Source organism: Lactuca saligna, chromosome 1 (assembly GCF_052625555.1).
Source record: "Lactuca saligna cultivar CGN05327 chromosome 1, ASM5262555v1, whole genome shotgun sequence".
Classification (NCBI taxonomy): Eukaryota; Viridiplantae; Streptophyta; class Magnoliopsida; order Asterales; family Asteraceae; genus Lactuca; species Lactuca saligna.
In genome coordinates, this window is record NC_136417.1 from 111,031,616 (window position 1) to 111,175,794 (window position 144,179).

General features: G+C 37.0%; 4 protein-coding genes across 4 annotated transcripts; 2 read left to right on the top strand and 2 right to left on the bottom strand.

Moving 5' to 3' along the window:
* Positions 1 to 22,627: 22,627 nt before the first annotated feature.
* On the bottom strand, positions 22,628 to 31,425 carry LOC145010500 (uncharacterized). The gene is made up of 11 exons (XM_078969035.1): positions 30,628 to 31,425; positions 30,368 to 30,584; positions 30,069 to 30,295; positions 29,540 to 29,545; positions 29,370 to 29,491; positions 28,692 to 29,323; positions 28,333 to 28,577; positions 28,183 to 28,275; positions 27,970 to 28,083; positions 27,590 to 27,654; positions 22,628 to 22,814 (listed from the first exon to the last, which is right to left on the bottom strand). The coding sequence occupies exons 1-11, from the start codon at positions 31,423 to 31,425 to the stop codon at positions 22,628 to 22,630; spliced, it is 2,706 nt and encodes a 901-aa protein (XP_078825161.1).
* Positions 31,426 to 41,722: 10,297 nt separating this feature from the next.
* Positions 41,723 to 43,612, top strand: LOC145010504 (uncharacterized). The gene is made up of 2 exons (XM_078969039.1): positions 41,723 to 42,687; positions 42,832 to 43,612. The coding sequence occupies exons 1-2, from the start codon at positions 41,723 to 41,725 to the stop codon at positions 43,610 to 43,612; spliced, it is 1,746 nt and encodes a 581-aa protein (XP_078825165.1).
* Positions 43,613 to 55,008: 11,396 nt separating this feature from the next.
* LOC145000610 (aspartic proteinase 36-like) lies at positions 55,009 to 59,328 on the top strand. Its single transcript, XM_078959871.1, has 10 exons — positions 55,009 to 55,349; positions 56,765 to 56,894; positions 56,984 to 57,231; positions 57,349 to 57,567; positions 57,755 to 57,920; positions 58,018 to 58,091; positions 58,464 to 58,560; positions 58,764 to 58,830; positions 58,919 to 58,990; positions 59,084 to 59,328. The coding sequence occupies exons 1-10, from the start codon at positions 55,087 to 55,089 to the stop codon at positions 59,272 to 59,274; spliced, it is 1,527 nt and encodes a 508-aa protein (XP_078815997.1). The 5' UTR covers positions 55,009 to 55,086; the 3' UTR covers positions 59,275 to 59,328.
* Positions 59,329 to 70,408: 11,080 nt separating this feature from the next.
* LOC145010518 (uncharacterized) lies at positions 70,409 to 71,565 on the bottom strand. Its single transcript, XM_078969052.1, has 3 exons — positions 71,355 to 71,565; positions 70,917 to 71,229; positions 70,409 to 70,823 (listed from the first exon to the last, which is right to left on the bottom strand). Exons 1-3 carry the CDS (start codon positions 71,563 to 71,565, stop codon positions 70,409 to 70,411), a joined length of 939 nt encoding a protein of 312 aa, XP_078825178.1.
* Between the last annotated feature and the right edge of the window lie 72,614 nt (positions 71,566 to 144,179).

The window sequence follows — 144,179 nt, forward strand, 5'->3', positions numbered from 1 at the left end:
GCGTCGAGTCCAAGGTGACTCAACGAGTCCAGGCTTGACTCGACGAGTCAACTCGTCAGATAATGCTTATCTTGGGATTTCTTGTCGTTTTTGCATATGGATAGTTACCTTATCATGTTAGATCAATATTAATCCGATTATATGATATATTTGACTATATTTTTTATCTAAATGAAGATACTTATCATTTAATAAGATAATTGTTTCCTTGTAAGATAATTGATTAATTATTTTGAGTAAATTGATAAATTATTTTGCAAGAAACCATTAAATAAATCAAATATGGATAATTATGTGATTAAATGTTAATTTGAATTACTTTTTATTTGATCCTTGTTGTTATGAAAAGTTTCATATTTTGCCCTTTAGGTTGTAGTTTTGAAATTTAAATAGTTAAAACCCTAATGTTTTGAAATGTTTCAAAACTTGCCCTCAAGTTTTGGAATTTAAAAGTTGATTAAAAGTTAATTAGGAATATTAAATTCTAAAACCCTAGTAATGTTTTGAAAAGTTCAAATACACCCTTATGGTTTTATTAATTAATTAAGGTGTATAATTAAAAGAGGTTTAATAAATCCATAAAAGTTTAGGTTTACAATTTAATTGAATTGAAAGTATAATTGTTAAATTTGACCGCCTAGTATTTTAAAAGTGTAAAATACACCCTATACTATATATAACATTAAAATTCTAACATTATTTATGTATGAGTAAAAGTTAGTCTTACCATTAGTAAGCCTCATTCAAGAAGCTGGTCTATCAGGAGTGTTTAAGGAAATTGCCTATAAAATGGCGATTTAATGGGTATCCACTATTACCCACCGCACTCTTGACTAGTGGAGGGTCGTTAGCCGAACGGGTAGGATTGTACGAAACCTTCCATTATAAGTATAATGAAATACAAAGTAACTAAATGTTTTTCAAATTCCCAATCTTAGTTACTTAGGCAAAAGTGAATTGATGCAATTCCATGAAATTACACTTTGTGCCCTTCGAAGACGTTAGTGGAGCGTGTGTGGTTTACCGGCACACTAAATGGTTCTAAGCAAAGGTTGCAAAGGATGACTCAATGTTTGTCATAGTTTGGTGGGGCGTGTGTGGTTTACCGGCACATTGAATAGGTGATTGTAACATGTGAGGGCACCATGTAAGTTTGCATGGTTATTCACACCCGCTTTGTGATCCTCGGCATCCCAGTCACAAATAAGAGGGGCATATTGAGATTTAAACATGCCATTGAAATGTTCAATGAATCTCAAAGGATCTAGGAGTTTTCGTAGATTTAAAACTTAAATTTCTTTTTCGTTTTTCATGGTGGAAATTAGTGAATCGTCATTCACTTACCTTCAAATATTCTGCAACTAGATTACGGCATCCCTCTTCTAGGTTGTAGCGTATTATGTTGGGTCCTAGCCTTAGCATCTCATTTGGGTGATTTACTAAGGACTCAATCGATCAACTAACTTGAATTTGTTTTCTCCCGTTTTGTAGATGTCAAAGTTCGACAACTATGGTCTTCTCAAATCCCGTGGAACAAGCATTCCACATGAAGATGATATTCCACGATTCGATCGAGGAACAAGAAATCATGTTTCACTTCCTCCTCCTCCTCCTCCTCCAATTATTCTCCCTAACCCACAAGATTGTAAAATTTAAAGGTTCAATATCACTCAAGCCCTTTGGGCAAGTAAACATAAAGAAGGAAAGTCGGTGTGTGCACACATATTAGGGATGAAGTCACACATTGATAGGTTAAGAATGATGGGATCCGTTGTTGGTGAAGAGATGGCTATTGATTGGGTTCTTCAGTCACTTCTTAACTCGTATAGTGAGTTCATAAGAGAGTACTATATGATGAACCACGACGTGACCCTTATTGATCTCACCTATATGCTTATTGTTGCTGAATCAGCAATGGTTTGGCGCAATAGAAAAGCAAAGTTGATTGGTGAATCTGCCTTCAAGACCTCTATGGATATAGACAATGGCAATGAAAGACATGCAATGATCGAAAAGTTTGATCATAAGAGAAAGCCGATGTCTGAAGTAGTTCCATGTGTTGTTCCAAAAGAGTCAATTTGCTTTTATTGCCAAGAGAAGGGGCATTGGAGACGAAGTTGCCCTATTTACCTAAGAGATCTAAGAGATGGGAGAGTCAAAAGTATGACTACGCTTCATGTAACACCGTGATTTTCAAGACAAAATTTTTATTTAAATAATCAACTTAATAGTAAAAACACTTGTTTAAAATCTCATTCATAATTTAATTACAAAATATAGTTCCATTTTCATTTGATTAGAAAACCAGGATCCTCCAAAATACAACTCTTCCTTCGGTGTGTACAATCGAACCGTTGCCATTCCGCGTTACTGTAAGAACCTGAAACAACATAACATAAACAACGTAAGCACGAAGCTTAGTGAGTTCCCCAATATACACCTTACGCACGTACACCTTTCCAGGCCCTGACCTTCCCGTCCACTGCACAATGCCTTCCGGCCCATGAGATAATCGCCTTCCGGCCCATAAGATATTTGCCTTCCGGCCCATAAGATAATTGCCTTCCGGCCCATAAGATAATTGCCTTCCGGCCCAAAAGATAATTGCCTTCCGGCCCATACACATATATAACACATAATACATTTACTCTAACACATAAAGCACATATATCATATATCAACCTGCCTTCCGGCCCGAAACATACGCAGCACATAATACATTTACTCTAACACTTAAAGCACATACATCACATATCATACCTGGCATTTCTGTCACATAACACTTTGCCCTCCGGCCCATATAAACATGCATATCACGCGTAGTTACTAACTTCCATTTACAGCATAAATACATAACGCATAACGTGTTCGACCTTCCGGTCACACAATCAAACCCTTCCGGGTACAGTATAGTGAGAAGACTCACCTCGCGGACACTGGAAGGTAGCAACTCCTGAAATCCCTTGCACTTGATCCTCCGAGCTACAAGCTCCCTGTAACATCATATATCTCTTATTAATACTTCTATCTTCCACGTTAACTGACCCTAAGAAATCACACCGGTCAACTCTGGTCAACAGTCCACTGTCAACTCGACTGGACTCGGCGAGTTCCCTGGTGACTCGGCGAGTCTGGTCGTCCTTCAATCCTCTAAGATTCCCCTTCTACTCGTCGAGTATCCTCTTTGACTCGACGAGTTACTCCTGGAAGAATCGCGGGGCCACCCCGACTCTACTCGCCGAGTCTGAAGAACAACTCGGCGAGTCCCAGTGAATCTTCAAGCTACTCGCCGAGTCTGATCATCCGACTCGGCGAGTCCACGCCATGCAGTCGATCAAACTGCTTCCTGAGATACATATTTTCCCGAATAAACAAACATGGGACCTTCTGGACCTCTAAGGGTCCTAATACGAGGTTATAAACGTTGAATAACAACACAACAATCCATCTAGACTCCAAATGGGTTCCATAAACCCTAAATCTATATACACATCAATCACATGAGAATGTAATCCGAGTTATTACCTGAATGATGTACCTTCCATGTCCCCAAACATCAGAACTCGAACTCCCTGCAGTTCCTTTAGCTAAAACCCTTCTCCTCCATGCACAACAATTCCTTTAAGGTCACCAATGACCTTCAAGCTTGCTCTAGCCGCCACAGCCGCCTAGGGTTCTTCTCAATCGATCAAAAGACGTGCAATGACGGCATAATAACCCTTATATACGACCCAATACTGAACGGCTAGGGTTTCCGCTGAACAGCGTCGACTCGCCGAGTCTATATTTGGACTCGTCGAGTCCAGTCGCGAACCCGCGACCAAGTCTGCGACCCTACTCGGCGAGTCTGGCTCCAACTCGCCGAGTCTCCCTTTTAAAACGCCCCAAAATGCAATTTAACAATACTTGAGATTTTGGGCTGTTACACTTCAGGTAAAATCCACTATCTAACTCCTTTAAGTTCCTATTCATTGATTCTTAATACATGATGTGATAAGATTGCATTTGAATGTTTTGAAGGATCGGTGAAAAGAAAGGAAGCTAGATAACAGAGCAAGATGAATCTAATCACAAGAGATGGATCTCGATCGCATGGACTTGAAGATTGGATTTTGAGCTTAGATAGTAATGATAGAGTTGTTAGAAATTTTCCTTTTACATAGTTTTCAATAGATTTTGCATTGTAAGGACAAATGTTTTTCCGCTGCTTTTATAAATAAAATAAATTTTGACTTATTTATTTATTTGTTTACTTCCTTGCAATGAAATCGTTATGAAAATTGTGTTTTGATGAGATTAAACTAACCTTTAATCCATAAAGATCGATTAGATCTTGAACAAGTATATAAACATAAACAATATGAACGCAATAATATGAATAAGTCAAGATGGAATCAAACGTGTCGAATGATTAAACAAAATCCTCAGAAGAGCTCTATTAAGAACATCAACTGTAGAGGATTGGGAGGTTACAAGAACGATTAAAGAAAACTGTTATCGTCTGGATGAATCGCTATTTCGCAGATCTCTAAAAACCTTGACCTAATATGCATGCAAGCGTAAACTTATATACAAAACATAAAAGGTTCACGGTTGGACAGGCCCAAACCGGAATACAAAATAACTTATGCTTATCGAGCCCAAAAGACGCAATCTTCAAAAATAATCTCTAGCCCAACAATCTCCCCCTTTGCGTCAATTTGGAGCGAGACCTTCACTAGTTACTTGGGCCAGCAGCTGAAGCAGGTACCTTCTTCTTCACGGTACTAAACAGACATTTGGTGATGGAGAGAATGGTCTGTCTAAACCGAATGTACCAATTAATCATATCTTTGAAGTACTTGATGTCATCAGCCGTGTTCTCTTTACACCGTTTGATAATGAATAACACATGCTCCAAACAAGTTGTGGTGTAAAGATGCTTGTCAGCTAAAGCGAAGAGACATTTTTGTCCTTCCGCTCTAGTGAACATAACCGAGTTGCGTCTGGGGTCGATCCTGCCCAATAGCATTTGGTTGAGATCACTGGCCGATCCCACAGGAGCAATCTTTGGTTTCTTCTTGAAGACTGTGGCGACCTCCTGATCCATTAGGGCAACCTCCATGATGTAGCAGGCTAACATCCTTTTGACATGGTCTAGAATGGGACCATATTCAGCTTCATTAGTCAAAAGGATATTATACAGGACAATCCAATCATGAGGATTTAGATTCGGTAGATCTGCCAGGGAGATAATATGAGCAGTTCTTGCAGATCCCCGAATCAACTTGAACCGAACATTTATAAAACGACCTTCGGTATAAGGTTTCAGCACCCGAACGTTTACAATCTTCTGGGTGCTCCAAGTAAGGTATTGTGGACAAGCAACCACCAGATAGAAGTCAATGAGCTCCCTGTCGAGCTCAGCATTCGGGTGAGGGACTTCAAAGATATTTGAGAAGACGTGGAAGATGAACGCCTTTCGAGTCAGCGGCATATCGAACTGCGAATCGACAGTGTTGTTGCATTCGAACGAGATAACCGGCTCGATCCATAAAATGCTAGGAGTTTCTATGGCCTCTTTAATCAAACGTTCCCTGGTCCAGGCAGGGAAGAGAGTCTTTCGGCTCTCAAGGAGATCGTGGGCTTCTTTTTGTTTGCGTTCAGTTTCTTCAGCTTCTCGCACCACACGACTGGCATCTTCGTCAACCTTGCGACTGTTCTTTCTTTTTAAAATGTCAGCAATGGTCTCCTTGTCTCCTTCTTCATCTTCTTCCTCAGCTAAGTTTTTGCCTTTGTTCTTCACACCCGAGCCTAAAGCTTGACCAGTCGGAGGTGGTTCGGTCGTGTGAGTAGCTTTGGAGGAAGGAGGTGGTTTCGATCCTGTCTTCTCTTCTCCCCCTTGTTTCGGAATGGACACGAAACTCGGTAGCCCTTCGACTTTGTTAAGAAGATCGATGGCCGGAGAGAGTTTTTCAGCAAGGGAGCACCTCACCGAAAAGTTTAATATGGGATCGTGTGCTTCCAGAATGTTGGATATAGCAGCGTGGACATCCGAAACACACGTTTTGATCACCTCCCTTTCGGATCGAAGATCTTCCAGTTGTTGTTGGGAGTGAGAGAGTTGAGTTGTCTTGACCTCAAGGGCGGTTGTTTTGCTTGCCAGATCGTCCATCAACGAATGCTCGGCTGCAAGATCCTCTTGTAGCTTGGTAAGGCGAGCATCAATGGAGGTACGAAGTGCCGAGTTGTCGTCGCTTAGGTTTTGGCGAAGAGAAGCGAACGAAGTCAACTCCGATGAGACAAAGTTGGCCAATTGCTGAACAATTGGTTCCAAAGATGTCCTGGTGGCATTGGCGCTTTCCTGCAAAGACTTCAGCAGGGTAGAAGCGTCAGAGAATAGTCTATCGACTTTTTCGGTCGCAGCCTCACAGGCTCTGGTAGAGGCATCAATCGCAGCAGTTGCTGAGACCACCGAATCATGTTGAGCCCTGGAGAAGGCATCAACAATTTTCTAAAGGGCAGCTTCAGAAAGAGAGGACTGTTGGTTGGAAGACGAGGCGAGAAGTAGGTCAATTTTGTCGTTGAGCTCTTTGAGATGCTTCTTTGTCACTGGAGCATCATCCTCCTCGTCACTCTAAACTTGAAACGGACTGTAATAGACTGAATCAAAGATCATATTTTCACCACCAAGATAAGGGTTTTCGCCCTCAGAGGCATTTTCAGGAGATGAAGGGGGTGGTGAAGTTGGGGGTGTTGTGGGTTTGGTAGGATCAGGTTGAGTGGGTGTTGGTATAATTTTGGGTGGTGGTTGAGTATGGGTAGTTTCGGTTGTATGGGTTTTGGTTTGTGGTTGTTCGGTTACGTGAGGTGATTCGGTTGTAGTTGTAAAGATTGGTGGAGGTGAAGGAACTGGGGAATTGGGAAGTGTCATTTCTGGGGTAGGGGAACGAGGTGGTGTGTTGCCTCGTTGAGGAGATTCGGCTCCTTGAGAGCCGTCAAAACCCGAACTCTCACCCTCAGAGTCACTCGAAGAAGAAGGAATAATAAGCTTTCGCTTCGGTTGAGTCTTCCTCCTCTTTGGCTGTGGGGAATGTGCAGCTTTCGTTTGTTTCCTCTTTTTGGGAGAAGGTCCCTTTGGAGCTTTGGACGCATGCTTCCCTTTTTCCGCCTTTTTGCCCCTGCTCACCGGTTTGTCTGCATCGTGAATCGACCTGAGCATATCCGGTGTCAGTTCCCGTGGACCAGATGGCCTTAGCTCCTTGATCTTCCGAATCAACCTGCTGTCAGAGGGCACATCGCCATACATTGACTCCGGGATGGAGCCAATGAAGGAAAACTTCGATGCATCTGAGACGATGATCTTCTTGGTATGGAAAGTACCAACAGAAGACATCGATGCACCATCAGCAGTAGGAACATCAAATCTATCCATGGCCCATTTTGTAATCAGGATCCAGAATCGGGCTAACGACACCTCAAAGTGTCGGGATGATGAGGAGAGGCTTTGAATAAGTTGTTGCCATAGGACAAACCCATAGTCCAGGTTAATCCCATTATAGACCCCGTACATTATGGTTAGGAAGAGACGACTTGCACCGTCTGATCCTAAGCTTCTTTCCGACAAGCCCTTGAAAAGGACTGTAAATAGGCCATTCCACTGTGGTGGCAGGCATGACTTTTTGAACTTAACAACAGAGGTAAGAACTTCTGTGTATCCCATGTTGTAAAACATGTTATACAGATGGCCATTCTGAATCGACTCCGGATGAACTCTTGAAGGGTCAACAGCAAACCCTAGCAAGGTGCAGAAACGTTGGCGAGAGACTGAGGTTTTGTGTTATGCAATCTCGAAAAACACCCGGTCGATGGCCTTTTCGTAGTATGCAGTCGCGTAAACCTGCGATAGGGCCACCATCGGCACAGATTCGATTCTGGAGAGAGCCGGAACAAGTTGGGAATGCTTCAAACATTCTATGACCGGCGACATATAGGAGTCGTACGCCAGTGGGTTAAGATCAATGACCAGACATTGTTGTGGGCGAATGGGAAGGATCTGTGAGGTAGCATGAACAGAAGAGGAATCAGCCATTTATGCAGGTATGAAGAAGATGATGAACAGGAAACTGTTTGGGAGTATCTGCGCTTTGGAAATTTTGAAGGTGGTAAAGAGGTAAAAGGTGGTGTAGTAGGCTATTTATAGTGGGTGATAGGAGAGAGAAAAATCGTTTCAAATCTCTTATGGAAATTTGAACCGGGTTGTTGAGTGACAGATGGATGACAGTTGAGGCGTGCGATGATCACGTAGGAGAGAGAGTGTCAGGTTCCTAGGATCACGCCGCCCAACAAGCGTCGTTTCAGAGAGACAAGCCGTTACTATTTCCACACGCGCATTTAATGCCACAGGACAAGAGAGAACTTAAGGTTTAAGAGTGGATTCCCGTTAAATTACGATCAACCATTTATTAAGAAATGTTGAAAGGCTTCTTTTAATTAGGCTAAATAAGGGTGGCTTGGAAAAATATAAAATCTCAGAAAGAAAAATGAGAACTAGATTCCAAGGGAAGAAATATTATGGGTTTTAACAATTTCATAGGAATCACATAAAATCAAATTTGAGATTTTAGCAGGGTACATTCGTCAATCCTTTAGTGAAAACTTGAGCAACATAATTGTTCACCGTCAATTCATTAGGTGTGGAATTTTGGGTTTCACTTAGCTCGTAGTGACACGATACTAAGATCATAAACACAGATGTTGTGTAACCATAAACCTCAGCGGTAATTTCTGAGAGTCTCAAGGGTTACTATGATGGAATGAGTGTAGTGGAGAAGTAAAGAGGAGATGGTGTAAGAGAACGTAGTACCTCTGCTGCAAAAATAAGGACCAAGCAGGAAACTCTTAACTCATGTGAGAAAAGAGTGAGGTAGCTCACGATTAGAATAAATGAGTTGGCCTTATTGGGAAGACAAGGTTTGTGTATACCAGGTCATGAAGGCCATTATTCAAAATCTTATGAGGTCTGAGACACATACAGCAGCATGCTTCTAGGGACACTTAGGTAATTCATCAAATTTATCCCCATAAACGAACACGAACACAAAATAAAAAAAAAATTTGGAGTTTTTGACATTAAAAAAAATAAGTAAGAGGTAAAGAAAAAGAATAAGACTTTTAAAAAAATAAAAAAAACTTTGGAAAGAATATGAAAAACCGAACCCGAACATTCAGTTGGTTTCGGTTCAAGAAAATTTTGAAAAACCGAACCCGAACCTTCGGTTGGTTTCGGTTCTAGAAAATTTTGAAAAACCGAACCCGAACCTTCGGTTGGTTTCGGTTCTAGAAAATTTTGAAAAACCGAACCCGAACCTTCGGTTGGTTTCGGTTCAACAAAATATTGAGGAACTAAGAAATTGAGACATACAAGGAAAAATATTTTAACACGAGGAAAAACAAAATTGTACAAGAAATATACAACAGAGAAAAACTACCTTTGAAGAAATGAGTGAGTCAGATAGTTGAACCGAACCCGAACGTTCGGTTGGTTTCGCTTCATACGTTTGAGGTTGAGAGGTAGTGTGAGGTACTGACTCTGATTCCATCATACCTAGTCCTTGCAATATTTTATTGAATGATGCTTCAGGAAGAGCTTTTGTAAAGACGTCAGCCAGTTGATCAGTGGTCCTTACAAAGTGAACTTCGACGTTTCCGTCTTCCACGTGATCTTTGATGAAGTGATACCTCAGTGCTATGTGTTTGGTTTTGGAGTGTTGCACTGGGTTATGACAGATCCTAATTGCACTTTCAGAGTCACAATATAGTGGGATCTTCTTCATATTGAGTCCATAGTCTCGAAGTTGACTTTGGATCCAAATCACTTGTGATGTGCAAGATGCGGCTGCAATGTATTCCGCTTCGGCAGTAGACAACGACACACACGTTTGTTTCTTAGATTGCCAGCTGACTAACTTCCCGTCAAGGAATTGACAACCACCAATTGTGCTTTTACGGTCGAGTCCACATCCTCCAAGGTCAACATCAGAATAGGCTTGAACAAAGAAGCCTGAGTTGGATGGATACCATAGACCTAAGGAGGTGGTTCGCTTGAGATAGCGTAAGATGTTCTTCACTGCAAGCATGTGAGGTTCGCGTGGGTTTGCCTGAAATCGAGCACAATAACACACAGAGAACATGATATCAGGTCTGCTAGCAGTTAGATACATCAGTGAGCCTATCATTTGACGATAGAGCGTGATATCGACAGCCGGTTTGTCTAGAGATGGGGTAAGCTTGGTGCCAAATGCCATTGGGACTTTAACTTTTGAGTCTCCCATCATGCCAAACTTTTCTAGGAGAGTCTTCGTGTAAGCTTCCTGATTAATAAAGATGACTTCGGGTCCCTGTCTTATGTTTAAACCAAGGAAAAAGTTAATAGGACCCATTGAGCTCATTTCAAACTTAGTCTCCATCAGCTTTCTGAATTCAGCTGTTAAGCTGGGATTCGTGGAGCCAAAGATGATGTCATCAACATAAATTTGAACTATCATAAGGTGGTTACCTTCCTTTTTGCGGAAGAAGGTTGGGTCAACCGAACCTTGTTTAAATTTAGACATCTTTAAAAATTTTGTAAGCGTTTCATACCAGGCTCTCGGAGCTTGTTTGAGGCCGTACACAGCTTTATCCAGAATATAGCAATGATTTGGATGCTTTTCGTTCACGAACCCAGGAGGTTGCTCCACATACACAGTTTCTTCGAGTTCTCCATTGAGAAATGCACACTTGACGTCCATTTGGAAAACCTCAAAGTTCTTGTGAGCAGCATAAGCCAGAAATATTCTAACAGATTCTAGCCTAGCTACTGGAGCGAAAGTCTCTTCATAGTCTATCCCTTCCTCCTGACAGTATCCCTTTACCACCAGACGAGCCTTGTTCCTTATAACATTACCTTCCTTGTCCATTTTGTTCCTAAAAACCCATTTGAGACCAACAACCGAAGCATCTAGAGGAGTTGGAATGAGGCGCCACACTTTGTTCCTTTCAAATTCGTTCAATTCGTCTTGCATTACTTGAACCCAATCAGAGTGATCTAGGGCAGAGTTAACTGTCTTCGGTTCAACTTTTGATACGAATGAGTTAAACATACAAAACTCAACTTTTGAAAATAAGGATGTCTGTTTTGCCTTCAGTTGTGATCGGGTTAGAATCTTTTCAGATACATCACCAACTATTTGAGAAATAGGATGATCTCTGGTCCATTTGATAAGAGGAGGGTAATTCGGATCAAAGGTTGGGTCTAGTTCAGCATTAATCATTTCTTCTGGCTCAGATTGGCTATCGTAACCGAGCGTCATATCATTATGTTCCCCCTCAATTGATGAGCGTTGAGAAACATGAGGTTCAGGTGTTTCTTGTGGTACTGAGCTTCCAGGTATTGAGGCATCTTCGGTTGGAGAGGTATCTTTGGTTGGAGAAGCACCTTCGTTTGATGAAGGACCTTCGGTTGAAGTTGTAGAATTTGGCTCCCCCTGGACTTGTGAGCTTGGCTCCCCCTCGACATGAGAGTTTGGCTCCCCCTCAACATGAGAGCTTGGTTCTCCCTCGACATGAGAGCTTGGCTCCCCCTCGACAGAAGCGTTGTTGGATGGAGAGTCGTTAGTGGTCGATTCTCCTTCATGCATTCTTCTTGCAGCATCTTCGACAATCTGCTTCATATGATCAACTTTGTTTTCTACTGCATTTGCTTCGGAGAGTGAAGCTTTCTCCGGTTCATCAAAGAGCTCCAGAAATTTCTCGTATAAATTGGCGACCGAGATTGTGACTTGGCCAGTTAGACGAAAGATGTCTCCAGCGGTGTCTTCTTTGGCCTGTAGCCTCTTGACATAGCTATCATCAAAGGTCACATAGTATGTCTCTTCAATCCTTCTCGAACGCTTGTTTAGGACCCTGTACGCCTTGGATGTGAGCGAGTAACCCAGAAAAATTCCCTCGTCGGCTTTTACATCAAACTTGTTGCGGTGTTCTTTAGAGTTAAAGATGAAACACCTTGAGCCGAACACATGGAAAAATTTCACATTGGGCTTTCTGTTGTTTAGTATCTCATATGGAGTGAGCGTGAATCGCTTGTTGAGATAGGACCTGTTCTGTGTAAAACAAGCAGCCAAAATAGCGTCAGCCCAAAAATAAAGAGGTAAGGAAGCGAAACTTAGCATAGTTCGGGTAGCTTCACACAAAGATCGATTTCGTCTTTCGACTATTCCGTTCTATTGCGGTGTGTAGGGAGCTGAGAAATTGTGACTTATTCCCTTTTCTACAAGAAACTCTTCAAACTCCCTGTTCTTGAATTCAAGACCATTGTCGCTCCTGATGTTGCGAACAACCTTCTTGAGTTGTACTTCAATCTGCTTGATAAACACTTTCAGCTTTTGAGTCGCTTCAGATTTGAGTTTTAGAAAGAATACCCATGTAAATCGTGAAAAGTCATCAACAATAACAAGAATATACTTGCTACCACCGATGCTTTCGATAGATGAAGGACCACACAAATTGATATGAAGTAATTCGAGTGGTTCAACAACTTTTGTGTTGATTATAGATGGGTGACTTTGACGACTCTGCTTCCCCATTTCGCATGCAGCACACAAATGATCTCTGTCGAACATGAGCAATGGAAGACCCCTAACATGACCTCCAGTGACAAGTCGGTTGATATCTTTAAAATTGAGATGAGATAATCTTCGGTGCCACAACCAGCTTTTGTCGGATTGAGCTTTTGACAACAAGCATATAGCTGGGTTTCCTTTGATGGGTTTAAGGTTTAAGGGAAACATTTCACCCTTTCGCTCTGACTTGAGAATCACTTTCTTTGTCTTTTTCTCTATGATTTCAGAACCTTCATCATCGAATGAGATTTTGAGACCTGTACCCCCAACAAGCTGAGATACACTAATGAGGTTGTGTTGGAGTCCTTCCACATAAGCCACCTTCCTTATGGTAAGGTCCCCATTTGTTATCATCCCGTATCCCTTTATGGTGCCGAAAGAATTATTTCCAAACTTGACGTTGCCACCATTTGCAAGAGATCTGTATTCCCTAAGCTCCTCTTTCCTCCCTGTCATATGACGTGAGCAGCCACTATCGATGTACCATTCTTCGTCGAACTGCTCGTCACTTATAACCTGCAAAAATTAGGCAAATTTAGGAACCCAAAGTTTCTTGGGTCCACGTGAGCTTTGCATGGGAACGGGAACAGTAAGAGAGACGTCAACTAGATATGTTCGTTTTATAAGAGTTGTTTCATCTTTCCTTTTAATGGTAAAAACTTTTATTTTGTTAGGATTGGGTGTGTTCGGTTTGAATTCTTTGACCTTCTGCTTTCCCGTTTGTTCAGCTGACGAATGAGATTTTTGAGAACAAGCGGAATTAGCTTTAGAGCAAGATGGAGATGAATCGGTGGAAGTAGAAGAATTAGAAGAACGAGAAGAATTAAAATGAGAGGGTTTGGATTGAGAGGACTTCCTGGCTGGAGACTCTAGGTGACCCTTTTGCTTTTGATCGTTGGAGGGACCGTCCTTAGAGTCTTGGTCTCTTTTGACTTCAGAACCGAACCTTTGCGTTCGGTTGGAGCTGTCCTTGGAACCAAACCTTTGGTTGCGGTTGAAGTCTTTTTCAGAACCGAACCTTTGCCTTCGGTTGATATTTTCTCGTGACCCGAACCTTGGCTTTCGATTGTTGTGACTTTCAGGCTTTCCTACAGGATTATTTTCATACTTCAGATTCTTGTCTTGGTGTGAGAAATATGCATTCTGGGAATGCCAGAACTGTTTCCTTTCAGAAAGGTTCTTCCTGTATCTATTGTTCCTTTCTCTCTTCCTATTCCTCATCTAATTAGGTTGATGATGAACATTCGCTTTCGTTTTTGGTGTCTCCTTGGCTGGTTCCTTTTGAACTACAGGAGTTTTACTTTGAGCCGAAGGAGCAGAGGGAATGTCTGTAGAAGTTCCACTTTGAGCTGAGGGAGTATCTTTTGTACCACTGGTGTTTGGCTCATTTAAATTATCCGGCTTATTCAAGGGTTCAGGTATGTATCTTCCTTTGCTCTTCCAGGAAGTTCTTTCAGATAAACCAATGGTTTCGTTTGCATTATCTATTGGAGCTTCCCAGAAGTATTCATCGCAGCCATCAGCATTGTCTTCGTTTACAATAGCTGTGAGTTCAGCTGTTTGATGTTCGGTAACTCCTGTCACCTTGTATACTTGATTCGGAGTGGTCCTGACCTTTTGATACACAACTGCTTTCTCAACTAATATCGGGGACTTTTGATGGGACAACCGAGCGAACTCCACTGAATTTTCAGAAATAAGATTCTTGTGGTTTTCAGGTTCGGTTTTAATAAATTCTAAGCAGTCAACCGTGTCCTCTACAGAAATTTCACTCATGTTTTCGTCCTCGTTAAGCTCAGATGCATTTTCAACATCAATTTTATTTTCTGAGCTTACGTTGGCGTTTAAAGAGTTAAATTTTTGCATGGTTTCGGTTCTCAGTTTAAGTCTGTCATTTTCATCCAAAAGTTTTTTAAGCATGTCCTTGTGGTCCTTGGATTTAATGAAGGACTCAATTTTGTCCAGTCCATACATGTAGGTCGGATTGACATCATCAGACGATATTACACTCTCACAATTGTAGGAAGGGCAAAATCATGCGATGGTTCTTTTGGCCTATTTCACAATCCAAGTGAAGCTGAGTAATATTAGAATACAAACGTTTAGCAATTAAACAAAAAAACATTCCGCTGTTTTAACAATTTTAAATTGTCTCTTTGCAAATAAATGTTTTCGTCTTTAACTTTAACTAATTCCGACTCCTTTAACTCGATCCACATTCTCCGCTCCTCACTTTTCGATGCCACCCTGCTTAATTGATCAGTTAGGTTAGAATTGGTGACTCGAGTTTGAGTTAAACTACTATCTAGATGAGAAATTCTTGTATTAACATTTTTTAGTTCTTTCTCATATGAGGATGGTGGTACTTTGGATGAAATAAAAACAGATTGTACCTTCTTTATCAGTTCATCGAGCTCATTGAATTGCTGGCTGAGTGGTTTGGCCGTAAAGCACATGTCCTCCTGTACCTTCGGTCCATCGCTTCCTCCATCGGTGTTGTATCCCCTCATTTGAGATACATCAGTCACCATGAAGCATCTTCCTCCACTGCTTTCCTCCTTTGCCACATAAGCCTTTCCATGGGTAGGCTTCCTCACTTCATCGTCTTCTGAGTCGGTAGACCAAACTTCCGTGCTACCGAACTCGTCATCTTTAACCGAACCCTGCACAATGAGAGCATTAATAGAAGGGTTAGTGGTAGACTTCTTCTTTCTCAACTCATCCAATCTTTTCTGCAACACAGCTTCCTCATCATTTCCATCATCCTTTTCAGCCATCTTCTTAAGGACACAGTCCTTGGCATAGTGGTTTTTCCCACCACAGTAGAAACAGCTTACTCCGGAATCGCCATCCACCTTCGGTTCCTTCTTGTGCTCCTCAGCCTTCGGTTCATTGTTCACCTTTTCAGAGCTGTAACTCCCCTGCCAGTTTCGGTTTTTGTTGCTGGGGAATCTCTTCTTTATGAACCTCTTGGGATTGGACACCATCATGGCATAATCCTCAGACGTGAGATCATATTCCTCCAAGTTGAGATCTTCATCTTCCATCACAGCTTTACTTTTAGATAGGAGGGCCAACGAACCAAGACTAGAAACGATGTTCTTTTCTTGCACCACAATCTTTTCTTGGGACTTAAGAATACCCACCAGTTTCGCCAAAGAGTATGATTTAAACTGCTCATGGGCTTTGACTGTGGAAACTACTGCTCTCCATTCAGACCTCAATCCGTTCAAGAAAGTAACCTTCTGTTTGATAAGCTTCCTTTCAATATCGTGTTTGATCATCTTGCTGAGAAGATGATTGAAGCGATCAAACGTCTGGGTCACCGTTTCTTCGGCTCCTTGCCTGAATTCTCCAAAGTCAGATAAAAGCAAAGTTTGAATAGAATGTTCAAGATCCTCGTCTGTAGAGTACAGTTCACGAAGTCTATCCCAAACTCCCTTTGCCGTCATGCATGAGCTGACCAACCTGAATGTTTCGGACTGAAGAGCGAATCTGATCAACCTTAACGCCTTAATATTGCACTGGAATTTATCCTTTTCATCTTGTGCAATATCCTGCACGTCCTTTAGCAGATCATTGTACTCCTTTTGTGTCTTGATGATTCTGGACGATGCAGAATGAGAAAACGGTCCATTGGTGATGGCTTCCCATATGAGGTACCCATTATCCTCCGATCCAATCACGTAGTCTTCAAAGTGATGCGCCCATACTTCATAGTCATGGGTGTATAAGATTGGAATCTTTGTTGTTGAACCGATGCTGTTGGAAATATTAATAAGGTTTGATTGCGTCGCGTCCATTATGATCGTAAAAACCTGTTCACAGATCAGACTTGTAATAAAGCAGATTAGGGCAAAACAATAAATATCAAGATACGTCAATAAAGAGATGACGGCTCAATAAATATTGATAATTGCGGAAAAACCCTAATGGAAATCTTTTTCACAGAAAAGATGTGTATTGATTACACAGCCTCCTGCTCTGATACCAATTGATGAGATTAAACTAACCTTTAATCTATAAAGATCGATTAGATCTTCAACAAGTATATAAACATAAACAATATGAACGCAATAATATGAATAAGTCAAGATGGAATCAAACGTGTCGAATGATTAAACAAAATCCTCAGAAGAGCTCTATTAAGAACATCAACTGTAGAGGATTGGAAGGTTACAAGAACGATTAAAGAAAACTGTTATCGTCTGGATGAATCGCTATTTTGCAGATCTCTAAAAACCTTGACCTAATATGCATGCAAGCGTAAACTTATATACAAAACATAAAAGGTTCACGGTTGGACAGGCCCAAACCGGAATACAAAATAACTTATGTTTATCGAGCCCAAAAGACGCAATCTTCAAAAATAATCTCTAGCCCAACATGTTTGAATATTTTTTTCAACAAATGGATATGATTCCTATGGAAAAAGTCGAGAATTTACCAAATAAGGAGAGTTTCTCATCACCCAAATTTCAATTGGACAGAAATTTGGAATCACGCAACTTGGTTGCATGATGAATGAGAAATTTCATATTTGATAATTAGACTAATTCGTTGACAAAGTGTCAAGTGAAGGACTAGGAGATCGAGTACAGAAAGTTGTGTGTTGATCAAGTTCACCATAAGAGTAACAAAGATATTCATCATGATTTACTAAAGGCTTAGTAAATATGATTACACTTACAAGATTAAGTGTAATTCTGAATTGATTAAAGGGTTTAGATCAATAGTAGAACGAATATGAAGAATCAAGTAGGCAGAAAGATAAAAGTTTCTCCATTCTAAGAAGAAGGGAGAGTAGCTTTTATGCTTTATGATAGATCTTAATGATTAAGAACCATATCTCAATTGATCCTCTAAGCGAGTCTTAATACAATTGTATGTTTAAGAAGAGGAATCAAGGATTGAAGAAATGGTTAAATCAAGAAGTCTATCATACTTCGTTCCAATAACAAGTCTTAAAGTTAAGATTGTGACAATGAGTGAAAAGTATTAAAGGTTTATAGCATTCATCAAATGTGGACAGTTGTGATGTCTTAAATAAGACAAAGACCGACTAGGGCCAATTTATGAAGTGTTTTGATAAAAACTACACTAACTCTTGAATATTTGTGTGTCAAGAAATGGTTATTGACAAAAGAATCTTATATGCCAAGGAGTCAGTGGGAGCCTTAATGGTCTTGAAAGGTTTCAAGAACAAGTCAAATAAACCTTATTGATCATCACTAGCACACGAGTTGAGGTTTACAACCTATCGTGTTGACATTATTTTGTTTATGTGTTGTTTCCAATTGAGTTAATTACGCATGCGAGTTCTATGAGTTCTCATTTTGAACGCATAAAAGGCAAAGCACCTTAATCAATGAAAGGTACATTGATAGGAAAAGGTGAGCTGCTTAACTACTTGGAAGACGTAGTGGGCAGCTGTGCTACCATAAGGCAAGAAATCAAGATTAAGAAAGTTCGGTCCATATGAGTTTGAATTTGTCGTAAACTTTGGTTTTAACAAATTCACATGGATAGAAACACATACACCGTTTAAATCTAAGTGTCATAAGATTTCCTCCTTCATGAAAATGATTGTGAGGAAATGCTTTCACTAAGAAAGATTTTAAGAAGATAGTGATTGTAAAATTGCATTCTCGAATTCAACTATGGTTACGGTATCCCTTTCCATGATTTGAATTATGAGGTTTGGCAATTAGTCTTAATAGTTTAGACACACATATGAACTATCTAAAGCAAAGGTGTATAAGAGGCCTTGATAAAAGATTATTAAAGCATTAAGTATTAGAAACATGGACTTAAGAAATTCAATAGGTATTGTTTTCTGAAAGTTAAGATGTTTGTGAATACATATCGAAGCTAGTGGGAGCATAAGTGTTATGTTTTTTTATAGTAATCATCATGATAGTGGGAGCATAAAAGTTATGATTGTATGATTATTATGGAAAGTTTTTCAAGTTGACAATATTAATTATAGAACAAGAGTTATACCTTGCAAAGTCGTAAGGGTTGTAAAGTTGTTTTGTTATAATTAAGGGAGAAAATATTATGCTTTATTTCAAATCTGAAGGCTTAGGTTGAGAAATGTTAATAAATTTAGTCAAATGTACATAGTGTGTTCTTAAAATTTCGATTATGATTACGGAATTTTGAGAACATAGCAAATAAAACATTATGCGTCGTGTCCCATACGCTTCGGGTATAGGATCGATTGTAAATGCTTTAATATTTGACAATTCTAAAATTTTCCAAATGTCTAGCGCATTTAAAGGGAAAAGGGACTAGAATTGGTTTTGACTAAAATAATTAAACAACTATCAAAGGACAATCCAAAGTTCGATGAGGATTGGTTGCTTGTGAGTAGTTGGAAGCATGGTATTAATGGACCATATTGACATTATGACGAATAGAAAAGATTCTATTAATAAATGAGTTGTCATATGGAACATATGGAAGCGTGTCCATACTGGGAAGTAAATATTGAAAATCTATGACTAGAGTAGAAACTTTTATGCAAAAGGATATTCAAAGGAATGTACTTTGAGTGAGAGACATCATATCTAAGGAATTGTCTTGTAACAATCTCCGTTAGAGGACTTTGTAATATCATTGGCAATAGTCTTTGTGACTTTGGTGCAGTGACATTACGAAAGGATCGTTGCATAAAGTGTTAAGATCTAGCATATTCTATAAGTAGCGAGAATTTGATATTCTTACACTTATGAAAATGGATTTGGAGTTGTGAAATGAGAATGATTGGAAATTTGTGCAATTTGTCTATTCCACAAAGTAAGAACCATAGGTAAACAATGTGTGCATGCTATGAGCATGGGACAAGTGTAATAATTCAAGTAAGAAGTTGATTACCCGAAACGAAAAATAATGAGTAATCGATATGGTGATAAATAAAAGGAGTTTTATTTATACTCAAAGGGTTGAGGCCATATGGGATTAGTATTATTCTTGTGTTTCACTTTGCATGTTTTGACTTCCATAATAATTGAGTTTATTAAGAATAATCGAATTATTCAAACAGGCCACAGTCGCTCATATGTTGGAAGTAGATATGAATGAAGACTGTCGTGAATTGGTGTGTGGATTGTCTAAAAGAGTATTAGACATAAGCAAATGTTTGCTGCAACATTCATGAGTGCTTATGAATATGAATTTGAGCATTGGATTAAACCCACACTCACTTGGATCACTCAATGAATTGATCACGAGTGATTAGTGAGACGATAACATCTTATATTCTTGAAACCGAGATGTGTGAGTTGTATCTTGCTAATCGGTTGCACATTGCTAATATGTAAACGCACTAGTAACTTGGTGTTATAAAACATATTGTTGTGTGTGATTTGGTTAGTGAGTACAAGCAAGCATTGTATCAAAGTTTATCCGTTCCTTTTATCCAAGGTAGGATAAAAGCGATATCTTTTGGGCCCCTCGATGGTTTAGTGATGACAAACGTAAATGCTCGGTCGGGCTAGGGCTAATTTGATTTGTTCAATTAGTCAGTCATCATAAATCGGAGATCAAGATATAGTACAAAGAGAATGATTAGAAATCATATCTCATATGATATCTAGAATGGAGGAATATATGATCCCTTATGTAAGGACACGCGTATCTGATAGGATCAGAGTTGACAGTGGCTTTGGAAAGCTACGATTGCAGATCAGGATCTGAAGTCATACGCATAATAGTTATTAGACTTATCCAAGTGGGAGACTGTTGGATTAGTGTCTAAGTCCATAACTATTTTGGTATGTACTTGACCCGATGGTGCATGGTCCTTTTGGGTTGCCTTCACCAAAGCAACTTGATTGGAGAAATAAATAAAGAGAGAGAGAGAGAGAGAGGGTATTATGATTTATTAATATGTTATAAGAATAATATATTAAAGGAGAAATCATATTTGTTTAATTAATATTGGTCAATAATTAATTAAGAATTAATTTTGTGATCAAGTGTAATTAATTAAACTAGAGGGGCTGATTTGTAATTATGTGATAGTTACAAAATAAGGTAAGGATTATCTTAAATATAGGGTGAACAAATTTAAGGAGATAATGCCTTAGAATTTGACTAGGATAAGGGTTTCTAAGACTTATCTTATGGTTACTTGGTGGGCAAGCAACTAGATAAGGATAAGGACTAAAATCCTAATCTTTACACCTATATAAACCCCCTAAGGCTCATGAATTCGTCTAAGCCTTCCCAAGAAGTCCTAAGGACGAATTCCTACCTCTCTCCTCTCTCTTTATACCTTATCCATTTGCTCTTGGTGTTTGTAAGCCATTAGAGGAGTGACACTTGTGACTCTAAGCATTCCAAAGTCCATTCAAGGAGGAATTGGGATTGTTATTGCTACATAACAATCAAGGTAATATCTTAAACCTAATTATATGTAAATATCGATTTCCATATGCTAGAATTAGGGTTTGAAGTCATGGATTCAAAGCATGTACAATAGAGAAACCTAGATCCAAGCATTATGGTTTGTATGAGCACATAGGATGTCTTATGACCAAAAAACACATCAGAGGTTTGGGCCTAATTTGGAAAATTGGGCCATATGTTGGGCTTTGATTCATAGTTTGACATTTGGGCCTTTGGATTGGGCCTTATGCTTGAATCAAGATAAGATGGGGACAAAGTAGCCTTTTACCCCAAGCATGGACTTATGGATATATGTTGGAACCCAATTACTAATTAGGTGTTATTTTAATGATTGACAGTTCGAGAATCTATCATCTAGCAGTAGAGTTTTGTCTGCAGTACTTCAACAGTGCGAGGTGAGTTTTCCTCCAGTAGGAACAGGTCGAAGGCACCAATGTCGGCATCTTTATGTATCTTAGCATTTTCCGGACTTAGGTCCGATACCATGGTTAGCCCGATGTAGTTTATATGTTTCCGGACTTCGGTCTGATGCCGAGGCAAGCCCGAGGAATGTTTGTATTCTTGATGTCTTCATAATTCTTGCATGTGTTTGTTTATATGTTCCAGACTTCGGTTCGATGCTGGGGAAAGCCCGAGGAATTTGTAGCTTATATGTTATGTGTTATGTATCATGGACTTCGATCCAATGTCGGGGAAATCCTGAGGAAGGTTTATATGTTTATGTGTTATTTTCCTTTTGCTTATGTTATATGTATACCGGACTTCGGTCTGATGTTGGGCGGGGCCCGATGCCGGATTCGTCTAATGTCGGGCGGGGCCCGATGGAGTGGGCAAATCCCAATGTATGCTTTTATGTGATTATTTGTATGATATGTGGTAGTTTGGGAAGACTCACTAAGCTTCGTGCTTAGAGTTTTCAGTTTTGGGTTCAGGTACTTTCGGTAGCATGGGGAAAAGCTCCAGATAACTGCATGGCATATACCATAGTTTTCATCCTGGGATATTTTAGACTCTGATATTTTGGTTTTGATATAATATTTTGATATGATGTTTGAGATACACAATTTGGGATTTTATTATGTTGTTTTATGAATTATCGGTTTTTCTTAAATGGTTTATAGCGAAATTTTTGGACTATATTTTTCGGATGTTACAACCACTACTAACGTCATGACCATCATCACCATCACTGCCATCGCCACCGCACCCACCACCACCATCACCACTACTACCACTACTAATAATACTACTGCGACCACCACTACCACCATTGCCACTGCAATCATCACCACCATCGACGTCGCCACTACCATCGCTCACGACCACCACCAATGTTGCCACAAGTCGCCATTACCACCGCTAACACTGTCACCACCACTACCAACGTCGCGACCACCATCACTGCCACCGCACCCACCACCATCATCACCAACACTACCACCATTAATAATACTACCGCGACCACCACTACCAACATTGCCACTACGATCATCACCATCATCGACGTCACCACTACCATCACTCACAACCACCACCAACGATGCCAGAAGCCGCCACTACCACCACTAACACTGTCACCGCCACCAACCACCATCACCACTACCACTGCCACCACAATTAATGCCACCGCCACCATCACCACCACTGTTGCCGCCACCATCATCGCCACCCACCACTATCGCTGCCACCATCACTGCCACTACCTCTATCACTGCTACCATCACTTTCGCCACCGCCACCGCCAGTGCCCCTTCACCACTACTGAAATTTTATTGTTTTTATAATTTATATAATGTGTCTTTACATATAAGTTAGAAAAGAAGGTAAAATTAACATGCAAAAAGAGTAATTATATTATTTTATATGAATTCCAATTCAATTTCCTATGAACCAAACACGATCTAAAATTAATTCTAATTCCATTTATTGCGAATCAAACAACAAATGGAATTGGATTCAATTAATAAATTCATTTTCCAATTCAAATTCAAATTCCTTCAGTTATATTCTGCGAACCAAACAACACATTGGAGTTGAATTACCTAGAATTCATTTTCTCTATAATTAATTTATATAAACAGCTCTTCATGTAATTTTTCTTTTATTTTAAGTTAAAAAATCATTTATAACCAATATAGTTTGACGAAAACCCGATTCAATGATCGCAATTTCTTTTTTATTAAAAAATAAGGAAATCTCGGATAAAGTACCAATATTTTGGACCAGTTTACAATTTAATCCACTTTTATTTTTTGAACAGAAAAGTCGCGATTATTTTATAAGCCAAATAAACGAAAAAGTTCTTGTTTTTTTTTTCAAGAGAAAATGAGAGATTATCGTATAAAATTAGATAATCGAGACTTTTCTGTTCCGAAATAAATATTATGATTAAACCGTAAACTGATCCAAAATATTGAAACTTTGATTTTGAAATTCAAGATTACCTAGAATATAATATATGTTTGTAAAAGTATGTGAAATTTTGGTGGCTTTAGTGATTGTCATATTATCTTGGTACTTGTATTTTTTTTTTCAAACATAAGCCTTATTTATAGAACAAAATAAAATATAATGCTTAACTGATATTTGACAAACTATAGTGTGGTTCATGGTTTTGTCCTTAATTAAACTCAAATTTAAGGGGCTTTTTTGTGTTCTCGGCCCAAGATATTTGGACGGGCCCTATCCATAAAGAAAAAGAACGGTTTAACATGAAAAGAATTGGGTCTCTCGTTTGTTGAATGAATGTAGAGAGCAGCGAATGCATATTAAGGGATTAACACTAATAAACAAAGTAACTAGTTTAAAATAAGGAATCAAGTAACTAGTTTAAAATAAGGGATACATATTAATAAAAATAATCTAAATCTATTAATGATTCCATAAAAAAAAAAAAAAAGATGCCATGCAAGCGAGTTATCCAAACCTTTTGGTTTTGACATAATTGAATTAATCGGAGTTGGCCTAGCTACCACTAATATGAGCAATATGTCATGACTAACTAATTAATTAACGAATATCCTTGGTCATTAAGTTTTCTTCGTTCTAATAAATGAGTAGTTTTTAAATCCACATGTCACTTCCTTAGCCTATAGTCACTACTAATCTTCTGGTCGGCTATAATAGTAACATATGAGTATAGTTTCTTGTAATCGATGAGTAAAAGGGAGAATTATATGGGTATACCCTCTTTCATTGATACTAAGACCATCTTCAATGCATTGAACTCAAATGAGTTCAATGGATTGCCACATGTACATGCCACTCACAATACAATTTTATCTATTAAACTCTACACTCTATTAAACCCAATACAATTTAATGGATTATCACATCATTTATGTATGTGTGTGTGAGGAGAGAGAGTGTGGAGTTTAATGGGGATTGAACTCCCCATTCTATTGAGTGCCATGTCATTAACCCACAATGGGGATTTTGAGTTTAATGGGATTAAATTCCCCATTCAACTCTCCATTATACTACCATTGGAGATAGCCTAAGTTTGAGAAGAAAAAGGGAACAACAAACCGCTTTGACCATCGTCATCAAAAACTGCACTTGCAAGGTTTACTGGTCTCTTTTAAGTTTCAACTTATATTTAGTTGTTCCTTTTCAATATGATTAAGTTATGTAATTGATTTCAATCAGAGTTTATAACCCAACAACTGGTGTTGTAATTTTTAATTACTTTTTATATACTAATCTCTTTTTTCTATTTTTTTCATTGTCATAATATATTAATTTGGATTATGGTGTGCTATATTTTTAGATTGAATGATTCATTTTTAGTGCGGTTTCATGGCTAAAAAAACTTTCGATCGGTCATGATGCTTAAATGTGGGTGATTTTTCTGCTCTACACATTGATTTCAGGTGTGTAATAAAAATTCTTCATCTTACTGTTATACCCATGGATTATTATGCCATATTACTTTGTATTATATCTCAATAATAGCATTTTCCTATTAAGAAAACGATTTTTGTTTGTTTTTTTAAACACATGTTTGATTCAATTTCTCAATTGATTTGTTAGAAATCATAAAAAAAAAAGTTAGTAATAAGTAAAGCATTATAGTATTAAGAATACGATGTTTGTTTCTTTCCTTAAACTCATGTGTGTTTGAATTTATAATCGATCTGTGAGTGTAGAAACCAGAAAAAAAAATTACTATTCTGATATGTAACTGTAAATTTATAAAACTATGCTTATTTGACTTTTACAACAGCAACCTCTTTGTATTTAGATGTGAACAACTCTTATTTTCAGTTGTTTGATCCGATTTACTAAAGGGTTGTTTTTCTTTTACTGGAATTATGTTTTGGTTTAGATGCTTCAATTCAAACTGTTACCCTTTTTGTGTTGATGTAATTTTGTTTGTTTGTTAATTAGTTATATTATTCTACTATTCAATTTTTCCTTCTTTAGAACTAATTTTTTTTGTTTGTGTTTGTGGAAAAATAACCAAAATGCCACTTTACTGTCATGAAAATAAAAAAGACCACTTGACACTTATTTTATTTATTGGAAAATATGACCAAAATGAAAATAAAAATGGCCAAATTTTTTCTAAAAAACTAAGAAAAAACCAAAAAATAGCAATGTACTTTGAAAGAAGTGTGAGAACAGGTTATTTGGAGATTTTTTCGAAGTGGGTTACTATTTTGGTAAAAATTGACAATTTTGTTCATTTCAATAGGTATAAAAAATTAGTATTCAAGTCATTTTGACCATAAGTCAAATAGAAAATTTGGTCATTTTTCATTTCAATAAGGTAAAACCAAAAAAAAAAAAATATCATTTTGGTTATTTAAATCATTATAAGTATATAAAAACGTAATTGAACCATTTTAGTCATTTAACAATTTTAATATATTTATGTCGTTTTTATCATTACAATTAGATAAAATAGAAAAAATCTTGTATTTAGTTCATTTTTTGATGATATATCATAAAAAAATATATACCAAACACAATATTAGTTATGGAGTTTTAAAAAACTCATAAGACAAATTTCCCAATATCATCATTTCTCATATCAATTTAAGATCAAGAAACATATGGTTTTCAAGTTACTTACAACTCAAAACTCACTACATAAACCCTCATATTGTCACTCAACCTAATCTATTACTAACTATCTAATATGAAAGAAAACTTATCACAAAACCTTTTTCATACTCGAATACAACTAGCAAAACAGATGTATATAACAATCTAACAACAAAGATCTCTCAAGAGAGAAAGACGAAAGAGAAAACCCTAAATCTGATAGCTTCAACTGAACGAAAGTGAAGTCCAGAGCCTTCTCTCTCTTTATTTATATCTTGGATCACACCCACGAATATAACCCGAAGACAAATTGACCCGAACTCAACCCGCGTGTTTCAACTGATCCCTGCATACATGAATAATCCTTGCAAAACATATTATCTACACAACACACCCTTCATAGTTACTTCTTAAAAATAAATATGAGATTGTAAAATACAATTGAATATTTTCAACATCCCCCCTCAATCGAAATATTTATTTTTTGAAAATATCAATAAGACCCATTTTATTAGATAAAAATTCATGTTGTTTCACACTTAAAGATTTATTGAGTATATCAGCATTTTGTTCATCAGAATCAATTTTTACAAGTTTTAAAACACCACTAGAAATTTTTTCCCTAACAAAATGCAGATCTACTTCAAAATGTTTTGTCCTTTCATGAAATACAGGATTAAGAGCCAATTTAATTGTAGAACTATTATCACAAAAAACAGAAACAGGAATAAGATTTTTAACTTCAATTTCAAATAGAATTTTTAAAATCCAAATTATCTCACATGTGATAGAGCCAAGAGCCCTGTATTCAAATTCAGTGGAGGATCTGGACACAATAGACTGCTTTTTACTTTTCCAAGAAATAAGACAATTATTAAGATATACCATATACCCAGACACAGACCTTCTTGTAGCTAAACACTTAGCCTAATCTGCATCCACAAAACCTTTTAATTCCAATACACTAAATCTGGTTAAGGCAATTCCTTTTCCAGGACTATTCTTTAAATATCTTAACAATTTATTGAGTATATCAGCATTTTGTTCATCAGAATCAATTTTTACAAGTTTTAAAACACCACTAGAAATTTTTTTCCCTAACAAAATGCAGATCTACTTCAAAATGTTTTGCCCTTTCATGAAATACAGGATTAAGAGACAATTTAATTGTAGAACTATTATCACAAAAAACAGAAACAGGAATAAGATTTTTAACTTCAATTTCAAATAAAATTTTTAAAATCCAAATTATCTCACATGTGATAGAGCCAAGAGTCCTATATTCAAATTCAGTGGAGGATCTGGACACAATAGACTGCTTTTTACTTTTCCAAGAAATAAGACAATTATTAAGATATACCATATACCCAGACACAGACCTTCTTGTAGCTAAACACTTAGCCTAATCTGCATCCACAAAACCTTTTAATTCCAATACACTAGATCTGGTTAAGGCAATTCCTTTTCCAGGACTATTCTTTAAATACCTTAACAATCTAAAAGCAATATTTAAATGTAACTTTCTAGGACTATGCATATATTGACTTAAAACCTGAACTGCATAAGAAATATCAGGTCTAGTAACTGTAAGATAGATAAGTTTAACTATTAATTTTTGAAATTCAGTTTTATTCACCAACAATTCATTTTTCCCATCAATGATTATTAGAATTTATAACAAAATTTGTTTCCAAAGGTGTGGTCACAGGCTTACAGCCAAGCATACCATATTCATGCAACAACTCAAGACAGTATCTTCTTTGGTTTAAACACAAACCACTATAAATTTAACTACTTTAATCCCCAAAAAATATTTAAGTGTTCCAAGATCTTTGATTAAAAACTGACTATTCATAAAAGACTTTACCTTTTTTAACTCTACTTCACTATTTCCAGTTAAAATAATATCATCAACATATACTAATAACACAGTTATTGAACCTTCAACTTTCCTAATAAACAATGAATAATCACTTATACTCTGTTTAAAACCAAACTCAAACAATGAAGCACAAAGTTTTTCATTCCATTTCCTAGGAGCCTGCTTCAGTCCATATAAAGACTTAGTGAGCTTACATACTCTAGTATCATTATTAGAGTAATAACCAGGTGGAAGTGACATATACACATCTTCAGTAAGATCTCCATATAAAAAAGCATTATTAATATCCATCTGATATAATGGCCAAGAATAATGAACAGAAAGAGAAATAACAATACGAAATGTTACAATTTTTGCAACAGGAGAGAAAGTCTCTTCAAAATCAATCCCCTCTCTTTGATTATAACCTTTAGCAACTAAACGAGCTTTATATCTCTCAATTTCACCATTTGACTTATATTTAATTTTATAAACCCATTTACATCCAATTGGTTTTCTATTTTTAGGTAACTCAGTTATTTCCCATGTATTATTTCGATGAAGTGCTTCCATCTCATCATTCATCGCTTTAATCCAATTTAAATCAGAAAAGGCTTCATTATAACTTTTAGGTTCAACAGTTTTATTTAGATTAGAAATAAAACACTTAGTTTCAGAATCAAGAAAAGAATAGTTAACAGATCTTTCAACACCATATTTATACTTACCTTCAACAATGTAATCAACAAACTTAACAGGCATATGAGACTCACGCCTAGACCTAGACACACTTATAGACTGATCCATAGAAGGGGTTAAGATAGACTGACTATTTTCCTCAGACACACTCGAAGAAGAAGGAACAGATGAATCAGTAGGAGGCATAATTGCCTCGCCACCAGGGTTGACAGAATTACCAGAATCAACATCATCCGTACCAATGGCTGCATCAGCACCATCCAACTGATACTCTACTCTCAGATCATCGAGATTAATATAATCATTTATATATTTATAATTATCAAATTCATCACAGGAAAAAAGATCACTAGGACCAAAATTATTTGAAATCTTATCAACAGAAGTTGATTTTAACTTGTATGGAAAAACAGATTCATAGAACTTTACATCCCTGGATACAAAGGAAGAATTAGTATCCAAACTAAGAAGTTTATAAGCCTTTTTATCAGAACAATATCCTAAAAGAATACATTTTTCAGCACGTTCAGACAATTTATCAAAAACATTTGGCTTAACAGCAAAACATAGACAACCAAAAACCCTTAAATAATCAAAACTAGGTGTTCTTTGAAAAACAAGTTCATAAGGTGATTGACCATTTAAAACAAAAGTAAGCATTCTATTTATTAAAAAAAACAGAAGTCAAAACAGCATCTCCCCAATACTTAACAGGAACTCCTGATTGAAATAAAAGTGAATAAGCGACATTAAGAATATGCCTATGCTTTCTCTCCACAACTCCATTTTGTTGTGGAGTATAAGCACATGATATTTGATGTATTATACCCTTTTCAAAACAAAAAAAAAATCATTTGATTATTAACAAACTCAGTACCATTGTCTGAACGTACAATTTTAATACCAACATTAAATTGATTTAAAAGAATATTAACAAAAGATTTAAAGCAATCAAAAACCTCAATTTTAGATTTTAAAAGATAAACCCAAGTGGCCCTAGTTAAATCATCCACAATAGTCAAGAAATACTTAAACCCCTCAACAGAAGCAAGTCTATAAGGACCCCAGACATCAATGTGAACCAAATCACCTAACTTAGTTGAAGTATGTTGACTATGTGGAAAGGATTCTCTAGTTTGTTTTGACTTATGACAAACATCACAAGGAGGAAGAGATTCATTTCCAAGTTTTAGAATATATTTTAAAGAAATCAAAGCTTGGTCTACTAGATAACCAAGTCTACTATGCCAAGTTAGTTTAGAAACATAACACTTAGACACATTATTTGTTAAAATACCTGAGGGAACATAATCAAGATAGTATAATCCCCCAGACTCTCTACCATTCTCCACCATCTTCTTGGATAGTGAATCTTGGATTTTACAAGTATGTTCAAAAAAAACAACCTCACAGCCACTATCTTTACAGAGTTTATGGACAGACAAAAGGTTAACATTAAAATCAGGAACAACAAAGACATCAAATAAAGTAAGATGTGAGGACAATTGAAGATTCCCTATTTTATTTATAGAAGCTGACGAACCATTAGGATGTTTAACAGACAGATTAAGTTTAGACACATCTATAGCATCTTTAAGTTGTGACTCAGAAGCTATCATATGTTGATTGGCTCCTGAATCAATAATCCAAATTTGAGAATCATTTGAACTAACAAAAGAATTACAACATCGAAACACAGACATACCCGCCATATTTGCAGTAGCAGACACATCATCACAAGTAGAATTCTCACTAATGAGACGCAAGAACTTGGAATATTGCTCACCAGTGAGAAAATGAGCATCACTTCCAAGACCAGACTCAGAAGAAACAGACTTGCTATTGTTAGCACTAGTAGAAGAAGAATTCACAGAAACAGATTTGTTTTGATTATTATTATCGTTTTTAAATTTAACATATTTCTATCGTGTGACCTTTAAGATTGCAATGTTTTACATTGCAAACCTTGGTTCTTAGACCTAACTTGATTTTGCCCTCGTTTAAAATCACTAACTTTGCTATTAAACATAGAGACTTGTGGTTTTGAAGAAACAGTAGACCCAAGAGACCCATTCTTTTGAAGAGACTCTTCTCTAGAAAGAATGAGAAGGCAGATTTAACATTAGATAAAGGTTCCATCAAAAGAATGTGACTCTTAACTTGATTATAAACATCATCTAGTCCACTAAGAAATTGCATTAACTTCATCAATTTTGAATGATCATTAAGTTTTGTAGCTACCTCACACACACATTCAGTTAAACTAGTTAAACCATCAAACTCTTTCCACAGCGAATCTAGTTTATTAAAATAATCAGAAAGAGAAGAACCATTTTGTTTTAATGTGTTAATCTGTTGATGAATATTAAAAATTACTGACCCATCAGCTTTATTATATGTTTCAAATAGTTCATCCCAAATATCTTTAGCTTTATCCGAATACACATGACTAGCATATATAGTTTCAGAAATTGACCCTAGAATCCAATTACAAACAACAGCATTTACACGTTCCCATTTAGAGGCTTTAGTCCTCTCAGTATTTTCAAGAGTAATAGTACCATCCACAAAGCCCAATTTATTTCTAGCTTTAAGACCTCTAGACATAGCACTACACCACAATCGATAATTCTCATTACCAGTCAGTTTAACAGTTATAATGGATGTTACAGTATTATCATAAGGATGGACATATAAAGGATCATCAAAATCAACAGTAGTTTCCTTAGAAACACCACTCCCTTCAGGAATTTCACCAGCCATAGTAAACCACAAAAACAATCAAACTAACCAACTAGCAATATAGATCAAGAACAGAAAACCAAGAACCAACACTAGTGTTGACTTAAAGTCCAGATGGTCACCACAGTATATCGAGGCCCAAGACAATCAACACCGTGTGAAAAAAAAAACAGAACAACTTCAAGAACAATTAACAATTAACTGATGTAATCAAAGCATCAGGAATTTCTAGATCTACAGCTAGAAAACAAGAGAGAAAGGAACAAGAAATCCTCACAGTGCAATAGGCAATTAAGATTGATTAGATCAACTCCCTAAATCCGTTCCCTACAAGGGTTTATCAGTGATGAAATCTGACCCCAAGAGGGTTTATCAGTGATCGATTATGTTGGAGAGTTTTAAGCTTCAACACAACAACGCTCAATCAGATCTCGAATCACAACACTCCTGAAAGATTAAACAAAAAAATCTCGCAGAACCAAGATCTCAACAACTAGATTCTAGAACAAAGAAAACAAGTCTTACGCTCTGATACCATGTTAAAAAACTCATAAGACAAATTTCCCAACATCATCATTTCTCATATCAATTTAAGATCAAGAAACAGATGGTTTTCAAGTTACTTACAACTCAAAACTCACTACATAAACCCTCTGATTTTCACTCAACCTAATCTATTACTAACTATCTAATATGAAAGAAAACTGATCACAAAACCTTTTTCATACTCGAAGACAGCTAGCAAAACAAATGTATATAACAATCTAACAACAAAGATCTCTCAAGAGAGAAAGACGAGAGAGAAAACCCTAAATCTGATAGCTTCAACTGAACGAAAGTGAAGTCCAGAGCCTTCTCTCTCTTTATTTATATCTTGGATCACACCCACGAATATAACCCGAAGACAAATTGACCCGAACTCAACCCGCGTGTTTCAACTGATCCCTGCATACACGAATAATCCTTGCAAAACATATTATTTACACAACACACCCTTCACGCTTACTTCTTAAAAATAAATATGAGATTGTAAAATGCAATTGAATATTTTCAACGGAGAAAGATGGTCTTTTTATTATTATTGATTTAAACTCAAAGTACATTCCTTACAAACAATTTCATACATTAATTAAAGATACTAATAAGCATACATTCATTATTATAGATTTATAATTAAAAACTATGTTTTTTTTTATTAACTAACTTATTATAATTTTTCAACCGTATATTAAAGGGTTATGAATAACTGCTTGCAAAAATATGATTAATTTTAGATTCTTTATAGTTATAATATTGTTTTCTTTTTAATAATTTATTTAAAATAAATGATTAATAATTATAAGTTTTTACTATAAAAATTCAATTATATTTATAACTGTGGTTTCCACGAATTATAACCTAGTTTCTTTAATATAAATATAGGTGTTACATTTTTAGCAAATGTAAATACTTACCTTTTTAGTACATGTAAGGGAGATGCATCATAAAAAGTGAAGTAAATTATAGAAAAGATACATCAATAGCTTTTGTTTAAAGTGTTATTATGTGAGTTACTTTCGTCATCTTTATTTCTATAAAACCGCAAACAAAATTATGACGTTGTACTAAACCTGTAAGTTAAGAGGGATCGCTTCTGTAACTTATTTTAAAAATTACAGGTAACATCCCTACGTGGAAAGAGTATTTATAGACAGGTTGATTAACCTAAGAGTATTTATAGACAGGTTGATTAACCTTGATTATTTTTCCGAGTGAAGAATAGAAAGAGAAAAGATAAGGAATGGCGAGAATTTATGTTATTGTAAAAAATGTGGTTACATTGACAACACTACTCGCCGCGTTGTGGCGCTGAGGTGTGGTGCATGGGCTTTCAGAGGATTCCCAAGAAAGGAATTACTATTTTAGGAGGTATAAATTATAATAACGGAACATAAAAAATCCTATAATTGACTTTGTTTTTTTTTTTTTAATTTTTTCACTCAGTTATTGATCGGACATTGTTCTTAAAAACAAGTTTATTGTTTGCGATTTGGATGCTCAACGGATCGGATGGGCAGACTATGACTGTGAGTTTATGTGTAAAACAAATGAATAAATTCTATTTTGATAGACATAGACAATAAAATATTAAATTATGTTGTTGTTCAATATGTGGTTAGGTTTTTCAATTGTAGAAGCCTCCTCCAACTCAAGTAGCAGTAGCGGTGAAGTTGTAAACCCTAGTCAGATTAGTAGTGGTAGATCATTGTGGATTAGAAGTCACCAACAAATTCCGATCATTGTTATTGCCTCCATAGCACAACTGACGATGATGTTTCTTGGTTTTTAAGCTATTGGTATGTCCCTTTAGTTTAATATGTATTTTTTAATTTTACAAGCTATTGGATATAAAATAACATAGTAATTGAATTCATAAAAACAAATACACAAATGAAAAATCCAACCATTACTTGATTCCTAAATTGTAGCCTTGTAGGGGGTAAATGATCTTTTGTTGGTATTACTCCCTCGTTTAGATTTGCTAGATGATGTGCGATATTCATGTTTTGTATGCAACTTGATATACTGTAAAATACACATAAATATGACACTTTGTGTGACTATTACATATCACGTTTAACCATCACCATGCCACAATTGCATGCTGTCAAGGTATATCATTTTTTCGCTATTTCCAACATGTACAACTAATGTAGTCAATGTCTATTAAAATACTCCTAGTAGAATCTTGTACACCAAAAATATGGTTGCAGATGTGTGTTTCCTCCCATGTTAAAGATTTTTTCTTTCTCTTATGAAGAATCTTTTTGGCATAAGTGTTTAGTGCAACCAACATGGCTCCTACATAATAATGAAAAAGTTAAAGATTTTTTCATTCTCTTATGAAGCATCTTTTTTGCATAAGTGTTTAGTGCAACCAACATGGCTCCTACGTAATAATATTTTCATTATTTTCAGTGGCGGAGCCAGGATCAAAGTAAAGGGGTATCCTAATTTTTTTTAAGGTAACCCATTTTTTTTCCCGGGGTGCTTGGGTTTCCCCAGTTCAGTTTCAGTTTTAAACCCAAATCTTAATCGAATTCTTAGCTAACCTTAAGTCTTGTTATATAAACATGAAGTTGAAGTATATTTTGATATTTGAATCGATGTAGGACTCAAAGTAGATATCAAATAAAGCATGAGAATAATATGTTTATATAATAGAAAAAAATGGTTGAGTTTACATGTGTTTAACGATGTGGGATAGAATAGCTGGGAAAATAAATAAAAAAGAGTAATCAAAGAATATGTAAGAAGCAAGAATTGATCTTGAAACCTTACTTTAATAAGCCAACACCTTTACCAACAGACCAACTGTTTGTTATGTTTATAAGTGGAGGGATGCGTATATATACACTATACCGATTTTTTTAAGGGATACGTAAACAAAAATTACACTACCGAAAAAAATTTGAGGGGTATCCCGGGATCCCCTTGGATCCGCCCCTGATTATTTTCATTTATCGCTTAGTTTTCAGTAACAGTTATATATATATATATATATATATATATATATATATATATATATATATATATATATATATATATATATATATATATATATATATATATAAACTACATTATAAAGTAAATTTTACTATTTCTAAAAATAGATTCAATATAATAATAATATTTTTTTAAAATGTTCGAGTCGTTAAACTAATACTACAAGTAACCATTAATAAAATAATAATACTTTTAAGTTGTACAAATATATATGCTTAAAGTACAATTATCTCTTATTAAAATAATAATTAAAAGTTAAACTAACTATATTTTGAAATCTTATCCAGAAAGATTTTAAAAACACCCAATAAAACGTCAAAGCCACTCATTCAAATACACTTTTCAAAACTATTTTCCCGTTTATTTTAGAGTAAATTATAGAAATGATCCTTGAGCGTTGGTCTGATTCAATTTTTGGTCCCTAAGTTAAAATGTTAATAAGTTTTGATCCCTAAGTTAAAAAATTAATAGGTTGTATCCTTGTGGTTTATATATATAGCAGTTTTGGTCATTTGGGATAAAAAGACTAAGGCCCCGTTTGATATGCATCTGACCGAGTCAAGTCAAACGTTTTTGGCTGACTCGGACAGCAAAATGTGTTTGATTGTCCAACTTTGGCTATCTGACTCGGTAAGAAATGTCTGACTGAGAAAGGAGTTAAACTTTACAATAATACCTTTGGCCTTGGATAAAAACAAGTAAAATGAGAGGTTACAAGAATTGAACTCAAGTCTCACTATACATATAATGATGTTTACCAGCAAGCTAAAGAGTTTTTTATATTTTAATCTCTAAAATACTATATTTAATGTCTATTATGCTGGAAGTTTTTGTATACATTATTATTATTATTATTATTATTATTATTATTATTATTATTATTATTATTATTATTATAAAGCACATCAGGGTAAAATGGTCATTTTACATCAGTCAGCACATTCAGTTAGATTTATAATCAAATAACATAGTTTTTTACTTAGTCAGAACTTATTACAGACAGACCTTTTTCAATCAACACTTTCTCAATCAACAACTATCAAACGGCCCTAACTTAATCTTTTTTTTTTCATTTTCTTTTAACAATTTATTATTATTATTATTATTATTATTATTATTATTATTATTATTATTATTATTATTATTATTATTATTTAAGATTAAAAGCAAGAATATATTGGTTGTTTTATACTTTCTTTTTATTTAGTTTCTTATTTAAAAGTGTCTTGTATAAAAATTATATTAACCAAAAAATAATATAAATGATAATAACAATTATTTTTATTATTTGGAATGTGAAATGTCACCGAAAAAAAAAATATTCACCAATGACACTTTTCCTGGTATCATACCAGATGAAAATGTAGTTCTATATTATCTGTTTTTGGTATAACGAATCCAATGTAAGAAAATATATACCGAACAAGCACAAAGACAATCAATAGACTTAGAACACATGTCCAATAAAACGCGAAAGTTCAAAAATTTTCATATTCGATTGACTAATGTGGTAACTGTTTTTTGGAATATGTTCTTTAATAACAAACTAATCTTTTGCCATCGCTTTGCGCGGGCCAATTGCTAGTGTGTGTGTGTGTGTGTGTATATATATATATATATATATATATATATATATATATATATATATATGAAAAAATCGCAAGTTTTTCTTTAAATTCTCTGATGAAAAAACAATCGATTTTTTTTCAAAATTTTTTTCAGCGAATTTAAAGAATAATCTGCGATTTTTTTCATTATAAAGTCAAAAAAAAAATTTGTGATATCTAAATATTTTTTTTTTTTTTTATGTATTTTGATGTTTTAGGATTTTTTGTTTTCCATAGATCCTAAAACCTATATATATATATATATATATATATATATATATATATATATATATATATATATATATATATATATATATATATATATATATATATATATATATATATATATATATATACCTCCATGGTCATTGTGTTGAGCATACATGCGTTGTATGGTCTCACAAACAACCAACGTTTTGAAACTCGGACCGGAGATCGAACTGGTCATCTTACCGGTTCGATGGTTTAGGTGGTCCAACCGATCAGACCGGTCTCAAAAACCGGAAAAATCGTATGATGTCATAATTATATTTAATTATATAAAAAATACAAAAAATAAAAAAAATATATATTTTTTAAAATTTCCGGTTTTGGCTGGTTTTACCAGTTCAACCGGACCGGTTTTTACCGGTTCACATGAATACTGGTTTTTAGCATTTAAGAACCGGATCCGAGACCAGTTCCCGGTTGAACCGGTCGAACCGGCCGATCCGGTTTTCAAAACATGGCAAACAACCACAATGAACGAAGTTATCATTAATTATCATGCAATTGCAGTTAATAATTTAATTTCTTCCTGAATACCAATATCCATTATATTCAAACGGGCTTTAGGGAATAAAGCCTTTACCCATTTTACGTGTCCAATATTGTCAAGCCGGACTCATATACTTCCTCTTCTAGAATTCTTTATTGCACAATAATGTCTACCTAATTTTACGTCAAAATCAAACATTGTATTGGATTTGCATGTCTGCTTAAACAAACATTCCACTATGACACTTCGCCCAAGCCTAGTACAAAAATTCTTATAAAATTTTTATAATAATACCCTCTTTAGAAATTTGGGAATACATAAGTGAGAAATATCTATGAAAGAAGATATTTTGTTTATGGGAGTTGATACTTCCACTTTTTTATTTTATGTGTCCACTTAAAATTATAATGTTATGATATTTTTGCCCTTATTGCTAATTTAATGTGAAAGAGATAAATGGGTTATATTTGCTCCTTATCTTCGCCGGAAAACACCATCACAGCCACCATTGTAACCCCCTGTTCTAACATTGAGATATGCACGACCCTATTTCTCGTTCACTCTTTCATCCAATCATCTTCTACATTCCACCAATTGCCATCAAACACCCGTCACCCCATCCAACATGCCATCATTCACATCCAGCCACCATCAACCAACAGCTGATAGCCGGCGATAAGTTCATCATCTTCTCCCAAGAATACTGTCATCACCAATACAATCATCTCACGCCACACGCCATTCCCACGCAACCTCCATCGTCTTCTTGATCGACCCAGTTGAACATAACTTTCATCATACACATGAACAATCATCACAATTCCACTTCAAGCCATTACCATCATCATTGCCACCCATGCTCCCTCTTCATTGGCTTCACCTTCACCAACACCATCACACCTGCAACAAGCAACCAAATCACCATGTACAACCCCCTTTATTTTTATGATAATCACCGTACATGTATGTTTGTTTGATCGAAATGAATATGAACGAAATCACATCTTATATATAAGAGATACTACAGTGATTATATATAATCAATTTGTATTTATCCATTTCAGCCTCTGGTGATTCAAAGCTATCAGATAATAACAATGCTAACAGTAGAATTGTTGGTGCTTTCACAGTGTTATTACAAGTCTGAAAGTATTCAAATTTGCTGATTTAAAAAAGGCTAAAAGAAAGTTTAGTTAAGATTTGGGTATAGATGATTTCGGATTCAGTCCATTCACGCCATCCAGAAACGAAGCAGAGATTGGGATAGAGACCTGCACACATAGTTGGAGCATCGATTGGGGATGGGTCTTGGTTTTATTGAAGGTGTATATAGGGATCGATTCAGAACGGGGACCGATTACGAAGGAGGGTCGGCGACTTGGAAGAAGTGATCGGAGTTTCTTGTATGACGACTAGGGTTAATGAAGAAAACGACGTTTGGTATATTTTCAATTTTTTCATATTTTTGAAAATTAAAAAGAAGGGAAAAATCTCAAAATAATATGATATCAAGTGGATGAATAAATTACTCCAGTGGAGATATCACGACCCTTTGTTTATGAAGGCAACTTACCTAACGTCCCTAAGACATTTGTTGAGCCTCACCAGGAACTAAGAACAAGAATGGACAATCTGTGTGACACCAAGACCAAACATTATAGGCATGAACTCATAGTTTCCATCCATAATAGCAACTAATATGAACACTAATGAAACATAGTTCCGTCTCAAAGGGATACAATATATGAACACAACAAGAAATATAGGTATTAGGGGCGACGCTATTAGAAACGACAGGGAGTATTAGGGACGACATGCGACCTGGCGCCTTTGTGTCGTCGCTAAAAGATTGGAGTCGCCGCTAAAGGGTCGCCTCTAATAGTCCACGTCGGCGATCCGTGTGACTTCCCCAGAGTGAATCGTGGTCGTTCGTTTTTGATATGATCCAACGGATATGGTTTCTCCGTACCAAGGTAATAACGACGACGTTAATAGAGACGACGTCGTCGTCGCTACTAGTCACCAAAAAAAAAAAGTGGGATATCTTCCCTCCAACTTGTCACCCCAATTGCCGTCTTGTCGCCGCAAATTGCATCGTCGCTAAAGGCTCCATCATATTTAGCTTCCGATCGTGTTTCAAAACAGGCGATAACAACACTAAACCTCCATCGTGTTTACCTTCCGACGATTTTCCGACGATTTTCCAGTGCAAATACTCCGATCCTCTCGATTTCTTAGGCGACCACCACCACAAAGCTTCTCCTTTCTCCTTTCCTCTTCACTCCTCTCTCTCTCTCTCTCTCTCTCTCTCTCTCTCTCTCCCCCACACACACACACACTTTTGGCCCAGGCTGCAGTGATACATTTTCCGGCGACAACACTCCGATTTTCCAGCATTTACAGCAACAGTAGGTGCTCCCTTCCCTCCTTTCTCTTTCAATTTCTTTTCTAAAACGAATTTGTGTGTTAATTTTGGATTTTGGTGTGATTTTGGTGGTTTCACAGCAACATCTCGGGTGACACCACCTCTTCTCTGGTGATACCACATCTACTCCGGCGATCTTGACCACCGCACCACCACCTAATCGATTTTCAATTTCCAGGTATGTTTTTTTTTTTTTTATGTTTTTTAAATAAGAAATGTTGGGCTTTATATGTGAAATGTATATGTATATGTGTATTTGTATATGAAATGTATGACTATGTATGAAAAAATGTGTGTATATGAGTATTTGCATGTGAAATATATATGTATATATATGTATTTGTATATGAAATGTATGTGTATGTATGAAAAAATATACGTATAAGAGTATTTGTATGTGAAATGTATGTATATGTGAAAAATCTATGTATATGGGTGTAGATATATGAAAATATCTATGTTAAAATGTATGTATGCATGTATATAGATGGAATGTATGTATTTGTATGTGAAATGTATATGTATATGTGTATATTTATATAAATATGTATGTATATGTGTGGATATGTATGTAAAAATGTGTGTATATGTTTGTATATATATTTAAAAATGTATATGTATGTATATGTGCGGATATGTATGTAAAATAAATACATCATAATAGATAATTTGTTTTCTATAAGCTAATGAAGAAACATTGGTCAAAAAGGTTTTTAAAAGAAAAAGAAATAAACCATAACAAATCAATTAAATAAATAACAAATATATAATATCGTTTAAAGTAAAATTTTGTAATAAAAAAAAAATTAAAAATTAAAATGCTAAATCTACTAAGTTATAATTATTCAAAATAGAAAAATAAAAAGAAAAATAAATTGATAAATCAAAATTGATCATAAAGGTTTTAAAAATAAAAAGAAGAAGAATAATAATAAACCATAATAAACTAATTAAATAAATAACAAATATATAATATCGTTTAAAGTAAAACTTAGTAATAAAACAAAATTAAAAATTAAAACTCTACGCTAAATCTACTAAGTTATAATTAATCAAAATAGAAAAATAAAAACAAAAATAAATTGATAAATCAAAATTGGTCAAAAAAGTTTTAAAAAGAAAAAGAAGAAGAATAATAATAAACCATAATAAACTAATTAAATAAATAGCAAATAGATAATATCGTTTAAAGTAAAATTTAATGATAAAAAAATTAAAAATTAAAACGTTACGCTAAATCTATTAAGTTATAATTAATCAAAACAAAAAAATAAAAACAAAAATAAATTGATAAATTAAAATTGGTCAAAAAGGTTTTAAAAAGAAAAAAGAAGAAGAATAATAATAAACCATAATAAACTAATTAAATAAATAACAAATATATAATATCGTTTAAAGTAAAATTTAATAATAAAAAAAATTAAAAATTAAAACGCTACGCTAAATCTACTATCGTTTAAAGTATCATGATATAATAAAAAAAACAAATTTAAGAAATATTCGGTTGTTATTTTCTCTTTGCTTCTCGATATATGTGTATTACATGATTGATTGTTTAAGAAACCTACCCTTGTGAATACTCTCCTGTTGTCTGGTTTTCTATTCCATCTGATTGAGCGGTTACTCTATCCTTATAAATATTCAATCCAAGGTCTACTTCTTGTAGAGTAAACACTAAAACCTAACTTATTTTTCAGTTGCAACATGTCTATTGATAAAACGTGGACTACTATTGAAAACCGTAAGTCTACCTTGTTCCAACAAGGACTTGAATCTTTTCTCGAGAGGTCCAAACCACATGTCGATAACAAAGGTCAAATTAGATGCCCGTGTAACAAATGCAATGTCAATAAATTTATACTACTAGCCATAATGAAATTCCATATACTTCAACATGGTTTTAGTCCACATTATATTATATGGAAGTATCACGGAGAAAATACAACTCACCCGGTTGTCGAAGACACACCGCGTAGTAACGAGATGGTCGATGTTATTGATGATGTTATGGGAGGTGTGATTGAAAACGATACCAACTGCAATGAAGGGAACCTAGATACAGACGGTAGAGGTGTTGATGTTGGATTTCAAAAGTTGTTAGAGGAACTCCAATTCAAATTATATCCTCGATGTTCGTTTTCATCCCTTGACTTTTTAGCAAAGCTGGTGCATATCAAGCTGATCAACAAATGGACTGATAGTTCATTCGATCAGCTTCTTGAGTTGTTGCAAACTGCATTTCCTGAAGGAAACAGGGTCCCCCCCCCCCCCCCCCCGTCACATTATGAAGCAAAAAAGACACTTAAAAAGATCGGCTTAGGTTATAAGTCAATACACGAGTTGTTGCAAAAATGTCCAGTTTGTAATGAGAGTCGTTGGGTTGATGAAAATACAAAGGGTAAGAAGGTGGCTCATAAGGTTTTACGATACTTTCCCGTGACCCCCAGACTACAACGTTTGTACTATTCAAGACACACAACTAAAGATATGATTTGGCATAGTACCGGACAATACAAAGATGGTACGATTATTCATCCCGTTGATGGTACTTCATGGAAAAAATTTGATATGAAGTATCCTGACTTCTCGAGGGAACCCCGAAACGTACGCTTAGGGCTTGCTGCTGATGGTTTTAATACGTTTGGTAACATGTGTAATCCTCACAGCACGTGGCCTGTCATACTCACCACTTACAATCTTCCACCATGGCTATGCATGAAAGAGTCATCTTTCATGTTGACCTTGTTGATTCCCGGCCCCAAAGGACCCGGGAAGGACTTGGATGTGTTCCTTAGGCCGTTGGTGGATGAGTTGAAGCAGTTATGGAGTTTCGGGGTACGTACTAAAGATGCAGCGGCAAATACATTCTTCAATATGAAATCGATGTTGTTATGGACAATAAACGACTTTCCTGCTCGTAGTAGTTTATCCGGTTGGCGCGGACAAGGGTACAAAGCTTGTCCGACTTGCAACGAAGACACCCCGTCATACCGAGTATCAAATAAAGTCGTATATATAGGTCATCGTTGGTTCTTAGATGCTGACCATCCATGGAGAAAAAGTTTGGACTATAATGGATAACATGAGACAAGAGGTCCTCCAAGAACGTTTAGTGAGGAAGAAATACAAGCGCAACACGCTCGTCCATTGTTTCGTCCACCGTGTAAAGTAGATGCTCAACGAGCTGGTATTAAGAGAGATCGTGAGGATTTCGAGTCGAATTGGTCCAAAAAGAGCATATTCTTTGAACTTGAGTATTGGTCTTCTCTGGAGCTGAAGCACAACTTCGATCTTATGCATGTTGAAAAAAATGTGGGTGAGAGTCTTGTGGGTACTTCTCTGATGAATGATAAGTCTAAAGACACATCAAATGCTCGGGCGGACTTGACAAAACTGAACATTCGGAAAAATCTATGGTTGAAAAAGAATGGAAACAAGTTCCATAAACCCCATCCACCTTACTCCTTCACGAAACCTGACCGCATTCGTTTTTGTAAGTTTATAAGAAATGTGAAACTGCTAGATGGGTTTGGATCTAACATCGGTAACAAAGTCAATGAAACCAATACTAACATTATTGGGTTGAAATCTCATGATTATCACATTCTTATGCAACGTTTGTTACCCATTGGAGTTAAAGGGGTTTTGGGGAAAGGTGTTTTTACACCAATAATAGAGCTTTGTATGTTTCTTAAGCAACTTTGCTCAAGAACATTGTCGGTGAAGGATATGAAAGAAGCGAAACCAACCATTATTAAAATATTGTGCAAATTAGAAGTGATCTACCCTCCTGCGTTTTTTGACATTATAGTTCATTTAGTTTTGCATTTACCTGATGAAGCTATTTCTGGAGGCCCAGTATGTATGAGATGAATGTATCCCTTTGAAAGGTATATGAAAAAACTAAAAAACTATGTCAGAAACAAGGCGAGGCCGAAAGGTTCTATAGCTGAGGGTTATGTCGCTGAAGAGGCATTATCATTTTGTTCGATGTACCTTAAAGATGTTGAGACTTGATTCAATCGCCTTAAAAGAAACGAGGATGTTATCATAAAAGAAACAAATTTATGGGTGTTTCAGTCTAAGTGTCGACCGACTAGTGGAAGGAAAATGAAAAATCTCAGTCTAGAGGAGAGAAAACATCTACATTGGTTTGTGCTTGATAATTGTGAGGAAATCATAACGTATATTGCATAAGTGTTCTTATCTTTTAATTCATTGCCTTTTTTTAATTTCGCATTTTGACTATATATATACATATATATATATATATATATATATATATATATATATATATATATATTTTGTAGGAAGGTAAAAAGTTTTTTTTTTCTACATATTTTTTTCGCGAACAAACAAAATAAATCATTAGATGATTCATTTGTAAGATGATTCAAGAGAAAAAATTCTCAAAAAAACATCTCGATGATTCATTTATACAATGAATTTGTTGTTATTCACTAAAATTATCATAAAAATGAATTGTTTCTTAATTTACTTAAAAATGAATCATAAATATGTTTTTTTGGGAATTTTTTCTTGTGATCATTTTACAAATGAATCATCTAGTGATTCATTTATTTTGTTCGTCAAACAAATATGTAGAAAATAAACTTCTTATCTTCCTACCAAAAAAAATTTCTTACCGGATCTATATATAGATAATAAACTTCTTATCTATATATATATATATATATATATATATATATATATATATATATATATATATATATATATATATTCATCAATGTAGTGAATTCAAATCATTACATCCTGAAAGTGATGAAAAAATCGAATTCCTAAATGATTCCTTCATAAGGTCTATGATATGCAAAAACAAAATTCTCCAGAGTTTAATAAGGAGTTATCGGCTCTTTCAATCGGTGTGCGTGCGCATGCCTTTACTTACACCGCTTGCATAGTGAATGGTGTTAGGTATATGGTACTTATGCGTGACGCCCAACGATCAACACAAAACTCGGGGGTTCTAACTGAGGGTGAGCATAAGCAGAAATATTATGGTCAGCTAGAAGAGATTATCGAGTTGCATTATCCTCATAAATATTCCACCGTACTTTTTCGTTGCAAGTGGTTCGATACTGCAGGAGTTAAATCTGATAATAATTTCACCAGTATCGACCCACAACGCGAATTGAGCAGCGAAGATCAACTCATATTTGCTACGCAGGCCAAGCAAGTATTTTACATCCAAGAACCTTCTCCAAATGACGAAAATGACACCCAACGGTGGGTTGTTGAAAATGTTAGTTATAGAAGAATTTGGGATCTACCGATGAATGATGTTGATCATGATCCCATTGAAAATGTCGACAATGATTCAACCGATGTCGTTTTTAGTAATGCTTCTTCTAATTTGACTCTCTCAATTGACTTTAGCCAGTACTTTCAAAATTCTCAATCGGTTGAAGATGATATTGAAGTTGACCCACCGACGAGTATCATCAATAATGTGTCTAATTGCGAGACTGATTATGATGAGGAAGATTCTGATGATGATAGTCATGTATCGGTAGACACTGAAGTGTCTGGGGGCGAGAATGATTAAAAAAAATCTTTTTACATGTAATTAGTAAAATAAAGTTTGTATTTGTTGTAGTCATATATATATATATATATATATATATATATATATATATATATATATATATATATATATATATATATATATATATATATATATTGTGTTATAATTTTTCAGGATGTCATTTTTTTTTATTGCATTGCTCCATCTCATGGTTGCTGTGATGGGTCATGGAGGCGACGGTGGTGACGAGCCACCACATCCGTTCGGTGGGGGTTTTGGTGATCACCAAAACGATGGTAATTATAATTTATTCTAATTCATTGTATTTCACATTGTATGTATATAAAAAATTATCTTGACTAATATTTTTTTATGCAGTGGTGCTTCCGAAACGAAGAGGCATGACGGTAAATAAAAAAAATCACAAACTCTATAAAGCTAACGGTGAACGGCCTCTTAAGATAGTATTTGATGTAAATACTATCATGCTGATTGGGGAGGTGTACGAATGTTTTATTCGGGAGGTTGGGAGCTATATGTGGCGGGACATCGGTTTTGATAAAGACACATGGACAAAGGTTTCTGAAGCCGAAAGGGTTGGAATGTTGCAGTATCTTTCGGTAAATTATTTATAAAGTTATATATTTAATATTTTTAATTTTGATTTATTTTTAATTTCTCTATTTTTTTTTTGTAGAGATGGTTTGATTTTGACATGATTACAAATCATCCCATGGCTTCAAATTATTGGGCATCATTGAACAATCGGATATGTGCACGGTATAGAGGCCGCAAAAATATTGCAAAAAACCGTTTTGATGATTTTGCAGGGAATGTGGAGGCAGTAAGGGCTCAAGCCCCTAGGGTATGGATCAGCAGCGTTGGAATGCTACTATTGACCGTTTCTTAACAGAAAAACATCGAAAACGATCCGCTGGAAACAAAGAATTCCGGAAGAAGCAAGTAGTGAATAATCGTGGAGGGACGTGCAGCTACGGTAGTGCTTGTTTCAAGAAAGTAAGTTACAATAATGTTTATTCAGTTATAACATATTTTTTAATGCTTATTCAAATATAGTATATTTTGCAATGTTAAACAGAATCTGAATAGACTAGAAGTATTTCATCGTACGCATGTAAATAAAAGAGGGGAATTTGTTGATCCATTGGTTGAAGAGCAATATGTAAGTTATTACTACTTAAAAATGAAATAGATTGTTGAATTTTTTTTGTTAGTTTTAACGTATATTAACAATCTTTGTGAAATACAGGATGCCTTAGTTGCTGAGGTTGCTCTACAGACTCATCATATAGCCGACTCTGGTGGTGATCCAGACACCATTGATTGGATCGCAATATTTTAGAAGGTGTTGGGTACTCGAAGGGGACATGTGAGAGGCATTGGGCCTAAAGCTTCTTCAGCTGCGGGTACAAGTGTTTCATCCCAATGACAGTCACAGTCACAAGCATCGCAACCAACACAGGTACTTGTTAAATTCTTAAAAAATTTGGTTGCTTTGTTATATTGTTAAGAACTTAATGTATTTGTAGTAATTTTTGGTAGCTCGGTAGTTTCTTAAATTGTTATAGACTTAATTGATTTGGTGTTTTGATAGTTTGATAGTTTGTTGAATTGTTCATAACTTATTTGTTTGTGATTTAATTGTAGGATGTTGATGTGAATGTTTTTCTTCAAAACTCGGCATTTGTGACGGCCATTGGAGACATTATTCGCCCGTTTAAAAACCAAGTCAACGAGGAAAATAACGATGAGGAGGACAGTGGGGAAGACGAAGACAACTAGTATTTCTTGTTTTATGATATGGAGGATGTTATTTTTGATTTGGAAAATAGTTGATGTATGATATATATTAAACGTTTGTTTAAGATTTATTAGATATGGTATGTTTGATGTTTGTTTGGAAAATAGTTTATGGAATATGGTATTTTTGATGTTTTTATATAATGTGGTATGTATTTATATATGTATTTTTATCAAAACAGCATTTTATAATATATATAAATTAATATTATAAAAAATAAGTTTTTCTCAAAAAAAAAAAATTAAATAAATAAAACAATTAGCAGCGATGCCTTTAGAGACGACTACTGTCAATTGTGACGACGTGGACGTCCGGCTAGTATTGCCGGAAAATCCTACCGGTTGCCGGAATATTAATAGGGACGACACTATTTGAGACGACAGTGGTGTGTTAGGGACGACAATTATTAGAGACGACAGTATTAAAAATGACATGGGGCTATTAGCTACGAGCTAATTGCGGCGATGCATTAGCGACGACGTGGCGTCGCTAATACTATTAGCGACGACAGAGATGATCAATTGCGATGATTTTTATCGCCGCTAATGGTTAGTATTTTTGTAGTGGAATAACATTGGGATATATGAATAACATTGGGTGAACGAAAACTAGAAAGATATGAATCTTAAATGTTTTGCAAAAATCCATGGTATCAATAATATTGAAATTATAACTTAAAAAGAATGAGAGATATTTTTCAAAATCTAATTAATAGTATTGGGTGAGTGGAAATTAGATATGAATCATGAATGTTTTGCAAAAATCAATGATATCAATAATATTGAAATTATAACTTAAAAAATGATCGATATTTTTTCCAAATAATCTTACCGTACATGCTAGAGCTACAAAATAATCTTCAAAAAAAAGTCTTAGAATGTCTTTGTTGATGTTTGTAAATGTTCCCGTCTATATTCTTTTATGAATAAAATGGAAAATCTGGAAGATTAGAAAATTTATTATTTTGTACAGTGAATTCATTTTTAACTATAATATTATAATTCAGGACTAAAAGCTAACACGCATCACAAAGAAAAATACGTTTTTTAGGTAACTTTTCAACTTAGTCAAAAAAGCATGCTACAACAAACATAGTCATCGGTCCCCTATGCAATCAAATATTTTTAGATGTTGAAGTATTGGCAAACTATTTTAAACTAGCAAGGGTTAAAAATACTTTCCAACAATAATCACAATAAGGAACACAGATCTCACCAATTTAAAGAGAGTAGAGTAAAATGGTAATGTTAAATTCTCAATTGAGCTATGTAAATATATTGTTATATAATAGATTGATGAATTCTCAAAGACAATTACATAAGAATATATAGAGAATACCTAAAACCTAATGGTAAAACTTAGGGTTTAGGCTAAAACCCTTTAGGGTTTTGCCATTAGGTTTTAGGTAGTCTCTATATATTATTATGTAATTGTCTGTTGATAATCAATCAATCTATTATCTAACATGGTATCAGAGCTATAGGATAAAACTTAACTATTAATCACAATCCATAGTCACCGCCTTCTACCTCGACCTTCTCTAATAGTCATCGGAGGTGCCTTCATTATGTTCTATATTTTTCATTTTTGTCACTTTTCTGCCTAAATAATAAAATAGCTACCAGTAGAGGTGAGCAAAAACCGAACCGCAAACAAAAAAACTGAAAAAACCGCATAAACCGAAACCGAAATGAAAACCGATGGTACGGTTTTTAGTTTTGCAAAAACCGAAAATACTCGGTGCGGTGCGGTTTCTAATCTCGCAAAAAACATAAAAAACCGAATCCCACCGCACACACACACATATATATATATATATATATATATATATATATATATATATATATATATATAAAGTGTTGATATTTGTAAGAACCAAGAACTTATGACAATTAAAATTTTTATAAATATAAATATCTATCTTATCTATCGGAAGATGATTTTATATATTTAAGCATACAATCAGTGGTATTTACAATAACAAACAATGGTTATGACATTTTTTAACATTTAAATGTGAAGAGTACTAGTAGTGATGACAGTATCATTTTTATGAATACATTAATTGATATTATTGCATGTACATGTGAAACAAATGTTATATTAATTCGTATTATGTTCAAGCATTAGAAACATGTTGGATGAGTGGTTATGTAATTTGATTTCAAACCAATAGGTGGTGGTATCAGTTCATCTCCAAAAAATGATTAACACTCCTCATCTAAGTCAAAGTAACTCACAAAGTTACGTGAGTTTTAGTAAAAAGGCAAAATAAAAACCCCAAAAAAAAAAAACTAACAAAAAACCATAATAGAAAAACCAAACCACAAAAAACTGCAATAAAAACCACAAAAACCGAACCGCATAAAAACCGAACGGTGCGGTTTCTAAATTTCAAAAAACCGAAGTTGCGTTTTTCGGTTCGGTTTTGGCCAAAAACCTCACCGAACCGCATCATGCCACCCCTAGCTACCGGCACCAAATTAGAGCTCTTTCATCGGTTTGTTCCATTACATCATCTACTTCTACCTCCTCCTTAGATGACCCCTGTCCCTAAGCCTTATGCCTCCTCATTGGTTGGCTATTTCTTCAGATCTCTTTTCCAATTCAACCCCTTTTGATGTTGTCTGTGCCTCCCTCGATTGCACCTTCTCTGCGGGACAACCTCTGATTAGTAGTCATTTCTTTCTTCATCAAAATTGCAGTTGCCGATCTCGCCGGAATTGGCTCCGTCCGTCGCAGCTAGAGCCCTCTTTTTTGTCGTTGCCTTTCTGCGAACTCCTCTATCGTTGGTTGCATGATCATCGTCGTTGCCGCCAATCTTCTATTTTTCTACAGTGGAATTGTCTATGGCTGCCGCTTCTTCTTTGACGAGCAGTCGATGTTAGCTGCAATTTTTACAGCTCTACCACTGCCGATGTCGCAATCTTCATCTAGTTTTTATGTTTTCTTCTTTTATTTTTTCTTCCAGTTTAATCATCTTCACCTGATCAAGCTGCGGGCGGATGTTACTGATTAGGGTTTAGGCCAAACCCTTTAGGGTTTTGCCATTAAGTTTTATGTATTCTCTATATATTCTTATGTAATTGTCTTTTGAAAATTAATTAGTCTATTATCTAACATATATGAAAATGTAAACTTTGTTACAATTTTTTTTTTTTTTTTTTTTTTTTTTTCTGATGTTTGTTTAGTCTCTAGGCTAATCGCTATTGTAGGCATGTAGCCAACTTATTGTGGTGTTAATTCAAGGGATAATGCTATAAAAACTTTTAAGTTTGGCGATTTGACCTTTTTTTATTTAGTGTGCTAGTGCGTGAAACTTGTATACTTATTTTCATTTGCGGAATTTTGCTGGTACTGGCCACCATCCGGTAACAACCTTGCATGGCAATGCCATGTACGCACCGAGTCAGCTCCAAAAAATCAAACCAAATTGGAGCTAGAAATGTATATATCAAGAATCGAACTCCAGGTCATCGTCATACATGCACAAATTTTTTTTCATTAAACCGCAAGGAACGACTGTTCATTATTCCTTTAGATTAATATATAATCTATTACAAATACCTACCTTTTCATATAATATACATTATCATGTATAAAAATACTTAAGTTTTTTTTTTTTTTCATATTATTCATGTAAGTTTTTTTTTTTTTTTTTTTTTTTTTTTTTTTTCATGCAAATTATGTATAGACGTATTAATATATGTAAAAGCTTACATGAATAATATGAAAAAAAAACTTAATTAAACACAATTATACATACTTTTTAAATAGGTTATTGTTGAATATATCTCTACTTTAATTAAACACAATTATATTTCTAAAAAACATATTTTGTTTAACAACTCCAAAGTATGTATCCACACTTTTTAATACATAGTTTGAGATGCATTCATCTTCAAGTGTATATCCATTATGGTGGTAGATGTATACCATATATTTGGATGTTCTCGAGTGAATAATTCAAAAATGTTACACTAATCATACGTAATGAAATAACAATAGTAGTATTTATAAAACCGTTTTTGGGGTGAATTTTTACATATACAAATACATTTATACATAATTTAAATGAATAATAATAAAAAAATGTGCTTAATCCTCTCTAATAATCTTCCCTAATAAATGAAAATAATTTTGACACATGACACTCTCTCATTAACTTAAACACATGTCATTTTTTGGTATTTTTGATTAATTATTTTTTCCATTTGTCATTTTTTCATTTTTTTATATTTTCTTAATTAACACATCATATTTACATCACAATTAATAATTGCTTAATTGAAAATAACCAATAAATTATAATTATAGTATTTATATAGTATTTAATATGTTTCCTTTTAAATTTAAATTTTAAATTTTAAATTTCAAATCTAAAATTTTAAATTTAAATAAAATTTTATTTAAACTTTTGTGTTTAAATTTTTTTATCATACCCGTATAACATGCGGGTCTCACACCTAGTAAATGAATAATAAAAAAAAATGTGTTTGGTAAATCATTCTTAATAAATGAAGGTTTTTTATGCGACATGTCAATCTTTCATGAGTTTTGACACTTTTCATTTTTGTAGTATTTTTAAATAAATATTTTTTCCATTTGTCATTTTCTCATTTTTTTTATATTTCTTAATTAACACATCATATTTACACCTTAATTAATAATTACCTTAATTGAAAATAACAATTAAATTACAATATTACAACTCATATAATATTTAATATATTTCCTTTTAAATTCAAATTTTAAATTTTAAATTTCAAATTTAAATAAATTTTTGTTTAAACCTTCATATATATATATATATATATATATATATATATATATATATATATATATATATATATATATATATATATATATATATTTTATCCAACCCGTATAACATACAAGTCTCACAACTAGTGAATAATAAAAAAAAATAGATATTTATATAATATATATGAATAATATGTATTTAGTGTTGATTTTTACATAAATTAATATATTATACATAATAATACTTATTTATTATATGAATAATATGAAAAAAAATACATATTTTCATAATTAATGGGAAGGAGTAGTGAACAAATGCTCCTTGTGGCTTAATGGAAAAGCCACTTGGCATGTATGGGGAATGTCCGAAGGTTGATTTGTGTGTATATACACATTTTGGCTTCCTTTGGTTCGATTTTTTGGATAAAGAGAAAATCATGCGGACTAGCAAAAAGTCTAACTGATGGCCTACATGGCGCGCAATGTAAAGTAATGATCGGATGGTGATCGGGTTTACCTACAAATTGCTACAAATGAAAATAAATATAAAAAAAAATAATCTGCAGGTTTCTTGCATTACCACACCAAAAATCAATAAAGTTGTAAAATTGTAAATTCCTGAAGGGTTTTTATGGTATCATCTTTTAGATCAATTCATTTTTATGTGATATAATATCAACTGGGATACCGGGATGTTACTCTTGTGGTCAGTAGGGCCACGTGAGCAAGGATTGCCCTAAGAAGGGCTTGGTATGTTTCCACTGCAACCAAAATAACCATAAAAGGCCGATTTTCCAAGGTTGTAGGGAGGGGGAGGAGCAGTGGCAGCGCCCGCGCCTGCCACTATGAGGATTACCGATGGCCGCCCTGTTAAGGCGGAAGCTCCAGCAGTGAAGAGCTGTGCATTTCAGCTGACTACCGAGGAGGCTCGGGCTGTGCCAGACGTTGTGGCTGGTACATGTTCATTCTTCTTTGCTTTACGTATATCTGTAGTGCTTATTTTATATGCATTGTGCTCGTATGAGGACCTTTATGGTTAATGGTATGTCGGCGCACGTTTTGTTTGATTCGGGTGCTACCCGATCTTTCGTGTCTCTTGCACTTAGCAAGAAGTTCTGGGACACGCCAGGAGCTCTAGAATCCCTGCTCGAGGTAGAGATTGCAGATGACCGCACTATGACTGTTGCGAGGGTGTATCGGGAATGTGTCCTGAATGTGCTTGGCGAGAGGTTTCACGTTGATTTAGTCCCTATACCGTTGCGAGGATTGAAGGTGGTTGTTGGATGGACTGGTTAGGGGCCAATGGGGCCATGATTAATTGCGAGCGTCAGTTGCTGAGGGTTCGAACCCTTAGTGGGGGAGAACTGGTGATACATGGTGAGAGAGCCTCTCAGGGGCCAACTCTTTCTTCGACTGCGATGGCAAGGAGGTTTCTACAGTAGGGTTATACGGGATATCTACCTTACATCTCAGATACATGCCCATAACAGATAATCCACAAGCGCAACGAGACTCCAAAAACTATAAAACACCTTATACAAAAGAGAAAGCACTCAATACGATCCATGATAAATAAATGATAGAATATGCAATGCAATAACAATAGAAAGGCTAATAATGCTAAAAAAAACCACAAAAAAGACGTAAATAAAACAAACTATCATGTGTATACAACAAAAATCTAAAAATACTGTCAAAAAACACTTAAAACTCTTGGTAAACTTTTTAATTGGTAAAAAAAAATGGCATCCAAAATCAAGAATATATAAAATGTTAGTAAATACTGTTTGGTAAACATGCTTTTCCAACTCACTGCACCAGAATACTATCTCCGTTTTTTATGCTCATGGGTTTCGGTTGATTTTCATCCCAAATCCTTCTCATCTTCGTAAAATAAGCCAACAGAAAAAAGTTTTCTTGCCTTATTATCGTTAGTGTTCGCTACAGTTCGTAAGTGTGCATAACACTTTCCTTTCAAAACGGCTTATCTATTTCTCCATCCCCATGGTAACCATCCCTTTATAATCGCATCGTTGCGATGCTCTTAATTATTGTGAACGTTTTTCCGGTTGGTCTATGGTGTCGTCAACATCAGTGGCGGTTTTGTATGGATGCCCATAGTGGCACCGGCAATACCTACCTTGTTCGTAGTGGAAAACTTTTCAATTGTTCTTACTTATTTTTCCAGCACCAACAACGCCTATTTCAACCTCGACAACGTAACACTTTGTACATTTTTTTAATAAAAATCCTGAATCACTCCAACGTCAAAAAGAAATTCTACATATAGTTTTATCCGGTTTATATGTAAATTTAGTCTTGAAAGAATATTCAAATTCTCATTTAAATTGGTTGGTTAGCTTTTACTGATTTCCCAAAATGGCCGGTGTTTCGATTCCATGATGTGCATCTTTTTCTTCTACATCAAACCTTAAAGTTGAATTACCTAGAATTTATTTTCTCTATAATTTTTTTTATATAAATAAATTTAATTTCATGTCTTCTTGGTAAGTAGTTTCTCATGTCTCAATAACTTTTGTTTTGTTTAATTTTAAGTTAAATTAAAAAAATCATTTATAACCATTATAGTTGGATGAAAACTCGATTCAATCATCACAATTTATTTTCTATTAAAAAAAATAATATGTGCTTGCAAAATATGTTAAATTTTGGTGGCTTTAGTGATTGTGACGTTAGTTTGGTAGTATTTATTATTATTTATTTACTTTTTTGCAATCATAAGCATTATTTCTAGAACAAAATAAAATAGGTGCTTAAAACGGATTACGACGAAACTATAACGCTTTTTATGGTTTTGCCCTAAATTAAACACAGATATGAGCAATATGTCATGACTAACTAATAAGCATACGTTAGCATCCTTGGTACTTAAGTTTTCTTCATTCTTAAGAATTTCGTTAATATAGACATAGGTGTTATATTTTTATCAAATGTAACTACTTACGTTTTTAGTAAATATTGTAAGGGAGATGTATCAAAAAAAGTGAACTAAATGATAAAAAAGATGGAGAAATAGCTTTTGTTTAAAGTGTTATTATTTGAGTTACTTTATGCTACGTCTTTACTTCTATATAACCAGCAACAAAACTATGATGTTGTACTAATCCTCTAAGTTAATCAACTTATTAGGGCTCACATTTGTAACTTATTTTAAAAAGTTTTGTCCGAGTGAAGAATAGAAAGAGGAGAGAAAGAATGTCAATCGTTTATATTACTCTCAGAAATGCTGTTACTTCAACACTACTAGGCGCCATTATGTTTCTGCATGTGGCTTCTGGGTTTCCGGCCACTCTCACTCTCACTCTAGAAAGAGCTTTTCCGATGAACCACAGAATTGAGTTGAGTCAACTCAGAGATAGAGATAGTTTCAGACACGGGAGGATGTTTCAGAAGGATAATTCTCCAAGAGGTGTTATCGGATTTGGTCTTAAAGGAAGTTATGATCCTCATGTGGCTGGGTACGTACACAATTTCCTTAAACTTTTGTTTTTCATTTTTAAATTTATGGAATTACAGAATGCTTATCGTCTTCATTTGGTGGAAGTTGATTAATTTCGTTACTTGCATGAGTTTCTAATAATATGTTATGGGCATGTTTATTTTTAAATTGAACTTGCGTCTCTTCTCGTGTGTATATTAAATAAAAAGTTAAAAACCACGGCATTAAATTTATTTCTTTGCAAGTTTGCCCAATTTCCCTTTGGCTTGGAAGTTGTGGTTTTGCTGCGTCCTCTACATTTTTTGGTCTACAAACTACGATCTCTCAATAAATCCTAAATTTTAATTGTGTATTTTATATTTTATATTTTATTTATTTATTTTTCAATTTAGGACACTTTGGGACTTTCAATTTTGATTATATATATTTTATTTTACGTTCTGATATATTTGAGGTACTTGTAGTTCATTTGGTTGGTTACGTGCCTTAGTTTAATTGTTTTAAATCCACCTGGGATCGACTCCATGCTCCACCACTTTATTATATACATTTACATAGATAAATAACAAACTATCAGCATCAGTTGTTCTCTTGGTTGATAGTGGTGTCTTATTGTATTCGAATCTTGTTACCTTCAATTCTATATTTTCTTTATAATTATTTTCTTTAACTGATTTTCTTATATTTAAGGGCCCTTTTTTCTATTCTCGGTATAGGGCTCTTAACATCAACGGATCGGTCCTGATCTTTTGTTTAGTAAGTTTGATTATAAAATGAATGAACATAAGTTTTTTTTATCAGCACTAAGTTTTTTTATGTAGCGTGATCGTCTATAAAGTATCTGCTACTATCTAAAACCTGATTGGATGTGAGAAACTAGTAAGTCAATGTATTTTCATATTTGTTTATAGATTTAATTCATTGTTTCTAATGTAGAGGCACTAAACTGAAGCTTCTAAATGTTTTGATTTATCAATTTATATCATCATAGGATAAATGTGTTTAATTTAAGCTTTCTATTTATTGGCATTTTAGTCTGTGACCCTATTCCTTGTTTTGGGTTTATCATGGAAATATATATGTATTTTAAATATATTTCTAAGTGTTTAGCTATAGTAATTTATATCATTATATCTTATAGTATATATGTATTTTAAATATATTTCTAAGTGTTTAGTTATAGTAATTTATATCATTATATCTTATAGTATTCGTTTAAGTCAAACATGGGCATCTTTAATCTTTTCTCCCTGGGCATGAAAATACCTTCAAATCGACCCCCAAAACGGAAAAGATTATCTCTTTAATTGCTTGTGCTCTAAAATTTCTTTAAGAGAACAATCTTTTACTAAATGTTTTCTCTTAATCTAACATCTTAAGGATAGTGAATCGTGAGTCAGGATCATTGATATACTCTAATTTGTTATCTTGTAGGTTGTATTTCACAAAAATCAAATTGGGATCTCCTCCAAAAGATTATTATGTACAAATTGACACAGGAAGTGATGTATTATGGGTCGGTTGCAAGCCTTGCATTGATTGCCCTACATCAAGCAAGTTTAATGTATGTTCATTTCTTATAATTTCTTTTTTTTGTAAGGTGTGACTTTTGTGAACTAACTACTATGTAAATGATTTTTTCTTGTTCAACAGATTCCTATTACATTGTATGACCCTTCAAGCTCATCAACATCTTCTCCTATCTCATGTTCAAACAAAATATGTTCTCTAGCGGGTCAAACTTATAATTCCAGCTCATGTTCACATAATCAGTGCACTTACACAATTTACTATGGAGACGGTAGTGCAACATTAGGTCATTATGTATCTGACTTAATTCATTTAGAGATATTTCTTACAGATACAAAATCATTAAATGTTTCCGCTTCTGTGGTATTTGGGTAAGTTATCAATTTTTTTTTTTTGTATACTTCCCCTTTGCTTCCTTTTTTTTTCGGAGTTACCCAATCATTTCACTCTCTTAAATAAGATCGTTGATTTATTGAATTATGCAACAGGTGTAGCACAATGGAAACTGGGATCTTAGCTACATCTGATGGAGCAGTTGATGGGGTTTTGGGATTGGGGCGACAAGGTTTATCTGTCATATCCCAACTTTCTTCGCAAGGGATTGCTCCAAATTCATTCGCACATTGTCTTGCTGATGGAGGTGGGATTTTGGTTATAGGTCAGCCAACGGTGCCACATATCATTTTTACTCCACTTGTCAAATCACAGTAAGTTTTCTTTCTGTATTAATTTAAAATAAAACCTTTATATATATATATATATATATATATATATATATATATATATATATATATATATATATATATATATATATATATATATATTTTACCATTGAGTTCATTAAGTCAAAAGAAACACCAACTATCTCTAATTTCATTCGATGTATGTTTGCAGGGGGTATTATAGTACACATTTGCATAGTATTTTGATCAATGGTAAAAAATTATCCATTGATCCATCAGTATTTGCAATAAATAATGATAAAGCTGGAACAATAATTGATTCGGGAACAACTCTGGCATACCTTACTGAAGAGGCTTACACCCCTTTTGTAGATGCTGTAAGTACAATCGAAAATTTCTATCAGCAAAACATTATAAAATTATATTTTTATTTCTTAATGTGTCATCATTGAGGTATTACTTCTGTTGGTGCAGATCACAAAGTCGGTTTCGTTGTCCGTACAACAACGTACATCAAATGGAAATCCTTGTTATTCAATTACTTCCAGGTTTAGAACCTTAAAAACTTATTGCAGTTAAATTAGCACTTATATTCCTCCCTTTTTTGTCCTTACTAGTTAAATGTCCATCAGTCCATCTTTAGTTCTTTAAACCGGTTTTAGACTTCAAATACTACAAATTGTCATATATATATATATATATATATATATATATATATATATATATATATATATATATATATATATATATATATATATATATATATATATATATATATATATATATATATATATATATATATATACCCTTAAATTTCAAATCTAGCTTTTGAGACTAAACGAGTGTTCATCCTTTGTTGTATCATTCGATATGATACGTGCTTTTATTATTTTAATAATTAGATTTTATTATTATTTCAGTGTCTCTAATATATTTCCCATCGTAAGTTTGAACTTTGTCGGGGGTGCTTCAATGCATTTAAGACCTCAAGACTACCTTTCTCTCCAAAGCTCCAAGGTATGTTATGTAGCCTTATGTTAAGTTCGCATTTGATAATTTGGACAAGATAAAGCAAAACTAGTTGTATTGTATTTGATGTTACGGGGGTTGGGACCTATATCGTTGGTACAAAAATAGTCCTAGATAGCTTGTGTAAAAGATACAGCCTAATTAACGTATATTTTTACTTGAATCTTGATATGATTCATGCAATATAATAGAGTGGGGCTGAGGTGTGGTGCATGGGCTTTCAGATGAGTCCCGAGAAAGGAATTACTATTTTAGGAGGTATGTATTATAATAATGGAACATAAAAACCCTATAATTGACTTTGCTTTTATTTTATTTTTAATTTTTTCACTCGGTTATTGATCAGACCTTGTTCTTAAAAACAAGTTTATTGTTTACGATTTGGATGCTCAACAGATCGGATGGGCAGACTATGACTGTGAGTTTATCTATAAAACAAATGAATAAATTCTATTTTGATAGACATAGACAATAAAATATTAAATTATGTTGTTGATCAATATGTTGTTAGGTTTTTCAATTGTAGAAGTCTCCTCCAACTCAAGTAGCAGTAGCGGTGAAGTTGTAAACCCCAATCAGATTAGTGGTGGCAGATCATTGTGGATTAGAAGTCACCAACAAATTCCAGTCATTGTTATTGCCTCCATAGCACAACTGACGATGATGTTTCTTGGTTTTCAAGCTATTCATATGTCCCTTTAATTTAATATGTATGCTTTAATTTTACAAGCTAGTGGATATAAAATAACATTGTAATTGAATTCATAAAAACAAATACATGTTCATGTAAATGAAAAATCCAACCATTACTTGATTCTTAATTGTAGGGGGTAAATGATCTTTTGTTGGTATTACTCCCTCATTTAGATTGGCTAGAGGATGCACTATATGCATGTTTTGTATGCAACTTGATATACTGTAAAATACACGTAAACTTGACACTTTGTGCGACTATTACACATCACGTTTAACCATCACCATGCCACAATTGCATGCCGTTATGGTATACCGCTTTTTCACTATTTCCAACATGTACAACTAATGTGGTCGATATCTATTAAACTACTCCTAGTAGAATCTTGTACACCAAAAATATTGTTGCAGATGTGTGTTTCCTCCCACGTAAAAGATTTTTTCAATCTCTTATGAAACATCTTTTTTTGCATAAGTGTTTAGTGCAACCAACATGGCTCCTACATAATAATATTTTCATTATTTTCATTTAATGCTTAGTTTTCAGTAACAACTATATATATATATATATATATATATATATATATATATATATATATATATATATATATATATATATATATATATATATATACTAGCCGTTTACCCGCGCCAAGCGACGGGTGCGATTAACTTTCTTTCAGAAATTAGTTTGCCCTAAACAAAAAAATACAAAATCGGTAAATAAATAGACCTGATGAACCAAACGCAAAAACGACTTCTTATTGCTGGACGGTGGAGGTTTAGGTGATAATCACAGATGGAGAGGAACTTATTTGGATGTGTCTTCAATTTTATATGAACAATGAAGATAATCTGCCGAGATATGGGGAAACAGCGAGATAAGGAATGAGCCAGGTCAAAACAATAACGCCTTAATAACAAGGGCGATAAGATTCATTTGAAACAATAATGCCCAATTCAACTCATTCAAGAAGTCCGATTTGATCTAACCAATTCATTTGATTTTGACCAATTTAAAAGCTGAAATTGAGAAAATGTTGGTTTAACATTTGTTGACTAATTCACGGATAAGATCTGATTGCATAACCTTGTTGTATATTATGTTTTAAGGATTGTACCATGTTGACTCATTCTAGTCAAAGAATATGATTTTTTTTAAAATTTAAATCATCTATATTGGGTAAGATAAGGATCTGGTTTGAATGTTTCAATATTAATTTTACATTTGTACTTAATTCATTGTATTTTGTAATTTGTTGATAAATGTTTGTACATTCAGCTGAAAGGTTTGGACGTCTTAAATGTATTTTTAGAAATAGTAAGGTTTGTATAATAAGATTATATATATATATATATATATATATATATATATATATATATATATATATATATATAAGGGTTATATGGAAAACAAAAAAAAAAAAACCCTAAAAATCATAAAAATACATAAAAAAAAATACTTAGAGATCACAAAACTTTTTTTTTTTACTTTAAATATGAAAAAATCGCAGGTTTTTCTTTAAATTCGCTGAAAAACAAATCAAATTTTTTTCATATATTTTTTAGTGAATTTAAAGAAAAACTTGCGATTTTTTCATTATAAAGTCAAAAGAAGTTTTGTGATCTCTAAAATTTTTTTTTATGCATTGTCATGTTTTATAGTGTTTTTGTTTTCCATAGAACATATATATATATATATATATATGTATATATATATATATATATATATATATATATATATATATATATATATATATATATATATATATATATATATATATATATAGAGGATGAGGTTCAATAGAGAACTATAATTAACCAAGGAACCAATCTTTTTTTCAACTTTTAGAACTTATTTTTTATCAAAAAAAAACTAAAAATACATAAATTCTTAATTCTTTATCCTTTTTCCAATGATATAAAATTCGATTTTTTTATGTCCAATTCACAATGTGAATTTTCGAAAATTGACAACGTGAATCCGGATTCACACGGTGAATCCGAAAAATATTTTTCACATTCACAATGTTAATATATGAATTTAGATATTTTTAAATTTTTTTTTTCGATTAAGAATAAGCTCTAGAAATTGAAAAAAAAGATTTGATTCCTTAAAAAACTCATAATTATGGTTCTCTATTGAACTTTTCCATATATATATATATATATATATATATATATATATATATATATATATATATATATATCCATGGTCATTGCATTAAGCATACATGCGTTGTATGGTCTCACAAACAACCACAATGAGCGAAGTTATCATTAATTATCATGCAACTGTAGTTAATAATTTAATTTCATCGTGAATACCAACAAATGTATTACCTGTTTTTGCCCGTTTATATATATATATATATATATATATATATATATATATATATATATATATATATATATATATATATATATATATATATACTAGTCATTACCCGCGCAAAGCGGCAGGCGTCAAATAGTTTTTTTTTACAATTAATTTTTTTTTTCTACAGACCGTTAGTTTCAATTGAACTTTCTATTTAAGAAACATATCATATTAAAAATAAGACATAATGTATTGACAAGTATCACTAAATATTTATTTCAGTTCAATGATTCATTCTTTTCGACGAACAATATATTCTTTAATGTATTTATGGTTTCTGTGTATGTTGGATATTTGTTTTCCTATGTTAGCTCCATTGTGCCGAAAATATATCATTTCTGATTTATGATAACATATTAAAAAAACATATTTTTAACAATTGGATAATATGGAGTGGATTTGTTGGGGTTTTCAGTTTTCATAGTCTTTTGGATTCCCAAAGTCGATGACACCAAAGTCTTTACTATTTAGTCACATATACATAGTCACATGGACATATTCATACATACACAATCACTAACATTTACAAACACATTTAGTCATACATACATAGTTATATGGACATATTCACACAGACACAATCACAAATGCACATACATACATAGACAATTATATCATTGTACTTTTAAAGTACTTATATAAAATAAGATAAAAAAATAATCAAAGAAGAGAAAAAATTGAAATTAAAAATCTTATATTAGGCAAATAGATGTAATTACATTTTTAAATATTGTATTTAGCCGATGATTGTACTAAATGCAAGAAATAGCAATGTCCTTTCAAATGTTTTGTCTCATATAGCATCTTACTTTGATTTTTATCTAATTATTATTATTATTTTACCTTAATGTCTACTATAGCTAGGGATGAGATTTAAAACCCGAAAACCAGACCGGAACCAGAATTAGTTATAACGGTTTTGCGACTTCAAGTCCAGATAAACCGGATTTAAAAATCGGAACCAGTTTTAATAGCCGAAACTGGTTTGAAAACAGTTTGGCTATGAAGCCTTCTTTCTGTCACCTAATCATCATCAAAAGATAAAGAATACATGGGACAAATTAAACCGACATAGATGATCTTTTGAAAACCTGAAAATACAAAAATTACATGGGACGAACCAAAAGAAAGGATATAACCACTAAGACGTACACATGCAGAAAAAACTTTAAATAAGCTGCAAGCTAGTATAGTAGACATCTATAACCTATGACCCTTGACCAACACAAAACCATAAGATTAAAAAACTTTTATGAAGCTAGAAATTGATATAATAAACCAAAAAGATGAAATCATGTAAAATATGCTAATTTTTAAAGATGTAAGCACCAACTTGATATACCACCTGATAGACAATCCCTTGAACCTTGAGGACCAGGAACAAATGCAACCATCTCTTTCTTTTAAAATACCAGATTGGCTTAGGCTCAACATCACAACCTCAATTTAAAACCAAAACTAAAATAAATATCTTAGAAAAACAGTTGATTCACCCACAAAATCCAGTGATACATATTGCAGTTTTTATCCCTTGCAGTCGAATATAAATGAGATATTTCACTGCATAATTAGAAACGTTTAACCATCATAACAGAAAGGACAACATACTTTCATTTATCTGACCGTAGACTTTTAGAATGAATGGTACCTTTTAATAAAATTATTTCTTATTGTAGCAATGGTAACGGAGGAATCTTTAGGGCTTGAAATTATTTCCTCGCATATGCTTAGTTTCTTTCAAATCCTTAGGTGTACTCCAATGCCATTAAACCACCAAGAAGCTTAAAGTTAACTGAGATATTATACATGGAGGATCTGTAACCCATTCCTGGAATTAAGAAAGAAAAAAATTTGTAACAATGAAAGAATAATTCTAAGAATAAAATATGTTATAAATTAAGCATTATATATGGTACAGTATTTGCCAACAAATTATTCTATAAATACACAAAAGTATTTCAGATTGTAGGAAACAAACATAAGATGCAAAACCTATAGCCATCAATGTTACAAACTTCAATAACAATGAAATATCCATAAAAGATTCTAGGATATAATTTAAACCACTATAGAATACAACTCAAGAAACCAAAGTTCTTCACACTTCTGTCCAATTAGTTAAATCAATCATACCAATGACGCAAGGAACAATACTTGTGCGAGTAACACAATGAATGAAGTCCTTGGAAAATACGAATCATTCTACTTGGGTAGATCCTAAAATTAGTAGCAAGTCAAATATTAATGAAATATATTGCTTTGCTCCCAAAGCCAAGTTAAAGTAGCCTAATTATTTCAAAATCGAAAAATGAAAACGAAGTTACAAATAGGATTTGTGCATCTGGTTAAACATTATAGTAGAAACATATACCCAAATAACATACTTTTTATAAATTTATTGTTACCGAATATTAATGTTAATGCAAAAAAAAGTAATATACTTTCATTAGTTCTTATATTAAACCACTTTTCATCATATAATAATCCATGTCAGGCACCTTCATTCCATCATCTTTTACCTAGAAAAATTCATCAACATATTACATAAGCCACCTCTTACTCAACTTCTTTTCCCAATGTGTAATCTTTCTCGTCAACTCGTATGTATCTGCAAATACAATTTCCATATCACAATCTATTCAAAAGGTGGAACCTAAAATTAAAACAAATAAGAAACCTAAAAAGGACGACATATGAAAATCATCAAAACCAAAGGTTCACTTACCTTTTTTTTGTTTGACTTCGATTTTCGGTCTCCAATTTATGTGCCCTTCTATTCTATATGAAATATGAACAAAAAATCCAAGTTTTGTTAGAAATCCATTAAAAAGAGGCGATGAGTTCAAACTTCTTGAGAAATATACATACCCAAAAAAAGATGCAAGCTTGAAAAGTATACAATGAGCACCACATTAGCAAATTATTACCTCTCATGAAATCTAGTATAGAAAACAATGACCAAAATAAAAGAAACAAAGTCTTGGCTTTCAAAAAAATCAGTAGCGAGTCCAATAGGAAAATCCTTTTTCCCGATCCTGTTCATCTCCATTCATATCTGAGCACATTTAAAAAAAACCCTAGATATAAAGAGCAGCAATGAAGGGTTGAAGAAGAACCGGTGGCGTTTGGGGGCTTCAATCTTCGGTGTAGCTGATGGAGGGGATGCTGACAGCAGAATAGGAGGTGGTGCTGGCTGTGGATGGTTACGTCTATAGTTAGAAAGAAGAAGAGGGAAAGAATATGACATGGAGCTGCGATGTTTGGCAAAAGCAAGATGCAAGAACCCTTTCAACCCATACCTCCAACAATGTTGCTTGAAATCCCAAAATTCATCCAACACAACTTGAACCCACTATCGCAGATAACGATTTCTATTTCGATGAAAATGATGCTTTTTATATTGCGACTGAAACAAAAAGCGGTGATGGTTGTACATAAGATGGTTGTGGGTCGCTCTTTTTTCCATCCAAGAATAAATGTCGTGGTGGTTCTGATAAAAGGCATGATGTGGCGTCATTTTTGGTTTTTTCTCATAGAAAGATGGAAGCAGAGCAAAGTAGAAGGTTGTGATGGCCTTAGAGGTGGTTGTGGGTTGCCCATCGGTAACAAAAGAGAGAAGAAAATAAGGAGAGAACGATTACCTTTAAGATAGAATGATAATATGTTCAAGAAAGCGTGTTGAGAAAGAAGTAGTACATTCAAGCACAATGTAAGAGCACTGTAGCTTCATGTTCTCTAAAATACAGTATTTTAACATTTTGACAAATGTTAATATTTAGAATGATCGTACCAAATGATTGAGCAATCTTGAAGTCGTCGGCAAATTGTTGTTGGTGATGATCGATATAGAATAAAGAAATTGGATGATGGTTTATATGAGGATATCTGGGCGATATACGAGGGAATTTTTAATTTAAATTTTAAAAATAATGTTGACTCTTTCTAGTGAAAGGTACATTTGTTTTAAATTTAAATGTTCTATATTAAGAAAGATAAGGATGTAGGTTTGAATGTTTCAATATGTATTAAATACTTGTATTTATTGCATTGTATTTTGTAATTTATTGATTATTTGTTGTATTATTAGCTTAAACATTTAGACGTCTTAAATTTATTTTTGGAAATACTAAGGTTTGTATAATAATATAGTAAGATATATATATATATATATATATATATATATATATATATATATATATATATATATATATATGCACGTGTGTATATAGGCATAACAAACATATATGATAAACTATAATAGATGTAGTTTATGAGTAATTAACACTATTTCATCATTTTGGGACAAAACAAGTAAATATATAAATGTATAATTATTTTACACTATGTGATTACTATGGAGAGGTAATATTTTCACTTACAAAGCGTTTTCATTACACTATATTTAAACCTGTTGATACAATTATGTGAGACATAATCTTCAACGTACCTATCAGAGTACACACTAAAGTACTAAATTATAACCAGAATCTCGGTAAGAGAGCGTAACACTTGTATATAGATCTATATGGGACTGACAATCTTGCACCTAAGTTATTAGCTACAGCTAGACCGACAGGTCTGAGGTGACAGTTGTCTAACATTCTGACGCCTGAAGAACGTTGTAGCAACCTACTATGGTTTTAGCATGCTTGTAGTATCTCACATGAGGAATCAACAATACATTTAGTTCACGGGGGTAACATACGTTCAAATGGTTTTATATATAAAACTACGCAACACTATTTTGAAGTATAGAAATACTTATACATTTTTTGGTTGTAGGGTTTTTAAGACTATAACTCATTTTTAAGAAAATATTGGATTTTCTTGGAAGGAACACTATCATTCTACAAGGAAAAAGTTACAGATTTTCACATACAAAACTCTTATGAACTCACCAACTTAATTGTTGACACTTTTCAAAACTACTTGTATTCTCAGGAAACCGTTAAACAAGTAATCACAAGGCTTTTGAGGATGGAATGTTACAACGCCGTTCTATTTATTTTTTCATCATAATGTAATTGGTTTGAACATACAATACTTGGAAACAATGTAATATTCTCAATTATATTTATGATGGTTGTGTTTGCTTTTATAACTATTATAAATTATGTTGTGATATTGTTCATGAAAGTCATCAACTCCCAGCCATTTCCGCCATCTTGGTTTGAGGGTGTGACACTAGTAAATTTATTAAATTTAATATTTATCACGGTTTAACATAAATAAGAGGATGAGTAGCAATATCAGATAGGAGGATCTTGCATTTTTCTATATACAATGATAGTTTGTTTTCTTGGTTCTTTGATTATGTGTTTAATTGTTTTAGATTATACTCTAGTATTTATAATCTAATTGTACTTATATTTATTTATTTACATGTCTACTTAATAAATCAAAATATATACATTTATTTATTTTAGACTAATTTCATAAATGATAATTGTTGTTTGACAAATATCATATTTTTTGTCAAACTATTCGATTTGTATCAATTTAGCCCATAAGATTTCTAGTTTTGTTTTTTTTTTTTTTTTTTTTTTTTTTTTTTTTTTTTTTTTAAATCAATCTTGTGAGTTCCAATTCGATTTAGCTTGTATTTCTTTTGTAATTTCATGTTAGTTTTTTCGTATAATATCATGTTTAATCGATTTTTTATTTTTATGTCATTGTAACATATTTGATATTGGTATCAATGAGATTCTGAGAATGGCATAAAATATATAAATTTTAATCATATATATTATACAGTGGATATAAAAAAAAATCAACTTTTTAAAATTGAAAGGTGTAAACTGAAAATATCATATAAGTTTAATGGTGAAAGTTGTAATTTAAAAAGGTTAAAATTGGAAATTGTAAAAAACAACCGCAATTTTGATGGTGGGGCCGTAAAAATACCTCATTTTTGAAAGAGTAATAAAAAGTAACCTATTTTTGAAAAGATTCATTTTACCCTATTTATAGAAAACTCCATAACACTCCACTAATGAACTTAATGGTGGAGCTTTTCACTGTCCAAATGTATCATGCCCGTATTTTTACAGGTGTCTTTTCGTAATCTTTTATGAAATATTCAACTATTTTTATTTGAACAGTAATTAAAGTAAAGTATTGAACGTTTTGAAACTTGCAATAATAGTTGGCTTTCTATTTACGAGTTCTTTTTACTATTTTTTTTTTTGGAAACGACAAATATATTAAAAGCAGACACCTTACATCAAGACGATGCAAGGAGGAAGTATAAAAAGAAACAGAAAAGGAGAAAAGAACAAGAGAAAAAGTTACAAACAGAAAAACGAACCGAGATTCCAAACTCTCCAATCCATGTTTTTAAATGAACCCCTATGTTTACACCATACAAAAGTTATTGATTTGATTTTCTCCACTGTCTTCTCCGGTACGATAGGGATGTTCCTGAAAACCATGTGGTTCCTGTCATTCCATATACACCATAATCCTCCATATAAGATCGTATTCAACATGCTTCTTTTCTTTTTGCTTTTAGACCACCGAGATATGAATAGTAACATGTCTTTAACCGAATAAAATCCATCATGTGAAATTTCACACCAAGATAAAATCGAGTTCATGACGACCTTCGCCACTGGGCACAAGAGAAGGATGTGATCGCACGTATCTTCATCCATGTTGCATGACCCGCAAATAGTCGATGACACAGGAACACCCCTTGCTTTTAATGAAATAGATGATGGAATTCTGCCAAGTTTCGCTCTCTAGATAAAGCATAAAATTTTATTCGGTATTACTTTGCACCATTCAAATGGACTATCACAGACAATGTGACTCGCCATTTCAATCCGCTCACGTAACAATCTTACCGAAAAATGGTTATCAACCACAAAGTCGGAATCCCAACAATCATCATTTGGTTTCCAATATAAAATTTATTTGAAATCAATATTGAATTTTTTTTAACGCAATTCTGATTTTGACTATATTTTTCCATACCCCCGATCTAGATCTGTTGACAAAAGAAGCACGATTTCTTCCATCCAGGTCGTGAATGCAACGTATAACTTTCACCCAAAGTGCTGAATACTCGTTTTTCAATTGCCACATCCATTTAGCTAGTAGAGAAATGTTGAGACTCCTAATAGATCCAAGTCCAGTACCACCCACCTTTTTAGGGGCCATAAGTGTTTCCCATGCCACCCAACTGATACTTTTCCTTTCCAGGTTGCTGCTCCACATGAATCTCCTCCTAATTTTCTCAATGGTCTCAATAATACCGTTAGGAACGGTAAAGATGGACATATAGTAGGTCAGGAGACTACCAAGAACTGCTTTTGCCAGAGTTAATCTGCCTCCAAAGCTAAGTGTTTTTGCTTTCCACAATGAGAGTTTAGAATGAAACTTTTCGACGATTGGTCTCCAAGCATTTTTTCGGTTCATGTTTTGGCCGACAGGGATACCCAAGTAAATGAATGGCAGGGATGATGGTTCTCATCCAAGAAGAGCTAACCAGTTCGAAACTTCATTAGGAGATACACCTATACCAAACACTCTGGACTTGCTAAAGTTAACTTTCAGCCCGGATGAAACGTAAAAGCATTGTAAGATTCTCGATAAATTGGCAATGTTGCGTCTCGACCATTCACCAATGAATAAAGCATCAGACAAACAGATATTAGAGTTAGGGAATTTTACTCCGTCAAAGACTCCTTTCTCAACCGTCGTTTTCATCGCCACATTCAGCCCTTCCATCGCAATGATGAATAAGAGGGGCGAAAGCGGGTCGCCCTGTCTAACTCCTTTAGTCATTGAGAATTCATCCGTTGGGCTGCCATTAATAATCACCGATGCTCGACCCGATTCCAGACAGTTACGAATCCAATATCTCCATTTATTTCCAAAACCCATCTGATTCATAATTGAGTCCAGATATACCCAATTCACTGAGTCAAAAGCTTTGTTAAAATCTGCTTTAAACAGAAGCATCTTTCTTCCTTTTGATTTTGCCCACGAACAAAGCTCATTAACCACCAAAGGACCGGCTAGTATATTTCTTCCTTCAACATAAGCGGACTGGACCTCGTCAATTACACCACAAATGACTTTCTTTAATCGAAGAGCCAATAGTTTTGCAATGATCTTGTATATGGAACCAATTAGGCTGATTGGTCTAAAGTCACAAAAATGAAGTGGATCTTTTGTCTTGGCTGCTAAGGATATAAAAGAAGAATTACATCCTCTAGTGATCTTGCCTCCCGCTTCAAAGTATTTAATCATCCCCATAATGTCACCTTTTAGTAACTCCCAGAATTTTTTGAGAAATTTGAAAGTGAATCCATCAGGCCCCGGAGACTCGTCACCACCACACAACCATATTGCATTTTTTTACTTCACCCATGGAGAATTCTCCTTCTAAGTACCGAGTATCTTCTTCTGAAAACTTACTAAAACCTTCACTCCGAAAGAAAGGTCTAACTCGCCAACATTCTATGTATTTTCCTTTCGAAGAATCTAGTAGCCTCCTGCTTTATCATGACTGGGTCGGTTGTCCAGATTCCATTCGTCATAATCCCATGTATATGATTTTTCCGGATTATGTTGTTTACATAACCATGAAAAAACGCGTGTTTTCGTCGCCCTCGACCTCCCATTTAATTTTTGCCCTTTGCTTCAGATCCAGAGCAATAGTTCTTGCGTGCTCCGTAATTTTTATACCTCCAATTGACCTTTCTTCCATTTATGTGGATGTTAGAGCTCTAGATTCTGCTTCTTTTTCGATCTCATTCATTCTTTTTTTTTTAAAGAATCAATCAACTTGTTTTCATTGTTCACTGCATTAATTCTCCAACAACTGATGGCTTTTTTTAAATGTTTCAGTTTATTCAAGAGGTATGCATCAGGAGTTCCAAACCCCACAAATTTGGAACATGCTTTCTTGATCACCTCTTCAAATCCTTCTTTTAACATCCAGGAGTTGTAAAGTTTGAATGGTGGTGGACCAAAATCCTCACCATGAGTCCTCAAAACAATTGGAGAGTGGTCGGAGAGGTCCCTGTCTAATGCCTCACATGACGCAAGGGGAAACGTGGTTGAGAAAAGATTACATACCAAAATTATATCTAATTTACTCAATTTCGCTCCTTGTGTTTTGAAGAAGGTGAATCTTTGGCCTCCCATCTTTAGATCTGTGAATTCGCCCCTGTAAATGAATTGATTAAAAACACTTGCACTGACTGGGCAAAAGACTGAATTTATCCGTTCTTCCGGTCTTCGAACCACATTAAAATCTCACATAAGGATCCAGGTGGCTGATATGGAAGACTTGAAAGATAACAATTTGTCCCACAGTTTCGATTTCTCGTGACTTGATTGGGGTCCATAGATGTTTATAATGCCAGTTAGGCCATTAATGCTTACCAAATTACCCAGTGTCAAAATAAAGTATCTGGACTTGAAAGTGTCTATTAACGTGAATGCTCCTTTATCCCATATCGACACCAAGCCACCGGATCTTCCTGTTGTAAAAACCTGTTCGAACCCCGAATTATTATCGCCCCAACATTCGGTAATATTTAGTGGAGGGGATAACTCACCCAACTTGGATTCTTGAATATAGATCATACAAAGTTTATATAAATTTCTAAGCCTTGGTACCCAATCTACCTTATGCTTCTCTCCAATACCTCTAATGTTTAAGGTCATAATATTCATTGTATGATTTGGTTCTCACCGTTATCGCCAAGGACTTCTTTGAGGATTGGATTTTCGCTATCAATCTCGAATCCTAAAATATTGCCCACTTCCACCGTATTACTGATTTCCGATGGAGAAGATGACGATTCTACATTGGTGTCAGGTAGAGGAATCTGAGAGAGAATCGGAGTTCTGTTTAGATCGAGAGATGGGTGAGGCATATTAGAGTTTGAAGATTCAATCGCCATTACATTTCTCATTTATCTTCTTCTTTTATCTTGGGCACTATTGAAGTTAATCTCAGACTCGTTTAATGGCACCTCGTTACCATGCATGTTGTTTATGAAAGGTCCAAAGTATCTAGATTTGGCCAATTTGTTGAGCAGCCCATTAGAGGATTTATCCGGTCCATCTCCGATAGTTGTTTCCTCACATACAGTTAAATTATTTTCCAATTCAACATGAGATGATTCATTAATGTTCTCCCTACTTCCAAAGGTTTCGTCTCCCTGTTGAGTATTAATTCCATCGTCCGACTCTCGACATTCCCCAAGAGCACCTCTTTCGATTCTCCGATTATTCTTATCCATTGAAAAGTTTCCTGGTAACTAAACTGTCACCGGTGAGTTGTCGTTGACGGCTCTGTAGTTTCCTCGATTCAATTCCTCGACCTGGTCAAGATCCATCCTTCCGATTTCTCCTTCTTCCAGATCATCGTTGTTATCAGCCAACATAGTTTCAGAGATACCATCGCAATCATCATCTAATTCATCTTCTTCGTCGTTCCTTCCATCATCTGAAAAATCACTATCTTCCACTTGATACCTTTGTGACTTGAATGGAACCCAGTCGATGTCCACTTCTGAGATCCCTATTTTAATTATTTTTCCATTCACTTCCACCGATGCTTCACAGTGTACATCCGTCAATGATTTTGTTAGGATGCCAACCTTTCCTTAAGATAAATTCATCTCTTTTTGTTCCACTACGAATGGAACCACCATATAGCCATATGTCGCAGCAATGGCGTTGAAGTTCGCTTCTGACCACAGCTCCGACGGGAGGCCTAAGATTTTTATCCAAGCAATTCTCTCATAATGAAATTCTGCAATATCACCACTATCGATCTCCTTAAACCATTCTACCCATCCTTTCATGAATACTTCTCTGCTCATATCATTCATGAATTTTACTGCAATTCTTAATCCACCAAGGTACTTTATTTCACATCGAGATCCATCACAGTTTTTAATTGAGTATGGAGCTTTCTCAAGGTGATCAAAATTGTGTAATACACCAATTAAAGTATACTTACCTTTAATCCATCCTCGAAGTGGGGAGTCGTTTGAGAGACAAATAGGAGCAACTTGCTTTTGTGGATGAGGAGGTGGGATATGAGTGGTCTCACGATCTTTTGCTACTACTGCTGCGCATGATCGATTCTTCCTAACTTAGGATTCTGGTATCGAAGGTTTTTTCTTCTGTGCCCTGTTTCTGATGCTTCCACATACAGACGAACCTCCGGCCGATTTTCTTTCAAACATCGCTATGTTCACGTCCAAAGTCTGCCACCATATTTAAACCCATGAAGGGCTTTTTCTAACTTGTATTCATCTGTTATCTTTTTAAATCTTACAAAAGCAAAATACTTCTTCTTGACATCCTTCTTTGTTGGAATATAGACATCCACCACCTCTCCAAACTTTGCAAAAGTCATCGCCAAGGAGTTTTTACGGATCTCCATTGGAAGGTTTGATACGAACATTGTTGTAACACCAGCGTGGTTCCATGTTGGTCGGTCTCCGATCATCGATAATCTCTTCCATTTTCTTCGCCTGGCTTCTGTCCATTCACCTTCCATTTGATTGGCTCCTTCTACACTACCCATTAGGTGTTGGATGAATTGAAAAATCCCATTTAGGTTCTCTAGAAACAAGAACCAATTGAAGCAAATTTTTGTAAAGTATATGCTAGATTGCACGGGATCTTTTGGTTTTGAAGATAAATAAGCAAGTCAAATAAAATAGACCCGTATGTTTCTTTGAATGCCAATGTAATAAATATGATTTATGAATTTCTTTGTATGGCTTCTTTTTCAAATAGAAAAGGTGTAGAAGCAAAATTGTAAAAGTCGAATATTGTGTTTGTATAGTTTCGCATCTTTATGTTATTTTAGTAAGTCAATTTTGTGCGAAGTGTAATGTTTAGACTTAGTATATTTTTTGTACACTCATGTTCCCTATAAATAAGGACTGAGGATAGAAGTAGAAAGAAGTTTTTTTTTTTTTTTTTTTTTTTTTTTTTTTTTTTTTTTTCCGGAAACACAAATATCCTTTCTGCTTATTCTGTAATCAGTCTTCATCAATATAAGATCTGATTAATATATACTCTTCATGTTCTAAATTTTCAATCACTCAAATCATATTTGCTTTCGTAAATCTCAATAACAATTCTCTTCAATTGGTATCAGAGCAGGATGAATTGAAAAATCCCATTAGGTGTTGGATGAATTGAAAAATCCCATTTAGGTTCTCTAGAAACAAGAACCAATTGAAGCAAATTTTTGTAAAGTATATGCTAGATTGCACGGGATCTTTTGGTTTTGAAGATAAATAAGCAAGTCAAATAAAATAAACCCGTATGTTTCTTTGAATGCCAATGTAATAAATATGATTTATGAATTTCTTTGTATGGCTTCTTTTTCAAATAGAAAAGGTGTAGAAGCAAAATTGTAAAAGTCGAATATTGTGTTTGTATAGTTTCGCATCTTTATGTTATTTTAGTAAGTCAATTTTGTGCGAAGTGTAATGTTTAGACTTAGTATATTTTTTGTACACTCATGTTCCCTATAAATAAGGACTGAGGATAGAAGTAGAAAGAAGTTTTTTTTTTTTTTTTTTTTTTTTTTTTCCGGAAACACAAATATCCTTTCTGCTTATTCTGTAATCAGTCTTCATCAATATAAGATCTGATTAATATATACTCTTCATGTTCTAAATTTTCAATCACTCAAATCATATTTGCTTTCGTAAATCTCGATAACAATTCTCTTCAATTGGTATCAGAGCAGGATTCAAACTGCATCGATCTGATTTTCGTGTTAGAATCATTTGCTTTTTGAGTTGCAACTTTACTCAAAATTTTCCGCGCATTTTGGTTTTGAAAATCAAATTTGATCTTCAGATTTGAATTGATTATGTCTTTGAATTGTTTAGTCGAGTAATCGATCAGTGATTTGTGATCAATTCAATTGATCAATTCTCAATTTCATCAAGTTTTCAAGCTTTCTGAAAATTTATGTGTTCATCAATGGTGAACTTCAACATGAATACAATGACTTCCTTCTCTCACTTGCTTGGTTCCTCAACCAAAATTCCGATGTTAATTCCAGAATACTATGATCAGTGGGCTGATAGAATGGAAGATTACTTAAATGGAATTGATGAATAACTTTGGAATTGTATCGATGGAACAGTGCAAGCTCCTGCTAATGTTCAACTAATTGGAACTTCTACTGCATCTACTGAAGTTGCTGATCAACAAAAACAGTTGAAGAATAATGAAAAGAGGTGCATGAGGGAACTAAGAGTTGCTCTTCCTCGTGTGGTTTATAATTACATTCGTAGTTGTAAAACAGCAAAGGAGATCTGGAACACTCTAAAAGAGAAGTATCAAGGTAGCGAAAAGACAAAGATCAATTCTGTGAAGTAATGTCTAGTTGAACTGAAAGAATTCAGACAAAAGGATGCTGAAACTCTTGAAAATTACTATGATCGTCTGAATGAGCTTATGTTTCACTGCAATAGGTATGGAATCACTAGGTCTCTCATGGAGTTCAATTTAACTTTCATTATGGGTCCTCGCAAGGAATTGCGAAGTGTAAGCATGATGATTAAGAATCAACAGAGTTTTGATACAACTCATTTGAATGATCTCTACAATCAGCTGAAAACACATGAAAGTGAAGTTTCAGAAATGTATGAAGAATCAAAACAGAGTATTGGAGGTCCTTTGGCTCTTGTTTCAAACGTGTCAGAAGTTGATGTTAATGAAAAAGATGGTTCAGATGTTGAAGGATTTTTGATGAACTCTGATGATGAAGCTGTGGCATTCTATTCAAACAACAAAGTTAAGAAGTTTTTCAAAAAGCCTTTTAATCAAAAAGAAAAGACTAGTGATGCGAAGAGTGGAGTCACAAAAACTGGAGGAGAGGAGAGGAAGAAATTGGAGAAAGCTGATGAGAAACAAAAAGATGCGAAAGAAGTGAAATAGCTGAAAGGTGACTCAGGAATCTATTGTCACTACTGCAATGGTGCGAATCACTTCGCAGCCGATTGCATGTTGCGAAAGAAAGAAGAAAAGAAAGAAAAAAAAATTAAAGATGAGGCATACTATTCTGAAAAGATTGAAGAATTGCGCGCTAAGACAAAAGGAGTGTCTCTAGCTGCGAATGGTGAATCTGCTGATGAAGAGAGTGGAACATATCAGATCTGGTCATCAGGATCTGATGATGAAGAAATGAGGCATTTTACACATGGAGCCATGTTCGCAAGTTTTGAAGATTGCGAAGAGGACATTTTAGGGAAATGTTTTGTATCCAAATCCATGGACAAATCACCCATGACCACCAAGGTACGTGCGATACTTGAATCTTTTAATATTCCTTTATCTGCTTATGATGCTGAAATCATTTCATTTGATGATACTGTGGCTTATTTTGATTCTGTTATTGTGTCTGCTAGTATTGAAGCTCAAAAATTAAATATGCAACTAGGTGAGACACAAAGAGAATTAGAAATAAAAAGGAGCAGAGTAGATAAACTTGAAATGCAGATCAAAAATGTTGATTGTGATAGGAATAATCTTACAAATGATGTTAGGTTGTTGCTAGCACAAAGGAACATATATTGTAATTCTGCCAAATGATTGTATGCAAAATTAACTGCTTTACACCATTCTTCTGACATTAGCAAAGAACAACATAGGAAACGTTTACCTTTTCTTGAGTATGAACGTGAAAAAGTTGATGTTGTTTCTTATGATTGCGAAAGTACAATTGCTCAATTTGACAAAATACCTGATGATAGATATCCATATGGTATTGTCAAAATTGATGAATTTCTGAATGCTGATGAGTTGGTTAATATTGTCAATGAAAGTTTGACAAAGAGTGAACAAGTGAAAATCTTAAAGAAAACAGAAACTTCAACTCTTGCCTCTCAATTCAATTTTACTGATATTGATGATAATTCAGATAATGTGAGTGAAATCAGTGAGATAAAAGAGGAAGAAGAGGTTGATTGTTCTCAATTGTCAATCATTAATATCACATCTAAGATCAAAGGTAAAGAAATTATTGTTGATTCGATAATAGAGGATGAAATTGATAAACCTTCAACTTTGCAATATTGTAAGTTTGAGAATGTGGATGTTGAAAGCTGGAAATCTGATGATAATGAAGAAAACAAAGAAGAAGTGAAAAATTCACATGAAATACCTCCACGAGTTGTGGTTAATCAAGTGTTTGAGAATACAAAAGAATTTGACAAAATTTTAAATGACAAAGCCGTATATTATTTGGAAACCAACACTGTGGTATATCCAAATTTTGTATGCACTGATAAAACCATTTTTGCAAATCAAAATTTTGTCACTACTGGAAATGCTGAGAAAATTCATCTTGAATTTTACAAAATGATTGAAAAAAATAATCTAAAGTCAACCACTGAAGGTTTTTTCGCAAATCAAAACACAGAAGAAACAATTTAACTCAAAATTCTTATGTGTTTCAAAAACAAAAATCATTACAAAAATGGGTGGTTAAAGGTGAAAAACCAAACAAAGTTTTTGAAAAAGTTGAAAAACCAAAGGCTGAAGTGAAATTAAATTCTCATGAATTCAAATTGATGGTTGGAAATTATTCAATAGAAAATAATGTTTCAAAAAGAAAAGCAAGAAAAGCAATTTTCTACAAGTTGTGTCAAATGACAAACCAAGAGCTGAAAAAGAACAAATTTCAAAAACAACATCATCAAAATTTCAAAGCAAAAATAAACAAACAGATTCAAGTTTTCATAACCCAATAATTTATGTTGACAAAATTCCAAATGTTCGCAAATATGACAACAATTGAAAATTTGAGAATTCGCAAAAATTTGTAAATAATCAAAAGTTTCAAAATGTTGGCAATTTCACTAATACTTCATCAAGTTTGAAAAATTCAACTCAAGCAAAAGTGAAATTTTCACCAAAACAACCAAATTTTCCAAATCCTTCAGTCTCAAAACCGACCAAAGTTTCATATACAAAAGGAAAATCTGATGTAAGTACAATCAATCGTTGGTTTGAAGGGAAAGGAAGAAAATATCAAAGTGGGAAGTTTTCAGAGCAACAAATCAAGAATGCATTTGACAAGTTCGCAAATAACTCTTCCACTGCTAGTTCATCATCTCATCATTCGCAAGTTCTGGTTCAAAAATGCAAAACCAGTTATCAAAAATACGAATGTTGTGAAGGATAAGATTACAGTCAATGGAAATCCAAAACTATTGAACGACTATATTTCAATATCTAGATTTGATGATGTTGATATAATGGATTCTGTCACAAACAAAGTAAAAACATGGTTTTTAAATTCAAAGAATTTGTTTAATTCTACTAATGATGGACCCACAAGTCTTGGGTTCCTAAAATTTTCCAATAAATACAGGTGATGTGTGACGAGCAATATGATACGAAATGGTATATTGATAGTGGTTGCTCTCGTCATATGACTGGAAGAAAGGAAAACTTGCGAGATTATAGAAGCTTGGAAAATGCAGGAGTAGTCAAATTTGGGAATAATCACAAGTGTCAAGTGAAAGGCTATGGGAAAGTCACAAATGGACAATTCACTGTCAACAGAGTTGCTTATGTTGAAGGACTTCAACATAATTTGATAAGTGTGTCACAACTTGTTGTTGGTACTGGAAATCAAGTTGTATTTAATGAAGAAGGAAGTATCATTTCAAATGCGAAGTAAAATGAAATACTTCTCAAATCCAAAAGATATGGTGATATGTTTACACTGGACATCAAACCAATTGTGGGAAAACCTGTTGTGTGTTTACTATCAAAAGCATCTAATGATGTCAGCTGGCTTTGGCATAGAAGATTGTCACACTTGAACTTTCGCAATATTAACAAACTTGTCACTGAAGTTTTAGTTTGAGGGTTACCTGTACTAAAATTTGACAATGATTCTCTGTGTGCAGCTTGCGAACAAGGAAAACACCATAGAAAAGGCCATCCGATTGTAATCGATTCAAAAATCATAGAACAATTGGAACTTCTTGACATTGACTTATGTGGACCATCGACTATTGCTACAATCAATAAAAAGCGGTACATTTTAGTTATTGTAGATGATTTTTCTCGATTCACATGGGTATTTTTTCTCAGGTTAAAATCTGAAGTTGCTCAAATGATGATTGATTTTATCAAAAAGATTGAGCTTAGTCTGAATAAGAATGTTCGCAAAATTAAAAGTGATAATGGTTCTGAGTTTAAAAATCAAACTCTTGATTCTTTTCTCACAAGCAAAGGCATTTCACATAATTTCTCATCACCATATACTCCGCAACAAAATGGAGTTGTTGAAAGAAGAAATCGATCTCTATGCGAAGCAGCCAGAACCATGTTAACATATGCGAATCTACCTCAATATCTTTGGGCTGAAGCAGTTTTCACTGCATGTTTTACTCAGAATCGATCATTCATTCATCGAAGATTCAATGTTACTCCATATGAAATAATCAATAATAGGAAACCTAATGTCAAATTTTTTCATGTTTTTGGTTGCAGGTGTTTTCTCATGAATCTCAATGATAATTTTTCCAAATTCCAAGCTAAAGCTGATGAAGGCATATTCTTAGGATATTCGCAGAATTCAGTTGCATACAGAGTGCTTAATAAAAGAACTAGAAAAGTTGAAGAAACTTTCAATTTAACGTTTGATGATTACTATCTTAAACAAACGGATAGTAAATTTGAAAATAAATCAATACTTGTTAATTCAAATACTCAAATTGATAATTCTGAAATAAATGATTTTGATTATGACTTAATTTTCGGAATTCCTGACAGGGCAATTGAAGCAGAAAATAATGCTCCTGATAATCAAACATCAGAATCCTAAAAACATACTGATGATTCGATAATTACTACAAGGTCAATAACTTACGAAAGTATGCCTGATGCTCGTATGGCGGAGAGGCATACGAGTATCCATGAAGATTGTCAGCCAACTTTCGAGGGGGAGAATGAAAATATGAATCATCAAGTTGAGGGGGAGCATTCGCAAAATCAACAGGAACATCATTTTGAGGGGGAGCATCAAGATGAATATCATCTTGAGGGGGAGCATGATGAAACACAGACAATTAATCTTGATGAAAATGATGAGTTTCATGAACTAAATGATAATTTATCTGTTGCAGGATCTGAAAATGAAGATATGTATGAAGATGCAACATTAGAATTTGAACCTAATTTTCCACCACTTGAGAAATGGACAAGAAATCATCCAAAAGAACAGGTAATTGGAAATCCACAAGATAGTGTGTTGACAAGAGCTCAAATTCGTGCGAAAAATGAGGTACTGAATGCGAACCAAGAACTATGTATGTTTAATGCCTTTATTTTGAAAATAGAGCCAAAGACAGTAAAGGATGCTATGGAACACCTAGATTGGGTTGTTGCTATGCAATCTGAACTGGCTGAATTTGAACGAAACAAGGTTTGGAGGTTAATTTCTAAACCTTCTAATGTTTCAATTGTCAGATTAAAATGGATTTTTAAAAATAAAACCGAAAAAGATGGCAATATTATTCGCAATAAAGCTAGACTAGTGGTTAAAGGTTATTCGCAACAAGAAGGAATAGACTATGAAGAAACATTTGCACCTGTTGCAAGATTGAAGCAGTTTACATATTTTTAGCTTATGCAGCTCACAAAGACTTTGATGTTTATCAAATGGATGTTAAGTGTGCATTCTTAAATGGATAGAAGAAACAGTGTATGTTGAACAACCACCAGGGTTTATAAATGATGAACATCCTGATCATGTTTACATCCTAGATAAGGCTGTATATGGATTAAAACAAGCACCAAGAGCCTGGTACGCAACACTTATAAATTTCTTGAAACAATCTAAATTTAAACAAGGATCAGTAGACCCCACATTATTTCGCAAGAAAGTTGGAAATCATCTAATGCTTGTTCAAATTTATGTTGATGATATTATTTTTGGCTCGACTGACCCAACATTGTCAATTGAATTTGAAAATCTAATGAAAAGTCAGTTTGAAATGAGCATGATGGGAAAAATTAATAATTTTCTTGGTTTGAATATAAGACAGAACAGGGATGGAATCTTAATCAATCAAGAAAAATATACGAAGAACTTGCTTGAAAAGTTTGGAATGACTAATAGCACGAAACTAAGAGTACCAATGGCAGTAGGAACAAGACTAACTCCTTCGTTAGATGCTCCTACTATTGATTTAACACTTTATCGAAGCATGATAGGGTCTTTATTGTACTTAACTGCAAGTAGACCTGATATTATGTTTTCGGTTTTCAATTGTGCTAGATATCAAGCTAATACCAGAGAACCTCATTTGACTGCAGTGAAAAATATTTTTCACTATCTTAAGGGAACAGTTTCGTTAGGACTTTTGTATCCTTCGAAAACGGGGTTTTTCATTCAAGCTTTTTCAGATTCTGATCTAGGAGGATTTACTTTGGATAGGAAAAGTACGAGTGGTGGATGTCAACTATTGGATGGGAAGTTGGTGAGTTGGAAATCGAAGAAACAAACTTGTGTGGCTATATCAACTTCCGAGGCTGAATACATTGCTGCTGCTGCTTGCACATCGCAAATTATTTGGATTCAGAGTCAACTTCGTGACTATGCAATAAACATGAAAAATATTCCCATGTATTGTGATTCGCAAAGTGCAATTATCATTTGTCATAATCCAGTACAACATTCAAAGACAAAACACATTGCTCTTCGATATCATTTTATCAAAGATCATGTGGAAGATGGGAATATTGAAATTCATTTTGTTAAAACAACTGAACAACTTACTGATATTTTTACAAAACCTCTTGATGAAAAATCATTTGTTAGAATTTTGGCAGGTTTGGGGATGATTGATGCGAATTCAATTCCAAAAACTCAAGCATGAAAGTGTCGTTCAGCAGTTATGAATCGAAATTGTTCAGATATTACTATTCATCCAGAGGCTTCGCATGGCTTCGCATCCACATCTTTTCGCATTTGCGATCATAACAACTGAGGTTAGCTTTACGATTCATTTTGTAGTTTTTAATTTTTGAAAAATCAAAAATCCAAAAAGATTTTATGTTTATTCATTTTCGTTTTTGAAAAATTAAAAATCCAAAAAGATTTTATTTTGTTATGTTTTTAATTTTGAAAAATTCAAAAATCACAAAAATATTTTTGTTTTCTTTGTTCTTTAAAGATTGTGTGTTGAGAGTTTAGTACAGGGCTTAATGCGAAGAGGTCTTGCTTATATGTTTCTATGGGAAGGTATTAATTTCTTTTAAAACTAGTTAGGATGTCCCTAGAAGCATGCTGCTGTATGTAGACCAAAAGCCTCAACAAGACTCTATGTGTGAGAAAAGAAAGCCTTAATGAAATTATCACATGAAAATTTCTTCCCAAAAGGCTTATATTCGCATAAGTCAAAAGAGCTACCTTACTCTTCTCAAAAGAGTTAAGAGTTTTCTATTTTGTCCATTATAACAGAGGTACACTTCGATTCTTAACCAATCTTTTAATACCAAACAAATTTTTCAATCCAAATTTTCGAAGAGATTTGTCCTTGAGGTCTTTGATCAAACCAATCAAAACCTAGACAAATCACAAGTCTGTGTTTATGATATTACATCATGAGACCGTGATGGAAGTGAAACCTAAACATCATATACCTTAAGAAATTGATGGGGAACATCGTTCCAGATTTTAACGAAACCTTTGTTTCAGTATCAAAATTTGGAAACTCCAAATCATATTCAATTCGCATGTGTGGTCTTTATCAAATATTCGCAACCCACGATGTTTGTTACCCAACAAGATCCAGAACAAATTTTTTTGAATATGATTTATGTGTGAGTTTTATTCGCAAATCCTAGTCATGATAAATATTTTCAAAAGCCAACTTGCCACTGACTACACTGGTCAAACAAGTAATTTCATTTAAAATTTCTCACCTTATGTTAAGGTTGATATGTAATGAAAGTTAAAACCAATCCAAAATATCTTTTAAAAGAAGCCCTTCGATACTTATCTAAGAGTATTCGATTGTAATTCACGGGAAACTACACAAGCTGTTGAGTGTCTCTCTTGATGATTAACGAAGCAACCTTTGCCTGGGGTTTAATTGCATTCATGTCAAATTGAATTTTTGACATCACAAAATTCCAAAAAAAAATTGTTTTGTTTCTCATCTTATTCTGTTGACACAATGCACACACGAAATCCTTGAGGTTCTGAGTAAAACCAACTCAGGCTGATGATTTCGCAATTCTGGCATATGAATTCACTTTACATCCCAAAAGTGAAAGAGCTTTGCCTCCATGCGAAGGGTTTTAACGGTTCAGATTCTATAACGGGAAACTTGACAGGCTGTGTACTCAAGATGGTTGGTATTCTATCCGGTTTTCAAGGAGATGTGACAGTTACTTTTAGAAGCATGGTTATCTTTTGCAATCATGATCTGATTTTCAAGGTGCCACATCAGATAACATTAAATGCATCCCGCTTTAATTTCAAATCAATTTGGGTAAACTATAAAAGGGGGATCAAGAACACTATATACAGTTACGCAAACAGAACTCTCACAAACCTCCAAAGATTCAAACTTGATCAAACTTTATCTCTTTCAAACCCTAACAATGGCGGCCACTCAATCCAACACTGATGAAGTTCTTTCTCAATCCCTGATGAAAATCCAAAGCACCAATTATGAAGTTGATCCAAATGTCTCTTCTTATCTCAAAGGCTTGAAGATGCTCATCGTTGCCCTGAAACGATCACCCCTGTCGACTGCCATCTTTAGTTCATTCTCCATTCCGATGACATGGTTATCCTTGGCAGCTTCAACGACATCATACAACCATACAACTGATGTGATAACCTTCAACTTGATAAACAACAAACGGGTAAAACTTTCCAAGAAGATGTTTGTTGAATTCTTGTAGATTCCAAACAATCCTCCATTTTTAAAACCTGTTAACCCTCAAATCATTCACATGTTCAATGAGATGGGCCATCAACCAGAGCTTGAGAAGATAAGTGACTTTCGAAAGTCTAGGTTGCCGTGCATATGGAATTTCTTGTTTGGTATTTTTCTCAGATGCCTAACAGGATGCACAGTTGGTTTGGATAGGGGACGAATGGAAGTATATGCCATGGTTATGGGCTTGTACTATGACATCAGCGTCGATATGCAACCAAGTTATGGAAGGAATTTATTAAGAGTCTCGAAAACACAAATTCTAAAAAAGGGATTTCGTGTGCGAGGTATTGGAGCTTAATTTTGGAGAAGGTATATGAAAAAGAAGGGATTCCAGTAACGAAGGATGTTGAAGTTGTTGAATTTTCTCTATATCAATTTCCGAAGGTAGTGGAAGATGATGAGAAAATTTTTACTCATGTTGCTCGCATTCCAGATGCGATGCTTCGCAAGGTCTCTCAAACTCACAAGGTCTTGGTGAGATATTTGAAAACAATTGATCAATCGGTGCCGACTGGAGTGTTATTAGATGTTGCTGCACCATCAAAGAAGAAGAAGTCTACAAAGAAGGATGCGAAAGGTCCATCTTCGCAACAGGCTCAGGATGAAGATGTTCATATTGAAGAGACTTCATCTCAATCGAAGAAAGAAACAATACCTTCCAAGTCTAGGGTATTGAAAAAGATTCGCAAGACTGAGGTGAGCAGTAAAGGGGTTACCATTCGCAATATTCCAGCTCCGGTCTCTCTAGGAAAGAAAAGGCAAAGAGCTGAAGACGTTGCGAAAAACATGCAACGTACTCTAATAAAAAGACGGAAGCTGGTGGTTCGCAATGAATCATCTGATGAAGAGATAGTTCCAAAAACTCCACTGGTGTCGTCTACGGTAAATGTTTCCTTACCAATCATTTCCATTACCCCTACTTCGCAAATATCTACCACAACACCACTCATAGAACCACTCGAAATAGTCACTACCAAATCAGTTTCTGAGGAGGTACCTATTTCTGATATGGTTGTCAACGTATCTGATACGGGAGCACCTATCACGAGTATTGCAACCACTTTACCAATCACCTTACCCATTTCTTTACCACTTGTTTCATTTCCATCTACAACTCTATCCACAACCTCATCAATTTTTTATCATCCACTTCAAAACCCATTTACAACCCTTTTTCCCTCACAATCACCAGAAACTCCTCAACCTTCACAAACTTTATCTGATAATGAAACTGAAGGAGGAGCCTTTGGAGGAGTACTTGAAGACATTCATTTTGATTCAGAGGAGGAGGATATTCCTGATCATATGCTTATGACAGGAAAGCAATTTAAAATCCTGAATCATAAGTTGAATGCCATTATTCAGTAGCAAGCTGATTCTGGCAGGATGTCTTCTATCTTAGTAATGGAGGTTGATATAATGCTTAAAGGTGATGAGAAGCATATAATGGAGAAGGTTGATCAGTCTGATAAAAATAATGAGCTTCGCATTAAAGCTCAAGGGAGTAATTTTTCTTTAGTGGTCCAGGACTTGAAAACAGTTGCAAAAGAACGTCATGTTCTTTTTGTACAGGATGTGAAGAAAGTTCGGGAGGATGTCAACTTTAAGCTTCAAGAGTTGAAAACCGAACTTGCGAAGGAGCTCAGGGATATTAATTCTCAAAATGTCGAAGTTCAAAAGAAGATTGATGTGGTTGCTACAGAAGTACAAAAGGTTACTGCTGTCCCTATCCTTGAAGCTAATAACAAAGAAACCCAGGAGAAGTTTGATCAGCTGATCAAGTTGGTAACTGAGCTGAAAACTATGGTTTCGCAATCTTCATCTACACAAATTCTCACTCTTGAGTTCTTGTCTCTAAGGGTTAATACTTTAGAACAAGCAATTCAAAAAGCTCTTGCACCAATCGCAAATTTTACCTCTTTACTATCGAAAAGTGCCCCACCTGCTTTCACAGGGGTGGAAGGGGGAGAGAAGCATTCAAGTAAAGAGAATGATGCGAAGACATTGGGAAAAGTTATATTTACCCAGCTTAGGGGGTGTTTGGCCTGACTTTTAAAATAACTTTTGACTTTTTCTTTTAGGAAAAGTCCCAAAAGATGTTTGGTAAACTGAAAATAACTTTTCTAATCAACTTTTGCAACAGAGTAAAATGGGTCTTTTTGAAAAGTTACAAAAGCGTGACTTTTTCTAACTTTTCAACAGGTAAAACCATTAATTACCATTATACCCCACCTACCCTAATCAATTCACAGTATCCTCACACGAATCTCTTGTTCTCTCCGCTCACGCTTTCTTCTCTCTTGCAGCTTGCTCGATCGATTTGCTGACCGGCGATCTTGCTGACCGGCGGTCTTCCTGCTGCAACGCCGGCGGTCTTCCTCTTTTCCGTCTCCATCGCCGACAAGTAAGTTTTCTTCTTCTTTTCCAGTCGATTTCCAGTGCTTGTACAACATCTTTCTGTCGATTTTACAATCGATTTTACTATATCTTGCTGTCGATTTCCAATTTTCAGTAGCAAAGACATGTGGTTTTTCGATTTTCCTTGAAGTGTTCTTCTCTCTCTCGCTGTTCGCTGTCTCGCATCTGCTGTGAACATACTTTTGTGAAATTGATGAAATATGGATGAAATATTGATTAATAATTAGTGAACTTGATAAAATATGGATTAATAATTAGAGAAATTGATGAAACATGAAGCTGATAGAAATTTTTTGTTTTGGGATTGTGTTAACAGGTAACCAATTTCTGTGATATTATGTTTATCTGTTTTGTTTCGAATTTTGATAAATGAATGAAATCATTTAGTAGAAATTTTTTGTTTTGGGATTGTGTTAACAGGTAACCAATTTCTGTGATATTATGTTTTCCTGTTTTGTTTAGAATTTTGATAAATGAATGAAATCATTTAGTAAGGATAATGAAATTGGTTTGTTGTTTAAATGTTGTACTATATGTAATTCACAGATAATGGATGAAAACAACACTACAATTGTTGATTGTGAAACATCTTTGAAAATGAAAAAACCAAAATTTGGGTGGGATAATCGTACCTTCATGGTGTTTGTTGATTCATGCTTGATTGAAAAAAAAAGGGGCGTAAAGCCACCGGCTCCTTTGATAAAGTTGGGTGGGAAAATATACAAAAACGCATTAAGGAGAAAACAGGTTACATGCTTGAAAAAAAACAACTAACAAACAAATGGGAGAACATGAAAAAAGAGTGGAAGCTTTATGACCGCTTAATGAGGCTTGAAACCGGACTCGGTGGGACGAGAAGCCTAGTAGATGCGTCGCCTGAGTGGTGGGAGGAGAAAATAAAGGTATGATTACTATTCTTTCTAATTATTTTAAGTTATGATTACATATAGATTGAACATATTTAATTTATAATATCTTTGTGTTTTGTAGGAGAATAAAGATTATGCCAAATTTAGGAACACAGATTTGAGCATATTTGATGAGAAATATGCTACTTTGTTTCGGGATTCTGTTGCCGTTGGAGATCAGACTATGACTCCGTTACAATTTCAAAACAATAGCAATCCAAACGAAGAAAATATTGAGGGCAAAGGAGATAGTGATGAAATCAATTTAGATGATGATGAGCCTCTTTTTCCTAGTCTCCATGAAAGTAGTTCAAGTAAAAGGAAGAGGTCTAAGTCTGTTTCCAACAACCGTCCAAGCAAGAGTAAAAATTCAATTTATGAAGAAAAAGTTGATGCTTTATTGGATGCCATATCATCAAAAAGCACACAAACTTATCCACAAAATAATCCTTCCCCAACAATAGCAGATTGCATGGCCATTGTCATCAAGTTTCCCGAGTTTCGTGAAGGGTCCAACGAATTTTCACAAGCATTGCTTGTCTTCACCAAAAAACAAAATCGTGAAGCTTTTATGTTTCCAACGACCGACGAAGCCAAGATGGAGTTTCTTAAGTTACTTATGAAATAATGATTTAGCAATATGTGTTATGCTTTGACATTTATATTTTATGTTTTGACATTATGTGTTGTCCTTTGACATTATGTATTTGACATTTTATATTATGTGGTATTGTTTGTCTTTATGTATTTGACATTTTATATTATGTGTTAATGGTTGACATCTTTTTATTTATATTATGTAGGATGGATAGTGATGATTCTAATTCATCCGATGATAGTGAACAATGTTGGGTGGAAGAGGATAGAGAATTTGAAATGTTATGCGGATTAGCTTTGAAAGGGATAATGATCGCTCGTAACTTACGTACGCCATGTCACACTTCAGACCGCACAGGGCACATGTTTATTACTGAAGTACTAAATGGCCATCCTAGACGTTGTTATGAGATGTTTAGACTCAACGTACCGGTTTTTAGACAGTTATGCATAGATCTTACTACAAATTACGGGCTACAACAAACACGAAATGTATCTATGGAGGAGTCTGTAGGAATATTCTTGATGACTTTGGCTCATGGGTGTAGCAATAGATTTGTGCAAGAATTTTTTAATCATTCGGGGGAAACGATTCACAGACATTTCCACACAGTTTTGGAAGCCGTACTAAAACTGAGTGCCGACATCATCAAGCCAGACACAAACTATAATGATGATGTTCCCGAATATATATTAAATAAGCCTCGGTATTATCCAATGTTCAAGGTATTATCCAGTGTTTATTATCTTGGTAGTCAAACTTTAACAAATAATTTATTTATGATATATTTCTGAATTTGAAGGATTGCATTGGTGCTATAGATGGGACACACGTCAGGGCATCGGTTCCACAAAAAGATGAAGTGAAGTACATTGGTCGAAAGGGATATGCAACACAAAATATAATGGCTGTTTGTGATTTTAACATGTGCTTTACATTTGTTTGGGCCGGTTGGGAGGGGACTGCACATGATACAAGAATTTTCAATGAAGCCTTACAGAGACCAGATCTTAATTTTCCTTATCCAACGGGCGGTTAGTATTTTTTTTGAAACACAAGTTTTATGTTTTTACTACTTGTTTGAAAAGAATAATAAATGTTTGTTTTATTTACAGATAAATATTACGTTGTTGATGCCGGATATCCAAATACGAGAGGGTATCTTGCTCCATACAAAGGCACAAATATTCGTTATCATTTACCAGATTTTCGACGTGGACACACGGCTGCTATTCGTGAACCTCGTGGACCGAAAGAGAAATTTAACTATCTCCACTCATCATTGCGAAATATCATTGAACGAACTTTTGGAGTGTGGAAAGCTAGGTGGGCGTTATTAAGAGACATGCATGTTAATTACAAGTACAAGAACCAAGTGAAAATTGTGATAGCATCGATGGCGATCTATAACTACATTAGAAAGGTTGGTAGGTCTGATGAAGCGTTTAATAGGGCACAACAAGAATCCTACAATCCCGTACGAGGTGATACTGATAGTGATGTTTACGAAGAAGGTCCAAGTACACGTCGCACGAGCGATGGTGATTTATATATGGCAGCAATACGAGATATTATTGCACAAGATATAATCACATTGCGAAGATGAATGTAATGTTATCTATGATATTTTTTTATGAATTATTTACAATTTGTATGAACGTAATTTTAATATTGTCATGGTCTAATCTAAAAAAATTAGAAATATTTTAATTTGTATGAACGTAATTTATATTTTATATTTGTATGAACGTATTTTTAATATTGTCATGGTCTAATACAAAAGATCCTCTTATGAATTATTTACAATTTGTATGAACTTAGTAATTTTATATTGTCATTCTCTAATCCAAAAAATTACAAATATTTAAGAAAAAAAATTATATTTTATATTTTCTAATAAAATGTTTATAAAATTATAATATGTGTTTAAAAAAAATATTAAGTATAAAATAATATACGTAAAGTAGTAAATCAACGTAAATGTGTAAACATGTCCTTTTTAGTCATTTTACATGTAAAAGTTAAACCAAACACTTTAACTTTTGACTTTTTACCTTCAAAAGTTAATCCAAACACTTTTTTAAAAATAACTTTTGTAAAAAGTTCTTTTACAAAAAGTCCTTTTACAAAAAGAACTTTTGCCCCACAAAAGTTAATCCAAACACCCCCTTAAAACTACTATTCCCATACTTACGAAGCCAATTTCCTCAACTACAATAACCACAAAACCGATTGCCAAAGGAATTTCTATTAGGGAAAAAGAAGGAGGTTCAAGTTCAAAACCTCAAACAGATGTAGTGGGAAAAGGAAAAGGGATATTGTATGAAAAATCGAAGGAGGAGAAGAAAGCTGAGGCTAAGGTAGAGTTGGAAAGGATGAGGCAAGTACAAAGCATCATGAGGCAAAGGGCAAGTGATCCTCCCACGATGAACAAAGGAGTTCCTGCGAAGCTGTACTCTTACGAAACCATAGAGTCAAAAGTTGTGGGGAGGGAAATGTATGAATTCGAGAAGAAGCCAAAGAGAAGTTATGATATTGCGAATTCAGACAATTGTCAGCTAGATTTTCCAATCAATGAAATGCTCTTCATTACTGCTCAGTACAAGATTAGCGAGAAGTTTGATACTCCTGATGATTATATACACATGAAAATCAGATTTCATGCTGTATTGGGGAAGAATCCGGATGAAGTTTGGTCTTTAATGAAGATAAAAAAAGGTGTTAACAATCAAGAAAGATACAATGTTTGAAGACATGCTTCAAAATTTCCGTTATTCTGTTATTCGAGCAGACAACAAGCAGTATGACTTCACTGTAGCTGATTTTCCTCTGATGAACTGCAACGATTTGATTCAAGTGGCTCTGATTTTGAAGTATATGGAAGAGAATAAGCTAAAAGGCTCTGAGACTGAAGCGTTCAAGATAGGCTTCGCACATGTTAAGACATACATCAACAATTACTTCGATTGTTTGGCTCTTACTGATGAAGAATTGGCGACTGTAGTAGGAAGAGAAGTGAATGTTCCTTGGGAAGAAACTTTATCTCAATCAGCATTATCAAAATATGTTATTGGGGAAATATGCCTGAAACCTTTCGGCATGGTGTTTTCAGGAAGAGATACAAAGGGGAAGCCCAAGAAATTCTTGTTTAAAGTCTCTGAGGTGGAAAGATATACTTTTTCGCAATATAGGCACTTTATTGTTTGTATGAACAATTGCAAGAAGAACAATGAAGGAGACAAGAAGGATCTCAAGAAGGTGATTTCCTGGTATGGAGAAGTGCGAAAGACAATTCACTCTGTTGTTCAAAAGCTTATGGATTGAATAGTTTCGACTGTTTACAAAGGGGGAGATTGTAGAAGCAAAATTGTAAAAGTCGAATATTGTGTTTGTATAGTTTCGCATCTTTATGTTATTTTACTAAGTCAATTTTGTGCGACGTGTAATGTTTAGACTTAGTATATTTTTTGTACACTCATGTTCTCTATAAATAGGGACTGAGGATAGAAGTAGAAAGAAGTTTTTTTTCCGGAAACACAAATATCCTTTCTGTTTATTCTGTAATCAGTCTTCATCAATATAAGATCTGATTAATATTTACTCTTCATGTTCTAACTTTTCAATCACTCAAATCATATTTGCTTTCATAAATCTCGATAACAATTCTTTTCAAAAGGGATTTAATTTTTAATATGAAATTCAAGAGAACATATAAGGTATTAACCTATTTTTAGCGAATAAATTAAAGCCGTTGCTATTTCTTGTGATCACTAGAAATTTTTAGATGGATGAAATGCACGAAATAGCAATGCATTTTACATTATTTGTTTATTGTATCATTGCACACGTTGGAATTAAAAGGAAACAACCTCACACAGTGTGTATGACGTAGGTGTGTTTAACTTATTCTCACTTATTTTACATGCATGACTACGTAAAACAAAAATCACTAAATTATGTATTGAATCACAATACGTTAATTGGTAATCATCTACATATACAGTTGACCAATATGTAAGTGGTGTCGAGAATGCAATGAATCAATAGTACTTTAATATGGGGGAAAGACTAATAGCAGAATAGATTCCTCCTGGAACAAATTGTTTATGTTGTTGTCGATACAAGCCTTTATGTTCCCAGTTTTGTTGCTACTGATGTTTATGTTGTGTAGAGATTGTTTATTCTTTTAGTTTTCACTCATGCATGCATTGTTTATCATTTCATTCCTTTTAAAAGTAAATCGTTGGCAAACACCACTGTATAACTCTACAACCATTGATAATTAATTTGATTTGTGAATTGATCATTTATTGAATTTTTATCCAAGTACCAGGAGTACAAACTATAAATTGTTTAAGTCTCTTGTAAGTTTGCATGGGCTATTGAATCTTAGTTGGTACATTTGGAAATTTGATATGCAAAAATCTTATTCGTTTTCAAAAAATTTTGGTTATCGGTGAAGTTGCCATTTACGTAATTCCATGAAATAACCATAAAATACACATGTAAATTAAATGTTTAAAATGTGCAGTTGAAGTTTGGAGGTCAATGACATGGTTATCAATTTTGTTGAATTAGGTTATATTGAAAAACCTTTGCTTCTTTGTTCTATATATTAGCTATCAAATGGCTTCTAAACTAATGATATCCAGTGATATCTGGTGTTGCCCTTCCTCCTTGAGGTTGAGGGTTCAAGTCCTGTCGTGGACATAAGTGAATTTAAGGTGTAGTTTAGAAGTATGTTAGATTTGTCGTTTAAAAAAAAAAAAGTATCAAAATTTTGAATGTTCTTAATTATGTTTGTAATAAATGTGTTTATTTTTAACCTTTGTAGTATAAAATTTAATATTTCTTTTTGATTACCATGATATATAACTTATTTTTTTTATTTAATAGTAGTTTTTAAAAATTTGTGAAAAGAAGGCATCAAAATTGTATATAATTTCACGAGTATTAAAAACTGTTTTGTGAATAAGAAACTAATAACGGGCAATTATCTCATTTTGTCAAGATTAAAGTTGATATCATTCATCACAATTCAAATATTTAACATAATTAAGATATTTATTTGTGAATAAGAAACTAATTGCAATTATTTGGATAAGTTCAAAATTTTATAAAACAATTTATGAATTAAACATTATTGTTTGTTCAAGTTGTCATGATTGACTTTTTTCTAATGATAAAAATAAAATTTTGAAAATTTGAAAGTTACTTAATGAAATTATAGGGAAAATGTTGTAAAATTGACTAAGACATGTGTGTAACAATTTTGGAATGTTCCATTTAAAATTTACATACTTTTCGTTAATATTTTTTACCCACGGATCATTTTATGCTGATATATAAAACAAGAATAAGAAAATTCATAGATTCTTTTGTTTTATTAGTATGTAAGAATTTTTTTTCTGATAATATTTATGGGCAATATGTTGCATAAGATTTTTTTGTATGTAAATACTAGCTAAATAAGTATCACATGAATTATTGCTAAAATTAGTGACGATCAACATTCGGATGGCAACGATGATGGATTCTTTAGTTAGTGATGGTAAATTCATTAGTTAGTGATGGTAAAGGTGACTGATTCTTTATTTAGTGATGAGCAATCGCGTTTGTAAAATGGAGATAAATTTTGGATGACCCACTTTTGATCAATGAAGTTGTAGATTGGTGCAAGAGGAGAAAAAAGAAGATGATTTGTATGATAGACTACATGACTCAGTGAATTGCGAGTTTCTGTTCGAGATCATGTGTCTTGCTTTCTCTATTTTCTACTTCTCATTCTGATTTCTGAGTTATGATTCTTCTGTTCTGATTAATAAGATTGTTTTGATTTTTAAGTCACATGTCACCGAAAATCAGAAGAAGTTTGAGGTTTTCAGTTTCTTAATTGGGGTTCGGTGAGTCCGATTTCAGAATTCTCAAATTTCTTATTTTGTTTCCTTTTCTACTATTCTCTACTTCTCATACCAATTTATGAGTTCTGATCGATACGTTTCTTGTATTTCTGATTACCGAGCCTGTTTTTTATCTGGTTTCTGAATCACACGTCATCGAAAATTAAAAGAAGTTTGAGGTTTTTAAATTCTAAATTGGGATTAGGTGAGTTCGAATTCTGAATTCCTATATCTCCTATTCATTTTTTTCTCATTCCAATTTCTTATCTATATTCAATGGTATTTTTGTTTGTTTCAGGAGTTGGACGTCTCAATTTCTTTTATGTTGCTTTAGGTTAGATTCTTACTTTGTTGAGGCAGCAGAAGTTAGAAGCTATAATTTATTTCATTGTAGCTATTTTGGAAATGAATTGGAAAATTTTGTGTAACGCCAAGTTTATGGTATGTTCATTTAAAAACTTAATGTTTAAAATTCGGAATTTTTGGTAGCCATAGCATGGGGAATGAGTTCCCACGGTGTGGCCATGGTTTGAGGATGCACATGTCTTTAATGGATGTCACGGCGTGGCAGCATTGTACCAATGGTGTGGTAGTTGTTTAATGGCAACCCTAATTCTGGGGTTTGTGCCCTATTTAAGGGATGTGATGGCTAGGGTTTTGCACACCCTCAGCCTCAATCGCTTTCCTTAGTTCCTCACTGAAACCCTAGTTCCATTTTTGAAGTTTTTGAGTTTTTTGGTGATTTCTAGCCAAGAAGAAGAAGAGAAGAAGTCTTAGTGAATCATCAAGCCTCACCATCCTACTTGTTCATGTTTCTAGATATTTGTAAGTCCTCAAGTTTGTATCTTTATGACTCTATGTGCTTAGATCTCGTTTTTCTTGTGTTATCTTACATGTTTAGGGTATTTGGAAGGTTTGGATTCCATAAAGTTGTAAACTTTATCAATCCCCAGAGTCCGTTTAAGGTTTGGAGTGATAGATCTACAATTTGATAGAGCTTTGAACTCTTATATGAGATCTTGGCATGCATTGGGCATGCATGTCTATAAAGCTGTGACTTTTATGATCTTTTGGGGGTTTGGAAGCATTCTATAAAGTTTAAATTGGGGGGAGGGGGGAGGATTAAGAGCTAAATTGATTTAGCTATTCTAGAAGGTTCCTACGACGTGGGGGATTAGTCGTTATGCCATAGCGTTTCGCAAATTTGCAACCATTTTGTGTTATTATTCCCATGATGAGGCATATGCTTGTCCACATCGTGGCGACTGGTTGCTGACTTTTTGACCGTTGAACATTGACTTTGACAAAGTTTAACTTTATGTTTAATTGAGTATGTTGAGTTGTAGATTAAGACCTACTCCCTATGTAACACCCCATTCCCAGATCGGACCGACTTTAGGCTTCAAGGAGTCAAGGCTTGGTTTTTGGGTAAATCAGGGCTCATGACGTGAACATTGAAGGGTTATGACGTGAGGAGGGATCAATACAATTTTTGATTTTGTAGTTTTTATGGAGTGAGTGATTGAAATGAAATTCATGTATGAATTGTGACAACCCGTAATTTCTATTTGTATAAAAGTCAAACTTGGGCAAATAACACAACTTAATTTTTATTCTATCTTAATTTGAGTAAGAGTAATGTCTTTTAAGTGTTTAAACCTTGTATTCAGGGTATTATGTGTGTAATAAGGGAATAGGATGAATCCGAGAAACTTCGCACGCCTTTCTTCTCCTTACCCTTCAGACCGTGAACAACTTCGGGCCGTACACGAGGTTCACGACCGTGAACCACTTCGGACCGTGAACCCTCCCATATATATGGATTTTGGCTGATTTTAATTCATTTCTACACTTCCAATAGAAAATCCAATCCTTTTCTCTCAAGTATCATCCGCCAAGATCATCCTCTCTCCTCAAGAACATGCTAAACTCATCATTTCTCATCATATTCATGCGATAGTCACTAGTTCTTCATAGGATCTAACATGTAACATTCTTTGATCTTGTCATTATTTCATAAACATCCTTCAATCTTCTTATACTAGGCTTAAACCCGTTAAACTCTCTAGTTTTCGCAAAGAACACGAAGAACACGCGAAGAACATGAAGAACACCCAACTGAAAATCCATTGAATCTTCTTAGAATACCACTTGAATCTTCAAGATCATCAAATTTATTGGGCCGTGAACCCCTATTGGGCTGTGAACCCTTTATTGGGTCGTGAACCTTCTTGGGCCGTGAACTCCTCATAGCCTCCCATTTTCGATTCTAACACTTCTTTGGACTAATTGTGCTTCGGGACTTCACACGGGAAACTTTACATCCTATATCGATCTTTCAATCATATTACTCACTATCAGGTGAGTTTATACCCCTACAATTTACGTTTTAATGGTTTTAAATGCTTTTATGGGGGGGGGGGGGGATACAAGTAGAACACCACATAGATGTGTTAACATTTACATGCGGAGCTTTTTGAACAAAAGGATTTATTATACATAAACATTGTGTTATCAAAACAAACTATTTCAAATCGTTTTATAAACTGTCACCAAGTCATCAAGAATCTTTCAAATGGTTAAAATCTTTTAATATGTTAAAATTTTTAAAATGGATTAAACTATTTAAATGTTTTACAAATTCTTTTAAGCTTATATATTGTCAAAATCTTGTCTATATAGGTATAGTTATATAAATAAGGTTTAAAGGACTTAGGACTAATAACTCGCTTTATTTCACTTTCCTTGTTTGGATGTGGACTTAGAGTATCGGTTGTTTGTCTGAATGTCGTTTAAATTTTAGTTATATATATATATATATATATATATATATATATATATATATATATATATATATATATATATATATAAGTACTTCCAATCAGTTCAATACCTTCGCAACATGTGGATCAAAGGTGTCCAAACATAATTAGTCATTCAATTACAGAACGTACTAGTAAACTTTAATAGGTATAGTTTAGAGGATCGATACTTACTATTTTCTAGAACAGGTGATCAAATACAAAACGATACATCCATACTATTACTATACATTTACAAGAACAGAAAGGAACATACACACTATAACAAGTACAGAAAGGAACATACACTATAACAAGAACAAGATAATTAAATATGAGATACTACTTCATGGCATAGCAATATTTTTTTGCTGTGTCACATTTTGTAACCAGAGTCTCCTTGAGGGAGAGCATGAGTTTGTGTATAGATCTATATGGGATTGACCATCCCACACCTTTCTACTAGCTACAGTGGGACCAACAGGTCTACGCGAGACAAATGTCATTTCATTTTTGACGCCTGATGAACGTCGTGTTTTATACTAAGTCTATCAAGCATGGTTATAACCTCATCACATTTTACCCTTAATTAACCAGTTCGGTGTTAAAGTTAGTTAAAGCATCTATAGTGTAATTTGTATAATACTACTATAAGTCTTCATTTTCCATTACATTCATATAGTGAATTTCTCGCATGAGATAAGCATACTATGTTTCTTGTAAAGATAGTTATTAATATGGAAAACATACATTTTATACTATTTCATGTACAAACATATATTTTACATCATTTTGAGATAACAAAACACACAAACAAGTCGGTCTTGGAGAGTAGACTACATTTCATTTATAGGAGAAAATATAGGATTTTATGGGAAGGATTCAAACTAATACAAACATTTTTGGAGAACAATACAAACATTTTAAGAAACTAATGCAAACATTTGACACTAAATACTTATTAACTCACCAACTTAAATGTTGATACTCGCTTTCAAAATAACTTGTATTCTCAGGGATCCAGTAGACAGGTGCACTGGACCAGGTTTTGAGAAGACGGAGCATGTTCAAGACTCGTCTTTTATTTTGATGTTACAATTTTGGTGTCTTACTACTATTAAAGAACACACTTGTATTAACTATTTTATTAATGCAATGGATGTTGTTGCTTGTGCAACACCCTAAAATCAGGTATGACTTGAAACACTCAAGAATTCTCAATTTTACGTAAGTGGTCCCTTGAGTATGTTGGGCGTACCTATGAGTACGCTTAATTGGGCCTCATGGAAGGTTTTGGAGTTTGGGTTTCTTTTGATTAAGTAAGGTCCTGACATTAATTAATATTATTGTTCAACACGGGAGGTTACGAACTGTTAGGAGAGCAAATTTTGTATTCAGCAGACAAAGGTGAGTCTTCTCACCATACCCATGGGTCTAAGCCACCAAGGCCAGCCCATTATGTGAGTATGTTATATGTGTTGGTCATTATGTGGTTTGATATGATATGTGATTGCGTGTTTTGCATGGAAGACCTCGGGGGGAGCCGTGGCATTGGATATAAGACCATGTGGGGTACCCCATAGCATTCCTAGGTAAAGACCATGTGGGGGAGTTCATGGCATTAGATGTAAGACCATGTGGGGTAACCCATGGCAGACCTAGGTAAAGACCATGTGGGGTAGCCCATGGCATTCTTACAGGTTTTATGTATGCATGGTTTATGTAATATGTAGTTATGTGTATGTGATTGTGTGTGGTATGCTCTGGGGGACTCACTAAGCATTTCGCTTACAGGTTTTTGATTTGTTTTAGGTATATCTGAGCCCAAGGGCAAGGACAAGGCGTGATGACGCAACATGCAATCTATCTCTCTTACTTTGTTTTGTTTTGGGGACACTCTGATGTTTTTAAACAAAAAAAATTGTAATAATTGTGAATTGAAAACAATTGTGTTGGGATTTCATGAATTATGCAAAGGTGTTGATTTAATAAAATGAAAATTTTCTTTGTAAAATTTGGGTCATTACAAGTTGGAATCAGAGCCTTGGTTTGAGGGATTCGGGCACACTCTTGAGTGTGTTAGAACTCAAACTAAGGAAACGGTAAAATTGTTTTCAAAAGTAACATAAAAGGGTTTTTAAAAATGGAAATAAAAATACGAGAGTGCAACATGTGTGATCAGCCGAGCCAAGTAAGTAGTTCCCCAGTATGTTAGCCGTGTTAGATTGATATTTGAGCTTTGCTGATTATATTAATCTTGCTATGTGTATGCTTTTAAAATTGTATACGTTTAGGATCTTATAGCCTCAGAATGATTAATTTGGCCTTATTTTCCTTGGCTGGATGTGGTCTTAGGGTAGAATCTCTTATTCGAAAGTCTATTTGATCTTTTCTATGTATAATTTACATGCATAAAAGCAACCCGTTGCGATTGGTTTGATTGATACGAGTAGGGTAAATCTTAGGACAACCTGAGATTGTTATTCGTGGTAGTTGTGGGTTATGGTTTGGTTGCGGGATGAGTTGGAGTTATCAGGTAGGGCAGTGGGGAAATGTACAGGTAGGTGCGGAAGGTAGTATTGGGCCCGTACTACGGGAAGCACAGGACCTGTACCCAAACTAGTGTTAGATCTGACGACTTCAAGGAGGACCGGTGTGGGAAGACCCCCCCCCCCCCCCCCCCGCCTTATATAAAATCTTGATCATTGTGATTTATAACATTTCAGTTCAGCATGGTGGTGACACAATTTGGAGCAGGAGGATTAGGATCGGGATCTGGATCCAGGGCTGGGTCAGGCGATACCACCGATGTCTTTGATGAGTGGCTACGCGAGATCATTGCAACCGAGGTTACCAGAGGCATCCTTGATTCTACCCCATTCATTTTAGGACGATCAAGAAGGGCACGATGGAGATCATGGAGGAAAGATTCAGGACATTCAGGGATGAAATTGTTTCGGGTCAGGTTGGCGCCGAACTCCCTCGTTTCGGGAGTTCAAGGCAAATGGGGCACCAGAGTTCTTTGGGGTCAGGGATCCCATTGTTAGCCGACGCTGGGTGGAAGACATTGAGAACGCCTAGCACACGAGTTCTTGATCGGATGTGGAAGACGTGGGATTTGCTTCTTGTATGCTCAAAGATAGGGCCCAGGATTGGTGGGGCGAGGTTACGAGACATGTGGGGGAAGTCGGTGTGGCTGTGATGACGTGGGCTGAGTTTTTTCGACGTTTCGACTTCGAGTTTGCACCACCTATTAAGTTGCAATAGTTAGTAAGGTAGTTTCATGATTTGTAGCAGACCACCGAGACTGTGGCGGAGATCACCGCAAAGTTTAGGGAACGGGCCTTGTTGATCCCACAGTATGCTATCGATGAGGAGATGATGCGGACCCGATATCATTCCATGCCGAGGGATGCTTTCCGGGAGTTTGTGAGCTTTACAGGGTGCAAAACCCTGAATGAGATGGTAGAGAAGGCCTGGGAACGAGATATGGAGTTGGACATCTGCACCAAGCGGAAGCCAGAGCAGGCGAATGCAGTTGTGGGTCAGGCTAAGAAGCCTAAGACTTCCGATGCTTCTAGCAGAGGCCAACAGGGTCGGGGCCGGTGTGCCAAGTGCATGAGGTTTCATAGTGGGGCTTGTCGGACAACTGGGATACCGGGATGTTACTCTTGTGGTCAGCAGGGCTTGGTGAGCAGGGGTTGCCGCAAGAAGGGCTTGATATGTTTCCACTACAACCAGATTAGCCATAAAAAGGCTTATTGTCCGAGGTTGCAGGGAGGGAGAGGACCAGTGGCGGTGCCCGCGCCCACCACTATGAGGATTATCAATGGTTGCCATGTTAAGGAGGAAGCTCCAACGGTGAAGAGCCACACATTTTAGCTGACTACCGAGGAGGCTCGGGCCGCACCTGACGTTGTGGCTGGTACGTGTTCATTCTTCTCTACTTTATGTTTATCCGTAGTGCCTATTTTATATGCATTGTGCTCGTATAGGGACCTTTATGGTCAATAGTATGTCGGTGCATGTTTTGTTTGATTCGGGTGCTACCCGATCTTTCATGTCTCTTGCACTTAGCAAGAAGTTCTGGGACACGCCAGGAGCTCTGGAATCCCCGCTCGAGGTAGAGATTATAGATGACCACACTGTGAGTGCTGCGAGGGTGTATAGGGATTGTGGCCTGAATGTGCTTGGCGAGAGGATTCGTGTTGATTAGTCCCTATACCGTTGTGAGGATTGAAGGTGATTGTTGATATGGACTGGTTAGGGACCAATGGGGCCATGATTGATTGCGAGCGCCAGTTGTTTAGGGTTCGAACCCCTAGTGGGGGAGAACTGGTGATACATGGTGAGAGAGCCTCGCGGGGGCCAACTCTTTGTTCGGCTGCGAGGGCAAGGAGGTTTCTACAACAGGGTTGTACGGGATATCTGGCTTACATCTCAGATACGTGGGTTGAGACCACGACGGATATAGGCAGTGTGCCGGTTGTGCAAGAGTTTCGGGATGTCTTCCCTGAAGAGCTACCAGGAGTGCCTTCGGAGAGGCAGGTGGAGTTTCGTATTGATTTAGTTCCGGGTGCTGCTCCAATAGCAAAGGCGCTGTATCGGTTGGCACCAACTGAGATGCAGGAGTTATCTACGCAGCTTCAAGAGCTGTTAGATCAAGGGTTCATCCGTCCGAGCAGTTCTCTGTGGGGAGCACCGATCCTTTTTATGAAAAATAAGGATGGATCGCACAGTATGTGCATTGATTACAGGGAGTTGAACGAAATAACGGGTGAAGAACCGTTATCCCTTGCCGAGGGTCGGTGATTTATTTGATCAGCTTTAGGGTGCGTCTTGGTTCTCCAAGATTGATCTTCAGTCCGGGTATCATCAGATGAGGATTCGAGATGAGGATACACCGAAGACGGCTTTTAGGACTCCATATGGGCATTATGAGTTGGTGGTGATGCCGTATGGGCTCACCAATGCCCCAGCAGCGTTCATGGATCTCATGAACAGGGTGTGTAGGCTGATGCTGGATCGGTTTGTGATCATTTTTATTGATGATATCCTGGTCTATTCTAAGACCACGAAGTAGCATGAGCACCTTCCCAACACCAACTCGTCGAGTCCAGCCGCCGACTCAGCGATTTGGTCACTTAACACGTGGCCAACACCCGCTCCAACTCAACCAGTAGGCATACCTACTTTCTGAGTAGACTCCTTAATTTACACATAAGCCCATAAAATATAATTCTGAAGTTTGCGATGTTACAACTCTCCCCCACTTAAATTACGCTTCGTCCTCGAAGCCTGCTGCAGCACACGATTTGTAGGATGACACTCTTGCATTGTAGCCTCCAACCACCCAACCAACTCATGTCTCTTCAGACACTATTACCGCATCTTTTCTACGACAACTGTTTCCTGTGCAGGATCACTGCCTAACGCTGCAAGCCGGCCACCGGCCTCTTCTCCTTAATATTAGCACACATCAATCCAACTATCACCCGATGGTACTACCACTTTCCTGTCATGAACACACTTTCATGACTTGCGAAAGTTAGATACTACTATAATTCACTGGGCTCTCTCACAGTACTAATCTATCTTCCTTTTTCCAAAACTGGCGATAACCCGAGTAACTTGCAATTTTGGAAACTCATCTTGTCCCCTTCCTGAATCTAGTCCCTTTCCGTGCTGACAGGATGATGCATCCTTCAGCTCTCAGAATATCATACATAATCAATCCACTAATGAATATGAACACTCATGCCTGGCCCAAATAGCCTCGGGCTGGAATAGCAGGCGAGCCTACGACGGCTCCAATCATCCCTAGGAGGTAATACCCTCGTATCCCACACATGTTTGGCCCAATCAACCCTCGGGTTGGAATACCAAACATATCAAATCCAGTCCATCATAGGGTCCGGTCATCCTTAGGATGGAATACCCTAGGTTGGAAAACCTCCATGAACATAACTCGGGTCTACTCACAACCGGAGATCCAAGGATCTATCCTTGCATCTCATCCACCATCCTCAGATTCGTCACAACCGAGTGCAACTCCCCCGAATCTTCAACAATACATCCAACCCGAACACGCTCCTACAACAGACATAACTAACATAATATATATGCCCACAGCCTATGACTGGAATACCCTTACGAGGTCCTTAGCATAGGTCTGGATTACCTCTGAGCCCACAACATGAGCCTGGTATGCCCTCCCCGGCCCTCACCTCCTGACTGGAATGCTCCTGATGACTGATCGACACTACTGTCATCACTTCAGTTGCCCAATACTCCGACCCTACAGATATCCACTTTCCTCCGCCACTCGAAGGGCCTAATCGACGCTCCTCTCATCAACGAACAACATAACGATACAAAAACTACTACCACACATGAATCTTGAGTGATAAACCCACTTCAACTCTTCCTACTACCATATGACGTTTCTTAAGTGAATTCGAAACCTCCTTGGTCCCAACTTCTCTACCCACAACCCGAACATCGGACACCTCACCGATTACCGAACCAAAACACACACCCAAACAGCAGTTCCACGCCTTGTCACCAACTCCTGCCAACATAATTAATGTTACATGACCCATGTCAGCCTTACATCCTACCTGGTCTTTAGAGACCCATCTTCTCCTTACTTCAGACACACTATGGCTCTATCACAGATGAAACCAACCCAAGACACATCACAATAACTCAAACCATCATCAACATGCCTACCACTACCGGCCAACCAGTACGCCACTCATATCTAGCCCATACCACCTCTTCTAGTTGGAATACCAATCATGTCTAATCAATTCAACTATCGAGCTGAAATTCTCAGGGTTTGTTGGCCTACCGCCTCAACCCTACCGCTCCCTTTGAGCCTCTGTGCTTACAACTTCCAGTCGGCCCACACCGGGTATCTTGGCCTACCGCATAGAGTAGGACCACCTCAACCCCATCCAAATGCCATAAATGACTAAGAAAAGATCTAACCTGATTCCCAGAACCTGAATGACAGGGTATTCTAATCCCATACCTGCCCAAAAATGACGAATACCCATTCGGATCCACTCTCAGAACCTTCAGCATGTCTGGACCACCTCTCTGGGCCTTCAGCCTGTCTGGACCATTCTCCGAGCCTTCGGTCTGACTGGTACGCCCCACTGGCCTTTAGTCTATCCGAACCGCTCTAAACCATTCAGCATCTCCTTGGACCCCCTTCCTGATGCTCTCTCCCATGCATCTTATTCTCACCCACTTGGGGCTTCGAACTCCTGATCTACTCTGTGGACCATATCCCCCAGCCTAACCCTAGGCCTCATGTCGATCGTCCAACCTCTCGAAAATCCATGGTCTATTCCCTAACCCGTGTGTCTACCACATACACTAAATAACCTGCACTCCCACTCTGAACGCACATCTGAGCCCTGTCATCTAACAAAACCCTCAATCTATCAATCCAAAAACCCTAAGAGTCGAGAACGCCCTCGACCAAATACTCGAACTGAACTCGATTCCTGACTAGAACTCCAACCTGGTTCCCAAACTTCTGCTATCAAGCACCCAGAAGACATGTTTCTTATGTTGGGGAGTTTCACCGGATCCCCAATCAACACAACTCTCAAACCAAGTGATGAGATTAAAACTTAATCTTGAAGATCGATTAGATCTTAAACAGGTGAATAAATATTTAAACAGTAAGAACGAATGCGAAATAAAGAACAATTCAACGATGAATCAAACAGGTTGAATGATTATAAAATAAACCCTCAGAAGAGCTCGATCAAGAACATCAACTGTAGAGGGTTGGAAGATTACAAGAACGATAAAGAAATCTGGAATGCTATCGTAATCGTCTAGATCAATCGTAATGTCATTATTGTTAACCTAATATGCATGCAAGCATATACTTATATAGTAACCTAGCAAGCTTACGGTATGGACAGGCCCAAAACCGGAGTACAAAATAATGGACTAACAGCCGAGCCCATTGACGCAATCTTCAAACGAATCTTCAGCCCAACAATCTCCCCCTTTGCGTCAATTGGAGCGAGATCTTCACTTGTTACTTGGGCCAGCAGCTGAAGCAGGTACCTTCTTCACAGTGTTGAACAGACGCTTGGTGAGAGCAAGTATTGTCTGTCTAAACCTGATGTACCACTGGATCATGTCGTTGAAGTACTTGACATCATCAGCTGCATTCTCTTTACACCTTCGAATGATCGATAACACATGCTCTAGACAAGCAGTGGTGTAAAGATGTTTGTCAGCTAAAGCGAAGAGACACTTCTGTCCTTCAGCTCTAGTGAACATAACCGAATTACGTCTCGGATCAATCTTGCCCATTTGCATTTGATTGAGATCACTGGCCGATCCCACAGGAGCTATCTTCGGTTTCTTCTTGAAGACTGTGGCAACCTCCTGATCCATTAGGGCAACCTCCATGATGTAGCAAACTAACATCCTTTTGATATGGTCTATAATGGGACCATATTCGGCTTCATCAGTCAAAAGGATATTATGCAATACAATCCAATCATGAGGATTTAGATTCGGTAAGTCTGCCAAAGATATAAGGTGTTCAGTTCTCGCAGACCCTCGAATCACCTTGAGCCGAACGTTTATGAACCTTCCTTCGGTGTAAGGCTTTAAGACCCGAACGTTCACTATCTTCTGGGTGCTCCATGTTAGATACTGAGGACGAGCAGCCTTCAGATAGAATTCGATCAACTCCCTATCCACCTCAGGGTTCGGATGAGGGACTTGAAAAATGTTTGAGAAGGCGTGGAAGATAAACGCCTTTCGAGTCAACGGCATGTCGAACTGCGAATCGACAGAATTATAGCAGTCGAACGAGATCACCGGCTCGAGCCATAAGATGCTAGGAGTATCTATGGCCTCTTTAATCATGTGTTCCCGAGTCCAGGCAGGGAAGAGAGTCTTCCTGCTCTCGAGGAGATCGTGGGCTTCCTTCTGCTTGCGTTCGGCTTCTTCAGCCTCTCGCGCCACACGATTTACATCATCATCCACATTGCGACTGTTTTTACGTTTCAACATGTCCGCAATGGTTTCATCATCTTCATCTTCATCTTCTTCCTCAGCTATGTTTTTGCCTTTACGCTTCACACCCGAACCCGAAGCTTGACCAGTCTGAGGTGGTTCGGTTGTGTGAGTAGCTTTGGAGGAAGGAGGTGGTTTCGATCCGGACTTTACTTCTCCCCCTTGTTTCGGATCGGACACGAAACTAGGTATACCTTCGATTTTGCTGAGAAGGTCCATGGCAGGAGCAAGTTTTTCAGCAAGTGTTCGCCTCACCGAATGATTGAGTATTGGATCGTGTGCTTCTAGGATGTTTGATAGTGGATCGAGATCCTCCTGAAGCTTAGTGAGGCGCTCATCAATTAAGGCACGAAGGGCCGAGTTGTGGTCGCTTATGGTTTGGCAAAGAGTAGCGAACGATGTCAACTCCGTTGAGACGAACTTGGCCAACTGCTGAACGATTGGTTCCAACGTTGTCTTTGTGGCATCGGCGCTCTCCTGTAGGGACTTCAACAGAGAAGAAGCGTTGGAGAATAGTTTATCGACTTTTCCGGTCGCAGCCTCACATGCTTTTGTGGAGGCGTCTATGGCGGCAGTGGCTGAAGCTACCGAATCATGCTGAGCCCTGGAGAAGGCATCAACAATCTTCTGAAGAGCGGCTTCAGAGAGAGATGATTGAGCGTTTGTGGATGACGCAAGAAGCAGATCAACCTTCTCGTTTAGCTCCTTCAGATGTTTCTTTGTCACTAGAGCATCATCCTCTTCTTCACTTTGAACCTGAAACGGACTAAAATAGACCGAATCGAAGTTCACGTTTTCACCGCCAAGAAACGGGTTATCTCCATCAGAGGCATGATCTGGAGATGGTGGGGGTGGTGAAGCTGGGGGTGTGGTGGTTTTGGTAGGGTCAGGTTGAGTGGGTGTGGGGGTAGTTTTGGGTGGTGGTTGAGTATGGGTAGGTTCGGTTGTATGCTGGGTTTCGGTTTGAGGTGGTTCAGTTACGGGTGGTGTTTCAATTGTAGTGGTATGAACCCCCGTATCAGATACGTTGGTTGGAACCTTGGTAGTGGTTGTGGTGGTATCTGTGAAAATAGGTGGTGGTATAGGGAAAGAGGTTGGAGAAATAGTGGTAGTGGGGATTATGGTCGGAATGGAAGTAGGGATGGTTTGAGGAGGTGAAGGAACTAGTGAATTATGAAGTTCCATCTCTGGGGTAGGGGATCGGGGTGGTGTGTTGCCTCTTTAAGGGGTTTCGCCTCCTTGAGAGCCGTCCGAACCCGAACTCTCGTTTTCTGAGTCACTCGAAGAGGAAGGGATAAGAAGTTTTCGCTTCGGTCGAGTCTTCCTTCTCATCGGCTGCGGTGACTGGGCAGGTTTCGTTGGTTTCCTCTTCCTGGGAGAAGGACCTTTAGCAGCTTTGGTCACTTGCTTCCCTTTGTCCGCCTTTTTGCCCCTGTTCACCGGTTTGTCAGCATCATGGATGGACTTGAGCATTTCTGGTGTTAGTTCCCTAGGTCCAGTTGCCCTGAACTCCTTGATCGTCCGGATTAGCCTGCTGTCAGAGGGAACGTCGCCATACATTGTCTCCGGAATAGAGCCAATGAACAAGAATTTAGATGCATCCGAGACGATGATCTTCTTGGTATGAAACGTACCGATTGAAGACATCGATGCACCAGCAGCAGTGGGAACGTCGAAGTTATCCATTGCCCACTTTGTGATTAAAATCCAGAACCGGGCATACGATACCTCAGAATGTTGTGATGAAGAAGAAAGGCTCTGGATGAGCTGTTGCCAGAGAACCAACCCAAAATCTAAGTTGACCCCGTTGTAAACTGCATACATGATCGACAGGAACAGTCGACTAGCACCATCGGATCCTGAGCTCCGTTCTGATAAGCCCTTGAAGAGGACTGTGATCATGCCGTTCCATTGTGGCGGCAAGCAAGATTTCTTGAACTTTGCGATGGAGGTGAGGACCTCCGTGTACCCCATATTGTAAAACATGCTATACAGATGCCCAACCGGAATCGTCTCCGGATTTATTCTCGATGGGTCAACAGCCAACCCTAGCATTGTGCAGAAACGTTGTCGAGAAACGGAGGTCTTGTGTTCAACAATCTCGAAAAACACCCGCTCGACTACTTTGTCGTAATAGGCAGTCGCATAAACCTGCGAGAGAGTCGCCATGGGCACAGACTCAATCCTGGAGAGAGCCGGAGCGATTTGGGAGTACTTCAGGCACTCGATGATCGGCGACATGTAGGAGTCGTACGCCAGAGGGTTGAGATCGATCACCAGGCATTGTTGAGGACGAATAGGAAGGATGTGGGAGGTGGCATGGACTGAGGATGATTCCGCCATTGTTGAAGGTAGTAGGAGAAGAAGATGAACAGTGAAGCTTTTGGGAGTTTTTGCTCTCTAGAAAATCCGGAAGCAGTAAAAAGGTAAATGAGAGTGTAGACTGCCTTTTATAGTGAGGGAATGGAGAGAGAAAAATCGCTTCAAATCTTCTATGCGATGATCACGTAGGAGAGAGAGTGTCAGATTCCTAGGATCACGCCACCCAACAAGCGCCGTTTCAGAAGAAAACCGTTTCAAATCCTCACGCGCCATTAAGTGCCAGAGAGAAATCCCTTGAAATTCGCACACGCGTCCATGATGTCAGTAAAAGTATGGGCGTTTCAAATCCACACACGCCCCGTTTTTACCGTCGTTTGAAATTCAATCCTTTTAACTCCCGCCGAGTCAGCAACCTTTCGTCTTATCTTTTAAATGGCATCTTTTGAATTAAATACCCACGTGGATTATTTTTGACCACAGATTCATAATTAACCACCAAAGCAATAATACAGCCTGTAATAATTAGTAACGGAATTTTTGAAAATCAAAGATTTTCGTGCTAAGAGTGTAAAAAAAAAGAATAAAGCAACTCTTTTAAGGAATAAATGTGATGTCAATAAAGACACGAAACAAGTGATCCCGGGCACGAATCTCTTCCTTCAAGATCAAGAGAGACCTTAAAGTGTTTATGTGGATTCCCGTTGAATTACGATCAAACATTTATGAAGAAATGTTGAAAGGCTTCTTTTAATTAGGCTAAGTAAAGGTGGCTTTCGCTTTCATTCAGCAATTCTAATCTTGAAATAAGAAAGAAAGTGAACAAAGTACTTGTGAGACCGGTGTAGTCTGTTGAACAAGTAGGTAGGAATTAATTTTAAATTGCTTGGAAAAGATAAAATCTCAAAAAAAATTAAAAACTGGATCCCAAGGGAAGAAATGTTATGGTTTTTAACAATTTCATAGGAATCACACACAAAAAAAAAATTGAGATTTTAGTAGGATACATCCGTCAATTCGTTGGTGAAAACTTGAGCAGATTAATTGTTCACCGTCAATTCGTTAGGTGTTGAATTTTGGGTTTCACTCAGCTCGTAGTGACACGAAACTAAGATCACAAACACAGATGTTGTGTAACCATAAACCTCAGTGGTAATTTCTGAGAGTCTCAAGGGTTACGTTGATGAAACGAATATAATGGAGAAATGTAATGGAGATGGTGTAAGAAATTAAAGTACCTCTGCTGCGAAAATAAGGACCAAGCAGAAAAACTCTTAACTCATGTGAGAAGAGAGTGAGGTAGCTAACGATTAGAATAAACGTAGTAGCCTTATTGGGAAGACAAGGTTTGTAAATACCAGGTCCTGAAGGCTTTTTATTCAGAATCTTATGAGGCTTGAGACACATACAGCAGCATGCTTCTAGGGACACTTTGTGGTGTTTGAGCGAGTCAGATGATTTAACCGAACCCGAACGTTCGGTCAGTTTCGCTTCTTACGGTTGAGGTTGAGAGGTAGTTTGAGGTACTGACTCTGATTCCATCATACCTAGCCCTTGCAATATTCTGTTGAATGAGGCTTCAGGAAGAGCTTTGGTAAAGACGTCAGCCAGTTGATCAGTGGTTCTTATGAAATGAACTTCGACGTTTCCATCTTCCACGTGATCTTTGATGAAGTGATACCTCAGTGCTATGTGTTTGGTTTTAGAGTGTTGCACTGGGTTATGACAGATCCTAATTGCACTTTGCGAGTCACAATATAGTGGGATCTTCTTCATATTGAGTCCATAGTCTCGAAGTTGACTCTGGATCCAAATCACTTGAGAGGTGCAGGATGCAGCGGCTATGTATTCTGCTTCGGCAGTAGACAACGACACGCACGTTTGTTTCTTGGATTGCCAGCTAACCAACTTCCTGTCAAGGAATTGACAGCCGCCAGTGGTGCTTTTTCTGTCGAGTCCACATCCTCCAAGGTCTGCATCTAAATAGGCTTGAACGAAAAAGCCTGAGTTGAAAGGATACCATAGACTTAAGGAGGCAGTTCGCTTCAGATAGCGTAGAATGTTCTTCACTTCAAGCATGTGTGATTCGCGTGGGTTTCCCTGAAATCGAGCACAATAACACACAGAAAACATGATGTCAGGCCTGCTAGCAGTAAGATACATTAGTGAGCCTATCATTTGACGATAGAACGTGATGTCAACGACCGGTTTGTCTAGGGATGGAGTTAGCTTGGTGCCGAATGCCATTGGGACTTTGACTTTGGAGTCTCCCATCATACCAAACTTTGCTAGGAGAGTCTTCGTGTAAGCTTCCTGATTCATAAAGATGCCCTCGGGTCCCTGTCTAATATTTAATCCAAGGAAAAAGTTAATAGGACCCATTGAGCTCATTTCAAATTTAGTCTCCATCAGCTTTCTGAATTCAGGTGTTAGGCTGGGATTCGTTGAGCCAAAAATGATGTCATCGACATAAATTTGAACTATCATAAGGTGGTTACCTTCCTTTTTGCGAAAGAAGGTTGGGTCAACCGAACCTTGTTTGAATTTAGACATCTTTAAGAATTTAGTTAGCGTTTCATACCTGGCTCTCGGAGCTTGTTTGAGGCCATACACAGCTTTATCCAGAATGTAGCAATGATTTGGATATTTTTCATTCATAAACCCCGGAGATTGCTCCACATACACGGTTTCTTCGAGTTCTCCATTAAGAAATGCACACTTGACGTCCATTTGGAAAACTTCAAAGTTTTTGTGGGCAGCGTAAGCAAGAAAGATTCTTACCGATTCCAGCCTAGCTACAGGAGCGAAAGTCTCTTCATAATCGATGCCTTCCTCCTGACAATATCCCTTTACCACTAGACGAGCCTTGTTCCTTATAACATTCCCTTCCTTGTCCATTTTATTCCTAAAGACCCATTTGAGACCAACAACCGAGGCATCTTGAGGAGTTGGAATCAGGCGCCAGACTTTGTTCCTTTCAAATTCATTCAGTTCGTCTTGCATTGCTTGAACCCAATCGGAGTGATCGAGAGCAGTGTTAACTGTCTTCGGTTCAACTTTTGATACGAATGAGTTAAACATACAAAACTCAACCTTTGAAAATAAGGATGTCTGCTTTGCCTTGAGTTGTGATCGGGTCAGGACCTTTTCAGAGACATCACCAACCACTTGAGAGATAGGATGATCTCTGGTCCATTTGACAAGAGGAGGGTAGTTTGGATCAAAGGAGGGGTCTAGTTCAGCGTTGATCATTTCTTCTGGCTCGGATTGGCTTTCATTGTCGAGCGTCATATCAGCTTGCTCCCCCTCGATAGATGAGCTTTCTTGAATGATTGGAGAAAATTGAAGTTCAGAGGTTTCTTGTGGTGCTTGGTATTCAGGCGTTGATGCACCTTCGGTTGGTAAAGCACTTTCGGTTGAGGAAGTATTTTCGGTTGCAGTTGTAGAGCATGGCTCCCCCTCAGCATATGAGCTTGGCTCCCCCTCAACTGAAGCATCGTTGGATGGAGGTTCATCAGAATTCGATCCTCCTTCGTTCATTCTCCTGGCAGCTTCTTCGACAATTTGCTTCATATGGTCTACCTTGTTGTCTGTTGCTCCTACTTCTGAGAGAGTAGCTTTCTCTGGTTCGTCAAATAGCTCCATAAACTTCTCGAATAGATTAGCGATCGAGACTGTGACCTGGCCAGTTTGAGGAAAGATTTCCCCGGCAGTATCTTCTTTGGCTTGTAGCTTTTTGACATAGTTATCGTCAAAGGTCACGTAATATGTTTCTTCGATTTTTCTCGAACGCTTGTTGAGGACTCTGTATGCTTTGGATGTGAGAGAGTAGCCTAGAAAGATTCCCTTGTCAGCTTTGACATCGAACTTATTGCGGTGCTCTTTAGAGTTAAAGATGAAACACCGTGAGCCGAACACATGGAAAAATTTCACATTGGGCTTCCTGTTGTTGAGAATCTCATAAGGTGTGAGCGTGAATCCCTTGTTGAGATAGGACCTGTTCTGTGTAAAACAAGCAGCAGAAATAGCATCAGCCCAAAAATAAAGAGGTAAGGAAGCGAAACTTAGCATAGTTCGGGCAGCTTCACACAAAGATCGGTTTCGTCTTTCGACAATTCCGTTCTGTTGAGGTGTGTAGGGAGCTGAGAAGTTGTGACTTATTCCCTTTTCTGCTAGAAATTCTTCAAATTCCCTGTTCTTGAATTCCAGATCGTTGTCGCTCCTGATGTTGCGAACGACCTTCTTGAGCTGTACTTCAATCTGATTGATGAACAATTTCAGCTTATGAGTCGCTTCAAATTTGAGCTTTAGAAAGAACACCCATGTAAATCGTGAAAAGTCATCAACAATAACAAGAATATAATTGCTACCACCGATGCTTTCGATAGATGATGGACCACACAAATCAATATGAAGTAATTCAAGTGGTTCAACAACTTTTGTGTTAATTATAGATGGATGACTTTGACGACTCTGCTTCCCCATTTCGCATAATGATCTTTGTCAAACTTGAGCAGTGGAAGGCCTCGAACATGACCTCTAGTGACAAGTTTGTTAATATCTTTGAAGTTGAGATGAGAGAGTCTTCGGTGCCACAACCAGCTTTCGTCAGATTGAGCTTTTGATAACAGGCATATAGCTGGGTTTCCTTTGATGGGTTTAAGATTTAGAGGAAACATTTCACCCTTGCGTTCCGACTTGAGAATTACTTTCTTTGTCTTCTTCTCAATGATTTCAGAACCTTCATCGTCGAATGAGACTTTGAGACCTGTACCTCCAACAAGCTGAGATACACTGATGAGGTTGTGTTGAAGTCCTTCCACATATGCCACCTTCCTTATAGTAAAATCACCGTTAGTTATCATTCCATATCCCTTTATGGTGCCGAAAGAATTGTTTCCAAACTTGACGTTGCCACCATTTGAAAGAGATCTGTATTCCCTGAGCTCTTCTTTCCTCCCTGTCATGTGACGCGAGCAGCCACTGCTGATGTACCATTCTTCGTCGAACTGCTCGTCACTTATAACCTATAAAAGTTAAGCAGATTTAGGAACCCAAAGTTTTTTGGGTCCTCGTGAGCCTTTCATGGGAACAGGAATAGTAAGAGAGATGTCAACAAGATATGTTCGTTTTATAAGTGTTGTTTCATCTTTCTTTTTAATGGTAAAAACTTTGATTTTGTTAGGATTAGGTGCGTTTGGTTTAGACTCTGGTTTGGATGCATCAACCTTCTGTATGCCTTTTTGTTCAGCTGACGAATGAGATTTTTGGGAATGAACAGAATGAGCTTTAGAGCTAGATGGATTGGAAGAATTAGAAGAATTAGATGAATGAGAAGGAATGGACTTAGATTGAGATGACTTCTTGACTGGAGACTCTAGGTGAACCTTTTGCTTTTGATTATTGGTGGGACTGACCTTAGAGTTTTGATCTCTTTTGACTTCAGAACCGAACCTTTGCATTCGGTTGAAGTCGTTCTGTGAACCGAACCTATGCTTTCGGTTGGAGTCATTCTCAGAACCGAACCTTTACTTTCGGTTGGTATTTTCTTCTGAACCGAACCTTGGCTTTCGGTTGTTGTGACTCTCATGCTTTTTGACATGATTGTTCTCAAACTTTAGATTCTTGTCTTGATGTGAGAAATATGCATTCTGGGATTGCCAGAATTGTTTTCTTTTAGAGAGATTCTTCCTGTATCTCTGGTTCCTTTCACGTTTCAGATTCCTCATCTACTTCGGTTGATGATGGATATTGGCTTTCATTTTCGGTTTCTCCTTAGCTAGTTCACTTTGAGTTTTGGGAGTTTCACTTTGAACTGTGGAACTAGAAGGAATGTCTTCTTTTACAGAACTTCCATTCTCTTGAGGAATGTCTTTCATTCCACTAGTACTTGGCACATCGAAATTATCCGACTTGTTCAGAGGTTCTGGTATATATCTACCTTTACTCATCCATGAGGTTCTTTCTGATAAGCCTACAGTTTCATCTGCATTATCGATTGGAGCTGACCAGAAGAACTCATCATATCCATCAGCATTGTCTTCGTTTACAATAGCTGTGAGTTCAGCGTTCTGATGTTCGGTTACTCCAGTGACCTTGTACACTTGATTTGGAGTAGTCTGGACCTTTTGATATACATCCACTTTCTCTACTAAGATCGGGGACTTTTGTTGGGACAATCGAGCGAACTCCACTGAATTTTCAGAAATTAGATTCTTATGGTTTTCAGATTCGCTTTTTACAAATTCGGAGCAATCAACCGTGTCCTCTACAGAAATTTCACTCATGTTGTCGTCCTCATTAAGCTCAGATGCATTTTCAACATCAATTTTGTTTTCTGAGCTCAAGTTGGCGTTTAAAGAGTCAAATTTTTGTATGGTTTCAGTTCTCAGTTTAAGTCTATCATTTTCATCCAAAAGATTTTTAAGCATGTTCTTGTGGTCCTTGGATTTAATGAAAGATTCTATTTTATCTAGTCCATACATGTAGGTCAGATTGACGTCATCAGATGATATCATACTTTCACAATTATAGGCTTCGGCATCAATTTCATCCTCCTTAAACTCAAGGAAGGGCAAAATCATGCGATGGATCTTTTGTCCTATTTCACAGTCCAAGTGAAGCTGAGTAATATTAGAATAAAGACGTTTTGCAATTAAACAAAAAACATTCCGCTGTTTTAACAATTTTAAATTGTCTCTTTGTAAATAAATGTTTTCGTCTTTAATTTTAACTAATTCAGACTCCTTCAACTCGATCCACATGCGCCGCTCCTCACTCTTCGATCACACCCTGCTTAATTGATCAGTTAGGTTAGAATTGGTGACTCGAGTTTGAGTTAAGCTACTATCTGGATGAGAAATTCTTGTATTAACATTTTTAGTTCTTTCTCATATGAGGATTGTGGTACTTTAAATGAAACAAAGACCGATTGTAGTTTCTTGATCAGTTCATCGAGGTCGTTGAACTGCACGCTGAGCGGTTTGGCCGCAAAGCACATGTCCTGCTGCTCCTTCGGTTCATCGATTCCTCCATCAGTGTTGTATCCCCTCATCTGAGATACATCGGACACCATCAAGCACCGTCCTCCACTGCTTTCCTCCTTTTCCACACAAGCCTTTCCATGCGAAGGCTTCCTCACTTCATCATCTTCTGAGTCGGTTGACCAAACTTCAACTCCACCGAACTCGTCATCAGCAACCGAACCCTGCACAATAAGAGCATTCATGGAAGGGTTAGCGGTAGATTTCTTCTTCCTCATCTCATCAAGCTTTTCCTGTAGCAAAGCTTCCTCATCCTTTTCCTCATCTTTTTCAGCCATCTTTTTGAGGACACAATCCTTAGCATAGTGATTTTTCCCTCCACAGTAGTAACAGCTTACTCCTGAATCACCATCTGCTTTCGGTTCCTTCTTGGGCTCTTCAACCTTCGGTTCATTATTAACCTTTTCTGAACTGTAACTCCCCTGCCAGTTTCGGTTTTTGTTGCTGGGGAATCTCTTCTTTATGAACCTCTTGAGGTTAGACACCATCATAGCATAATCCTCAGATGTGAGGTCATACTCCTCCAAGTTGAAGTCTTCATCCTCCATCACAACTTTACTTTTTGACAGGAGGGCCAGAGAACCTAGGCTTGAAACAACGTTCTTTTCCTGCAGCACAATCTTCTCCTGAGACTTGAGAATACCCACCAGTTTCGCCAAAGAATATGATTTAAACTGCTCATGGGCTTTGACCGTTGACACCACTGCTCTCCATTCTGACCTTAGACCATTTAAGAACGTAACCTTCTGCTCGATAAGCTTCCTTTCGATATCATGTTTGATCATCCTGCTGAGAAGATGATTGAAGCGATCGAACGTCTGGGTCACGGTTTCTTCGGCTCCTTGCCTGAATTCACCAAACTCAGATAAGAGCAAGGTTTGGATAGAATGTTCAAGATCCTCATCTGTAGAGTACAGTTCACGAAGTCTATCCCAAACTTCCTTTGTCGTCGTGCATGAGCTGACCAACCTAAAGGTGTCGGACTGAAGAGCGAATCTTATCAATCTTAACGCCTTGATATTACACTGGAATTTATCCTTTTCATCTTGTGCAATATCTTTGACATCCTTCAGCAGATCGTTATACTCCTTTTGAGTTTTAACAATTCTTGACGTTGCAGAATGAGCAAAAGGTCCATTGATGATTGCTTCACATATGAGGTATCCATTATCCTCAGATCCTATAACATAGTCTTCGAAGTGATGCGTCCAGACTTCATAATCGTGGGTATATAGGATTGGAATCTTCATCGACGAACCGATGCTGTTGGAAATATTGATAGGATTTGATTGCGATTCGTCCATTATGATCGAAAAAACCTGTTAAAAGATCAGACTTGTAATAACTCAGATTAGGGCAAAACAATAAATATCAAGATACGTCAATAATGAGATGACGACTCAATAAATATTAGTAATTGCGGAAATACCCTAATTAAAACCTTTTCCAAGAAAAGATGTGTATCGATTACACAGCCTCCTGCTCTGATACCAATTGATGAGATTAAAACTTAATCTTGAAGATCGATTAGATCTTAAACAGGTGAATAAATATTTAAACAGTAAGAACGAATGCGAAATAAAGAACAACTCAACGATGAATCAAACAGGTTGAATGATTATAAAATAAACCCTCAGAAGAGCTCGATCAAGAACATCAACTGTAGAGGGTTGGAAGATTACAAGAACGATAAAGAAATCTGGAATGCTATCGTAATCGTCTAGATCAATCGTAATGTCATTATTGTTAACCTAATATGCATGCAAGCATATACTTATATAGTAACCTAGCAAGCTTACGGTATGGACAGGCCCAAAACCGGAGTACAAAATAATGGACTAACAGCCGAGCCCATTGACGCAATCTTCAAACGAATCTTCAGCCCAACACCAAGCAACCACTAGGGCCTCTATTCTCCTTGTCGGGTTATGAAACTTATCCTTGTTTCAAAACCTCTCCCACTTCCGCATCTCGGGGTACACTCCCCCACTTAGATTTGACTAATCCTTCATAATACATGAAAAAGGGAGGATTCCTAATCCTTCTCGCTTCCCAACGATCGATCCAATGACAACCAACTCTATCCCACTAGTGCTCCATTACTAGATAGACCCAATTGATCACACACTTCTAAGAACCAGATGACACTTCCTGAATCCCAGAGAAACTGATAGCCACTAATGCTTGAATGACCCCACACTCATGTCCTGAAGAACAAAAGATAAATGCTCCAACTAATACCTCGGCAACGAGCCACTTCCATTGGCGTTTCCGTCCGTCAATCACGAACGGTTGCTAAGACCACTGAGTCCTAACAATGCTGAATAACCATCCTGTGAAACTCTGTCCGCAGACTTCCCACATAATACCCCTTTTTCCAAAGGTGTTCCAATAAACTTCCCGCTCTCAGGCTTTAGAATCATTCTTTTCAGGGTTTGCACCCTGACTCACTTACCAACTCAAACGTCCACAGCTGAACTGCAGCAGCTGAAACAACCTTTGCCCTAAACCGGGCTACAACTACTCCCAATACATAATCTACAATCCCAAAAGTATAATAGATTGCACAATCAATCCTTACCGCCCAACGCAAGAGATCCAAAGCAAACTAGACTCCACACTTACTTATGCCACGTTGACCCACCTGTGCTCACCGGCGCTGAAATAATGTTGCCAACCTCTGCAACCAACTGAATCCAAGTTGGAAGACAACCTGCCCCTGGGTCACAAGCCTTCTCACTCCTTCGAGCTCAAAAAAAACTAAGAGGGCGCAATCCTTGCCCTACAAAACAACAATTCAATCCATCAATTAATCATTCCACTTCCAGCTGCAAAATCCTAGCTGAACATAACCATCACTCCTTTTTGGTGTCCCTACGACGCACATTTCGACTTCGAGTAAAACCCCCAAGCCTCAAATCTAGAAACCCACATGCTAGCCTCTCCCGTTCAACCTATGGAAATATAACGAGTACAGATCATCTACTGATCTCAGATAACTGCAACCCTCTTCTCATCAAAATATGCACCAATAACAAGTCCCGGTACTGGAAAGCTTGATCAGCTCCTTTCCCTGTCATCGTTACAGCTATTAAAACTGTCGCGGGAACCGTCTCGGCAATGGCTGCATAGCGCTCGTCGAAATACTCAACCATGGCGGTCTTAATAGACCCGACATCTCCGGAAACTGCCCCCAAACAATCTTGATCACCTACTCCCGGATGATCTCACTGTAACGACCAAAAATTTCAACCAACCAAATTTTTTTTCGAGAACAACCCGATTCCATTAAAGTTATTACAAAAAGGTTTTCAATACAATTTATGTTAAGTATTCCCAAAATCTCATAACAACATAAACACGAGGAGCGGTACGATCACCCCTTCTCCTTGCCACGGTCTCCTGAAGAACCTGAAAAACATAAAACCACAACCGTAAGCCCGAAAGCTTAGTGAGATATCCCCAAAATACCAACCACATGTACCATACACGCATAATATGCCAACATATCCGATCACAGAACAGCCATGCACTTTGGGTCTACTGTGTGACTGGTCCGCCGCACCGGCCAACAGTCCACCTAGTCCACCCTCCGAGTCTGTCCATATATCTCGAGTCTGCAGTGTGATTGGTCTGCCCGCACCGGGCCTTCAATCCACCTGGTCCACTCTCTGAGTCTACAGTATGACAGGTTCACCCGCACTGGGCCTTCAGTCGGCCTGGTCCACTCTACGAGCCTCGGCACGTCTGGTCCGCCCTCTTGGGGCCTACAGCCTATCCGGACTGCTCGCTGGGCCTTTGGGACAACCGGTCCGCCCTGGTTATCTTGGCCTACAGCACAAAGCAGGACCCGCCTCAACCCATCTCCAGTCCAAACAACCATTTGCACATAAACATACAATCATATAGCAATTCACAGTCAACAAGTCGATCAACCAGATCACATAACATATCATCATCCTAACCAGGATACCGACCTAACCGGTCACTAGCATAGCATCACCCTACATCTCAGAATACCGATCTCAATCAGGTCTCTAACATATACCATCCTAGCTACCAGGATGCAAACATATCAAAGCAATAACATAACAACAATACCCGGATCTCAATTCGATAAGGGTCGGCCTTGGTGCCTTAGACCCTATTGATATAGTGAGGATAACTCACCTCGAAACTTACGACTGAAAGGATAAGATCCCGCTGCTCCAAACTCCAACACGAACTCGTCCACTGAACAACACCAAAACACTGAACTCAGTAAATACCAAAATACCCCTGGAAGACAACTGGTCAACCCTTGGACAAAGTCAAAGTCAACCCCTGACTGACTCTACTCGCCGAGTCAACCCGATGACTCGCCGAGTCCCCAAGCTCAGAACTTCCCCAATCAGCGACTCAACTCGCCGAGTCACCCCGAGACACGCCGAATTTAACAACTCTGAGTCCGCTCACATACAACTCACCGAGTCATCCCCTTGACTCACCGATTCACGGTTCAACCAGAAAAGATTAGAACTCTTCGACAAGACTCGCCGAGTCCAAGAACAGACTCACCGAGTCTAAAGCTATCTTCAACCTACTCACCGAGTTGTTCTTCTAACTCGTCGATTTCCAGGTCATCTTCATCCAACTCGCCGAGTTGTTCTTCCAACTCGTCGAGTTCCAGCCTATCTTCAAGCAACTCGTCGAGTCCACCCATGTGACTCGCCGAGTACCACCGGTCTGAATCCATACAGAAGCATTCCAAGCCATGCAATTAATCCAAAACAAAGATCTAGCCTCCTACAACCCATCCATCACGTAAAGTGGCAAAGTTTACGTGAATCCAAAGAGATCTAGGCCTTTTACACATTAGGGCTAGGGTTTGGGACATGATGGCTCCATCAATCACTCACAAACAGAGACTTTCATGCATTCCATCCTTTCTCCATTCCAGATCTGGGGTAGCAACCTCAGATTTAACCTCTAAACTCCAAAACACCAAAAGATATGATCTCTAACACCCCCAAAATGAAGAATCTAGACAAAAGCAGCTCAAACAACGAAATGATACCTCAAAAGGAAGCTCCCAGGAAAGATTAACCCGAATCCTTGCAAAGCCCTTTGTTCCAAGCCTCTTCTCCTTCAAGATTTCTTCAACCACCACCTCTCCAAGCCTCCAAATGCACTTTGATCCTCTCTCACAAAATAATTAGGGTTTCTGGAGCTCAAGGGATGATAAGGAGGCTGGGGAGGGAACATAATGTTCTTTATATAGGGCTCAACCTCCGGATTTAGGGTTTTCTCCATTCAGCGCCTACTCGCCGAGTCCATCCTACTGACTCGCCGAGTCGGCCACTTAACACGTGACCAAGTCGCGACTCTACTCGCCGAGTCCACCCATGGACTCGCCGAGTTCCCCTTCCAAATTACTCTTTTAGCCCTTCAAGTTTACTCTTGACATTCCGGGATGTTACAATTCTCCCCCACTTACATTAGGCTTCGTCCTCGAAGCCTGCAACAACTCAACTCATAGAAATACTCCTGCCACGCATCACCTGGTATTAAGCCAACCAGGTTCCTCAAAACACCATCAAAGAACCAGAAACTCACTTTCTCCCTCCTTACGGTGTCCTAACCACCGACTCAAGCCGGCCACCGACTTTACCCTCTGATAACCCCACTTAACAACTGAGTACTACTCATGATGCAACACTGCTCCAAATCACAACCATCTCTAGACCCATATGATCTAGAAAATAAGCATGCACCACCGGATTCCCGATCCGAGTCCAACTCTAATCATTCTGCTGACAGGAAGAGACATTCTTCAGAGCAACTCCCATGAGTTCTCCTCTTGCAATCACATACACATACTGAACTAGCTCTAGCACCCTCAGGTTGGGAAAACCCGATACACTGATGACATCTTCAAACATCCCCCAGGATGAACCACTACTACATACACAATTCCCTGATAAGAATCACACTGAGAGCCCAAGACTCCTTCCCTGCATCCCTTCCGAGCCTATTGGCTCTACACCCGCGGAATTCCTTACGCGACCTAAGCAGACATCCCAAACCGGATGTGCTTCCATTCCACTGCCGCAAACACGCTGCTCAACAATCATACTCGGATCACTCTAATCATAACTCTGCTCTGCCGCTTTCACTTCCGTGAACTTGCACTTCCTCTCGGAGTTACACTCCTCTTTCTTTCCTTTACCAAGGAAATCCACTTTGGCCGCCTTGTCATTCCGACAACTGCCACGGTGCTCGCCCAGCGCTACACCACTCCTTTATAGCGTAACCGCTATCCATCCATCACACATGCTCTGACTCTGATCGCAGGGACTCTCAAGCCCATGCACAATCTCCACCAATCAAGATCAATACCCGGGGCCAGACCTTTTAATGCTATCACACTGCAACAGACACAATCCATATCCTCGAACTGACCCAACAATACCTGCAGAGTCTTCAGCATGACTGGACCGCCTTCACATGCCTTCAGCCAATCTGGATCACTCTCAAAACCTTCAGCCAATCTGGACCGCCCTCTAGTGCCTTCAGTCTGGCTGCACCGTTCTCCGAGCCTTCGGCCTGACTGGTACGCCTACCGGCCTTCAGTCTATCCGGACCGCTCAACTAACATCCATCACTCCGAGCTATCTCTCTGGAAAATCCTCCCATGCATACTGTTCTAGCCCTCTAGGGGTTCTGAACTCTATCTCCATCATACATACTCGATCCCGGCCTGATTCGCAGGCCCTCCATAAACAAATGCCCCAGGTCTGTATCCCGCCACGCATGCCCGACACTTACTCATACTAGCCTACACTCTGGGCTGACGGAACACTGCTGAATCCCAAACAGCTAAGCAACCTCACATGCTCATCGATCTTCCGGAGAATTTTCCAATTCTCCCCCACTTAGGGTACTGACTATCAACCACTGGTCGCCATCACTGACCTCCCTGAACAACTCTGCACAAAACCAACACTTGCACGCGGACTGATTCCCACTAGCACTAGCAACCCTCACAACAACACATTTCCACACTGATCATCCCGCTCGAAAGAAACTCAATCTGCAGCTAACCACTCCTCAAAAGCAGATGCTACCAGGCATTCCAACCAACGCCTGATTCCACTAACAACCCCACGAAATTCCCAATACTAACCCATAGGCATGCCATAACCCTCAAAGAACAATGAATACCACACCGAGAACTACCAAAGATACTAGCACATAAACAATACACCACAATAATCACAAGATAACAAAACATCAAGAAAGAAACATACCCGCAGCTGCATCTGGCACTACTCTGACCTCCTCTGCTGAAAGCTGAAAAGCACGACCCTGAGCCCTTGGGGGCTCCGCTCCACCTTGACCGCCACCTGTGATCCTCAAAGTGGCCGGTGCTGGAGCCTGCACCGGTCCTGCAGCAAGTTGTGGACAGTTGACCCTCAAATGTCCAACCTAATGACAATGGTAACAAATCCTCAAATCCCGAACCGGCGTTGACTGTCGACAATCCCTCGCATAGTGCCCCTCCTTTCCCACAAGTGTGGCTGCTCAGATCCCCCATTCTAGCATCAACGGTCTTGGACCGTTTCGGCGTCGGCTGCGACTGCACTGGAGCCTGCCTCAGCTCACGCAACTGCAACTCAATCTCTAACTCATGCCGCCTGGCGGCCTCCTGCAACTCCAACAAGGTCTCGCACCTCTGCGTAGACACAAACTGTCTGATGTCCCTCTTGAGCATGCTCAGATATCGAGACATCTGAGCCTGCTCCGAAGCGAACTCAGGGCAAAACATCGCCCTCTCAATGACCGAGTCCTGCTTTAGATCAAGGAACTCCTGATCCAATCTCTCCCTCTCAACTTGCGGAACATAGCGAGTGCTGAACATCTCTCTGAACTGATCCCATGAAACCGCAGCCCTCTGCGCATCTGAATATGACCCCGTGGTCAATCTCCACCAATCCTTCGCCCCAAGCCTCAACAGGTCCAGAGCACACGTCACCCTCTGATAAGTAGGACATGAACACGTGAAGAAACACCCCTCAACGTCCGATAACCACCTCATAGCAACAATCGGGTCCTGAACTCCATCGAAGGTGGGAGGCTTCGTATTATCGAAGTCCCGATACTGAAAACCCCGACTAGCTCCTCCCCCTGTCGCTGCTACAGCCGCTGTAGCCACGGCGGCAGCTGTCTCTGTGAGAGCTGCATAGCGCTCATCAAAATACTCAACCATGGCGGTCTTGATCGACCCGAACAGCTCCGACAACTCAGCCCGGAACAACGTAGCAATCTCATCACGCAGGATCTCACGAATCCTCGCATCTAACTCGCACGTGCTCATCTGACCAATAACCTCCGGCGGTACGGACCCACCCGGAACTCCCTCTCCTGTTCCCGATCCTGACCCGGATCCACTCCCAACATGCCTCAGAATCTCCATACTGAAAAACACCACAAAATCTCAGATACTTCCCACTATCCCGGGAACCAACTCTCTCAACCCAACCCTAGAGGTCATGGTTTCCCTGATACGCGTATGGGTCCTGTGCTTTCAGTAGTACGGGCCCATACTACCTTCCACACCTACCCATATTTGTATGAAGTACTACAACAACACTCTAGTGAAAACATACAAACAGGCGCTCAACCCTCACCACTAGAGGAACACTGGAAATCTCCAACAAGGAACCCTAGGCTACAGGCATCACAATCACGCAGCATTATCATGAAATCCTGAAGATCCCTAGCCTAACACTAGCATGTTGTTCTATCAAAGCTCAAAAACAAATATCATGTATGGTATTTTGGGGTTACTTACTGGCTCCGGCTGATCGTACCTCCACATCCTCCTTTACTCATTTTGAAAACCATTTTAAATTCTATTTTTAAAAAACACTCCTCGATTTGAGACTGGAGTCACACGAGTGTTCCTCCAATTCACTCAAACCAAGGCTCTGATACCAACTTGTAACGACCAAAAATTTCAACCAACCAAAAAAAAATTCGAAAACAACCCGATTCCATTAAAGTTATTACAAAAAGGTTTTCAATACAATTTATGTTAAGTATTCCCAGAATCTCATAACAACATAAACACGAGGAGTGGTACGATCACGCCTTCGCCTTGCCACGGTCTCCTGAAGAACCTGAAAAACATAAAACCACAACTGTAAGCACGAAATCTTAGTAAGATATCCCAAAAATACCAACCACATATACCATACACGCATAATATGCCAACATATCCGATCACAGAACAACCATGCACTTCGGATCAACTATGTGACTGGTTCGCCGCACCGACCAACAGTCCACCTGGTCCACCCTCCGAGTCTGTCCATATATCTTGAGTCTGCAGTGTGATTGGTCCGCCCGCACTGGGCCTTCAATCCACCTGGTCCACTCTCTGAGTCTACAGTCTGACTGGTCCGCCCGCACCGGGCCTTCGGTCGGCCTGGTCCACTGTCCGAGCCTCGGCACGTCTGGTCCGCCCTCTTGGTCCCTACAGCCTATCCGGACTGCTCGCTGGGCCTTCGGGACAACCGGTCCACCCTGGGTATCTTGGCCTACAGCACAAAGCAGGACCCGCCTCAACCCATCTCCAGTCCAAACAACCATGTGCACATAAACATACAATCATATAGCAATTCACAGTCAACAAGCCGATCAACCAGATCACATAACATATCATCATCCTAACCAGGATACCGACCTAACCGGTCACTAGCATAGCATCACCCGAAATCTCACAATACCGATCTCAATCAGGTCTCTAACATATACCATCCTAGCTACCAGGATGCAAACATATCAAAGCAATAACATAACAACAATACCCGGATCTCAATTCGATAAGGGCCGGCCTTGGTGCGTTAGACCCTGTTGGTATAGTGAGGATAACCCACCTCGAAACTGACGGCTGAAAGGATAAGATCCCGCTGCTCCAAACTCCGACACGAACTCCTCCACTGAACAACACCAAAACACTGAACTCAGTAAATACCAAAATACCCCTGGAAGACAAACTGGTCAACCCTTGGACAAAGTCAAAGTCAACCCCTGACTGACTCTACTCGCCGATTCAACCCGATGACTCGCCGAGTCCCCAAGCTCAGAACTTCCCCAATCAGCGACTCAACTCGCCGAGTCACGTCGAGACTCGCCGAGTTCAACAACTCTGAGTCCACTCACATACAACTCACTGAGTCATCCCCTTGACTCACCGATTCACGGTTCAACCAGAAAAGATTAGGACTCTTCGACAAGACTCGCCGAGTCCAAGAACAGACTCGCCAAGTCTAAGGCTATCTTCAACCTACTCGCCGAGTTGGTCTTCCAACTCGTCGAGTTCTAGGTCATCTTCATCCAACTCGCCGAGTTGTTCTTCCAACTCGTCGAGTTCCAGCCTATCTTCAAGCAACTCGTCGAGTCCACCCATGTGACTCGCCGAGTACCACCGGTCTGAATCCATACAGAAAGCATTCCAGGCCATGCAATTGATCCAAAACATAAATCTAGCCTCCTACAACCCATCCATCACGTAAAGTGGCAAACTTTACATGAATCCAAAGAGATCTAGGCCTTTTACACATTAGGGCTAGGGTTTGGGATATGATGGCTCCATCAGTCACTCACAAACAGAGACTTTCATGCATTCCAACCTTTCTCCATTCCAGATCTGAGGTAGCAACCTCATATTTAACCTCTAAACTCCAAAACACCAAAATATATGATCTCTAACACCCCCAAAATGAAGAATGTAGACAAAAGCAGCTCAAACAACGAAATGATACCTCAAAAGGAAGCTCCCAGGAAAGATTAACCCGAATCCTTGCAAAGCCCTTTGTTCCAAGCCTCTTCTCCTTCAAGATTTCTTCAACCACCACCTCTCCAAGCCTCCAAATGCACTTTGATCCTCTCACACACAATAATTAGGGTTTCTGGAGCTCATGGGTTGATAAGGAGGCTGGGGAGGGAACATAATGTTCTTTATATAGGGCTCAACCTCCGGATTTAGGGTTTTCTCCATTCAGCGCCTACTCGCCGAGTCCATCCTACTGACTCGCCGAGTCAGCCACTTAACACGCGACCAAGTCGCGACTCTACTCACCGAGTCCACCCATGGACTCTCCAAGTTCCCCTTCCAAATTACTCTTTTAGCCCTTCAACTTTACTCTTGACATTCCGGGATGTTACACTCACTAACACAATCCCCTGAAGATGTTGGCCTATCTTGGCTGCCCGCTCCCGATCCTAACCTGGATCCGGTCTCAAGACGGTCCCGAATAATCCATACTATAACAGGGAACCGACTCCCAACCAAAACCCTAGGGGTTGTGACTTCCTTGATACACGTATGGGTCCTGTTCTTTCAGTAGTACGGGCCCATTCTACCTTCCACACCTACCCATATTTGTCTCAAGTGTCACCACAACACCCTACAATACGCACACACACACACACACACACACACACACATATATATATATATATATATATATATATATATATATATATCAAGCAATAAATCCTCACTCCTAGAGAAATGCTAAATATCTCATAACTGGCTTCCCGGCCTCTCACTACCCAACCATCCATGAAACTTCCACCAACCCCTGCAGCACTAGTGTATGCTAGCCATACATAACGTTGTACCCTATAGACTTTCGAATATCCAATCCTACCCTAAGCCCTAATCAATTAGAACAAAACATAAGGCCAGATCAAACATTCTCAGGCTATAAGATATTAATTATATACAACTGTGATGCATACACAAGTAACTACAGTAATGATGTCAATCTCATATAAGGAAAACCCGAGGCTAACAGGCCTCATGTAATCAGGCAATTCAATCACGTAATTCCTGAAGATCCCTAGCCTATTACTAGCATGCTATTCTAACATATCACATAATCAAATTACTGTATGGTATTTTGGGGTCTACTTACTGGCTCCGACTGATCGTACACTTCACATCCTCTTTTACTTATTTTGAAAACCATTTAAAAATAAAATCATTTTGAAAATCTTTCATTGATTTGAGATTGGATTCACACAAATGTTCATCCAATTCACTCAAACCAAGGCTCTGATACCAACTTGCAACATCCATAAAATTCAAGCCAATTTAAAACATTTTAAATCATTTGAAAACATTCAATTATTACAATTTGTTTTCAAAATAGTTTATACATCAGGGTTCCCAAAAATCATAATCGTCAATCGAGGAAGTGTACGGTCACGCCTTCGCCTACCCGCGGGCATCCGATGAACCTGAAACAATAAATTGAAACTGTAAGCCCAAAAGTTTAGTGAGTTACTGTGACAACCGTCAAAAATCGATTCGGTTCTAGATTTTAATAAACTTAGTTGCACGTATAGGCACGACACATACTATACTTAGTAACTAGAAGTTAAGATATGACCTATTAGAAACTTGGAAACAATTAGAAACAATGGATAATGTGCTTGGATTTCACATTGGTATGTGAATTCTACAACTACTTAACTGTAGTGACAATCCATATTTGGGTCACTCTTTGACTCGAAAAACATTTCATGAATCATATACACACATCATGCACTTGACCTAGAAGTAGAAGTTAGGTCAAAGTTTCATAGAAACTTAAGTCAAAGTTGAAATGTAGGACTAGTATACTTGATTCCTCAATTTCGCTTGAATCTCGGAATCACTACATAGAATGCCAATAAACCGATAAAAATAAATTACAAATTTATAACTATAAAAGATTTATAATACAGTAAGATAAATTGAAGACTCAAAGATTCTATTGATTTTGATATCCAAATATTTATTAAATCTCAAGACCCTAAAAACTCAAATTTATAAACTTTAACACCTAAAAATCCATAAATTTGGTATGGACTATATAATATCAATTTAAAATAACTCAATTTAGTAAAATATAACCAAGGAGAAATAAAATTGAAGTCATTAGTATTTAACCTTATTTTCTAAGCCAAGAATCAAGGTTTTGTGAAGGAAAATTTAGAATAAGGTGCATATTTTATAAAAACTTGATATTTTTATAAAATAAAGTTGTATTTTGTAAAATTTAAAAGAGGGAGACCTTCTCTCCATTAAAAAGTTGGATCTCTCCTCTCTCTCCTCTCTCTCCACTTCCCAACACATAATCAATTCACTCTACCACTCCATCTTCTCTCTCACTCTACCCCTCATTCTCTCTCACACTCTTCATCACCACCACTCCATTTCTCTCTTCATTTCTCTATACTCACGAAATTTTACAGCCAACACGTCCAAGAACACTCAAGATACTCAAAATCTTCATCATCTAGTGGTGTTCATTAAGGTAGAACACGATTTCCTTTCATTTTCCTTCAAGTTTTCATGGATTTTCTTGCATTGCTTTGTTCTTCTACACCATTCCAATGAAAGATCATGAACACATAAACATACACACATGCAAAATCACGGTTTTGATGATGGTGGTGGTAGGATTTCACTCAAAAACAACATGCGTGTTGTTAATGGTGAAATCCAAGGACCAAAACCTAAGTCAAAATCAACATAATGCATATTTCTACAAGTTTTAGGTAAAAATCACCACATGCACCCTAGGTTTTCTATCAAAAACAATTTTTGAACATTTCAAACTCATGAATGGTCTTCAAAACAACATGCATGTGATGATCTTCAAGCTTAGATGCTTGATGATCAAAGTTTGTTGTTAAAAGCTTTCAAATATGTTAATGAAGGATTTATTTCCAAATAAATATTTAAAACTCATTTTTTGACCAAACCCTATTTTTCCCAGATTCCCATCAACAAAATAAGATGCTCTGTAAATTTCCAGAAAATAATTCATTTTCTCGAATTATTATAACTATTGCAACAAAATAGGGCAATAAAACATATAAAATACTTTCTGAGGTCTATCAATCCAAGGTAAATTCATAGATTACCCCTATGCTAATTAATGATTTCAGATTAAATTTCATCGATTTTTGTTACTGTTTAACATGTTTTTGAATTTTCTTTTTGTTTGGCTTCAATAAATCATAAAACCACTTTAGAGAAGGTGAAACCGAAATCTAACAACTTTCGCAGCTTATACTCTCTGTGGAAGACTTAGAAAAATATTTTAAAAATTTTGAATAATGTATTCCTATTTTTCTCCTATTTTTGTATTTATAATGGACTAAAAATAGAAAAAATAGTTTTACTCATCCAAAAATTATGAAAATTTACCAGAACACCTTGTAGTACATTAGGATGCTACATAAAAACTTTGATAGTTTTTCTCTTCTGTATACTATTTTTCTTCTATTTTCCCAAGATTAAATACACTTAAACCCAATTTTTATTAGAATAAATACACAAAAATAATAAAATTGGGATAAATAGTTTAGAAATTCATTTTTATATTTTTCCCAGCTTAATAATGTTTATAACAGTGTTTCAAAAAAATTTGGCAATTTTGAAAACTATTTTCTATTTATTTCAATTTTTATTAGAATAAATACTCAAAAATCAGAAAATTGGGTTAAATAGTTTAGAAATTCATTTTTATATTTTTCCCAGCTTAATCATGTTTAATAACAGTGTTACAAAAATGTTGGGCAATTTTGGAAACTGTTTTGTATTTATCCCCATTTTTATTAGAGTAACTGTATAAAAATCATACAATTGGGTTAAACAGTTTAGAAACCGATTTGTATATTTTTCTTAGCTTAAGTATGTGTAATGATATTACTATAAAATGTTTGGGGCATTTTATTAACTGATGTCTATTTTTCATGAGTTTTTATATAGTTAGAGAATTAAATATATGAAAAATGGTTATGCATATCCATAATCCATGAAAATTTATCTAGAAGTCTTTTAACAAATTTAGAACCAAAATCTGAAGTTTGGAAATTTCTATTAACTGTTTAGTAGTTTTCACGATTTTCTGGTTAATCAAGAAACTAATATGGTGAAAAATAGTTAGACAAATCAAAAATTCAAGAAAATTTATCTTGAGGCCTTTGACTTCAATTAAAACTGAAATGCAAAGTTTGGGAAGTTTTAGAGCTTAATTGATTTAGTTTTGAATATTGAATTATTGGAACACCTCTTAAAATGTTAAATATTAACATTGCAATAATGAGAAATTTCCACTTAAATTGTTATATAACATTTGATTCATTGAAATTAAATTTTTACAGAAAAATGTTTGTAACTTATCAATATTAAATTTTGACACACTATTGGCATAATTCTATTGTAGTAGTAAGTATACTAGTGTTAGATTTCGATTAGAGACTCACTAGCGAATACCATTATTGTAGGAATCGATAGAGTTATGAGTGGAGCGTAGTCAAGGCACCATTTGCATCATCTCAATGCATATTTTGAGTATTCACGCACTCCCCTATTTTCGGTCTTTTAAATGTTTTGGGGTGGAAAAGCATGTCCTAAACTATTTTTATGTTTGTTGTATTTATTTTGACTTGTATGAAACTTGGTTGCTATACTTCATATGTATGTGTATGTTACTTTAATTCATGAGGATTGTATCACGGTTAAGTCCCTCGAATCTCTAGACACAACTCATTAACTCTTTTGAGCCTATGGTTATTATGGATAGCGCTATCAGGAGGTAGACCACTCCTCACTCGCACGATTCGCTTGAGTGCATTTTACCATGTTATACACTATGTTTGCAACACACATAGTAGTCAATAGGGCACGATGCGGTCATTAGCCTTGGGTTGTGAACTCATGAATGGAAACTTGATGCACATACAAATCTTTATGCACACGTGAAACTTGTATTCTCATGTAAGCAACGACACTTGTATACTTATTTTAGCAATGAAACTTGTATACTTATTTTAGCAACGAAACTTTTATGCTTATTATAGCAACGAACTTTGTTTCTCATTATGGCAATAAACTTTGTATCTCGTTATAACAACGAACTCTTATTACTGAAAACTTATATACATGTTTTAGCAATGAAATTGTTTGCTCATTGTAGCAACGAAATTGATTGCTCATTTTAGCAATGAAACTTGTTTACTCGTTTGAGTAACGAACTTTATGTTCCATGAGAATATGAATGTTGCATCTTATTCGGGCAACATACTTTATCTCTCATGATGACAAAGAACTTTGTTTTTACAAACTTATTTACTCCTTTTAACAATATACTTTTGTTATTGGAAACTTTTATCAAAACTTTGATTTCAATTCATGAACCAATATTATTTTGTTAAACTTGTGAGTACTCACCAACTATTTTTATAGTTAACGCTCGTTTTACATGCTTTTTCAGGAATCATCGAGTAAGTGGCACTTAGGGACACTTCACTGTTAGGAGCATTCGCATGTGTTGTATTCCAATTTTCAATGTAATTTCTTTTAGAAGTTGTTCAAACCCATTGTAAATTTGTAATGATTTTTAATACTATGGTTGGTGTTATCTTTTAACTTTTGCCATGAAACCCTATATACTGCCATGCCTCGTGTTTCCGCTTTAGCGGGGTGTGACAGTTACCCCCAAAATACCAACCTTATAAAACGAAAATCATAGCATATCAACATATACAGAACATCGATGCATCTCGAGTCTACAATGTGACTGGTCCGCCCGCACCGGGCCTTCAGTCCACTTAGTCCACTCTCTGAGTCTACAATATGACTGGACCGCCCTCTTAGGGCCTTTAGCCTATCCGGACTACTCGTCGGGCCTTCGGCCTGACTAGGTGCCCTCCTGGGCCCGCAGTTTATCCTATCCGCCCTGGGTATGTTGGCCTACAGCAGGAAGCAGGACCCGCCTCAACCCAACTCCCAAACAAACAACCATGTGCACATATAACAAATAATCACATAACAGTCCATAGACGAAGAAACCGATCTAGCAGATCATATAGCATAGCAACAGCCTAACAAGGATACCGACCTAACCAGTCACCAACTTAGCATCATCCTAAAACCATGAAAATCATGTGCATATAGATATCATATAACACTATCATGTATGCATATAACAGTCAAACCAATCTAACAGATCATAAAGCATAGCAACAATCCTATAACCAGGATATCGACCCAACCGGGTCACTAAAGCGTAGCATATTTCCATCCTAACTACCAGGATGTAAATCAGTAAGCCTAACATGCAATAATCCAAATACAATCCATAAAGGGTTGGCCTTGGTGCCTTAGACCCTGTCGATATAGTGAGGATAGCTCACCTTGCAATGCCGGACTGAACCACGAAATCATGCCCCCGAAACACTGCCCCAAACTCCAACACCTATAACTATCAGTGATCCAATCATAAATAACCACTTATCGATTATCCTCAAAAGTCAAAACGGTCAACCCTTGGTCAAAGTCAAAGTCAACAGCCGAACAATCCATGTTGACCTTACTCGCCGAGTGGACTATATTGACTCGTCGAGTTCTTCCAAAACTCACAGATCCATGAAACCCTCGTTGACTCGCTGAGTTTCCAGGCAACTCATCGAGTTCAAACGTGTCCAAAAGTCAGGGAAATGCCAGAAGACTCGCCAAGTCATCTCCCAGACTCGCCAAGTTGAATCGTAACTCAAGACTCGTAACCCTAATGTGACTCGCCGAGTTGGGCGGCCCGAATCGCCGAGTTTCTTCGCCCTAATCCATAATCCAGCGATTCTGAGCTAACCAATTGTTCCAAATTGTGGATCCAACCTTCTTGGGCATGCATCTCATGTAAAGGTGCAAACTTTATGTGCATGCAAGGTGATTTGGCTCAATACAAGCTAGGGAGAAGGCTCATGACAAGAATGCTCACAGACAAGCTAGAGGGCTGATACTTTATGATTTCATGGACCAAGACAAGTTAAGATCTGAAGTTGCAACCTCAGATGTAGACCAAAAACTCGAAATGGATTCTAAACATGCTGAGTGGCCCCAAATCTCATCCATGAATAGATCTGGATGTAACAAGGTCAAGGTAACGACTTTTTAACTTCAAACTGATGCCACTGAGCAGAGAAATCGAATCCACCAGCTCCTCTATTGTCACACCCCCAAACCAGAATGGCAGAAACATTCGGAGGTAGGTGACTTCACGTAGTACCATCACAATTGAATATTGTAAAGAAAGTAACACAACCATCATATATATAACAAAAACGTACATTGTTTCATAATACATGTTTCCAAAACAATATTACAAATATGATAATTTAAAATGTTTGATAACGGACGCCTTAGCGTTCCTTCTTCAAAAGCTGGTAGTTACTTGTATTACTGATTCCCTGAGAAATACAAGTAGTTTCGAAAAAGTGTCAACAATAAAGTTGGTGAGTTCATAAGTGTTTTCGTAGTGAAAAAGTATGCCTTTTTGGAAGATAATAGGTGAACGTAGTTTCCAAAAAACCCAATATTTTCCTTATATAGTTTGAAAAGTCCCAAAAGTTTGAGGGCATTCGCATCTTTCGTTCCTAAATGATAAAGGTGAATTAATACTCAAAACAATGTAAATACTGAATGCATTCATGAGTCCTGTAACAACATTCTTCAGGTGTTGTAGTGTTATGAAATTTGTCACCCCAAACCTTCCGGTTTAACTGAAGCTAACAGTTTAGGTGCGGGATTGTCAATCCCGTATAGATCTATACACAAGTATCACGCTCTCCCTCCAAGAGATTATGGTTTATAATACAGGACTTGAAATGCATACTTGAGTGTACGTTGAAGTAGGATATCTCACAACACTTAGTATAAATAGATTTACTAAAAGAAAGTCCATATTTCACTTCAGATGAAAGTATTTCGTTTTTCAAGATGTTTACATAAGAATCTATGAATAACTCGCAAACTATACCCAATATAGTTTTTCCGAAAGTGTGTTCCATTTGGTGAAAATAACTCGGTGAAATACTAGCTTTTTACCTGAAGTAAAAGGTTGATATCGAATAATAATAATATAGAAGTTGTATTTAAATCTATATAAAACGATACGTCTTCTTGTATTGTACTTGTATTCCCCCCCCCCCCCTCCCCCCCCAAAAAAAAAACATGAAAAGACGTGAAAAGTAGGGATATGAAATCACTTGTTCGGTTTGAAGAGAGTGAGTCTAGAATCGAGCAGAACTTCAACTGCAGAAAGCTGCGTCTTCGAGCTTCTCGGGGATCTCGGTAGCGTAGAGCCTTCGTCGGGGCTCGGATATGGAACCGAGGGTGTCAGGATGGCCTCTGGACCTCACAAGTGAGTGAAAGTGAGAGAGAGTCTGAGAAAAGTGTGCCAAAACCCAGCGCTCATGCCCTCTATTTATAGGGTTGAAAGTGGGAGTACGCTGGGCGTAATATCGGAGTATGCTGGGTGTACGCGTTACGTTGGGCGTACTTTGGTTACGCTAGGCATAAGTATGCGCCATGGCTTACAACTTGGGTCTAACTATTTATTGGAAGCAGATCTTATGTCAGTTGGCCATAGTAAACTTCGAGGACGAAGTTTAGTTTAAGTGGGGAAGAGTTGTAACACCCAAAATCAGAAAGGCCAAGAAAGGAATGGAAAACACTAAGTCAGATGGGGCAACTCGTCGAGTCCAAGGAGGAAGTCGACGAGTCCGAGCGGGATCCGGGTCGAGGAGTAAGTGGCCGACTCGGCGAGTTGGAGAATGGACTCGGTGAGTCCGGTCTGAAGAGAGAAACCCTAAATCCGGGACATTGTGCAGTATTTAAATGTCTCATTCTATTCTTAGGGTTCCTTTACAGCTCCTCTCATCCAGAACATCGAACCCTAAGCCCTATTATTGCTCATTCAAGCTTCCAAGCCATTTTTGGGTGATTCGAAGGAAGAAGGAAGAGGAAATCATTGAAGCTACAAGGATTGGCCTTAGATCCAGAGTTTGTGGAACCTTTCAGAGTTATTGAAGGTACTAAGTCGTTTCCTTCATTTAGATCTATTCTAGTTATGAGTTTTGGGGCTTTTAAGCCATGTTTAGATATCCATTTGAGTTAGAAACCAGATTTGAAGTTGGTACTTCGGATCTAAACACATTTTGGCCTTGTGAAGCATAAAGCAACTGCCCGTGAGTTGATTATAGAGCCTCCTTGCCTTAAACCCTGGTTTATGGTGTGTTTAGCCTAGATCTCCTTCTCTACACGTAAAGTTTGCAACTTTACATGAGGAAGAGGCTTGGGACGGGTAGATCTACAGTTTGGAGTCCTAGCATGACTCAAAAGTCCTCTGTATGTATGAAGAACTAAATGGACTCGGCGAGTCCTTTGAGTGGACTCGGCGATTAGCATGAAGATTAGGAGGAACACGACAAGTGGGGTGAACAACTCGTCGAGTCTGATGAAGATTGCCTTGGACCGACGAGTCGGTTCTTGGACTCGGCGAGTGTGGTTGTGAAACCCCAAACCCTTTGAGTTAAGACTCGAATCAGTGAGTCGGGTGGAGACTCAGTGATTTGGACAGGATAGGACTCGGAAATCGGTGGACTCGACGAGTCATGGGCTGACTCGGCGAGTCAAGTCGCGAATAGAAGGACTCTGAGCATATAAACTCGACGAGCCAGTAGGTAGACTCGGCAAGTAGGGTTGACCTGGAAGGTTGACCTTGACCAGGACTTTGACTTTGACAAGAGTTGACTTGGTTGACTTTTGAGAGGTCGGTTAGGCTAAGTGTTATATTGATATTGGTAGCTTGGGGAGCTAGCGGAGCAGCGGTTCAGAGAATTGTGGGTCAACATCCAGAAGGTTATCAGCAAGTTCAGCAGTTCGAGGTGAGTTTCCCTTTTGTGTGGATGGGTCTACGACCACAATGCCGGCCCATGTAGTTATGAGTAGGAAGACCCGGGGGTTAGCCCTAGGCCCAATATGTTATTATGATATCAGTCCAATGTTAGAGGGTGGGTGCCCAAGGAATAGTTTGCATGATAGTTATACTTGTTGTCTGTGTAATACATGTATGTGCCTGGTAGGGAGGTGAGTGTGGGCGAGGTCCCGTATCTCACTATCATTAGGAGCATAGACGGGGTTCCATGAATCATCAGTTGCAGGACATGGGCGAAGCCTAAGAAAGGCGAGGCCTTAGAGCAAGATTGGTAGTATATGTTTAGCTTATGTGTTGTGATATGTTTATGTGTTAGTATATGTCAGCGGGCGAGGCCCAGTGACAGGCGAGGCCTAAGCGAAACAGATCTGTATCCGAGCGAGGCTCGAAGCCAGGCAGGGCCTGGAGCGGCGGGGCCGTTATAGCAGGCGATGCTCGAGGCCCAGAATAGCGGGCGTGGCCCAGTATGTGCAGTATGTGTTTATGCATGGAATATGGTAGGTTGGGGGAAACTCACTAAGCTTCATGCTTACAGTTTTCAGTTTTGGTTTCAGATACTTCCAGTAGCAGAGGGAAGAGCTCGGGGTGATCGCATGGCACACACCATAGATTAGACAACCGGGATGTTTTACTTTGATAATGAATATATGTTTTGGAAATTTATACTCTGATTATGTTATGGATTGATAATTGGGTTTTAAGTAATGTTTTATAAAAGAAATTTTTAGCCTTAAATTTGGGACGTTACAAGCTAAGCGTGGAGCCTGCTAGCCGATGTGACTCGACACTGCGCCTGAGTACGCTGGGCGTAATTTGGGCTTCGATCTTCTAAACTCCGTAACTTTCGCGTACGTGCTCCGTTTTTCGCGTTCTTTATCTCCACGCGTTGGAGAGACTATGCTCTACAACTTTCATTTAGACTCCGTCGGCTAGTTTTGAATTTATTTTTAATTTTATGTTTTTAGTAGGCCAGGACTGCTAAAGTCTGTTAAAAATTCATAACTTCTTTATCCGACGTCTGATTTCGTCTGTCTTTTCACCATCTTACTCCTGTTGTGGAGACCTTCAATTCTCATTTAGGTTGCGTTAGCTAAAAACTAGTCGATCTTTAATTCGACTTTTTAGTTCTCTACTGCTATTACGAAATTTAGAAATTTCGTAACTTCTTCATACGAGGTCCAATTTGGGCGATCTTTTTATACACGCTCACAGTTTAACGTAATCTACGACTTTTGTTTAGATACCTAAGCCAAAAATGCATTTTATTGGAAATTCACTTTTTACGTTTAATAATGTTTTACCAGGTGTGTCGTGAATATTTGAGTGGTCATAATCTTTTCATTATAACCTGGTTTTGAACGTTCTTTATGTTTTTGGAAACCTTGGCACGATATCTAACATTTGATGCATCCCAAATTTAGATTTTTGAGCACTTTATTTTCAAGGTTAATTCCGTTGATTCTAAATAGTTCGTTGTATTTGACTTTTGAGTGCTAAATTGGTTTGGAAAAATATAGGGTTGTCACATCATCCCCCCCGTTAGAGGGAATTTCGTCCCGAAATTTAATCTAAGGCAGAGTTTATGGGTTAGGAAAAAGATGCGGGTACTTTTGTTTCATCTAATCCTTGTGTTCTCAGGTGTATTTAGGTCCTCGCTTGGCGTTCTAGCGGACCTTTACAATAGGTATGCGGCTTTGTTTAGTTCTTTTAATTTCCTGATCCATGATCTCTACTGGTTCTTCTACGAATTGGAGATTCTCATTTATTGCAAATTTGTCCAGAGGGACGATGAGGGTCTCATCGGACAAGCACTTCTTTAGGTTTGATACGTGAAAGGTAAGGTGTACGTTGTGGAGTTCCCTAGGTAATCGAAGCTTGTAAGCCACCGGACCAAACCTGGCAAGGATCTCGAAGGGTCCAATGTACCTTGGGTTCAGTTTCCCACGCTTTCCAAAATGTATTAATCCCTTCCAGGGAGACACTTTTAGTAGGACACGGTCTCCAACATGGAATTCCAAGGTTTCCGTCTTTTATCCGTATAACTCTTTTGTCTGACCCTTAAAGCCTTCAGTCGTTCCAGGATCTGAACAATCTTCTCCGTGGTTTCTCTTATGATTTCTGGCCAAGTGAGAGTGTTGTCCATTGGTTGTCCTCTTTCTAGTTGCGTGTTACCCACTTCAGCCCAGCACAGAGGTGATCTGTACTTACGGCCTTAGAGGGCTTCGAACGGGGCAGCTTTGATGCTATTGTGGTAGCTATTGTTGTACGAAAACTCGACCAATGGTAAAAGGGTGTCCCATGCTTTTCCAAAATCGATTACACAAGCTCTCAGCATATCTTCTAGGGTTTGTATGGTTCTATCACTCTGGCCATCGGTTTGTGGGTGATACGCGGTACTCATGTCTAGTCTCGTTCCTAGAGATCTTTGCAGCGACTGCCAGAACCTTGAGGTGAATCTACTATCTCGGACCGAGATAACGGATATTGGCACACCATGAAATCGTACAATCTCCCTGAGGTAAGTTCTAGTTAGCTTCTCCAACTTATCTGTTTCTTTGATTGGTAGGAAGTGCGCGGATTTAGTTAATCTGTCGACGATCACCCAGATGGTGTCGATTCTGCTTGTCGTGTTGGGTAACTTGGTTATGAAATCCATGGTTATTCAATCCCACTTCCATTCTGCTATTTTTGGTTGTTGTAACAATCCCGAGGACTTTTGGTATTCCACCATGACTTTGGCGCACGTCAGACATTTGCTCACGTAGGTAGCAATTTCGGCATTCATGTTCGGCCACCAATACAGTTTCTTGAGGTCCAAATACATCTTATCAGAGCCGGTATGTATAGAGTATCGTGTCTTGTGGGCTTCGTTCACGATGACTTCTCTGAACCCGCCAAACTTCGGTGTCCAGATCCGATCCATGAAGTAACGAACTCCATCATTCTTGACTTCAAGATTCTTATCCAATCCCCTTAAGGCTTCCCCCGTCACATTTTCGGATTTCAAGGCTTCTATTTGGGCTTCCTTGATTTACATAGACAGGTGTGAATGGATTATCATAGTTAGAGACTTCACTCAACGGCCCGAGTATTCCTTTCGGCAGAGTGCATCAGCCACAACGTTAGCCTTTCCGGGACTATATCGAATTTCGGATTTGTAATCGTTTAGTAGTTCTACCCATCGTCTTTGTCTCATGTTGAATTCCTTCTGGTTGAGGATATGCTGGAGGCTTTTATGATCGGTGAAGATTATACATTTCATGCCGTAGATCGTGTGTCGTGTAGTTTACTTCGTGTGTCTTTAGTTTACTTCGTGTGTCTTTAGTTGTCTTGAGGTGTAGGCGATGACTTTCCCTCGCTGCATCAGAACACACCCAAGTCCTTTGTTTGACGCATCACAATAGACCACGAAGTCTTCTATTCCTTCTGGTAAGGTTAAGATGGGCGTACTACATAAAGCTCGCTTTAGTGTTCGAAATGCGATGTCTTGTTTTTCTCCCCAGTCGAAGATCACACGCTTTTGAGTTAAGGTGGTAAGCGCCTTAGCAATCTTCGAGAAGTTTTGTATGAACCTTCGGTAGTACCCGGCGAGTCCCAAGAATTGTCGGATTTCTGTTGGGTTCCATGGAGTCGTCCAATTCTCTATTGCTTTGATCTTGGAAGGATCCATGTGTATCCCCTCTTTGCTTACTACATGACCTAGGAAATCTACTTCCCGAATCCAAAATTCGCACTTTGAAAATTTTACGTATAGTTTCGCTGTCCTCAATGTTTCCAAAACTTGGCGGAGGTGTTGGCTGTGTTCTTCCTTGCTTCTTGAATAGATGAGTATATCATCTATGAACACGATCACAAATTTATCCAGGAATGGAAAACATACTCGGTTCATCAAGTCCATGAACACCGTTGGTGCATTTGTCAATCCAAAGGGCATCACTACAAACTCGTAGTGACCATAGCATGTTCGGAATGCCGTTTTGGGGATGTCTCCTTCCAGCACTCGCAGTTGGTGATAACTAGATCTTAGATCGATTTTTGAGAAGTATCTTGCTCCTTGTAGTTGATCGAACAAATCGTCTATGCGCGGTAGGGGATATCGGTTCTTGATCGTGAGGTTGTTCAGTTCCCGGTAATCGATGCACATGCGAAAAGATCCGTCCTTCTTCTTTACGAATAGGACCGGTGCTCCCCATGGTGAGAAGCTCGGTCTGATGAAACCTTTCTTCAGCAACTCGTTTAGTTGACTGGACAGTTCCTGCATCTCGACTGGGGCTAGACGGTACAACGATTTTGCTACTGGGGTGGCTACGAGAATTAAGTCGATCCTGAATTCGACTTGGCGTTCTGGTGGGATTCCTGGAAGATCTTCTGGGAAGATGTCTGGGAAGTTGCAGACTTCCGGAATGTCTTTAATGTCCTTCGATTCGCGTTTCTTGTTTACCACGTGGGCTAGAAAGGCATGATATTCCATGCGAATAAATTTTTGTGCTTTGACGCATGAGATGATTTGTAAATTTGTATTGGGTTTGTCACCATAAATGACAAGATTTTTGCTGTTTGGCAGATTGAGGCGAACAACCCTTTCGTGACAAAGTACATCAGCATGGTGAAGGCTTAACCAGTCCATACCGATGATGACATCAAAACTTCTTATTGAAATTGGCATAAGATCGATTTGAAACAAGTGCTCGTTTAAATTTAATTTACATCCTATGTACATATCGCTTGTGCTTTCCGTTTTACCGTTTGCCATTTCTACAATGAATATTTTATTGAGTGGTTGGGGTTTTTGATTAAGTAGGTGTTTGAATTTATGACTCACAAAACTTCTCTCCGCTCTGCAGTCAAAGAGTATGCATGCATAAATGTTGTCGAGGAGAAACGTACCCGTAACCACCGTGGGGTCAGCTATTGCTTCATTCTGTCCTATCGCCAACACTCTTCCTACACCACCAGTATTCCTTGCCTTGGGGCAATCACTCTTGAAGTGCCCAGTTTCTCCTCAGCCATAACATGCCTGGCTTACCCCAATACTAGAAACTTGAGTGATTGGTCACGCCGGTGCCTTACAGAAACAGGCAGTGTGCCCTTTCCTGTCGTAGTTTTTACAGTGCATTTCTCGGTAATTACCGTGGTGATGGTAATTTCATTTGTTGCACTTTGGCAGCTTCCCAACATATTGCTTCGTTGGTGCAGGGGTAGCAGGAGTTGTAGTGGAGGTAGTAGCGGCATGGACCACCACCATCTGTTTCTTTGAAGGTTCTTGCGAAGTTTGACCTTTTCTCTTGTTCCAGAACTTCTTCTTGCTGTTGTTGTTGGCATTATTGTCGTTTTTGTTGCTTCCTTTTGTTGGTTCAGTGACGACGGCTGTGACACTTTGACAGACCCCATGATCAACGAGAGATTGCGCCAGTTCCTTGGTGTTGTCGAACGTTGTGGGGTTGGAGGCTAGCACACTCCCTCGAAGCTGGAGTGATAGTCCCCAGATATACCTTTCCACCTTTTGGCTTTCCAGAATCATCATTCCTGGGCACAGTATTATCAATTCACTGAATCTGTTTGTATAGCCTGCGATGTCCGAGCCTACCATCGTAAGGCCCCACAGCTCCTGTTCGAGCTTCTGAATCTCGCCTCTTGGGCAGTACTCTCGTAGAAGCATTCATTTCAGGTTTTCCCAACCCATGGAGTTTGCCACTACCAGGGTTAGTGTCTTGACATGGTCGTTCCACCACGTTAGGGCTCGTTCGTAGAAAGTACAGGCGGCAAATTTTACTTTGCTTTCTTCGGGGCACGCGCATATTTCGAAAACAGCTTCCGTTTTCTCTATCCATTAGGATAGATCCATCATGCCCCCAATCCCATTAAAGGGAATGGATTTGCCGATGGTGAAGTCTTTATAAGTACATTCCCCAGAACGGCCTTGGCTTTGGCCATTTGTAAAGCTATTTATTCCTCCTCCTGACCCATTGTTACTTATTTGTGCCATCGCTGCGGTTACAGCGGCTATTACAGCAGCTTGGAACATAGTTGCATCCATAGTTGGAGGGGGTGGTGGAGGTGGTGTTGGAGCTGAGTTTCTGTGTGATGACCTATGGGGAGGCATGTTCTGGTAGAGAAATAACAATGAAGACTATAAGTTTTTAATGATTTGACAATCATGCACTAGAGGGTTAGTTATATCTTGTAATTTTTTTTGACTTTAGTTAATCGTTTCGAAGTAGATATAGCAAGTTAGATAATCCGATGAATTTCGAGAGGTATGTAAAGAAATACTTCATATATATATATACATATATATATATATATATATATATACATATATATATATATATATATATATATATATATATATATATATATATATATATATGTCATACATAAGGTGCGTTACATTTTTCTTTGTGGTTAGGAAAATTTGACCTATCTAAAGGTCTCCGATTACAAGTTCAAAGAAGGTAAGAAAAACTTTATCCGAGGTCCTACTCTATATCAAAATTGTTGGGATTGGGCAAGTCCTACTTGCGGCGTGTTGTGCGTTTGGAGCTAGACTCTGCATCCGATTGTTTGACTCCCATTAAACGCCTCTCAAAGACCGCTTGTTGTTTCTTCATCTCTCTTATTTCTGAAAGTGCTGCCTCCATTTGGCTTTGAAGCGTCCCTGTGTGGAGTTGGGTATCTTCGTGTAGTCCATCCAGACAACGGATGTCTGCAGCGTTACCCTATGCAGCAGCATTGATTTCACGAATTTAGGCCGCTTGAATTCCCGACTGGTAGGTCTAGGTGGCTATTTTTCCCACAAGAACGGGAAGCGCTCGATCGGATGAACCTCCACCACTGACGACGTAAAACTCCTGACACATGCCAAAGGGAGGGCGTACACCCAGCAGCTGGCTCCAATGGTAGAGATGGCTTCCCCAAATGGGAGTGGGACCTTGGTAGCCCATTCTAATTATAGGAGAACGGGGAGTTGGTGGGTCGATTACTTCCGGTTTGGAGTCTGTTCCATCCGTACCTTCCTCTTCTTCCTCCATAGGCTCCTCTTCCTCTTTGACTTACTCTTCGACTTCCTCTTCAGTTTCCTCTGGGTCTTCTTCCGGATCTTCTTCTATCCATCCACCGTTACCTTGGTCTGGGTTGTAGGGATCTCCCGGTATATGGAATCCGGCCATTTTGTCTGTACTAGAATAGAGGTATGAGAATTTTATGAGAAAATAAATTTCTATTTGACGGCATCCTAAGTTTAACCAAATCTTGAGGTGTGCATGATTTTTATTGTCCTTATATTTCTTTATAAAATACTCCTATAGTATTTCAAATTTGCAAGTTTAGTATTTTTATTTGGTAAGTTTTTGACTTGTTGTCCACTACGACCATTCCTCGACGTACGTTGGTCAAATCCAGGATAAATATAGTTGATCAGCCTATATTTATTCTCGATTTGATTACATACCCCGAGGCCCAGTCGTAGTGTCATAACTTGCCTTAATACTTTTTAGGAAAACTTTTGATATGATACGAGACCAGTACATGCGTGAAAAATATTATTTATGAAAACGTTTTGTCAGAGGGTTTTTGGCCCCTTTTGCATTTATAGTTTGTATATCTTATGTGGTTCGATATACTTAGTTCACGTAGTACCAAACCAGAATGGGGGAAACATTCGGGGGTGGGTGACTTCACGTAGTACCATAACAATTGAATATTGTAAAGAAAGTAACACAACCATCATATATATAACAAAAAATTACATTGTTGCGTAATACATGTTTCCAAAACAATATTACAAATATGATGATTTAAAATGTTTGATAATAGACACCTTAGCGTTCCTTCTTCAAAAGCTGGTTGTTACATGTATTACTGATTTCCTGAGAAATACAAGTAGTTTCGAAAAAGTGTCAACAATAAAGTTGGTGACTTCATAAGTGTTTTCGTACTGAAAAAGTATACCTTTTTGGAAGAAAATAGGTGAACATAGTTTCCAGAAAATCCAATATTTTCCTTATATAGTTTGAAAAGTCCCAAAAGTTTGAGGGCGTTAGCATCTTTCGTTCCTAAATGATAAAGGTGAATTAATACTCAAAATAATGTAAATACTGAATGCATTCATGAGTCTTGTAAATCAAGTTTATTTTTATACCTTTATCATTTAGGACCGAAAGATACTAACGCCCTCCAACTTTGGGAACTTTTCAAACTATATATGGAAAATATTGGATTTTCTGAAAACCACGTTCATCGATTTTCTACCAAAAAGAAATACTTTTCAATACAAAACACTTATGAACTCACCAACTTTATTGTTGATACTTTTTCGAAACCACTTGTATTTCTCAGGGAATCAGTAATACAGGTAACTACCAGCTTTTGAAGAAGAAACGCTAAGGACGTTTATTATTAAACATTTTACATCATCATATTGTAATATTCTTTTGGAAACATGTATAACGCAACAATGTACATTTTTATTATATATATGATGGTTGTGTTACTTTCTTTACAATATTCAGTTGTTATGGTACTACATGAAGTCATCCACCCCCGAGTGTTTCTACCATTCTGGTTTGGGGGTGTGACAGATTGGTATCAGAGCATTGTTTATAGTGAACTAAGTATATCGAACCACATAAGATACACAAACTATAAATGCAAAGGGTACCAAAAATCCTCTGACAAAACGTTTTC

Coding starts and splice junctions, on each gene's coding strand:
- LOC145010500 (XM_078969035.1), bottom strand. CDS start 31,425: ATGGCTGGTGAAATTCCTGAAGGGAGTGGTGTTTCTAAGGAAACTACT. Junction 30,585..30,627: donor AGTTAGGTCTAAGAACCAAG/GTTTGCAATGTA, acceptor GTCACACGATAG/AAATATGTTAAATTTAAAAA. Junction 27,655..27,969: donor GTGAAGTAGAGTTAAAAAAG/GTAAAGTCTTTT, acceptor TATGCAGTTCAG/GTTTTAAGTCAATATATGCA.
- LOC145010504 (XM_078969039.1), top strand. CDS start 41,723: ATGGTCGATGTTATTGATGATGTTATGGGAGGTGTGATTGAAAACGAT. Junction 42,688..42,831: donor TCCGGTTGGCGCGGACAAGG/GTACAAAGCTTG, acceptor ACATGAGACAAG/AGGTCCTCCAAGAACGTTTA.
- LOC145000610 (XM_078959871.1), top strand. CDS start 55,087: ATGTCAATCGTTTATATTACTCTCAGAAATGCTGTTACTTCAACACTA. Junction 57,921..58,017: donor ACACCCCTTTTGTAGATGCT/GTAAGTACAATC, acceptor CTGTTGGTGCAG/ATCACAAAGTCGGTTTCGTT. Junction 58,991..59,083: donor CGGATGGGCAGACTATGACT/GTGAGTTTATCT, acceptor ATATGTTGTTAG/GTTTTTCAATTGTAGAAGTC.
- LOC145010518 (XM_078969052.1), bottom strand. CDS start 71,565: ATGGCGATTGAATCTTCAAACTCTAATATGCCTCACCCATCTCTCGAT. Junction 71,230..71,354: donor AGAAGTCCTTGGCGATAACG/GTGAGAACCAAA, acceptor TCTATATTCAAG/AATCCAAGTTGGGTGAGTTA. Junction 70,824..70,916: donor TCAGCCACCTGGATCCTTAT/GTGAGATTTTAA, acceptor ATTCATTTACAG/GGGCGAATTCACAGATCTAA.